Here is a 144,179-nt window from a genome sequence, read left to right as displayed (position 1 = left end):
CCTCCAAGATGATTTTCAATGTGTGACAAGAGACTCTAGAGACCCTCCCAAAAAGTGTATCATATTCCTTATATAGGTAGGTCAAATACACCCCATGATGAGCTGTGGTCGTGCAAGGCATATTCTCCAATGATTGGATGAAGGATAAAATAAATGAGCTGGACTTTAACTTTTTCTCGCTGGAGGAAGTTCGATCGATCGAACCTTAACTTGGATCGATTGAAAATGGGTTCGATCGATCAAACTGCATCTTGGATCGATCGAAGTGGTCTGACTCCTCCGAATAATGACAAGGCTGGGATATTTTGAAGATATTTATGGGGAAAAGGACAAAAGTGGTTGGTAGGCGTACAGCTGTGGATAAGATCAATCATTTGAATAGGACAAAATAGGGTTGGATCGATCGAAGGTGATGTTCGATCGATCGAACTTGGAATTTCAGCAAAGGCCAAGGTTGGATCTATCGAGAAGTACTGTGATCGATCATAGATTTTCGATCGATCGAACTTTTCAGCTGCACAACTTGATTCCTTTTTGCTCCTTTCTTTCTCCACTTTGCTCCCTCCTTTGGTTTATCTCAGGATTGCTTCAATTAAGCTCTTATTTGGCTGAGTTAGCTCAATTTTGGGATTAGTGCCTGAAAATATAAATAACACGTAATAAGTCTAAAACGGCAAAGTAAGATAGATAAAGGTACTAGAATGCTTAAGCTTAATGGGTTTAAATGCGCACTTTTCAGTGCTCATCAATCAAGTATTTAGTTGAATGAATTATGGATTCTGAATGATACTTTACATAATTAGCATGTTATGATATATATATATATAGCAGGAATCTATTTACATAAGTAGAGGTGAGTGTTCAATTATCATATAACTAGTCGTTGGTTTCCGTACATATATGGTATTTTGTTTAATCAACATATTTGTTGGATATCAGTAGCGTGACTACATTGATGTATTTATGGGCCTGTTCAAATGGGTGTTGACTTTTAAGATTTGGTTTATTCAGTACTTGTGTGGCAATGAAATCCTAAGTATAGACTTGCAGATTGATTGGATGAAAATAAAGAGGAATAAGTCTCAAATTGGTGCAAGGCAATGGTTTATTTTGATTAAATGAATGGAAATTTTACCACCATAGAATAGACTTTTGGAATGGAGGAGAATAAGTTTTGGTAGAGTAGGTTAAAATTTAGAGCATAAGTTTGCAACTTATTGTAATTAGGACTATGAGTTAATACTGGTATGTTGGTATTTATTAATTAATTAATTAAGGTGTTTGATAACCCATAATATTATGAGTAATAATTATTTAAATGTATTAGTATTTAATTAAAGTAATTAAACTAGTTGGAGCAATAGTCTGGGACTTACCCAATGATGAGTTTGTTGAGCTCGGTCAGGGACTGTCTATGGGAGTGAATTACTCTTTTGTTATGGCCAATGGGCTAAAGGTGCCCTTAGTATGTGAACGTGGTCAGGGGTCATCTGGGTGAGTAGACGTACAACCCAGCCACATGTGTGTATTTGGTAGTCAGGGACTATGCAATTCACACCATTTATTTGGAGTGGAGCCAGGGGCTCATGTGAGATATTAGCCTTAGAACGACAACTGGTTGAAGGGAGCCAGGGGCTCATGTGAGGTAAGCGAAATTTTTAGTAATTTAAATTCTAGATAGGTTACAAGCTCAAGTTAATGTTATAGAATGACGATGAGTTGTAGATATTTCATGGTCACTTATATATGTATTTATATACGGATTAAGTAAGGATTGAATTGTTGAATGATGATAGTGTTTAGCAATTTCTTGTTAAGCTTGTGAGCTCACCCCTTTATTACTTTCAGGTGCACATGGATTTTGCTTGCAAATGAAGCTCAATGGGAGATGTAGATTTTCTAGATTTCCACATATTGTTTTTATTTTTGTTTCTTAGCAAACACTTTGTAATAAGATTCATTTAGTTGGTGGAATTTTTATTAGTTGGGGATGTAACAGATTTCCTTTAGATTGATGGATTTTTAAATACAATGTATTCTTACTGATTTAATCATGGATTGTGGTGGATGAATGAGGTGAGTCACGTACCAGATTTTAGTATAAGACAAGGGTTTTGGGTTAGAATTTTTGGGGCATGACAGTTTAGTATCAGAGCAAAGGTATTAGATTGTTTTGGGACATCGAATTATAACTTAGCAGATTTGATAGAGTATTTTTACTCATGATTTAAGTATATATGGACTAAATAGATATTATGTTATAACATGTGATCAGAGTGCGTAATGGAAACGTAGGACATGATTATAGAAGTGTAAGGCATGATACCTTATTAGCACTCATTTGGAAGTGGTTATAATATTTTAGATTATGAGAGAAGTTTTAGAAATCTATGGAGTTTTATGAATTTTATAGAAGTGAATGTTTTGCATGTCCTAAAATAACTATCTAGAGAGTTAATCTTGTCCCTTCATTAGATTGGTTTTATGCTAAACTCGTGGAAGGAGAATTTTTTATAAATAAGGTTATGACTCAATGATTAAAGTAGATGTGTTTTTGGAAGTTGAGTTGAAATGATGCATTCTAGAAAATTTTGAGGACGAAATTTCTTTTAAGAGAGATAGAATGTAAAAACTGTGATTTTTAGCACTCATATTAGTTAACTTGTGCTATATATATATAATGAGATAAAGTTACGATAAGGAAAGATTAGGTTATTTGACTAGTTTATTTGACGTAGGTTATTTGACAGAGATAATGCAATATCATTCAGTTTAGTTTGAATTTTAAAGAGTTCTTATTGAACTCAACCACTAGTTATATATTTAGAATTAGTTGTATTTCGTTTTTTATCTACGCTACTATCATCGGAATTTTTCACGTTTATCGTAAAAAAGACAAATTTATTATAGGGAAACAAAGAAGCTTACGCCGATTGCAATTATAGGCAAGTAATACTGGATTTAAATTCTGTGTATATTTGTGTTTTGGATTTTAGATGATTATTCATGATTTATTAAATATCATGATAATTTATTTTAATTAGTGGGTTGGAGATTACGTACAGAGTTATGAGGTAATCTAGGCACATTTGATTATAGTTGATTTTGGAGGAAATATTTAGTTAAATGAATTATGGATTCTGAATGATACTTTACATAATTAGCATGTTATGATATATATATATATATATAGCAGGTATCTATTTACATAAGTAGAGGTGGGTGTTCAATTATCATATAACTAGTCGCTGGTTTTTGTACATATATGGTATTTTGTTTAATCAACATATTTGTTGGATATCAGTAGCGTGACTACATTGATGTATTTATGGGCTTGTGCAAATGGGTGTTGAATTTTAAGATTAGTTTGTTCAGTACTTGTATGGCAATGAAATCCTAAGTATAGACTTGCAGATTAATTGGATGAAAATAAAGAGGAATAAGTCTCAGATTGGTGCAAGGCAATGATTTATTTTGATTAAATGAATGGAAATTTTACCACCATAGAATAGGCTTACAGAATGGAAGAGAATAAGTTTTGGCGGAGTAGGTTGAAATTTAGAGTATAAGTTTGCAACTTATTGTAATTAGGACTATGAGTTAATACTGGTATGTTGGTATTTATTAATTAATTAATTAAGGTGTTTGATAACTCATAATATTATGAGTAATAATTATTTAAATGTATTAGTATTTAATTAAAGTGATTAAACTAATTGGAGTAGTACTCTGGGGCTTACCCAATGATGAGTTTGTTGAGCGCAATTAGGAACTGTCTACAGGAGTGAATTACTCTTTTCTTATGGCCATTGGGCTAAAAGTGCCCTTAGTATGTGAACGTGGTCAGGAGCCATCTGGGTGAGTAGACGTACAACCCAGCCACATGTTTGTATTTGGTAGTCAGAACTATGCAATTCACACCATTTATTTGGAGTAGAGCCAGGGGCTCATGTGAGGTATTGGCATTAAAACGACAACTGGTTGAGGGGAGCTAAGGGCTCATGTGAGGTAAGCGAAACTTTTAGTAATTTAAATTCTAGATGGGTTACAAGCTCACAGTTTAAGTTAATATTATAGAATGACGATGATTTGTAGATATTTCGTGGTCACTTATATATGTATTTATATACGGATTAAGTAAGGATTGACTTGTTGAACGATAATAATGTTTAGCAATTTCTTGTTGAGCTTGTGAGCTCACCCCTTTATTACTTTCAGGTACACATGGATTTTGCTTGCAAAAGAGGCTCAATGCGAGATGGAGATTTTCTGGATTTCCACATATTGTTTTTATTTTTGTTTCTTAGCAAACACTTTGCAATAAGATTCATTTAGTTGGTGGAATTTTTATTAGTTGGGGATGTAACAAATTTCCTTTGGATTTATGGATTTTTAAATACAATGTATTCTTACTGATTTAATCATGAATTGTGGTGGATGAATGAGGTGAGTCGCGTATCAGATTTTAGTATAAGACAAGGGTCTTGTGTTAAAATTTTGGGGCGTGACAACTAATTTAAAAAAAACTCGTGACAATTGTTATAAGGTACATGTTACACTATTTCACCAACTAATTATCTTAATATATGTGAGATAGTGTGATCCATCTACTTGTATATACTTGTTAAAATGCTTTTATCTTTAAAGAAATTTAAAAGGTGATATATATATATATATGTGGGGGGGGGGGAGGGGGGGTAAAGTAAGAAAAAACACCTTTAATGTTTAAAATTTGGGAAATAATACCCATAACTTTTATTTTTTGATATATAAGTCCGTTAAGTTTTTAAAAAGAGGTAATAAGGTTGGTATAATACATGTAATCCCCTAATTTTAAAAGAATAGTCTCGGTATTTTTTTATTTGTTTTAATTGCTATTTAATTGATTTATTTGATTAATTTGATTAATTATCTATATGGCTAATTGTTTATTTGTTTAATTGATTTAATTGGCTACTTGTTTAATTGATTTAATTGTTTATATGGTTATTTAAAATATTTGTTTAAATTAAATTGTGTGCTAAATGATCTGTATTTATTGTTTGAATGTTAGGTGTTTAGTTGAAATTATTTGTTAGATTAAAATGTTTTATTTTAATAATGGATTTGAATAGTAGTAATGGACCAACCAATAAGTCCCGTAGACTACTTGGATATGAGGATTAACGGGTACGGATAGTTATCTATGGATAGATATACATATATATATGGGTATATATGTATATATGGTGATTATAATTATTAATTGTTATTAGTGGTTAAAATTAATATAACTATAGTAAGTTATATATTACATATATATATATATATATATATATATATATATATAGTTATAACGTCAATAATTATGTATCTGTATATGCAGAACCACGTTCGTTTTAGCAAATTAATATATATGTATAATTATATTTTTCCTTTTTCTTTCTTAACCATTAAGGTAATTATAATTGGGAGGGGATTAAGAGTGTAGTATATATATAAGTATAGGTCTGCTAGGGTTTGTGATTTCACGTTATATTACATAGAGGCAAAGATGGAAAGAAAATCTAGAGAGTTTTGAGAGAGAACGTAAGAGAGATGAAGGAGGTTTTGGCCAAGGGTTTAAAGCCGAACCAAGGAGAGGAAGAATGAGTGTTATTCGTGGATTGAACCAGGATTAGCAAAGGAGTTCGAAGGCAGCCCAAAGGTCGCCGGAACCAAGGAAGAAGAAGTTAAGATTTCCATCCGAAATCTTGAGGCAGGTTTTACCTCTATCTCTCTCCCTTTGATCTGTGTTCTATACAGGCCTAGGACATTTTCAGGAACTTTAAATCATTAAAATCAATCATATATGCATATTAAAATATGAATTACAGTGTTTTAATTGTATGTGTATTTGTTGATTAATTTAAAAAATTTATTGCATGATTATTGATTACACCTTGTTTAAATTATGCATAAGGGATGAAAATAATGTTTAGGGTCTTACGACCCTTAACGGAGGAAGACGGAGTCGTCGGAGCCTAAGAAGACAAAGGGCCGTAGGGTTACACCCACCGGTTTGGGAACCATCGACCGGTTTGCATGAACCGGTTGATGTCTAGGGTTACACGTCAACCGGATTGGGAGAACAAGTCGACGTCTAGGGCGTGAACATCTACCGGTTTGCTTTAACCGGTCGACGCCTAGGGGATTCACGTCGACCGGTTACCGGTCGACTCCTGGAGGAAACACATCGACCAGTTCTTGTAACCGTCGACTATTTTGGTCCAGTGTAGGATTTTTGGCATGGGGGTTTGTACCTAGGGATGATTGGGTCTGTTTAAATGATTTTTAATGAATTTATTTGACACGACAATTAACTGGAATGCATAATATACAAGGTTTGGAATATAATTAACATAAAGGTTAATTTATGGATAATTATTTTAAACTGTTTTAAATCAATTAATTAGATTTAAATAGTTTAATTATGTTATGAATGTTTAAACCGTCTATTTGAGATACCTGATAATTTTATACAATAAATTATATGCATTCTACTTAGATTTATTATCATTGCTTAATTATATGCAAGGATTGTATACATGTGTTATATTATGTTTATGTTGGAGCAATGGATGTATCTATATTTTGTCTTCATCATTGTATAGCTTTAAATGCACCAGTATTAGATGGTGGCATTTTAGGGACGGATTAACGAAACAGTTAAGTCATACCTACCCTAAATTATTACGGGAACGGATTAGCTCGAGCTAAGTCCCACTTATTCATGTCAGCTCACTGTATAAATTGGATGACAAAATGGATATTTATTTTAAAGTTTTAGATGGGAAGGATTTTATATATATTATTATATACCATGATATGAGCTTGAGTCTTAGGATCAGTGGTTAGGGCGCATATATTGTCAGGGATGTGTAGCTAGATATAGTGTAGTTGTGTGCCCTAGTAGGTCTAGGAACTCATGCCTGATGAGTGTTGAATATTATATATTCGAGCCCCTAAATATACGTATGTTAAGGCCTAAAGTAACACTTCTATCCATATTTAGACTGATTTATGTTCCATGTGTGTTTGTAGGTACTTTCCCAGAGAAATGGTTAAAACCGGGACTTTATGGTGATATCGAAGCTTACAGAGTCGTTGCCGGTCATCTAAAGCAAGTTGAGAACTTACATGGTAAAGTTTGGAAGAATGTAGAATCTAAAGCTCGAGCGCAAGTCTTGAGGCTCGAACCTTACAAGTCAAAGAAGACAAAAATCAACAAGGCATTAAAGCTCGAGCCTTGTACCTTCAGGCTCGAGCCTGAACAAAGGGTGCTCGAGCCTGACCGTAGGGTGCTCGAGCCTTAACCCTTAAGCTCGAGCACAAGGCGTCGGAATTTGAAGAGTTGATTTCCAAGCTCCCAGACCTCGTGCCTCAACCCAAGGATCGAGCACCATCCATTGAAGCTCAAGCCTTGAATACCAAATGCTCGAGCCTGGTACCTAGTGCTCGAGCCCATGAAGCTTGGATCGAGCAATGGTAAAAGATTTCAATCCCAAGAATATTGTAAGTGTTGAAGAAAAAGATGTAATACCCCTATTTCTCAAAAGGATATTATTGAAATTTAATTATTTTTCTATGTGCATTTTAATTGATTATTTGTTTTATGTGCATTTTATTTGATTATTTGGTTTATATGCATTTAAATGTTTAATATCTGGCTATATATTTAATTGTAATTGTTTATTTAGTTTAAATTCATTGTTTAATTTAATTGATGTTTAAGTAACGTGTTTTATTTAATGACTTGTGTGACTTAGTTTATATTTTGTAGGTGTCATATATAGTTTAGGGTTTTATTTTATGTAATTAGGTTAGCCGTTTTATAATTAGGCTGGGAATTAAAACTAGGTTTTAAGTAAATGCCTATATATATTAAATGGTATGCGGCGGCTAGGGTTGGAAAATAAACCCTATTCATGTAAGGGTTCTTGAGAGAGAACAGAGAGAGGCTTGAGTGAAACATATAGAGGCTCAAGGAATTATTGAAGGGAGTTACTGGTGGGTTGAACCAAGTAACAGAGGAATGGAACAGTAATCAGAGGAGGAGAATTACTTGGGGTTGCCGGAACTTAGAGACGACGTTGAAAGGTTTCAAACCGAAACCTAAAGGCAAGTTCTATTTTTATCTCCTTCCCTTAAACCTGTGTTCTGTGCATGCCTAGGTAGTCTCCAGGAACTTTAAGTTATTAAAAATCAACCATATATGCATGCTACAACTTGAATTACAGTATCTTAATTGTATGTGTATATGTTTGAATTTTGTTTAAAGTTTATCGCATAAGTTGTGATTTTAACTTGTTTAAACTATGCATAAGAGGTTTACATAATGTTTAGGGTTGTTCTGGACTTAAAACAGTAGTCTTAGGACCTTAACGGAGGAAAACGTAGTCGCCGGAGCCGTGGAAGACGAACTGTCACAGTTCGGTCGACCGGTTTAGTGCACACGTCAACCGGTTTGCATGAACCGGTCGACACCTTGGTAATTTAGTCGACCGGTTGGTTGAAACCGGTTGACACCTTGGGGAAAAACGTCAACTAGTTATTAAACCAATCGACATCGATGATGAATCAGTTGACATCTTTTAGATTCAATGGATTTTTGCAAACCAGTTGACATCTAGGGATTTTACATCAACCGGTTTAGGCGAACCAGTCAACATCTAGAATTTTACATCAACCGGTTTAGGCGAACCAGTCAACACTTGGGGTTTTACATCAACTGGTTCCTGGAATCGTCATATGGGTTGTCCAGTGTTGGATTTTGGCACAGGAGTTGGTATCTAGGGATGGTTGGGCCTGGTTAAATAATTTTAATTAATTTCTAGGACCCGACAATTAACTGGAATGCATAATATAAAATAGTATGCTAGGTTTGGGATAAAATTAACATAATGGTTAATTTATGGATATTATTTTAAACTATTTTAAATAAATCAACTAAATTGAAATAGTTTAATCATGTTGTGGATGTTTTACAGTCTATTTGAGAGGCATGTTAATTTCTTATTCTGTAATTAAATGCGTACTACTTAGAATTGTTTTATTGTTTAGATTAAATGCAATAATTGAATATATGATATTATTCATGATATTCTGGACAATTTAATGTACCGTTTTATATTTGTACGTTATGGATTAGATTAATGTGCTCAGTTATTTTTCTGATTAGCATTATGTCATGTCTCGGATTCGAGGAGTGTCGCACTTACTTTGGGTTATAATTGCTTAGATACTAAACTTTAATCTGCAATTACATGGATTACGGTTTTGAAATTTAATTGCTGAAATATTAAACTTGATTCTACAATTACTTGGATTATTGATTTGGACTTTAATTGCTGGACTAATAAAATATGTCTGTCAATTACATGGATATTGTGCTGGATTTTAATTGATGAACCATTAAATACTGGCGTTATCAATTATATGGATATTGGGGATGTATTTGATGTTCAATTGAGTGTGCATCATTTATGGATCATTTGCATTATTTGCACCGGTATGGGACAGTGGCATATTGAAGATGGATTAGATCAAAAAGCTAAGTCCTACTTCTTCATACATACGGAATGGATTAACTAAAAAAGTTAAATCCTACATGGATGCATGTCCTGTCAACTAAAACAGTTGAACGACATAACGGATGGTTGTTTTATTTTTCTGTATTAGGAAGGAAATGGATTGTGAATATAAAATCCTATTTATTTTTAGTCTGTGCAGTTGAATAAGCTGAATGACTAACTGGATTTCTTACGGATGTTTAGTCTGTGCAGTTAAATAAGCTGAACGACTAACTGGTTTTCTTAGGGATGGATAAGAGAGAACTTTAAATATATATCATTATGGTACCGTGATATGAGCTTGAGTCTCCTGATCATGGTTAGGGTGCGCATATCGCCTTGGATGGATAACTGGACCTAATGACGTTCCCTAGTAGGTCTAGGTGTGTATGACTACACTACGTGCGTTTTGTGTGTTACCTTCTACTCAGGTGTGATGATTATAGGTTAGTGAGCGTCCTATAGTGTGTATATATTTATATGGACTATTTTAGCTATTGCCGAGCTATCTAGGATGTATCTGCGTATCGGGTTTATGTATGGATTGTAGTAGGATGGAACTTGCATGTGGACCTGACCCACTCTTATTTTTCAGGTATTCGTCAATACCAGGCTTAGAACTTGATCGTGATGAAGTAGATACAGACACTTACTCTTCCGACTACATAGGAGTTCCTTCATTATTTTAGTTTTGGATTTTGGTTTTGTATTTCATTTACAGTTAGGGATTACTAGGGGTCCACTTCATGGATTCCCGAGTTGTAAGGATTGGAAAGATTAAGTTATATTAATGTTTTTATTCTTTTTAGGATTTTTTATATTAGAATTCTTTTCAGCTTATTATTTTATTTTAAATTCTTTTGTATTCTTACTTGTTTACATATTAATTGTTTGGTATCCCTCAGATCTGTGCTCGGACTTGATCACCCGTGGCTCTAGAACTGAGGGGTATCACAAAGATGCTTCAGAAAATAATTGAAGAAATTTGGCTAAGTGTCAAAGTAAAGATTGAGCACCAATTCTTGAAGCTCGAGCATCATTCTAGAGCCTTGTTCCTTAAGCTCGAGCCTTTGTTTCTAAAGCTCGAACCTTCCATGACATGTCAAATTTAAGTTACGGGAATGTTCTCTTTTCAAGCCGTATCTCATTCCAGATAGGCCAGAAAACCTAAAAGCCCACCAGATCCTTATTTTCTTCTATAAAATAAGGCTTAAGCCTTGATAGAAGAGGTCCAAAATTCCAAATCCTTTTTGCCGTGTGATTCAGAAGGTTGACTGTGGTGGTTTTTAGGGTTTCTATAACCTTAGAAAGTGAAGATCCTGAGAAGAGAAGTGTCGTCCGTGACGATGGAGACAACTCCAACACAGATGATATCCGATATCGTCATGAGTAGCTAATTCCTCTCTTGGGGCACTGATGTAACCCAATCTATTATTATGGTTTGATTGTTTTAACTCTGGAATTATTTTAATATATTATGTTTCCTTAATTATATGACTATGAGCAATTGAGACAACTCAATTGGTTTTCATGCTTTAATAGATTACAAACTTTTATTACCTTGTCTTAGATATAATTGTTTATTTTCTATTCTCAACCTATCATATTGGATGGTATCTGGCGGAGCCCTACTGGACATGAGAATAGAGGTCATATAATGGTGTTCTAATGTTTTTTTATAAAAGAATGTTTTCAAAGTCTATGCTTAGGAAAGGTGGATTGTTTGCAAAATAGTTAAAGCAGTTAGAGTAGGTAGGTGGATAGTCCATGCTAACCGCAGATAGGTTATAGTTAACTGAATTTTGTAAAATATCTTTCTTTAAAACCCGAATTGAACGAATGTTATTGAGTTCAATTCATTTGAAAAACATAATTGATAAATCCCCAGAGTTGGTACAAGTAACAATAGTATAACGATTGTGGTGAAGTCAAAGCCCTAAGATCTCTCTCTCTCTGATTATTTAATTTACTCTAGTTTAATATTTTGCTTTAATTTTAGTTCGTTTGTAATCGTGACAACCAACAAAATTTTCAACCAGTTACCTGTAAACCAATAAAACTAAATTGAAAACTGAATACTAATCTCATTTCCCTGTGGGTTCGACTCCTCTTTTTATAGCACTATCCTACATGGAATCGTACTATTGCGAGTAATAAAATTAGACACACCAATTTTTGGTGCCGTTGCCAGGGAGATTTGTTTTAGTTTAGTTTTTAATTAGGTTATTTTGGTTTACCAGTCTTCGGACTTTCTGATATCTCGCCTTATTTATTTTTCTGTTCAGGTACAAGAAGTAGCAGTGAGGACAAAGACGCTTAAGGGATAAAAAGCTTCAGTTTATTAAACCTTTTGTGAGTTTTTACTGTTTTCTTTTTACTTGAGTTTTCTTAGGATTAGTGGAATTAATGCATGTTAACTCACCAAACTAGGTCAAAACTTTTAGTGCATGATCCTAAAATAGAGAGAACTTTGAGTCAATTAAGAAAACTTAAAAAAACATTTGAATAATATAAATAGTTCCTCTGATAAGATGGCTGAACATCGTGATACACCAGGTAATAGCAATGGTAATGGTAATGGTAATGAAGGACGGGTTCCACCTGTCCCTCCACAACCACAATTGAGTGACCATTTTATTCCTACCACATGCATTTCTCCTGCATGCTTTGTATTTTCGGACACTAATGCAACCCATTTTGAGATCAAGCCTGCTATGATTCAAATGTTTCCTACCTTCCATGGGTATTCAACAGAGGATCCTTATACGCAATTGGATGTATTTTTGGAATTGTGTTCAACTACCAAGTTGACCACTCTTACCAATAATTCATTCAAGATGCAACTTTTCCAATTTTCTCTTAAGGACAAAGCAAGAACTTGGTTGCATTCCCTTCCTCCAAATTCCATATCTACATAGGAGATGTTGCAACAAGAGTTCCTGAAAAAGAACTACACAGTAGGAAAAACTTGTCAAATGAAAAGAGAAATCATGGCGTTTTTCCAAATCCCGGAAGAACAGTTCCATGATGCTTGGGAGAGATATAATGATCTTCTAAGAAAATGTCCACACCATGATATTGCACAACGGCACTTAATACAGATTTTCTATAATAGTCTCTCCGATTCTTATAGAAACATAGTTGATGCTTCTAGTAATGGAGCTTTTCTGCGTAAGAGTCTAGCTGACGCTTGGGAACTGTTTGAGGCCCTAAGTGAAAATTCAACTCAACATGCGTCTTCCTCTAGGTCTAGATCTTCACCTGTAATGCATAAAGTTGAAAAAGTCTTTGAGGTAGACAAATCTAGTGAATTAGCTGCTCAAATAGAAGCCTTGAACCATAAGTTCGATCAAATTCTATCATCTAGCTTTGTTCCTGTTGCTAGTCCACAAACTGCCAAAGGAAGTTTGTTCAATCTGTGCTAATCCTTCCCATTTTGTTGACACTTGCTCTATGATGGGATAATCATCTGAGATCCCACAAGAGCAAATGAATGTTGCATTCTCTAGACCAACATACAATCCATATTCTTCTATATATAATCCTGGCTGGAGAGATCATCATAATCTATCATGGCGTAACCAAAGTCAAGGAACCACTATTCCCCAATCTCAGGGATAGTATGAAAATTCATCCAATCCTATGCCACAAAATAATTCTTTCAACCAATCTGGTATTTACCGTCCGCCTCAGTTTAGGAATCAACCCACTCAAGCTCTTAATCTTCCACCTCCTCCTAGAAATTCTGCTTTTGAGGATCAAGTATTCAATGCTCTTGTTGATCTTAAAGCCAATACCCAACTACTTAATTCTCATTCTCAAGCTATAGCAAAGCTAGAGGCACAAGTTGGGCAAATAGTGAGTACTCTATCTCGAAGAAAGTATGTAAAGCTTCCCAGTCAATCAATATCCAACCCGAAAGTGCAGACCTACATGATTGATGAAACCAATTCGTTAGGTATTCATCATGAGCAAGTTCAACCTATTATTATATTGAGGAGTGGTAAAGTGGTTGATAATCAAGTTAAGAAAGGACAGGAAGAAAAAGAGAGGCTTAGGATTCCCATTGTTCCTATCATCCATAATCCACATCCCAAAGATGTTTCCTCGAGTTCTATTCCACAATCCACCACTAGAGTTAAAGGTGGAGCCACTTCTTCATCTGCTCCTAATCCTAAGACAGCTTATGAGCCAAGAGCGCCTTATCCTGAACGTCTCAAGGAACCCTCCCACTTTGGTAAACAATGGGAGAAAATACAAGATATAATGGAGGTCTTTAAACAAGTCAAAATCAATCTTCCTCTGCTTGATGTTATAAAGCAAATTCCCACATATTCCAAATTTTTAAAGGACTTGTGCACTCTTAAGAGAAAATCTAAAAGCCAAGTTCCTAAGAAAGTTTGTCTCACCAAGCAAGTCAGTGTTATTCTTAAGTATAACACTCCTCTTAAGGTTAAATATCCTGGTGCTCCTACAATTTCTTGCATCATTGGAAACAATGTGATAGAGCGAGCACTTCTTGATCTTGGAGCAAGTGTTAATCTTATTCTTTACTCAGTTTATGAGAAGTTAGATTTGGGTGAGTTAAAACCTACGTCGGTTGTTTTACAACTTGCTAACCGTTCTGTCAAACAACCACGAGGTATTGTTGAAGATGTACTTATAAAAGTGGACAAGTTCTTCTTTCCGGTCGATTTCTTAGTACTTGATACAGAATTGGTCCACGATTCCAAAAAGTATATTCCAGTTATTCTTGGGCGTCCTTTTCTAGCCACAGTGAATGCTTGCATTAACTGTAGGACTGGAGCCAAGGATTTATCTTTTGGAAATATGAAAGTCAAGCTAAACATCTTCAATGCTATTTATCATCCCTACGATGATAGTGAATGCTTCTTCCTTGATGTTATTGATGATTTGGTTGAGGAATCACTCCCAACTATTTTATTCAAGGATCCTTTAGAAGCTTGTCTAAATCACTTCAATTATGAAGATTTTGATATCGAAGCTTTGATAGGTGAAGTGAATTATTTGCTCAACTCCACTCCTATCACAGATTTTCCCCCATGGAAATCTAGATTAAAGCCTCTTCCACTACTTTCTAGTATTTCGCCTATTCCTTCCTTAGAGTCTCCACCTAAGCTTAAGTTTAAGCCACTTCCGGACAAGCTCAAGTATGCTTTCTTGGGTTTAAATGACACCCTCTCGGTGATTATTGCTTCCAATCTTACAAGTTCCCAAGAAAGTAGTCTCTTAAAAGTTCTTGAGCAAAATAAAGAGGCTATTGGGTGGAGTGTGGCTGATTTAAAAGGAATTAGTCCCACAATTTGCATGCATCAGATTCATTTAGAGGAGGATTCCCGAACATCTCAGGAGCTCCAACGAAGATTGAATCCTAATATGAAGGAGGTGGTTTTGAAGGAAGTTATGAAATTGCTAGATGCAGGAATAATTTATCCCATCTCAGATAACAAGTGGGTGAGTCCTACTTAGGTAGTACCTAAAAAGACAGGTATTACAGTGGTTGAGAATTTTGAGGGAGAATTAGTTCCACAGCGCTCTACCATGATGGTGTGTGTGTATTGATTACCAAAACTCAACTCCGCTACTAGAAAATATCATTTTCCACTTCCATTCATTGATCAGATTCTAGAGCGATTGGCTGGCCAGAGCTATTATTGTCTTTTAGACAGATATTCTAGCTATAATCAGGTGGCCATTGATCCTAAGGATCAAGAGAAAACTACTTTCACTTGTCAATTCGGTACATTTGCATATAAACGGATGCATTTTAGATTGTGTAATGCGCCAGTAACATTCCAGAGGTGTATGATATCTATCTTTTCAGACATGGTTAAAAAGTTTCTCGAAGTCTATACGGATGACTTCTCTATTTTCGGATCCACATTTGAGGACTGTCTCCAAAATTTGTCCCTAGTGCTTAAGTGTTGTAGGGAAACCAATCTTATTCTTAGTTAGGAGAAGAGCCATTTTATGGTTCAAGAAGGGATTGTTTTAGTACATATTATTTCAGAGAGAGGTATTGAAGTTGATAGAGCTAAAGTAGATTTGATCTCTAAATTGCCTCATCCTACCTCCATAAAGGGAGTGCGATCATTTCTTGGGCACGCCGGTTTTTATCGACGTTTCATTAAAGATTTCAGCAAAATTTCTCGCCCTTTGTGTAATCTACTTGCAAAGGACGTTCCTTTTGTCTTTGATGAGTAATGCCTAGAAGCTTTCCACAAGTTTCGCTCTTTTCTTTCTTCAGCTCCTATCATGAATCCTCCTAATTAGGTTCTTCCATTTAAGATTATGTGTGACGCATCTAATTATGCTATGGGTGCTGCCTTAGGACAATGAGTAGATAAGCTTCCTCATGTTATCTACTATGCTAGTAAAACTCTTTCAGAGGCACAATTGAATTATACCACTACGAAAAAAGAGTTACTTACAGTTGGTTTTGTTTTGGACAAATTCATATCATATCTGTTGGGTTCTAAAGTCATAGTCTACTCTGATCATTCTTCTTTTAAACATCTTTTTTTCAAAAAGGAAACCAAACCTCATTTGATTCAAGAGTTTGATTATGAAATCCGGGATAAGAAAGGGTCAGAGAATGTGGTAGCTGACCATCTTTCTAGAATTCTGATTGCGAATATCTCAACTTCACTTCCAATTTGTGATTCCTTTCTGGATGAACAACTGTTTGGGGTTTCTCATTCGGATTTGCCTTAGTTTGCTGATATTATGAATTACCTCGCAATAGGCAGAATTCATTTGTCTTAGTCAAAGCAGGAAAAAGATCGATTCTTCTCTCATATAAAGATGTACTATTGGGAAGATCCTCAGCTCTTCAAATATTAATGTGATTAAATCATTCGTAGATGTGTTCCTGAGAGTGAATTACATAGTATTCTGACCTTCTCTCACAGTTTAGCTTATGGAGGTCATTTCAGTGCAAAGAAAACTGTAGCTAAAATTCTTTAATACAGTTTCTTTTGGCCATCACTCTTTCGAAATAAGTATTTGTTCTGTAAGTCATGCCTTAGATGTCAACAATTAAGATCAATTTCTAGAAGAAATATGATGTCTTTAACTCCAATCTTAATTATTGAGGTTTTTGATGTTTAGGGTATTGATTTCATGGGTCCTTTTGTTTAGTCTAATAAAAATGAATTCATTCTTGTGACTGTTAATTATGTATCTAAATGGGTTGAAGCAGTGGCTACTAAAACCGTCGATCATGCATTCGTGATTGAGTTCATTCAAATGAACATTTTTAGTCGGTTTAGTATGCCACGAGCTATTATTAGTGATGGAGGTACTTACTTCTGTAATAGGTATTTTTCATACTTTGGTACAAAGATACTCCGTCACTTATAAAGTTGTTTCTCCCTATCATCCCCAAACAAGTGGCCAAGTTGAATTATCAAATCGTGAAATTAAGAGAATTCTTGTGAAAACGGTTAAGCCAGATCGTAAAGATTGGTCTTTAAGATTGAATGATGCTTTGTGGGCTTACCGAACAGCTTATAAAACTCCGATTGGTATGTCACCTTACCGTCTCGTCTATGGTAAAGGGTGTCACCTTCCTGTAGAATTAGAACACAGAGATTTATAAGCCATAAAAAAAGCTCAATTTTGATATGAACTCTGCTGGATCTAATAGGAAGCTTCAATTGACAGAGCTTGAAGAATTGCGTAATGATGCTTATGAGAGTGCTAAGGTTTATAAATCAAGGACTAAGGTATTTCATGATAAGCATATCTTGCGTAAAACTTTTGAGCCTGGGAAGAAAGTTTGGTTGTTTAACACACGACTGAAACTTTTTCCTAGCAAACTAAAGTCACGTTGGGATGGTCCATATATGGTTATTTTTATTGCACCTTATGGTGCAATTGAGGTACAAGATTGCAAAACTGGATAACTGTCCAGAGTCAATAGACAGAGACTAAAGCCTTACATAGAGGGTAGTATGAGAGAGGCACAGTGGAGGCAGTAGAATTTCATGATCCTATTTACTTGGACTAGAGAGTTCAGGTTTTCGTCGAGCTATCGACCTTAAACTTAGCATGTTATCGAGCTATCAACATTAAACTTAGTATTTGTATGTTGTACCGTAGTTTTATTTTGATTTTGATTTCGTTATTTTAGTTTTTGATGTCATTATTTTCTTTTCTAAGTTTTAGGTAGATTTTAGGATAATTTTAGGTTTAAGGTAGTTTAGGTTAAGGAAAATAGAAAAAGAAAATAAAAATTGAAAAATTGAGAAAAATCTAAAAATTTATCTTAATACTCGAGCCTAACCTTTGGGGATCGAGCATCAGCCACTAAAGGCTCGAGCATCAGTACCTCAAGCTCGAGCCTTCCCTCATCGTGGACTTTAGGATTTGTGTCGGCAGGCTTGAGCTCGAATCCTTTAAGCTCAAGTCTTTGGTTTCCAAAGTCTTTAAAACTCAGGAAACTGCGTACTCCGTCTTCTATTACACAAAGGATGTCCGTCCCTTATAAAATTCTTCCAAATTCTGTCCATATTTCATATCTGGTGAAGCTTCACATTCTCATCACAAATTTGCAGGAACCATATATAGAGGTAAAGTTCTTCTTCATCATCTTTCCATTGTCTCTTTCATAGATGAATAAATTTCTAGATCTAGAGAGGAAAGCATGAGTTACTACTTGGATGCATCATTCTTTAGACATTTCGATTTTTGATTAATTTGTGAACTAATTTCTTAAGATCTATTTAGTGAAGTCCAGGTGAAGCTCGACCTTTGCAGCTTAAAGCTCGAGCATTGGTTGAAGCTCGAGCCCGGACGCTAAAGCTCGAGCATTAATTTCTAGATTGCAGGATTTTAGGAATTTTGGGTGATTTTAGAGATTTTAGTGCAAGATATTATTCATTGAAGTTAACAATGGTTCGTCCTGCTCCTTCTAAGCGTGCTAGGGTGACTAAGGATATTGTGCCTAGTGCTTGGAAAGAAATTCCAATTTTGTATGAGATAACTTTTGATTATCAAGTATTCATCATTAATCCTCGCACTAGATGGGCCATGAAATCCTTTAGTTACAGGCATCTTCTTCATCTCATGGTCCTACTTGCACAATTGATTATCCTCGTCTAGTTCTCCTGTTTTACCTCAATCTTGTTTATAGTGAGGATGACCCTTGGGAACTTAGGACTAAGATGGATGGACATAAGTTGATTATTAATCATGATGCTATTGTTGCAGCTCTGAAATGCTATCATACGCTTCTTGAGATGTTAGATGAGAGACGTAGTTGTCCTGTTTTTACACCTTTTCCTAGGGTGCCAATTACAGAAAATCTGATTCAGAAGTTGTGTGATGGTAGTTTACCAAGAGAAAGCGTAGTAGTACTACCAAAGCTAAAATTCCTAAGACGTTGTGGATTCTAGATTCTATCATCTCTACTAATGTCCATCTTCTTGTATATAAGAATATTAGGAATACTGATTTTCTCCGAGCACTGTATGCTATTCAGTTTGAGCATTGGTATTCGTTTCCTAAAATGATTTTTTGTCAGCTATTGGAGTTTTGGTCAGAAATTAGACCACACAAAACTGTTCCTACCCATATGTTACCCTTTCCATAATTGATTACCAGACTATTAGAGTTGTAGGGTTTTGTGGTGAGTCCAAAAGAGGAATCATGTAATGAATCTCCAAAATTTGGAATGAATTAATGGAATAAAGTATGGACACATATGCCGGCACATCGTCGAGATGTAATAAAGTTTGGTGATGAGGGATACGTAGCAGTTGTTGCTAGGAGAGTCGATGATGAGGCTACAGAGGACGAGATGGATGTCCCTGATAGCCAGGCCCTGCTGAGGAGGAGGCTAGTTCCTACTGCCCAGCCTGAAAGTTCTTTATAGGCTGAGATTAGAGCTTTACAGGCCAGGGTGGCCAAGCTGTAGGACGGCCAGTGCTGAGACAGATACTAACTGCGCAGCGAGCATTAAGAAGGAGTTTCTACACTGCACCCCGTCTGCCCCCTCAATCTCTACTAATCCGCCTCCACCACAGATAGATTAACTGACTAGGGCTTTTCTATAGTTTCTTTTGTTGACTAGGGCAGTCTTTTGATGTATTTATTTCATTATGATGTATATCTGTCCTAAGTCTGTTATTTTGAAAAGCATTGTACTCATCTTGCTGATATATATATATACACATGTTTTCTGACTATTATTTCCTTGTGTTGATAGTTGAGTTACTTGTGATATTTTTCTCTTATTACTGCCTATGCTTGATAATTTGATATGCTTTGAGTTGGTTGATATTGCCAGGTTACAGATTAAGTTTGGGGGTGATGTTTACTTTCTGCGTTTTAGTGTCGTCTATCTTTGCTGGTCTGCATTTCTAGTAATATCTTTCTAATCTCTCTTTTTTTCTCACACATTGAAGACAATGTGGAAAATAAGTTTGGGGGTAAGATAATTTGAGATTGAGACTACATTTGAAATTTTTAACAAATCTGATACCAAGGATATGATATTTGATGTTACTAGCATACGTTTAAGTCTGTTGATTGTTATATACTCCGTTTGCAGTCTGATGTTGGTTAGATATGGTTTGTATGCTAAAATATTGTGAAAAGGAATTCTTAAAAATTTTGAAATTGGTTGATGGCCTGTGGTCTATTCTGTTAAGATGATCCTTGTTTAATGAAATTAATCTCTGGAATACTACACTTTTACACATATTCACACTTGCATGAATTCTGTGGGGTAAATACTAGAAGTCTTGTTTTGTTTTGAGTTAAACTGAGATGAGCAGATGGATTTGATGATTTTGATAACCAAGGCATAAAAAAATAAATAAATAAAAAAATAAAAACAAGTTGAAAAAAAATAGACAAGATTGGTATGTATGCAATAAAAGAAAAAATTCTTCACCAATGTGAATGAAAAGAAAAAAAGAAAAAGAAAAGAAGTAGAAAATGATCAAGTTCAGGTCTGTACTTAGATTGCTTGAGTGATTAAATTCTTTGGGGTGTGTTTCGACACCTAATGCCCTAAGATCATCTGGTCTGGGAGTCGTTGGCTGAAAGCTTGTTACATAAGGGGTTTAGGTTACCTAGATTACTTGAACAATTAAGTCCTAAGGGGTACTTTATCACTTAATGCCCTAAGATTATCTGGTCTGAAAGTCATTGGCTGAAAGTTTGTTACAAGGGTAATTTAGAAAGCTTAATAGACCTAAACATTGCACAATATCCTTTTTGGAAAAAAAAAAAAATGCATAACTTGAAAAAAAAGAAACAATAATAAATGCCTTGGGAGTTGGAATTTGAAAAATTTGCCTGTGAATTGAGGAATGGCTAGGAATGAATGCAAGTATGGATAGTGAGCCACACGTTGAATTGTAGGGTCACTTTCAGAAAGTGTTTTGGAGATTAGGGTTATTGAATAAATGATTAGACTGATATATGGGGACCATGGCTGTTAAATTAAAATTAGAAGTTGAAAGTTTTCCTGATTACATGATTGGTTATACTTGTTATATTTGACTGATTAATGAGTTGCAGAGATAATATGATTTAAAAACAGGCTCGAATGAGCTTACTGTGCACTTAAGGCACTGATCTAAGAACTTTGTGGGTATTTTCACTGAAAACCCTCACGAGACTACAACCCATCCACTAGGGGTAACCTAGGGGTTTAAATGTTTATTGCATAGGCTAAATGTAACCGTGATTCCCACGAAAGCAGCTGTTTAGTTCTGTATTGGTAAGGGACTAGCAATATGTAAGTTTAGGGGTGTGATGAGCGCTGAATATTGTATATTCGAGCCCCTAAATATACGTATGTTAAAGCATAAAGTATTACTTCTATCCATATTTAGACTGATTTATATTCATTGTGTGTTTGTAGGTACTTTCCCAGAGAAATTGTTAAAACCGGGACTTTATGGTGATATCGAAGCTTACAGAGTCGTTGCCGGTTACCTAGAGCAAGTCGAGAGCTTAAATGGTGAGGTTTGGAAGAATGTAGAATCTAAATCTCGAGCCCAAGTCTTAAGGCTCGAGCCTTACAAGTCAAAGAAGATAAAAATCAACAAGGCATTAAAACTAGAGCCTTGTACCTTCAGGCTCGAGCCTGAACAAAGGGTGCTTGAGCCTGACCATAGGGTGCTCAAGCCTTGACCTTTAAGCTCGAGCACAAGGCGTCGGAATTTGAAGAGTTGATTTCCAAGCTCCCAGACCTCGTGCCTCAACCCAAGGATCGAGCACTATTCATTAAAGCTCGAGCCTTGAATACCAAATGCTCGAGCCTGGTACCTAGTGCTCGAGCCCATGAAGCTTGGATCGAGCAATAGTAAAATATTTCAATCCCAAGAATATTGTAAGTATTAAAGAAAAAAACACTTCGGAAAATAATTGAAGAAATTTGGCTAAGTGTCAAAGTGAAAATCAAGCACCAATTCTTGAAGCTCGAGCATCAATCTAGAGCTTTGTTCCTTAAGCTCGAGCCTGAACCTCAACGCTCGAGCCTTTGTTCCTAAAACTCGAGCCTTCCATGACATGTCAGATTTAAGTTACGGGAATGTTCTCTTTTCAAGCCATATCTCATTCCAGATGGGCCAGAAAACCTAAAAGCCCACCAGATCCTTATTTTCTTCTATAAAATAAGGCTTAAGCCTTGATAGAAGAGGTCCAAAATTCCAAATCCTTTTTACCATGTGATTCAGAAGGCTAACTGTGGTGGCTTTTAGGGTTTCTATAACCTTAGAAAGTGAAGATCCTGAGAAGAGAAGTGTCGTCCGTGACGATGGAGACAACTCTAACACATATGATATCCGACATCGTCATGAGTAGCTAATTCTTCTCTTAGGGCACTAATGTAACCCAATCTAGTATTATGGTTTGATTGTTTTAACTCTGGAATTATTTTAATATATTATGTTTCCTTGATTATATGGCTATGAGCAATTGAGACAACTCAATTGGTTTTCATACTTTAATAGATTACAAACTGTTATTACCTTGTCTTAGATATAATTGTTTGTTTTCTATTCTCAACCTATCTTATTAGACGGTATCTGGCAGAGCCCTGCCGGACATGAGAATAGAGGTCATATAATGGTGTTATAATGTTTTTTTATAAAAGAATGTTTCTGTAGTCTATGCTTAGGAAAGGTGGATTGTTTGCAAAGTAGTTAAAGTAGTTAGAATAGGTAGGTGGATTATCCACGCTAACCGCAGATAGGTTATACTTAACTAAATTTTGTAAAATATCTTTCTTTAAAACCCAAATTGAATGAATGTTATTGAGTTCAATTCATTTGAAAAACATAATTGTTAAATCCCCAGAGTTGGTACAAGTAACCATAGTATAACGATTGTGGTGAAGTCAAAGCCCTAAAATCTCTCTCTCTGATTATTTAATTTACTCTAGTTTAACATTTTGCTTTAATTTTAGTTCGTTTTTAATCGTGACAACCAACAAATTTTTCAACCAGTTACCTGTAAACCAATAAAACTAAATTGAAAACTGAATACTAATCTCATCTCCCTGTGGGTTCGACACCTCTCTTTATAGCACTATCCTACACGGAATCGTACTATTGCGAGTGGTAAAATTAGACAAATCAATACCCACTATATGTGCATTTTACATGTTGTCTACTATTCAGGTTGAGACAACCCTATAGTCTAGTGAGGTTCTTTTAGTGTGTATTATATATACGGACTATTAGATATTGTTGAGTTGACTAGTATGTATACGTTTATCGAATCTCTGCTTGGATTGTAGTAGAGTAAAACTTCTTCGTGGGCCTGGCCCACTATTATTTTTTAGGTGTTCATCGGATTCAGTCTTAAGGATTATTCATGCTGAGTAGAGACAGTCATCATCATTCTACCGATTTAACGTAGGTTCTATCTATGTCATCTTCGTTTCAGTTTTATTTTAGTTGGTTTTGTTAGGAGTCCACATGATGCATTTTCAAGTTATAATGGTATCAGAAGATTGGATTTAGTATTAGAGGATTTTATGGAATTATTTTATGGAGGATTATTTTATTAATTTAAGGATTTTATTATTTTAGTTTTCTTTCAGCTTTTTTATTTTATTCTTATATTTCATCTTGTATTAAAATACTTGTTTAAATATTAATTGTTTGATATTTCTCTCGTGTTTGGGCTTGTGCCTAATCAACCCATGTCTCAGATTCAAGGGGTATCACAGTTGGTATCAGAGCACTCTAGAGTGTCTCTAAGATTCTTTCATATAAGACTTTGGCATAGCGTATTCTTTTGTTTATAGCCTAAGTTTAGGATTCATTATATTCTTTTACGGTCCGTTTAAATCGTACTGATGTCTATCTTTATGCGTTAACAAAATGGTTAACGCTAGAAGAAGATGGGACAATCAGAGAAACAAGTAGCGAAGGGAAGCGGCACGTAGGCAGCAAGATTTCCTACGGCATCAGCAAGTTGAGTGTGATACCCCCGGATTTCCGAATACGGGTTAGCCAGGCCCATACCCGACTACCCGAGGATATCAAACCAATTAGCAATAAATGAACACATAATACAATTAGGATAAACAGGAATAAATAAAATTTACTGAAAATAAACTAGAACGATAATCCAAAAACTGACACCTCAGAATAAATTTTATAAATAAAGAATTATTTTGATACATCCAACATCTCCATTTTTAATACAACTCAAGAATCCATCTGATGGACCCCTAATAAACTCCAACACTAGAAAAATAACAACTGACGAACTCCAATGCTAAACCGTACTCCTACATCAACGTAAGAATGAGTAACCGTCTCTACTCAGCACGAACAAGCTCTACAACCTGGAACCGTCCATTACCTGAAAAATAATAGCGGGTCAGGCCCACGAACAAGTTCTAATCTAACTGCAATCCATACAGAAACCAGATACGCAGATACACCCTAGATACCTCACAATACCTATTTAGTCCATAAGTATATATATATATCCACACTAAGGACATTCACTGGACTACAATAGGGGTCTCAGCCTGAGTAGAAGGCATCATGCGAAAATGCACCCAAAGGTGGGCATGAGTACCTAGAACTAACAGGGTACACCTCAACCTACTATAGCCAGCTACGCATCCACTGCATATACGCACCCTAACCAACGATCCAGAGACTCAAGCTCATATCGCGGTACCGTAATTTATATATATATATTCCCATCCAAACCAATGTAGTGCCGCTCAACTGTTCGTTGCCATGACACGACATAAAATTAGGATTTAAATGTTTTAATTAAATGCCTATCCTTCCTATTACCAGAAAATATAAACAACCATCCAATATGTCGTTCACCTGTTCTAGTTGACAGGACATGAAACCATGTAGGATTTAACTGTTTTAGTTAATCGATTCCGTATGTATGAATGGGTTGGAATTAGCATTTTGATCTAATCCGTCCCTCCGTATGTCACCGTCCCATACCGGTACATACCATGCATATGATCCGTAAAAGATGCAACATTTTAAGCAGTACATCAAACAGTATCCACATAATCCAAGTAGTTGATAAATGCAAAATTTAAACCGTTCATCAACATCCAATCCACAATCCATTCACGTAACTTAACGAGACTAAGTTTAATAGTTCATCAAATTAAAATCCAGCATCCATCCAGTTAATTGACAGAGAGTACATAATTAATTCTTCAATTAATTCCAGGCCATCACCCAATTAGATTGACAAAACCTAAGTATCAGTTTAACAATTTAGATCTAATTCAATAACCCCAAGTATATGCATAATAGTGCTTAATATTACTGCAGTTACAATCCTAGCTTAAATCCATGTATTGTAAAACAGAATTAGCATTTCAACAGTTAACATCCAAGGTATGCCTAGAGCAAACTTGATAACTAACTGACCCTAGCATGCAACCAAAAATAAGATTTATAAACATACTAGATCCCACTGGATTGCCAAAATTAAACCTAGGCAATTTAAGTTTTCTTCCATCCATTAGCCGTATAAAAAAAAAAATGCATAAATTTTATATGGTTTGTTCCGTTAATTTAGGGGTAAACCTTAACCAATTAAATTCCTATTAACGCCTAAAATTAACTTCTTAATCATTCTGTGTAGTCCTAGAATTTTTCCAGAATAGTTCAGTTCCACCCGTCCGTTAACAGTATGTTAAATTGTATAGTTTTATATTGTCCATCCTTTAGTGTAGAGATAAAAATTATGCAACAAGAGGCTTTAACCACACTTGAAATTATTATTAAGAACCCCAGTATGCTCACCACACAGTCCAGACCAAATTAAAAACATCCAAACATCACCTAAAACTTCATAAAATCAATCCTCGTGAGAGACTGCTCTAAAACCAAAAGGAGAATGCTCTAAAATAAAAGAGCAGGCTCTAAAATAGAAGGAGAAGGCTCTAAAACAAAAGGAGAAGGCTCTAAAAAATAAAAGAGAAGGATCTAAGAATTCCTGGAGCCGTCTCCAAGAGGGTAGAAAAGTGTGCTGCGTCTATGAATTATACGACCTTCTTCCTCGACTCCGGCGCTTCCAACCCTTTCTGTTTATTTTAAACCTGAACCTAGATGTCCCAAGTATGTCCAGTATCATCCAGATTCATTATTCATACCGAATTGCATTATTAAAATCCTTTAACACTTACCGATTATAATATGTTTATGAAAACTACTACTGTAACCAAACCTTCAGAAATCATCACAGAACTAATTCAAGACAAAAATATGATTAATTTTACATATAAAAACATGCACAATTCAGTTATTGATCCATTAAAACCCTAGAGCATACCTAGGTGCACAGAACACGAGCCAAAGGGAAGGAGGAAGAAAAGAACTTGCCTATGATTCCAGTTGAAATCCCGGCGTCGTGTCCACTGTTCTGGCAACACTGAGTTACTGTCTAGCCTCCTCCTACTTCTGCTCTTCCCTTCCCTAGGTCTGACCTTGAAACCTCAGTCGGAAACCTCACAAACTTGCTCTGTTTCTCTCAAACCCTCACTCTGTATCTCTCTGTATTTTGATACGCGAATAGGGTTTTCCAACCCTTCCTTCAGACTATAACCATATATATATAGGCACAGAAAAAACCTAATTCTAATGGTAATCTGAGACAGAAACCCTAATCTAAATTAACCCCTAGTCGGCCCATAGGATAAAACCCTCATTAGAAACTTTGTCTGTTTCCACCTACAGAACTTCTAATAGTTTCAGTTATAAAATCCCTAAAGACTTTATTAACGTAATTTACATACTCATTCAACGTAATTAAATAATTAAACTTTTATATTAACAAATTACGAACACACAAATAATAAAAATAATTCAGATAATTTAATTAAATCCAGTAATACAAATAAAGCAAATAATGATTTAATTAAATCCAGTAATACAAATAAAGCAAATAATGCAATTAAATAATAAATTCCAATTAAATAGACTAATTAATCAAATAAGGCAAATGCAAATACACAATTAACAATTAAAAAAATATAAATTAAACAATTAAACACAAAATCAATTAAGCAAATAGACACAAAATCAATTAAAAAAAATGCACCAAAGTAAACTTTAAATTTCAATTTTATCCTTTTGGAAAATAGGGGTATTACATTGAGGAAGAGCAACAACTGCCTAGGTTTCAGGAGGAAGATGCTCAGTTGCACATCGAGCAGGAGGAAGTACAGCAGACTCAGGAATCTCATGATCGAGGCTACAATCAAGGCAGGGATCCAGAGTATCCTCCTCATCTAAATGACCTCATTACTCGAGCTATAGAAGCAGGTGTAGCAGCTGCACTTCGAAATTAGCCACAAGTTCAATAGGCACCATTACCAACACCAGTGGTTCAAACGGATCCTTGAGAGAAGGCTATGAGTTCTTTCACAAAGGGGAGCCTACCTGAATTCTCTGGCTCCACCGATGTGAAAATAGCTCACCAGTAGAAGAAGGACATCGAGCGACATCTTCACATGGTTTAGTGTACGGAGGTTCAGAAGCAGATGTTTGCTACCTTCAAGCTTGTCGGAGATGCACTCCAGTGATGGGAGTCAGTTACTTCCGCAGAGGAGAGGATTTCATTGACCTATGATCAGTTCAGTACTCGCTTCAATGAGAAGTATTTTTCATATGCTACCAGGACATCTATAAAGAGGGAGTTCCTTACTTTAGAGCAGGGGAACATGACAATAGCAAAATATGAGCAGTAGTTTATATGCTTATCTTTATTTGCTCCAGATGAGGTGGATACCGAGGAGAAGAAATGTACTAGTCTTGTTAATGGACTGATGTGGTCTATTACAGGTAGTCCATCCTACATTACTTACGCTCAGGTGGTAGATGCAGCTTTACAACTTTATCAGCTGAATGTGGATTTCAGACAAATCAGGGGTGAGAAGTGGGGTGGCAGAGAGTCTGCTAATTAGCCAGCTGAGAAAGAAAACGACAATGGGAACCAACAAAGCGGAATAGAGTATCTTGTTTACAAAGATGCTTCTTTGCAAGGTCTTAGGTGTGTCTTGATGCAAGAGGAGCGATCAATTTCGTATGGATCTCGTAAGCTTAAGCCTCATGAGCTTAATTATCCGACGTACGATTTGGAGTTGGTAACTGTAGTCTTTGCCTTAAGCATTTGTAGGTACTATCTGTTAGGAGAGTCCTTCAGGTTATTCAGTGATCACAAGAGTTTGCAGTATTTGTTCACTCAACTGGAGCTGAATATGAGACAGCGCAGATGATTAAAATTTGTGAAAGACTATCATTTCTCTATACAGTGCCATCTAGGGAAAACGAATGTGGTGGCAGATGCACTCAGTCGCCGACCCTATGCTAACCTTTCTGCATTATTCACCACTGAGTGAAATGCTTTGAAGACGGTTGATGAGTTGTCCGACGTTTTCATAGCATATGTGGTAGTCATACCTTCTATCATTCATAAGGTTCTGAAGGCACAACTCACGGATCAGCAGTACATTGATAAGATTGCATAATTAGCTTCTGGGGAAGTTACATTCTATCATGTTGGGACAGATGGAGGCTTAAGGTACAAGGGACGTTTAGTGGTACCTTCTGCTGACGATTTGAGGAAGGATGTGATGACTGAGACTCATCATTCTGAGTTTTCTGTTCATCCAGGAGAGGACAAGATGTATCAGGATATAAAGCGGCAGTTTTGGTGGGCAAGGATGAAGAAGGACATTGCTAGGGATGAAAATAATGTATAAGGTTAATTGAGACTTAAAACAGAAGCCCTAGGACCCTTAACGGAGGAAGACGGAGTCGTTGGAGCCGAAGAAGACGAAGGGTAGCAGGGTCACATCGACCAGTTTACATGAACCGATTGACGTCTAGGGTTACACATCGACCGGATTAGGAGAACTGGTCAACGTTTGGGGCCTTCACGTCGACCGGTTTAAGTAAACCGGTCGACGCCTAGGGGATTCATGTCCACTAGTTACCGATCGACGCCTGGAGGAAACACATCGACCGGTTCCTATAACCATCGACTGTGTTGGTCGAGTGTAGGATTTTTGGCATGGGGGTTCGTACCTAGGGATGGTTAGGTTTGTTTAAATGATTTTTAATGAATTTATTTGACCCGACAATTAACTAGAATGCATAATATACAAGGTTTGGAATATAATTAACATAAAGGTTAATTTATGGATAATTGTTTTAAACTGTTTAAATTAATTAATTAGAATTAAATAGTTTAATTATGTTATGAATGTTTAAACAATCTATTTGAGATGCCGGATAATTTTATACAATAAATTATATGCATGCTACTTAGATTTATTATCATTGCTTAATTATTTACAAGGATTGTATACATGCGTTATATCATGTTTATGTTGGAGCAATAGATGTATTTATATTTGTCTGCATCATTGTATAGCTTTAAATGCACCAGTATGGGATGGTAGCATTTTAGGGACGGATTAACGAAACAGTTAAATCCTACATACTCTAAATTATTTAAGGGAACGGATTAGCTGAAGCTAAGTCCCACTTATTCATGTCAGGTCGTTGTATAAATTGGATGGCATAATGAATATTTATTTTAAAGTTTTAGATAGGAAGGATTTTGTATATATTATTATATACCATGATATGAGCTTGAGTCTCAGGATCAGTGGTTAGAGCGCATATATTGCCAAGGATGTGTAGCTAGATATAGTGTAGTTGTGTGCCCTGGTAGGTCTAGGTACTCATGCCCACTATTTGTGCGTTATGCATGTTGCCTACTATTCAGGTTGAGACAACCCTATAATTTAGTGAGATTTTTTTAGTGTGTATTTATATATATATACGGACTATTAGATATTGTTGAGTTGACTAGGATCTATACGTTTATCGGATCACTGCTTGGATTGTAGTAGAATAGAACTTGTTCGTGGGCCTAACCCACTATTATTTTTCAAGTGTGCATCGGATAATATCGAAAAATGTCCCTATGAGTTTTGTTATTAGCCTTTATATATATATATAGGTGCATATACAAGCCAAGAGTTGTGCCTCTCTTGAGCCCAAATCCTGTCTCCCTTGGTGAATAAGTCGTGGTCAGGAAGAAACTAGTCTTTTTTAGAATGACTCAGTTATATGAATTTTATATTTTTATTATGCAATATTTTTATTATGAATTATTTATTATTATTATTTTACCTTTGGAAAAAAAAAAATTTGTTTCATCCAATGGGTACTAAATATAGTTCTGCATACGTGGTTGAAATAAAATATTAGAGTACATAAAATGACTTTTTAAAACATGAACTCATTAAATCAAATTAACAATGACCCTTTTTTAATTTAATTTAATTTTTTTTGATATCACCCCTAATGCGACAAGGAAACAAGACAAATTGCAAGTCCACTTATAGGAAATGGAGAATCTGTAGGAGGCCCACATCAAGTTGTTTTCAAGAGAGCTTATTTTATTCTATGTAGTGTCAACTTCCAATTTTTATATAATTTTTTTTTTTTTTGGGAAGTTTCTAGTTTTAATGTATGACCTAGTTTAGCTATATATGAAAAAAGGTTTTATTGTAAAATTACTAGCATGAAAAGTGCTTTAAGCACTATTTTTCTACACAAAGAAAAAAAAAATGTACTTTTGACATAAGAGTGCTTTACGTCATTATTATATATATATATATATATGATTGTGACCGATAATAGGGTATATAATCTTCTATAAATTCTTAAAAGTCCAGTGCGAACAAAGATCTATCGTCAGTTGAGCGATTAAAATACTAAAGTATTCTTATGTATTGTGATACTCCTTAAATCTGAAACATGAATTGATCAAGCCCAAGTCCAAACTCAAGAAAAATATCAAACAATTAATATTTAAACATGCATTTGAATACAAGATGAAATATAAAAATAAAATAAATAAGCTGAAAGAAAACTAAAATAATAAAATCCTTGAATTAATAAAATAATCCTCCATAAAATAATTCTATAAAATTCTCCAATACTAAATCCAATCTTCTGATATCATTACAACTCGAGAATCTATCATGTGTACCCCTAACAAAACCAACTAAAATAAAACTGAAAAGAAAATGACATAGATAGAACCTTACGTTAAGTCAGTAGAGTGATGATGATTGTCTCTGCTCAGCACACTATATATTTTTGTTTATCTTGAATATCCAACCTCCTCCAAAAGAAATAGAAAGTTTATACTAACATTTAAGTTAGAGCTTATTAGAAAAACAGTTTGGAAATGTTAAAGTGTATTGATTAGTAAGTATTTTGATGGACTAATTCACTTTATATATGGATAAAACATGCACCTAAATGATGCTTTAGGAAAGCATTTTTGGCTTTATTGTAACGTTAAGATTTTATATAATAATTAATTTGCAATACTTTGTTCTTATAACCCATAGACCATTCATTAATTTGAGAAATATAAAAGCATGCATTAATTTTGTGCCATTCAATATATAGAAGACAAACTTAGCACAAATACCATAAATTATTTATTGATAATTACTATGTGCATGCATCCGACCTAGTAAACGGTGTGTATCTCACATGTCTCTCTCCACACTGGGGGTGGCAAGGTTTGAATCATTATTTCTCACCTGATATATATATATATATATATATATATATATTTTGGGGAGTTAAGGTAAATGTATATATAAAAAAACAAAGCTGTGTAGTCATTTCAAAAACTATTAGAGACTGACTAGTGTAATAAGAACCTCTTAATATGTTACATTTACCTTAACTCCCCAAAAAACACCTCTTAATTGATAAAACGTTACCACCATGCAACAGACATAGTTGTCTATCATATCACAATTCCTATAATTTATGTATTTCATGTATCATTTCCATCTTAGAATGGATCCAATGGGTCTACCATAGAAAGGAATTTCCAATCTCAATACAAGTTTTAACATCTCTAACAATAGATGAGGCTTGTGCTAGCTCAAATTCGGCCCAGTCCAACTAATCGTTCAAATCCAATATGCAGTCATGTTGGAAAAGCCAACACCCCGAGATCATAAGTAATTGTGTCATCATTTAGACACATAAGTAATTGTGTCAGAAATGTGCAAACTTTATTCGACTTTTATTCGCTTACGTGCCCAATAACAATTGGCCGAAATCAATAGTCCCAGGCTAAGTCACAAAAAACGGGTGGAGGAGTGTGAAAGAAGCAAAAATTTAAGTCAAGTGAGAGAAAACGACAACAAGAGCGTGGACGGAAAGCAAGAGCGGGAGTGGCGCAGAGCGGCACCTGTTTAAAAGAATTATATGGACTTGGGTCCCGGGACCATCGATAAATTTCTCACCTACTTTATCTCAAGTACAAAACATACATATCTAGATGAGCAAGGCCAGGCCTTCACACAAACACAGCACTGACTCCTCACATCACATATAAGAAGTGCCGGCCTCTTAGAGTAAACGACAAATCCCTTTGAACATTAAAGAGAATCTTTGAGCAATAGTAGTATGAAAGTACCAATAATGGCATATCAGATTGATCTGTGAAACCAACAAGGATCCTTCCCCTACATGTCAAATTAGATATATGTCGCAGGAAATATTAGGTCAAACATTATAGCTGTGATTAGTAAACAAGTCCAAACACCAAATGGCTAAAAAAGTATTTGGCTACACTATATTTCAAGAGAATTTCCTAAAGAGAACACATCTAAAGAGAGCTTTCAAGAAATTAACGAGAAGAAAACATTCAATCAAACCGTATCTCTATGGATTCTCAAGCCGCTACTTTCTCCTGTTTCGCACTTTGCTGCACCGATTCTGGAGGTGTTCACCACAAGTTCAGCAAATCTATACAAACACAACTTTCATCATCCTGCTTTGCAATAAAATTAGCTATGTTACCCCACCACCATCAACAACATAAACATTTTACGCAACCCGGTCTCCAACACTCTGGACATCTTGGATGCCATTTTGGGCATTTCAGCCGGCAGATACATTTTATGCAGCAGCAAGGTGGTTTCAAACATTCCGGACAGCAGCCAGTTTTCAAACATTCTGGACATCTGGGTAGCCGTAATTTAATCTTACAGCACCGAAATTTAATCCTAAAGCAACGGAATTTAATCCTACAGCACCTCTTTTTACTACTTGCGTTGGTGATATTAGACCTCTTGTGTAGTCTGAGAGTTTGCCGGATCTTTTTGAGGCGTGTTTCTGTTGTTATGTTCTCCATTTCCTGGATGAACCTGCAAAGATGGCGGATATAATCGGGATACAGCTCCAAATTGCAATGTCCACCTCCTTTAATCCATAAGGGCTCATATGGATCCCTAGCCATTTTCCACAATCCATTACCATGTAACCAATTTACAACATCATCTTCAGTACCCTGTAAATGTTTGATCAAAACCCAATTAAAAAAATTAATTACAGCAGAACTTAAAAGAGAAATAAATTCAACAGAATTGTCCACCAAACTCATAGGAAGAAATCCAGGACAACAATATGAAACAACATTGAAAACACAGGGAAGCTTGTGGCAATACAATTAGTGGATTCTCAATTTCAAGCCTCAAAAGAGACGCACACGTTTTCTAATATCTGGGAGGGTGAGAAAGGAGGGGACGATCTTCATATGAGTTTTTAGGTGTGTTATGTTGCATGTTATGTTGCATGCTTGTGTGACCATTCAAATGGCCATCACATAGCAAAAGGCAACCATTCAAAACCTTCACAGGAAAGTGATGTCAGCTGGATAAATTTATTAAAAATTTAATCTATCATTGATATCAGTTAGTACCAAAACTCCCATATAAACCACTAAGAATCATATCAATTGTAGACTACCCTATCCATCAAACATGTGAATGATAGCAATGAATTTGATGTGTTCCGATAAAAAGCCTTGTTTCAAGTTTTTGTCCATTCTTCTAGAAAAGCAATATCTGGTACAAATATACAAATCCAGAGGTTGAAACCAAGAGAAAAGGCTATTCAATCTACAAATATCTTCAGTGTTTATGTAAGAGGCATGAGTTTGTTAATACGCAACAACATCATGAGTCTCCAGAGAGCTTCTAGATATTCAATACAACCTACTAGGTGAAGGATATGTTGATTGGCCACAAAAGGTAATGAATTGGTGTGAAAATGAAACAAAAAGAGTTTAGACTTGGAATAAGAAGAGAACCTGCCTATGTGAATGCCTTCAATTCTATATTAAAAGGAAACAACTTCTTTAGAGATCAGCAAATATACTCGCACATAATCTAATTCAATCAATATAACCTAACCAAATCAAGAACGTAATTATGATCCTTACTCTCAATATTCCCAGTCAACCAATGAGGTGACAAACATCAGAAAGCCGCATGAATCAAACCTTTTTTTTTTCCATAATTAATCAAACCATTATTATGGTTAAAAGGATCATTATCCAGTGTGGTCCCGTTAATTGAGGGTGCCAGGTGGGGCACATTATATACAAACCTAACATTTGGAATTATTTGCACAAAGTGGCTGCTCTAAGGATTCGAACCGCGTCCTTACACTGACAACCAGAGCTACCACTGCACCAAGCAATAGCAAGCCAGGATGGAGACTAACACGGCGAACGTCACAAGTGATGGCAAAAACAGCAGTTCAGGTGGCTTGCATGCTGATGTCATAATAGATTGTATGATTGCATATCGCTGACAAATCTAAAACAGCTAATGAACGACGATATAAGAATCCCAGACACATATCAGACTGGTTCAAACAAGATTTCAACAACTGGTTGTTGACAACCAATAGATGAAATGAAAACAAAAATTAGGACATCACATATGGAAAACCATACACCATCACAAATCAGCGAGGAGGATCTGCTTGGCTGGAATAGAGTGTGGCTTCTTTTGGAGGAATAGGAAGGGAAGGTATTACACATGATATGATGAAAGTTCCAAATAGACTGGGTCAGTTGGAAGTTGGGGCTGTTATGTAGAGGTGAAAGAGAGATTAGCAGCATCGAGGTTAGCATATCCTCCGCCCGAGGTAACAGCCTTGTCTTGTCCAAGGTCAGTTTTCAAGCCTAAGAGATCAAGGTCTACCTAATGTTTCTTAGGCTCTTTAAGAGGGTCCTAAGCATGCTAGAAGGTTCCCCAGGCCTTACGTTTCAGGACCCTAGTGAATGTGAAGTAGAGGTCTATTTAGAGGGCATGAGTAAGGATAAAGACAATGCCCAATGCTGATGTGAGGGTTATCTATGATGCACAAGTTAGTTCCATCTTCCACCTAGTCTAATTTGCTGATGTGAGGGTTATCCATGAACCGGAGGTATACGTTAATGAGAATTAATAAGGGAGATTCATGGATGGATTCCATGATAGCCTTCAATAATTAAATGTTGCTCATGATCAACATATTTTTTCCTTTTGTGGGAGAGGCCAAAGAAGTTATCTCCATTGTTTTCCCCTTAATATCCCTTGCAATGAATAATTCCTATTTGTAGGATGAACAAATAAAACATGAGTAAGATATGAGACAAGAACATTGAACTTCATTAATAATTTCTACGAATCCCATGAACAGCTTTCATGGGAGTCATGGGATTCTCAGATGAATAAAAAGGAAACCAACTTGCAAACTTTAAGAGTTCATTGAAGAGTGAAGTAACTTTTAGACAAGAAATCTATTATTATTGAGAAATCACTTCCAGAAAGGGAGGTATGGTGGATGTTGTCCTCTACAATCTTCATTTGGGAAACTTTCTTTTAATGAGAGATCCCCCTTCAACCTTGTACTTTATGTGGTCAGATGTGAATCTTTTCAATTCCTCCTGTCCCTCCTCCTCCAGGAGATACATGTTCCCTTTGCGTGTGTGTATGTGTGTGTTTATCCAGAGCATCCTAAGGGCTTATAGGCTCTACCTGGATCCCCAATTTTAATGAGGTTGGGAATTGGGATCGATCATATATCAAAGTAAAAATAACCAATATGCACAATTAAATCATATTAAGGCACCGAGGAACTAGGAACACCATTTTTTTATGTACTACTCGTTCTTCAAGAGAATAGGTTGTATGTGTTTATTTTCAGTAGTTTCTAAGGTTTTAATAGTAAAATCTGAGCACATGCACTACATTAGTAAAAAACGGAAGAAGTACCCAAGAAGTACGAAAGCTTGATACTGTTACGACAAAAACCAAGCAACAATTACGAAACACAACAGAAAAATAAACACACCAAGCAAATAACAAAGATTTATACGTGGTATGGCAAAGCTTATGTCCACAGCAGAGATCCGGCGAAAGTCTTCATTGTGTGTAAAATAGGAGATTACAAGTTTCAACCCCACTCTCAATATTGTACGAATTTCAGTCTCTCTTCCACCCACTCCAAACCCTAAACGCCCTTATATATTGAGCTACAAGATAGTACTAATTAGGGTCCACGACACGAGTAAAAAACGGGTCAAAATTTTGGTAGGTCTGGGCCCACACAAAGCTCATCAAACGGCTCATCGGGTCGTAAGCGGGTCGCAACGTGACTCGGCACCAATCGGGCCACAACATCACAAATACATATTTTGAGGTAACATGAGGGTTACTAAAGAAGAAGATTCTCACAGAATCATAATATACAATATTATGGATAAGAAATAAGCACTCAGAATTTGTTGCTTCTTTAAAACCTACCCAAGATCTCAAACAAAAAAAATATGCAATGGCAACAAAAGAAACAAGATGGATAAAAAGACAAGATTTATGTGGTTTGACAAATTGCCTACGTCCACAAGCGTAGAACGACTAACCTTTATTCAAAATAAGAAAGTTTTACCTTCCCTCTCTCTCTTTCTCCACCCTTCTCTTCAATCACTAAAACATACATAGAGAGAAATTCACCGCCTTCACGATTCAATGCCACAAGCCCATCACACATTCTTATTTGCCAGGATGCACTCACCTTCACTCGTTAATGCACTACCACTCATTTTGCTTTTCTTTTCTTCATGCACGATGTCACTGCACACACTTCACTGCCATATATAATATACATGAGAGTATATATATATATCACACAACAATAATCACTTTAACCAATGAATTTGAGCCAACTCTACAAATCTCCATCTTGACTAAAGATCATCAATTTAATTTTTTCTTTGCTTGGGAAACGATCTCACACCACCGAACTAATATTTCTTTAATTTTGGAACGAAGGTTTGTGCTGTTGTGATTGCCCAGACTTTCTCCTTCACTTTTCGCTCCTAATCCTCCACCACTCTAGTTAATCTCAAAACGGGCTTACATTTTGTCTTAAACAAGCAGAATCAAGTATCCACTCTTTTGCTTCTATCTCTCTATCAATCATTGAAAGGAATTCAAGAACATCCTTTTTTGCATTGGTAGGCTTGGGGCTTGGACACATCAGCAATACTGGACTCACTCACTTTATTTTTAGGACAATTATGTACCATGTCCTTTTGTCCACAAAAGTAACACCCCGCTCCATGATTGGCTTCCAATTTCTTGAAGCAAGAGCTGTACTCCTTTCGAAGAAAAGAAGGCATGGACTTGCATGACCATCTTGATGGTTCAAGAAGATTATTAATGGCTTATCCAACGTCGGTGTTAAACTAAGTGGCAAGGATAAAATTTTTATCAAGATATTTGTAGCGTTGGTTCAAATTCATTGGTTAAAGTGATTATTATTTTATAATATATATATATGTGTGTGAGTGGTGCGTATGTTATATATATATATAAATCTATATATAGTAGTGAAGTGTGTGTAGTATGTGACATAAATGAAGAAAAGAAAAGCAAAATGAGTGTTAGTGCATTAATGAGTGTCGTTGCAATGAATGAGAAAGGAAAAGTGAAGGTGAGTGCATCTCAGAAAAAAAGAGTGTGTGATGGGTTTGCGGCGCCAAAGTGTGAAGGCGCTAGGCGGTAAATTTCTCTATATATGTGTGCGAGTGATTGAAGAGAAGCATGGAGAAAAGAAAGAAAGAGATTGTATATTTGTTGTGTGAGATCTTGGGGGGATTAGTTCCTAACAAAGAATTTATACCATCTTTTTCTTTGAGAAGAAGTTATCCAAGATCAATAAGAAGAAGAAATATAAGTCCAAATTGAGTTCTTTTCTTTCTTTTTTCCCCCTTTTTCGCAGAAAGGACTTTGATGTAGTAAAACTTTAGTAACTATAATTTGTTGATTTTTTGGATTTCATTTTTGTATATTTCATTTATGAGTATAGATTTAATTCTTATTTAGTAGTTTTCCAGGTTCTATTAGTCAATTATTCTAATTGGCCATAATACTAGTTAGGATGAATTTTACAATATGGAAAATTCTACAATTAAGGCAACTTTATGTAATTTTTTATGAACTGTCAAAGTTTTTGGCGCGATGGTGAATAAATATCAAGATACGCAGATGACCATTAAATAATGATAATAGGAGTGAAGCATCAAATTTTCATATCGAAATTCATTTAAACCAGGTCCACACTCCAATCATACTTTAAACTTCTTTATGTTTGAGCAATTTGACCAAGCTAAACTGTCATCTTTCCGTGACAACTATGATATCATTTTAACGTATTTTGATAGATCCTTTTTTAGTACATCATTTCAATATGGGCTACATAATTTTTTTATTGAGTAACATTTCACTTAAAGGAGCAGCACTCCGAAGGAGATATACAAAGAAGCAGAAAACAACCCACTATAATTTTCAAACTATCAACAAAATCTCCTCAGATTTACAATTCATCAACCCAAAAGAATATAGAACTCAATATATTGTATTTAAGAGGCCAAATAGGAGTCTCCTCTCCATCAAAGGATCTCCTATTTCCCTCGCACCACAAGCCCCACAATAAATTTGGGCTACATAATGGTGTGGCACATGCATTTTTTTGTGCTCCAAGTATGAAAACCAGGAGTACAGCCCGTAGCTTCATGCTTTCATGGTGTATTGACTCCAAGAAAATTACTACTTGTGACTTAAGGTTTTACAAATCTAAAAGTAGGCTTTATCATGGAAAATTGGGTTGAAATTTTTTTTTTTTTTAAGTAAAATTTCAAAATATCTCTTCTCCTTCCGGACTCGAAAGGAATACTAGTATATTTTAGGGGTTTCAACAGATGGAATACAGTGGCTTTCTCTTTGATTGCATTTCAAGATTTATCAGCCTCACCCTCCTGACCCATATACTGTCAAGTGTCCAGTAACAACCCAAAGAATCTATTGATTTGCTCAAAATCATGATTGCTCAAAATGAACTTACAGATAAAGAGGCAGCAAAAAGAAAGATCATAGCCCACAATTTGAGCTTTGTTGCAACTTGGGAGCTAAGTTCACACTGGAAAATTGACGATGCTAATTGCTTTAATGCTTTCAACGGTGTTATTCTTAATCATCACAAAATATCAAGAATATTTGTGACATATTGAATGAACCAAAGACTCTTTAAATTTGCTAGAAAGCATGATGCTTTAAAATGAAGTTGAAGATAAAGAAGCAGTGGAAAAGAAGGACAGGTAGCCTACCATTTGAGCTTGATTGCAAGTTGCGAGTTAAGTTCACAACAAAAGAAGGGAATGTTGATTATCTTGATCCCACTTGAAGGTTTTATACTTGATTGTCGAATATCAACAATATTGGCAACATATTGAACAATATATTGAAGATTGAGGGATTGCAGATTTGCAATATGATATTGCTACTTAGTTTTGGTAGTGCAAAACATTGCCCCTATAGTTTATATATATTATGTATCCAACAATATAACTTAGCAGATAAATTTTGTTTTCTTTGCACTCAAAATTCAAATTTTCTTGTAAAAAACGCACATTCTTCTCCAAGGCATTGCTACTTAGTTTTGGTAGCACAAAACATTGCCCCTATAGTTTATATATATTATGTATCCAACAATATATCTTAGCAGATAAATTTTGTTTTCGTTGCACTCGAAATTCAAATTTTCTTGTAAAAAATGCACATTTTTCTCCAAGGCATGCGTCGAAGAAAATTATGTATGTATCTAATGCAAGACCCAATCGACAATCTAAGGCTATGACATGAGCACAGGCCAAAAGACCTACAGGACCACATCCACATTATGTTGTTTAAGATATCTCAATACATAAGATAGGTTCCTGCTTGTTTTGAACTTCTAAGCCTTTTTCATGACTATTTGTAACCGTTTCTCCTTTCCCTCCACACCAAGGAAACTTATGATTCTTTGTTTTCGTCTTTCGTAGAATTCCTTGCTATAGTTCTTTTATTTCTCTGGTAAGAGATCATTTATAAACTTCTGATTCTTTGTGCTATACCCACAAATAGCACAAATAGAAGCCTGGAGTCTCTTCTTCCTTTCTTTTTTCTTTTAATTTTTCCTTCTTTCTTCCCTTCTCTTCCATCAACCATGGCCACTCTACATTTTTCTGGGGACACCTTTATATTGCCAAGAGCTCATATTATCTACCCATTTAAACAATTCTTACAGACCATAAATTAATTTGAAGTACAATAACATAAAGGTGACTTTTAGTTCACTTGATTTACTTGATGGGCCCAACCACATGGTAAATCCTGACTATTTAGACATTGATCATCACATGAGCTTGTCACTAATTATGCACAATGGCAAAATGGGCAAGAATTTTAACATTGAATCAAGTAATACATGATAACATTGGCTCAATTTCCACCAAAAATTTCTTTAAATCCACAATTGCATTTGCATTTTAAAAACAACTATCATATATGGCAAAATACCTGGTTTTAACATCCTTATGCCCAAAGAACACGGTCAAGTTTCCAATGACCAGCTGCAAAGAGAATCCAAATGGGAGCACAACCATCCAAATGAGTGCAGCACTTGTAAATCCACTGATCGAACCCCTTCACTTCTTCACCAAAAGATGATATCGCACTACACTTTAAGACAACTACCCACCTTCAATTGCCTCGGACCCTAAAAATCGACAAAGCCTTTTCCCAATCTATTTGGGATCGATTCCACTCAAAAACCAATAAAACTTCCTCAAGCCACATGCTATTATATGTTTCCTTACCATGTTACCCATTTAAGTTTTGTCTGTCCCCTTCCCTAGCATTACTCTTAAAATGGACCACATCATTCTTTTCATTGCTGCAGTTATTGGTCTTTGTTGCACTTGGCCAAACCATCTTAAAGGATTTTCTCTCATTTTATCTCCAACAGGGTGTTACTTCAGCAATCTCAGAATGCGTGTTCATTTCTAATTTTCAATTTCTTGTCTCACCATACATCCATCTCAACGGTCACAAAAGTCCATATCTCCAGCCTAATTTTGTTCACCAACCTGTGATCCTCTCTACATAAGGTTCAAGCTGCTTACTCCTGGGGTGCCATGCAGCCATCTTATGGGATACATAGTGGGACTAAGACTAAAATTTTTTCTCCTCATCAGCAAAGTGGAAAGTAGAACTGCATTATAATGAAACTATTACTTGTCTTTCTTTTTTTGACAGGAGAGTCCGGCATTTTTATCTATACCATTGTCCCCAGCAACTAAGCCAAGCCACTGCTAATGTTTTGCCATGGAGCAGATTGCCAGATTTAGTAAGTATGTGACAGGAGGAGATATATTTTTTCCTTGAATAGTTTCAGGGTTAATTATTCATTCATGGTGCAAAAGGTAATAGCTACTGCCACATGGAAAATCACCAGAACACACAAATTTGTTAAAATCTACGTATCATCATGTATCCATACATGTAAGGTGGAGAGAATAATTGATCATACAACATTACCAAAAGAAAAAAACACCAACTGATAAACAATCGATATCTGCATCTTTTAGGAACTTAGGGTCTTTCATTTACATCCCCTCATTAACATAGTTGCACCTGCCATGCCATGAGTCAGATTAAAACTATTGTCTCATTTCCCATTAGATATGCCAAAAGCTTAAGTTGTTGAATAGGATGTAACTTTAAAATTCATATTATCGACACGCTTCCTCACATGTAGCTGAACTCCATTCTGCTAGAGAGCCATACATGTTCACTTTTATACTTATCAAGTTGGCAGTGATATTCAAGTCTACAACTTTGCCTACTTTAATGCCATGTTAACAAGTACAACTAACCAATTCAACAGCTTAGCTGTTAGAAACCAGTGGAACTTGAATATTTATGACGTAAACTAGAATGCTAAGGCATCCAACACATATAAGCTTCTTCACTTCCTCGTCGTCATCAATAATTTTAATGAGCCGCAAGAAAGGTAATTGATTAGAAAAGTTAGGAGCATTCAATTGGAGTGATTTGTGGGGAAGGAAGAAGTAAACCACTTGTTAGCATATCCTGCTAAACAATGGAAAGATGCAAGCATTAATGAAATGATACAATAAAATCAAGTCTTTTGAAATGGAAGGAGAGCAAAAACAATTTATTTTTCCTTCAATGAAAGTTTTTTCAATAATAGAGCAAATATTTAATGTATATGCTTCAAGCTTTTAGTTTATAATCAACCAAATATAAGAAGGTAAGTCAAATTATTGGAAAATATGAGCACAAAATTGCTAAAGGTATTAAGAAGTACTTACATGTATCACTAGCACAGGGCACTTGACCTTCCGAATTTTGTCAACATTCTGCATTAACTAGAACAATTACTAGCTTGAAATGAAACAAAAAAGCACAAACCTAAGCATAGGATACACAATTAGGTAATCAGTCATTGTGAGAAGATAAATATTGTCTACAATATACCAACGAAGTATATCAGTATGCCAGTCTACACCATACACAAGGCAGAATATACACTTAGGTTGCTTGTCCAGCAGGAACTAACCACATTTATTTCTAGTTTTTTTTTGGTCCCTTCAAAACGCATGTAATTTTGAGACTCACACATTTGCTAATTTTCTAAACAAAATTTGCATGGCTAAATTATTTCATCCTATTTGTTCCCCTAACAGCCCCAAGAAGCCAAAAGTTCAAACCCATCTACTTATCAGAATTGAAAATCTCTCTCATTTACCAACGGCCGATTGGCCCGAGAGGTATTACCTCTCCTTCCAACAGAGAAGGAGATGACTTGCAACTAATATGCCATTTTGCAGATTGTTTCCAAAATAAAACAGCAATATATACCTCAGATAACAAACAAAATTAGACAAGAGAGGCTACTTACCTTATAAATATCAAAACAAAGTGTGAAATTCACATGGCAGACCACACGAAGACCAGAAAGTATGGCACTATGTAGAACTACACCTCTCAACCTTGGTAATTGAGCTGCTAAGTGCAGGGTCGGTCCACTTCCCACCGACTGTCCGTATAGAATTAAGTCCTCCTGGCTAACTCCATATTCTGTCTCGAGGCACTCATATACTGCCTCTATGTCCGCATATGTATCAAATTCACTCGGCTAGATTACATCAAAATGAAACACACTTCAAGCAATCAATACTATGAGACAGTAAGCTTTTTCTGGAAAAAGAAATGTAACCCAAAGAACTAAGCTGGAAGAAGTATTGCAGCTGGTAAGCCTTTTTAGATTGTCAAGTCAACAAGGAACAGGAAATCCACAATTGTCATGGACCAAACGAGGAACTTTTTCAAAGCAAAACATCTATTTGATTAGATAATTCAATATTAGAGATATCCATTTAAAGAGTTGTTTCTTCTAGATAGTCTGCAACTATGGTTCACCCAAACAATTATACAAAAGTTATAATAATTAAAAATTCCCAAATTAGAGATATAAGACTTCCAAATAGAGCAAGGATCAAATACTGTGTCACGTCCCACATCAGATAGGAACAAGGTGAGTTATGGCCCCCTAATAGCTTATGCTATTGCGTCGGATGGCGAGTGTCATAGATATCAGAACAAACCTAGTCTCTTATTTCCCTATTCGGGTCCTGTCGGATAGGAACAAAGGTAGGTTCTGGACTTATAAGTGAGATAAGCGGCACCACCCACTAGCACCCTTTTGGATTGGGTGGCAAGCCCCTGGCCCCTAACAATAGGCCCTCTTTTTCCCTCGTACTAAAAAATTGCCACACAAGTGAACAGAGTAGCTAGTAAAATGAAGCTGCAGATTTTAATCTAATTACAGTCTACCTTGCCGGTAGAGGCTCCATAGCCGGAATAGTCATATCTGCACAATGAAATTGAGATAAAGAATATCAAAAATGATACCTGAATAAAGCCTTATAGGGCAGAAGCAGGAAATAATGGAATTGTACCAACAACTAGGGAAGGGTAAGACTAATAAAAAGCTAATGAATGGCATATACAAATTGGGAGCCCACTGGCGAACAAAGAAAAAACAATTGCAAGAAACAATTGAAAGAAAATTAAAAACCAAGGACACCGTCAATCTAATCATCTCACAGAGCAAAATTGTCAAAGAATAACTCGCCCAAAAACAGAAAAAATGGAAGAAAAAAAAATTTGTTGAAGAATAGATAACTTTCAAGAAATTACAAAAACTCTCAGATTCAGAAGAAGTTGAAATGGTTTAATTTTTTTTTTTTTTTTTTTTTTTTTTTTCCAAGATCTGACCTTCAGAAACACTGCATCTGAAATGACAATGAAAAAGCAAATCGGCCAAAAACAGTAGCAAATGGGAAAATACAAAAAAAAAAATCTCACAACGGCCCAAAGGCACATTCCCCAAAGAGAGAGCACGCTCAGCAATGTGCCTCTACCCAAACATAACAGTAAAAAATCACTTTATAAACAAAGCATGACGAAAATGAAAAGCATGAAAAGGTAACAAAGACAGACTGGTAATAAGAACAAGAGAACCCCAAAACCAGTCTACTTTACTTTTACTTTTTTATTGCTGAAAATGAGAACTCATTAGCCACTGAATACCTAGAACAAAAAGTCATTAGCCATAAACCTAAAATTTACACTTAAGAAAATCGTAGATCTATGCCCAAACATAAACATGCACAAAAATAGTAAAACTGTTTTTTTTTTTTTTTTAATTAAAATTAATAAAATCTATCATAAACCCAAATAACCCTCACATTCATTTTTTGACAGACCTGAAAAAATCCCAGAAGGAAGAGAACCAAAGAGTGTAAAGAGAGAAACCCAGAAAACAAGATAACATGCAATCAACCCTCTACGGAGAAAGGGGGAAAGTATGAGATTTTACTAGCCCCATAGATTAGATAAAAATGTAGAGAGAGACCCACCATTGAGACAAGTCAGAAGTCACTATATTTATGAGATTGACTATATCTAGAACAAAGACCAAGCCAAAAATCAAAATAAAATCACCAACCCACTTGAGATTAGATAGGTAGATAGTTACACAAGGAGAGAGAAAACCCAAAACATATAGAGAGAGAGAGGAGAGAGAGAGGAGGGGTTAGAACTGAAAATTGAGAAGATCAGAGCAAAAACACCGACCGACTGAGATTGACTATATCTAGAACCACGACCACGCCAAAAATAAAAATAAAATCGCAAACCCAGTTGAGATTAGAAAGATATAGCTACAGAAGGAGAGAGAAAGTGAGAGAAAATGGATTGCAGGTGAAAATTAAGAAGATCAGAACAAAAAACACATACCCAATAAGATTGACTCTGAGATTAGCCTTGAGCTGAAGGAAGAGGTCGTAGAGCTGACCCAGATCAGCAGCATTGCCGTGAGAGTAAAGCAGGGTGAGGCGAGCATATGGGTTTCTCAGATAGAACGCAACGATCTTGTTGCCCCTCTTGGTGTCGAGCAACAGGACATCGAGGGAATTGTCGTCGGCGCTCGACAGCGGCACCGACAGCGCCGTCGAGACCGCCACGAGCTTGCCGTCGCCGCGCTTCTTGACCTCGTACGTCGGCGGCGACGGCGGAAAGAAGGCGAATTTCGCCGCCAGTTGAGAGACGAGACACCCCATTCACCACCCCGAGAAGGCCTCCGGAGACCCAACTCATGAATGCATGTGTGTGTCTATATATATATATCTACAGATAGAGACAGAGCGCTTTTCACTGTGTGTGTTTTAGAGAGAGAAACTTCGGTAACAGAGTAGGTGTTGAAATGGGGAATAAGCTTTTAAGGGTTTGGAGAAAGAGAGTTGTAGAAGTTGGCAAGAGGTAAGTGTTTTTCTTTAGGGGTTTGGTCTCTGGTTGTCTATCTTAATCTGTGAAAGGTCATCTTAGTCATGTCTATGTGTGTGTTTTTTGTGTGTGCAGGTGGTGGTGTGGTGTTGTGTAGTGTGAGGGTGGCAAGGTGGAGAGAGAAAAAGAGGAGAGAGAGAGAACAGTGGGGAGAGGTGTGTGGACTGTGGAGTTTGGTCAGTGCCTTAACTTTCAAATACTGATAATGGAATAGTTTCATTGACGCCATTTGAAGAGTGATGTGAAGTTTTTTCATTTATTATTTTTATTTTGGAAGGCGATATTGACAATTCAATTTCCACCTCCTGGTCTTACATTAATGCATAATATCCTCAACTATATATATATATGTATATATATATATTATACTATAATAATCTTTAATTTTATTTCTTTTACCTCCTTTACTTACTTTATAACTTAATTTTGAATACGTTAAAAGAGAGTAATTTTTTCATATAAATCTTTTTTGTTCTTTTTTTTTATTTGGATACTTTTTTTGTTCCTGCCTTTATAAAAATTAAAATATAAATTTTCAGTTTTGTCCCCCATATATATACAAACACTCACACACACACACATATATATATATATATATTATTTTAAAACAAATAACATTACGGGAATGGATTTATTTCCTTATTTTTAATTATATTTTAACTATATATATATATATATGTGTGTGTGCATTATATGGATTCAAATTCCTATAATATATATGCGATGCATGGAATTTGTGTTTTTGAAAAACTTTCTATAGTTGTTTTGGTTTTATTTAATATTTGGTAGTAATCTAATATAAGCTTAGGATTGAGGAAGAAGAAGAAATTCATTTATAGAGTTCAATAGGATTGGGGAAGAAGAAGAAATTCATTTATAGGGTTCAATAGGATTGGGGAAGAAGAAGAAATTCATTTATAGGGTTCAATAGTTTTAGTTGAAAATATTATTATTATTAAGGGTGTTCAAAAAATTCGTAAACCAAAAAATCGGACCGGACCAGACTGAATTGGAACGGTTTGGACTAATTGTATAGCAATTTGGTCTGATCCTGGGGCCAAAATTATGAAACTGTAATTTTTCGGTTCGGTTCCGATTTAGGATCTTGCTGGACCAACCCAGACCGAACTGTTAGTATATTATATAATATATATGTATATCATTAACTAAACCTAAATCAAATAAAGTTCTCACATCCCCCTAAATTTTTGAATTTTAAAATTGACTTAACTTTTTATTTCTTTTGTTCTTTAAATTTCTTTTTAAAAAAAGTCAAATTAATTTCCCTTTTCTAATATATCTCAATTTTTTTTCCTTTCATTTCAAATATATTTCAATTTTCTTTCATTTTTTCTTCTTAAAATTCTTCTTTTTTCCATGTTATATCAATGTTAGTTAAATTTTTTATTTATTTTTTATTTTTTAACTTTTGTCCCCCTGAATTAAAATAAAATAAAAAGGAAATCAACTGAAACTGACAAACCGAACTGAACCAAACCGGTTTTTAACGGTTTTGTTTGGTTTGGTTCCATAAATATAATGGTTCGGTCTTGTTTCAAAAATATTGGAACCATTATAAATGATTTGGTCCCAAAAAACTCCTAATTCGGTCCAAATCAGACCATGTGCACCCCTAATTATTATATTCTATTGCATTGTTCTTTTATTTCGTTTTACAATTGTATCATGCTTACCGAGAGGAGAATGCAACAGAAAATGAGAAATTGCAAAGAATTGCAAGCAAAACTAATTTTATTTGCTATAAAATATAATAATAACCTCTTCAACTAAAACTAATTGAACCCTTAAAATTACAAGGTTTTATATAGAATTTCTTCCTCTCAATCCTAATCTTATATTAATTTATTACCAAATATTAAATAAAACTAAAACAGAAAAGCTGCTGAAAATTACTCACTCGAAATAAAAATAAAAAACCTACTCAAAAAGTTTCTCGAAAACATAAATAGTTTTTTATAAGTTTTTTATTTTATCTCCTCACTTAATCAATGTACATGTATAATATATATATATATATATATATAAAAGTTGCTATATATAGCACAGATATATACCCAAAATATAATTAAAAATAAAATAAAATAATCCATTCCCGTTACTTGTTTGGCAATCAAAAAAGAAAAATATATATATATTTCCGTATGTACATTAAATATACTCAAATTAAAAGTAACTATAAAAAACTTTTTCTCGAGATGAAATTGAGGAGATGAGACTAAAAAGGAAAAGATAAGAAAATATTAAAAGACAATTTTATCTTAAAAGTTTATATTTTTAATTTTCATAACCTTATCAAAAAAAAATTATATTTTTAATTTTCATAAAGACGTGAGGCATTCAATAAGGAGAAGGACGGATGGAAACATCCTTTCATATCAAAAAGGGTGATTGTGTAATTTGGAAAAAAAAAAAAAAAAAAAAAAAATTTACCACCGCCTCCCTTTATCTTTATTGATTATCATCTTTTTCTCAAGTTCATGGGTTATATATATATATATAAAGTTTTTTAATATTCACATGTTGTGTGACACAAGTCATTTTATGTAACAGTTTTTGTTTGTTGAATTGTAGAAGATTTCAGTAATCCAAGTACTGTTTTTGTAGTTTTGTGATGCTAATGAAATAGACTTGGAAAAGGTAAATAATTACAATTTGCTGCAGAGTGAAGCCAAATTTATTTCACTCCTTTATTCATGCACTCATTATTTTGTGCAGACTGGACAACCTAAAAAGTGCTTTAGGTTTGGATCCACCCTGTTTATGCATTGTTTGGTAGGGAGAGAAGAGGGCAAGAAAATTGATGGAGGGGAGAGGAACTTTAGAGGGAAAGAGGACTTGAAAGGAAGGGATGATGAATTGATGATAGAAATTGGATGGTGGGTTTATTTTTCAAAAAAAAAAAAAAAAAATAGAAGACGGATTAGAAAGGGTATATTTGGTACCCGATTTGTTTTTTATGTTGTGTTTTAATCCAAAATAAAAATAAGTATTTTGAATGATAATCGAAACTTTGTTTCGTTTAAAAAAATAAACGGTACAGAAACATACAAAATATCAAATTGGTGTTTCAATTTTTGACCACTATTCACGAAACGTTTTGATACCGTTTTTCTTATTTTTCATCGACAAAAGCCAAACACGTACTAAACAAACCCAAAGCTATTTAGTTTTAGTTTTTAGAAAATAATTTTTAAAATTTTCAATTAAAAAGATTTATTTTTAGAAAATTGTAAAAATATATATTTTTTTCCTCCTAAATTATTGAGAAATATTTTCTCATTCTTTCTTGGTTTATTTTTTTTTATCTTATTTGTACACCTTCTAACAAATTTATTGTTGTTAAATGTGACGTTCAAATCATGCAACGTCATACTTCTACTCCTTTTTTTCTTCTTTTGTTCTCTTTATTCTACCAAATTATATGAGAAAATAACTCTTATTTTTTTTAGGATTCTTCTTCCATCAATTTGATCTTTTCTTTCAATTCTATTTTCATCTTCGGTACGAAACTAAACAACATAAATGTTTTTTTAATAGAGTGCTATAATTAAACTTTTGAAAATTGTTTCCTACTTTGTCTACTAATCTTATCTTCTTTGTCATCTTTCATTTAATTCTTGTCGTGTGAAAGTATTTTCAAAAATATATAAATAAAAAAACCCTAATAAATGAGCCCACTTCCAGAAAATATGAACTTCCATTTGTTATAATCTACGAATCTAAGAGGTGAAGTGTCTAAAAAGAAAATTCCAATATGGTCCCCATGCCACCCTTGTTAATTGCCTTGGAGAAGGCTTTTATTTTATTTTTTTAATATCTGAGGCGTTGGGTTCTTTGTTCCAACTAATTTACGAGACTCGTACAAGCCATCTCTCACACATAAAGATCTGGAAAATGAGACGTAACTCCTTAAAAATTATTTGTATTTAGAATAAATTGATTCTGAAACCAATTACCTAAGGAGACACTTGGACCTAGGTTTTTTCTAATTAGGCGTTGCCTCAGAGAAGTTTACCATTCCAACTAGATTTTATTTTTTATTTTTTATTTTGTGATCATGTAAAAAATCCCTAGAAAAATGAAGGCATTCTAAATTATAATTAGCTCTTTATGCCTCTTGTTTAATAATTTTCTAGTGACATAATTATGTCAAAAACTTTAAAAAGAAAAAAGAAAAGAAAAGAAAAAAAAGTAATCACTAACTATTGTAGCATCTAAAATGACTGCTTTTACACTTTATCGTGATCTAATATTCCTCTAATTCCTTATATATGAAGTTATGTAAATAACAAAAGTACAAGTCAAAGCCATTGAGGTAAAAGTCTTATTCCGAAGAACATAAATTCCAATCAGTGCATTTTTTTTCACGCAATTTTTGTTTTTGTTTTTGTTTTTTAAATAGCAAATAAAGCATTCACAAGGATTCCAACCACATCCTACAAATATATTTTTTTTTCCAAATCCGCCCTACCATCTTGCCCACTTCCCATTAGACTCGAGACGGGTTTGGAGTATCTGGTATGCATAATCCTTTACAGAAATAATTCAAATTTGAACAAATTAAAAATAAAATTTGTAAAAAAAAGAAAAGAAAAGTATTGTAAAATATTTAACAATTCAAATATAAAAAATATTGTTAATATTCAAAATTATCATAAGAAATAAAGAAAAATAAAACCTATAGATAATTATATAAAAAAAAAAATTATTTATATATTTATTAGTAATTGTAACGGGTTTGGAGCCCGTCCGATTTTAAAATCCACTTTTAATCTTAGCAAGATGATTTCAAATCTATGTAAATTTTTTTTGAAACATATATACTAATTAGCTACAACTTTTAGTGGTTTTCGTTCAAACTTAAATTCTCAACAAATTCATTAAACAAAATCAGAATGAGTTGAATATATACGTGTGTGTGGGTGTGGCGACCTTATGGGCGGATATGTGTGAGCGTGAGCAAATAGTACCAGTAGGTTATCACACTGCGCGAGTTATTTGTGCACAATCCCACATCATCTGGATGTGGAAGGGGCAAGTGTTATATGTAGATTCAATACCCTTCTATGACACAACGCGTTTTAAAAACCGTGATGACTGTGAACCCAACAAAACTTCAGAGTTAAGCGTGCTTAACTTGGAGTAGTACTATGATGGGTGACTCCATAGAAAGTCCCTGGTCCGGAAGAGCCAAGAATAGATAATATTGTATCTGGCTAGGGTGAAGATCATTACAAATTGTATAAGAGTCTGACCCAGCCGAAAATGTGGTCAACGAGGACATTAGGCCCCAAAGGGAGATGATTGTGGCGACCTTGTGGGCGGGTGTGTGTGACCGTGTGCAGGTGGCACTAGTAACCTACCACACTGAGCGAGCTACAAGTGCACAATCCCATATTGTCGTAAACCCACCAAAACTCCAGAGTTAAGCATGCTTAACTTGGAGTACTACCAGGATGAGTGACCCTCTAGGAAGTTCCTGCCCGGAAGAGCTAAAAGCGAACAATATTGTATCTATCTAAAGTGAGGGTATATCTATAATTATATATACATCTTGATCTCATTCATTGCCCTTTTAGTGACACTACCTGTGTATTTCTCTCTCTTTACCCAAACTTAGTTACCATAATATTTCAATAGGCAAATGTAACTTGCTCTCACACACACATATATAACATGCATTTGAACTCATTAATATGCCCTTTTGGTAAATTGCGTTTGGTGTGCAGGAATGGAATGGAATGTAAGTGGGAATAAAATGAGAATATGAATGGAATGGAATGTTCATTCTTATTATATTGTTTGGTTGTAAATATGAAATGTGTAATAATAGAATGATAATAACCATTCTAGTATTTGGTTGGACCAATTTTAAATTTAAAATGAAATAAATTTTAAATTGAGTTCTCTAAAATATCTTTGTTAGTAACAAATAAATTAAATTAACAAAATGACATTCTTCTGTAATTTTTTAAAAATAAATGGTGGTAATGGTGGTGGTGGAGGTGGAAAGCGGTGGTGGTGTAGGTGGTGGTGTTGGAAGTGATAGCGGTGACAATGGTGGAAGGCGGCGGTGGCAGTGGTGTGGTGGTGGTGGCGGAAGGAGATAGTGGTGTAGGGAGCGGTAGTTGAAGCCAATACAAGTGACTGTGGTGGTGGAAGGTGGTGAAAGACGGTAGCGATGGTGGTGATGGAAGGTGGTGGAAGGTAATGGTGGTGGAAGGCAGTGGCAGTAGTGGATAACAGTGGGCGGTGGTGGAAGGCAGTGGTAGTGGTAGTGAAAGGCGGAGATAGTTGTGGTGGGAGGTGGTAGTGATTTTTTGATCTGGAACATAAGGGTTTTTTGGAAAGTTGATTTTTTTTTTAAAAAAATTACTTGGGTATAGAATGACCATTACAGTTTAGCCATTCTCACTTTAAATTGCATACCAAACAAAGAAATGGTTAAAATGAACATTTTATTCTATTCCATTCATGTATACCAAACCAGCATTACTGTCTTTATTGTCCATGTGGTTGAAGATGATAACAACATCCACAAAAATCAATTGCAAGTTTGTTGCATCTTTATTATAATTCTATTGATTTAAAATAAAATACTTATGTTCGGCTGTATAAAATTGAAATTTTAAAATTAAAATTGGTAGAATCTAAAAAAATAATTCGTTCCCTTTTTTTAAAATTATAAAAATTAAATTAAATTTTTCTTTACTTCCATAAATTATAGTTTAAAAATATTGATTAAATGCAATTAAAAACTTTTAAAATTAAAATTGGTAGAATCTAAAAAAAAATTTGTTCAAATTATAAAAATTAAATTAAAATTTTAAATTAATAGATACAAATAATCAAATACAAACACCTTAAAATATATAAATAATATTAATTCACTTAACTATTGAGCAATGGTAGTACACATTAATATTGAAATCTTTATAATGTTGATATGAAAAGATTAAATTGTATTCAAAATCAACTGTCCAAAATAAGAGTCTACCAAACCCCCAAAATGGTCCCTCCGGATTCCACTTCCATCACAGAGATTCACTGCCATGTCACCCTTATCGCATCTGGGAAAAGTAGTTGGACCCAGGTGCAGAGTTGGACCTGCTTCCAAACAATCCAGCAGTGTGGGGCCCACATATTCTGCTTACCTGACCACAGCAAGTGGGTTTTCTGCTGCATCTGCACCTCTTCCCCCGAATGGTGCACTCTCACATCAACCCTGGCACGCGGGAGGCACGTGGGGCTAGAATCACACTGTCACGTCACAGCTTTGATGTGTTTAGATCATTGATTTGTTCTTTGACTTTGGAAATAATAATAATAATAATAATAATAATCAGTAATATGTAGGGCCCATGTGGTAGTCATCACTTGCAGATCAAATCTCTGCACTTTCTACTATATCTGAGGGCTATTATGACTTTATGGTCTTTTTCTAGCAGCAGTGACGTGTACCCATTGGAATTATTTTCAGTTTAATCTAAAATCAAATGACAATTTTGCCCACACAAAAAAGGATTATATTCGTAGTAATCACTACTCCAGAAAATGAAGGACAATGGAGTAATTTGAAGTTCCAAGGCCGAGTAAGTTTGATTGATTTATATAAATGAGGATGGTTTTATCATAATGTCATTAGTATTTGTCATGACATTATTCATTTTCTAGAAAAAAAATAGTTTAGTTTTGAACTTAGGAACACTAATTCTTTTATTCTTATTTAATGATGACAAGAGTTTTTATTGAACATTTTTTATTAGTGTAAGTTTATCTCCTTTTCCTTTTCTTTCTTTTTTTTTTTTTGTAAAAAAACTTTTCAATTTTAACTAGTTAAAAAAAAATATCATAATCACCTTAATCCTTGCATTTATTCCATATAAATGGGGAATTTGTTAAAAATATATATTATTAAAATATTTTAAATTTAGATTTGTCATTTTCATTCTTTTTTCATGATTTTTTAAATATCTTAATATAAGTTAGGAATTTTTGGCATATCCATGTTAAATATATAAATTTTTATTATGTTTTCTAAGAAACAAAAAAATAAAAAAGTAAAAAAAATCTTGAAACTGAATATAATTTTTTTAATTTTTTTATATAGTGTACTAATCAAACTTGTGACATGACAGTTTTGAAAAGGAGAATTTTCTTCGCAAATCAGCAGAGATGGATCTAGAAATTCATATGGGGGAGGGAATTTATATAGAAGGGTTTTTTTTTTTTTTTTTTTTCAGTGGAGGCAACTTCAAAATTTTATAGGTATAAATACAAAAAAAAATATAAATTTAGAGGTGTAAAATGCAATAATAAAAAATTTAGTATTCCACTAAGCCAACAGTACATCCGTGCTTGCAAACCATCTCAGTATGATTATGTTTTCTTTTAAAAAAAAACAAAAATAAAACACTTAACACATGTGTCCTTGTAGACAGAAGATTTAAACCCGATTTTATATTTTAGAAGGTAAAGAAGTAGTACCGAACACGCCGATAATTTTTGTTTAGTTAGAAGAGTGAATGGAGAGTAAAATCACTTGAAATTATGTGGTCAATTAGGAGGATTTGAAGTAAATGGAGAGTGTCCTTGTCTTACATTTATTATTTCCAAATCAAAGAAATCTAGGATGGTAGAGTGGAGGCTTCTCCTTCATTCTTGATTTTCATTGAAACAAACCTACATAACTAAATGTCTCACCACAAGCGACTATGCATTTATTATTTTAAAGTGGTTAAAACTAAAAGCAATTAATTGGTCTATGGTGGATTTGAAGTAAATATGGAGGACTGTCCTTGTTGCAGTACAACAGTTTCAAGAAGCAGTTTTCTCTCCACTCCTTCGCATTTAATTCTAAATCAAACAAATTTAAGGAGGCTTCTTCATTAATTCTTGATTTTTCATTAAAACAAACCTCCATTATTTGTTATGCTTAAATATCTTACCATTAAATATGCTTGCTTCCATGCATTTATTTGATTTATAACTTTCTGTTGGGAGAGAGATTAATAAAGGATAATTACTAGTGTTGGTGTAATAAATAGGTTGATCTTAGTAATATAATCAATTATTCAATTGGTCTTTCGCGGCTCCCCCTCCTCAAATGGGGAGGGAAGGGGTTCAGGCACGAGCGAAAAGAATATGTGTTTATTTTATAATTCAAAGAAAAAATATATATAAATATCCTATCAAAAATCTCGTGACAGCATCATGAATACAGTATATGTGTTGTAATTACTAGTGTTGGTGTAATAAATACTTTAATCCTAGCAATATAATCAAAGGGCCTTTAATTTAGTGGTATAATCAGGGGAAGGGTTTGAGCCTGGGCGTGGGCAAAAAGGGTGTATGTGCTTGTTTTAACATTAAATGTGTGTGTGTATATATTTAGATATATATAATAAATAAATAAATAAAGCATTTCTATCAAAGATCTTGTGACAAGAGCGTCATATTCTCTCATTTAATTGGCCACTACTCATAAAGATGAATCTAGAAATTCATGAGAAATTCATGAAAGGGACAAATTTATATAGAGTATTTTTTCATAATTTTAGTGGGGGCGGATGCTCCCACTGAGTCCGCAGTACATCATTGCATTACTACTCATTAAAAGACTCATTTGACTTTTCATAAATTTCAAAAACTATATTAATCCTCTACTCTAGTAACAGCATTACTCTTCCAATTAGAGCTCATAACTCTTATCACACGAAAGCTCTTGATATCATCACTCTAATAAATACACATATTATAAATACCATTGGATAATAGTCCTTAATTAAATAATTATTACCTCTTCCATCTGGATGTGTTAGTAATATTGGATAAGGAAAATTTTATTTGTTACACATTATCACATGGTGGAATACCAAAAAAAAAAAAATGCTATGAGTAACTATGAGCATAATTACTATCTCTATGTTTGTTTTATTTATTTATTTATTATTATTATTATTATTATTTTCATTTTCACAAACAATACACGCTCACATGCTCACATGAACGTAACAATTTAAATTATCAACCTTTCATTTCAAAATTGAAAAGTAAGAAAGTATCACTATAAGGTACCTTTAGTAAATTTCTATGGATTCAATTATTTACCAATATAGTTGTTATTATTATATTTTTCTCTATCGCTGCAAAGCTTTAAGAACAGTGTTACAACGCCCACGGCACACCTTTACTATAGTGTTATAATGCGATTAATGTAACATATACTATTATCTAGTGTCCAGGTTGTATCAAAATATTATTATTTTTGGATTGTATTAGATGTGAGATGATTCGATAACCTCGTGCATGCAACATTAATTAATCAAACAATATATATATGTGTGTGTGTGTGTGTGTGTAAAATAAGCAATGCCTTGACAAGGAGCCTAATCAGCCTTGCATGGGGAGCAGAGATGAAATTCTATGTTTTGATATTATAGTATTAAGATTGTCATAGTTTTTCGTAATCTCTTCTTGTAACCCACAAAACAAACAAACAAACACACAAAAACAATTATTTTAATTAATTTATTAATTTTATGTATTTTAAAAAACAAACAATGTTTGTGTGTTTTCTATTGCTTTTGGTTCATTAAACAATGTGAAAGGTGCAGTGGGGAAAGTGCATGTGATCTTCCCTTTGTATTAAGAAACAAGCACCAAAAAGTAGGGAAAAGAGGAAATTAAGTTACAGAACAATATTATTGATTGAACATAACCTTGTTTGGAGGTAAAAGTGGGGAGGTTAGGTTCAAGGAACAGTTTCTTGTCTGTCCAAATGTCACGTGAGGCGCACCCCCATTTATTCTGTAATTTTAATGGAGGATTAGTATGTCAAATTGAATAATCAACGTAATCTGAGTTGGTTTGAAATGAAGCTTATTTGGTGGAGGGTTGTGAATGAGCGAGTGAATCTGAGTAGTTGGTTGCTTCAAATCGGATTGAAAATCCAGTAATGTTATGTTTGGGAGTACGTAATCGGTGCCTTAGATTTGAGATCGGAAGAAATTTAGTTTAAAATTTGTACTAAATTTTTTCTAATTCCAAATTCAAAGCGCCGATTCAATATTGTCAAACATTACATAAGCTTCAAGATGGAATTTAAGCTAAGCCATTTAAGTATGTTTTTACTCTCCAAGTTTTAACAATAAAGTTGCTCCATTGTAACGTAAGTCACACAATCCTTCTTCATGGGTGCTGCTCTCACAATCTGAGTGCACTACCGCTCTCGTTCCCACTGTGTGTGACTTAGATTTTGTCACTTTCGTGCTATCGCTCTCACTCCGACTCTGTGCAATAAATTGTGACATGAACATTCCGCTATGTTCAACTTAAATTTTGTCACTTTCATGCTATCGCTCTCACTCCGACTCTACGCAATAAATTGTGACATGAACATTCCGCTATGTTCAACTTAAATTGTGACATGAAGGTCACGGGTTTAAAACCGAAAACTCTCCACATGAAAGTATACCTAAATCTAACCAAAGACAATATATATATATATATATATATATATATATATATATATAGTGTTAAAACACTTTGAATAAATTCACTCAAAAACCAATCTCCACCCAAGCTCGAGTAGATTGATTTTGGTGTATATTCATAACTCTCTAATTCAAGCCACCTGCAAAAAAAAAAAACAATTTAGGTCTTTTATAAGGCATTAAACACGAGATATATTTAACATTTTCCATTGTTTTATACAAATTTAACCAAATATATGAAACAGAGGTCTGAAATGATAACCTGCCTAATCATGGTTCCTTGTCATGTATAAATGGAAGCACAACCAAAACAAAGTTTGAAATACAACCCACAACCAATAGGTTTTGCCATATAGGCCTCACTCATTGACAATGTTACATTCGCTTGCATGTAAATGACATTTGTATGAAATCGTTACAATGTTTCAATATCAGCAATATTGCAAAGGCATCTTGTAACATCTAGTTGGATAATACCATTTCTACTTGAAGAGTCTGAATCTTGCATAAGGTGCTTTCAAGTTCTTCAACAATTGACCATCTCACACATTGAACAAATATATATCAAAAAGTATCAGCTAGCAGAACTTGGTTATAAATTGGTTACTCAAAGGACATTGCAAACAGAGGGTGTCATTGGGTGGACCATGCCATTCAAGTCCCAGAGAAAAAAATTAAGAAGCCACCGGTTCACCACCCTCTCTTCCAATATATATATATATATATATATATATATATATATGCATATATACATAATAGCAATAGAAACTTCATATATCTGGCTACCACATTGGCCGACATAGTATAACCTCTCTTCTCCAAAGTGCAAGTTAGGTTTGAGCCACACCGTGGGCATTTGCCATTTGTAGATGTCTGAGGCATTTACCGAACCAAAAGAAATAAATAAAGCCACATTCATCACTTTCACTAGCATTCTAATATCGGAAGAACGCTCTGTTAAAGAAATAACAGCAACAACAACAACAAAATGTTTGACAATCGCTGTGTTATTATCAGCAAGAAAATGCCATTGAACACCCAAATGGACTTTTTATTGGGCATTTCAGAACTATTTACTTACACTACCCTAGAACCGGAAATTTACCCTTTCTAGTATATTCACGAGTGAACTTCTGTGGTTGAGTATTGTGATCCTTATCAGAAGAAAAACGGACTATAACGGAGCTATGAGAATAAAAGAAAATCTGATACATGATATACAAGTAAGTTGCTAATGACTGTCCCAATTCCTTGAAGGGACTAAGACTACTATTTTTTTTTTTATGAGTCTTGAAGGACTAAAGACTACTGTACAGCGAGTGCCTCAGATAAATCCGGTCGCGGTTGATTTTATCTCCACAAAATTGTGAGCATCTCAAAACGAACAGATGAAAGAAGGCATGCTTCACAGGGAGTTGTAATGAGTAATGAGTAATGAGCAATGAGCAGTGATTCTTTCTCTGAAGTGCATTATACGATTGAATAGCGACCAAGTACACAATGTTATGTAGAATGAATCATCTTAGCCTGCAAAATATCATGCCAAATTTCAGTTCTTCATCACTCCCTTATCGTAATTTCTATTGAGATGCATTTATGTTTTTAGAAAAACAGAATCAAAAGAAGAATAATTAAAGCCGTTTTCATAGACTAACCACACAAAAAAATGCAATTTAAGGATGTAAATTCTTCTAGCTCGATGATTTTCTACCAAATCTCAACTTAGTGAATACGAGTATGACAATAAAGCAAGCCAAACCAAGGCAAAACGGATCTGTAGTTTCAACAGCACCGGAAGTGTCATATTATTAACTATAATTTTTAAAGTACCAAGATATGTAAAGGAAAAAAGTGTACCTGATTATCGTATAGAAAAGGTACAAGCAGTTGGTTAGTTCCATGGCTGTGACAACGATACAGTTGGAATTGATGCCTCTAGACCTTGTTTGCCATGTATAGCAGAATTGAGCACACCGTATTGCTCCTTCACAGAATCATATAGCGCTTTTGTATATGCCACCTTAGCCTGCAGCAGGTAACGTACAGATTGTTTTGAACAAGTTAGAAGTATAACTTGTACACGTGCATGGAATCAAGTTGTTTCAGAGTTAATTTGCTAATGATAAGTGTAATTTAGGAAATTGATACGACTACAAAGAATTTTCATCCATATTTTCAACAAGGTAAATTCTCCAAAACAAGAACAAAGTGACTTCGCAAAGAAGTGAAATTCCTATTAGCATTAAATAATAGTAAAGACTGAAAGTAGCCTTTGGCTTCAAAGATTTGGTCGGATTTGGATTTGAGCTCTTCCTCCATTTACATCATTTCGAAAGGGATTAAAAAGATGAATTCGGATCAGAAAAGAAAAATATAAAGATAGATCTATAATACCTTAGAAAATTATTTAACCCCCTCCCTGGAAAAGGAAAAAGTTAAAGAACTAGGAAAGAGAAAATTAAAGGACAAAGGGAAACTATGGAGTACATGGATTTCAAATAACCAGGCCTGTTAAGAAATCTACAACGCCTGTGATTTAAACGTTCACCCACAAACACAAGTAGGGACTCCTATGCGGCCTATTCGGTATGTCAATTTTGTTTATCCATCCTATTTGGAGCTGGCAACACAAAATCTTCTCTATTGTCCATACATCAAAATCATTAAGTTCAGAATTCTCTCACTTTTAAGCATTTTAGAAGTGACAATAACACAACCACTGTTTATTTACCCTTTTTTTGAATTACCTCAGACAACTATATGACATTAGAATCCCAAATTTTGGCTTATAGACCCAGAAAACCTCTTCCATGAAAAGATAAATCCTCCTTTTCCTGTTCCTTTCTTAAAATTTGACAGCAAATTCTACAAGAAAAAGGGATCATCAGCTACATTTTGGTGTTTGGCAATTCACCAGATATTGCCAGTAACTTTGCAGCCAAAAATTTGCATAATATTTTTTTATATAGCCAATTTCATCACTATTTCGCCACATCATAAAATTCAAACCCAGCTCAGATGTTCTTATCAGAATGAAACAAATTATGCATACATATTTTTAATGTACTAGCTCGGGCACAAAACATACCACAAAAGTTAGTTACATGTCAGTGTTACAATCAAGAACACTACTGATACCCCTACGGTATGGCAGAGTTGGCATAACGCTTCTGGGCATATGACCTAGAGGTCTTGTGTTGAGTTCCTAGGGGCCTAAAACCTCCTCCCTAGGCTTACTGGATACTACTGGTTTGGGGTTGATTGTGGATATCCGAATGGATTAGTCCCCCGCCTCCAAAGGGAGGGGACATCCTCCGTTGTCCCAAAAAAGGAAAAAAAAGAAAGAAAGAAAGAAAGAAAAATGTACTGCTACTAGGTACTTTTAATAACAGGAAAATAGCGGTGCAAAAGAGTACTGCTACTAAGTACTTTTGATGATAAAACATTGTAGTTGCAACAGTAGGAGAATTTTAGCTGGTACAATAACAAGGAAAGAGGAGGATGGGGGTTGTCATGCCTTCCACTGGGAACCACAAGAACAAAGTTGTAAAAAGAATCAGAACTAAAAACAAAAATTGTACCCTGGAAATCAAGTAAATGCAACACTACCTAAATATTTTAAGTAAATACGTCAAATTCACCTCCACTGTGCTCACTTATTTTAACACCCATAGTAAATGCTCTAGGTCTCCAATAAACTCATTTTCATACTAATATGCTAGTCTTCCTACAGATTAACATTAACATTCTCACTAGCTATGCTGGCCATTTGATCTAGATCAAAAACTTTGGAATAGTGATGAGGAACAATTGAAAGGAAGGCTACCTGTACTATTTTTGTGAGAGTGACTAAGAGATGAAAAAATTCATAATTTGATCAGTGAAACTGAAAGCTATAACAGGTTTCATCAAATATATATGTAGGAAATTATGTTTCGATGTTCAGAGGGAATTAAAAAAAAAAAATTGAAAAAAAAAATTCTGGGAACAAGGACAAACCCAAGCCCCTGCCATCCCCATAAAGCTAAACAAAAGGATACGATCAATGTAAAACTGGAACTGTGATGCCAAAACTGGTACCAGTTCCTCTTTCATAATTACTCAGATGAAACTTGTAATTTTTACTGCCAAAGCTGTGTTACTTTATCTCCAAAATAATACATAGAGTTGAACTTGATGAGCGCTGAAAAGTGCGTATTTAAACCCCTTACGCTTAGGCATTCTAGTACCTTTATCTATCTTACTTTACTGTTTTAGATTGATTTCGTATTATTTCCATTTTCAGGCACTTATCCCGAAAATAAGCTAATTCAGCCAAATAAGAGCTTAATTGAAGCAATTCTGGGATTAAACAAAGAAAGGAGCAAAGTGGAGAAAGAAGGAAGCAAATGAAGCCAAAGGTGGGAAGCAGCAAAGTTTGATCGATCCAACTTCAAGGTTCGATCGATCGAACACTGATCGATCTCAGCACTTCAAGATAGATCCAAGCCTTGACCCAAAGCAAAAAGTCCAAAGTTCGATCGATCCAACACCATCCTTCGATCGATCGAACACTTTTGTCCTTATTCAAATGATTGATCTTATCCACAGCTGTACCACCCACTAACCACTTTTGTCCTTTTCCCAAAAATATCTCCCAAAATATCTCGGATTTGTCTTTTCCCAAAAAGCTCAACCAGTTAGATCGATCCAGCCTAAGTTCGATGGATCTCAGCCAGTTCGATCGATCCAAGTCCAAGGTTCGATTGATTGAACTTCCTCCAGTGCGAAAAAGTTAAAAAGCCAGCTTATTCAATCCGTCCTCTATCTAATCATTAGAGAATATTCTTTGCACGACCCTAGCTCATTTGGTGTGTCACTTGACCTACCTATAAAAGGAATATGATGCACTTTTTGAAGGGGATACAATATACAAGAGACTTAGCATTTGGTAGATACAACTTGAGAGGCTATTCTTAGTGTAGAAGAAAAGAGGCGGAGGCTAGAAACACCATTGGAGTTCTTCATCAACAAGGAATAGATTTCTTCCATGGAGTTAGCCCTTGAGGGTTGGAGCAATATCACCATGAGTGGCTAGACATCCTCTTGGGGCTAGAGTTAGCCCCAAGCATGCTTTCTATATCTTAATCTTGTGTATTATTGAAGGATTAGTGTTGTAATTAATGTTTTGGCACTTTGATATATATAGATCTTGATTGTTCAATGATTTATGTGGTTAAATGCTTTCAATTGATCATTTCATTCTATCCATATGTCTATGTATGTTAGAATAGATGTTCATGTGCTTGTCTCTAGATTTTGTGTTATTGATGCATGTCTATGTATATTGATACTATAGATTTAGAGATTGTCAAAACATAGTGCTTAATGAAATGCTCTTGTGATTTTCTTGATGGTTCATACTTATTCCTTGATGGATTGTGCCTCTCCCTTAGTTTATTTTCATCCTAGTAGTGTAGATGTAGTGTAGTTGTAGTGTAGTGTTAAATGGGAGGACAATCCATGCTTATTGTTTGATGATCCAAGCTTTTGAATGCAAGTAGCATATGTCTCTAACCTTGTGTTATATTTGGATTGTGAGCTTAATGAAATGATTAATGACTTGTTTTGATCTATTGTGCCTTTCACATGTTGTTTAGACAATATATGCTTCATTACTTAGATATATTGTGCCTTTCATCTGATGTTTAGACAATACATGCTTAACTAGTCATCCTTACTTGTTGAATCAACCAAACACACACACACACACCAATACTGCAACACACCATTTGCCCTCATTAGTCACTTGTCAATGGTATAGAAATGCATTGCTTGGTGGTGACCTCTAAACCCCAAGATCTCTCTCTCTCTTACTTACTCTTTATTGCAATCAATTATTTAGTTTAATTTGCTCTCTAGTTTAACCAACCAACCAACCATTTGTTTGATCACTCGACCTACTAACCCTAATAGCGATTCCACAACCTTGTTCGACCCTCACAATCCCTTGGGACGATCCCTACTCGCCCTAGCTATATTTATAGTGAAAGGTAGTAGTGGCTTTTATAAATGCAAAACTCTTGGCCCTCGCCTTAAATTCACACTCTCCAAACTTGGTGGTAGGATGACGACACGGGCCTCACCGGAACTAAATGCTAAAGCTAAGAGCATTGCCCTGCTATGGTCCTGCCACAGCAGGATCATGGGGAGGAAGAACACAATCTAAACTTTGGTATTTCACATACAAGAGGCTGCTTTGGGAATCGAACTTGCACCAGTAGCACAGATGCTTTACGATTGAACCAAGCAATGGCCCTCACATAAAGTTCAAGTAGAAAATATATTTGACCTACAGATGGGTGGATGACCAGTATATTATTATATAAACTAACCTCTTCAGGGTCCCCACAAGCAGCAGTAATTTCAAGGAAATTGATTTCAGGTGCCACTGACAGTCCAGCTCCATGAAAAGAGATCACTCTTTTCTCCCCAATTTCTTTTTCAACCTGGAAAAAAATGTTTAGCTGCAAGTAAAGAGTATTGGAGTCATAAGGGAATCACATATCAAACATGAGAACATACCTGTGGTGGAGGGGGCATAATATCATAGCACAATATTGCCAAAGGATAAATGTGACCAGGAACGCCAGAATGTTCTGCAAGCCTTCTCATATTGTCCACTGAAGAAGCATCAAAGGGTGCCTGAACCTCTTATATCAGTATAAAACAAACACAATTGCATAAAAACAGTAGGAAATGAACTGAGTGAATAAATAGCAAGTCCTAAAAGTAACACAAATAGTTTTGGCTAATGAAGCCACAGGCTAATATAAAAAACTCTATCACTAAGAGTGATTAATGGAAATAAAGAACTGCCAAATGCTACAGCCATTATTGGTAATAAGGTAGAATCATTAATTTCATAACTTAATTGTTGGAGAACATTATTATACGAGTGATTTAGGCCGTTGATAGAATATAGATAGGATTGATTCGTAAGAGTGATTTTAGGAATCCTCCATCAATATATTTTTCTTATTTGTCACATGTTTGTATTCTTTCACCCATAAATAGAAGACAACAGAGCACAATTAGCAAAAGTATACACATTACACCCCCAAAACAGTGTGTTTCTTATTGCTTGTACACATTACTCAGTTGAAATAATTCACTTATTGTGTTTTCTCAACACTCTTCCAGAAAGAAACCATCTCTTTATCCATGCATAGGCATAAAACTAACAGCCATAAATCCTGTTAAATAGAATCAACCGTGTAAAAGCACAGCACTAAGTATTGCCAATTAACACTACTGATGTGCTTCTCAAATATGCCATACTCATTTAGTTTTGAAGGCATTAATTATACAGGGTATCTCAAGTGCTATTTTTTAATGAATTATGTCATTTTCCTGTTGTGGTTTGTGAATCTTGATTTTATTTGCATGTTCCACAGGACCATTTTGCATGTTCTAAAAGACCATTTTGAATTGTCTTAAGTGCTACCATTTTGCATGTTCTATACAACTTGTGCCTTACATAGGTCCGCAACTTGCCTTGCACCTAGGCCTCAGAAGATTGAAGCTTTAATGCTCCTCAGGGCTTTAACAACTATGCCTTCAATGAATGACTTATCTCTGACAATTCTATGAACTAATCAACAAATATCTTCATCAAACAACTGTCATATTCTCTACAATGCTTGATACGGAGTACATCCAATCACTATCCCAGTTAACTGCTGAGAGACAGGACCTAGTATATTAGATGGACACAGGTACTAGTGTACTATCCCCAAATATGAAAACTAAAAATGGGAGTTTATTGAGGATTCCTTAGGTGCTTATGATAATTCAATAAGGGTCTACATGGAACCAAAAACTTAAAAGAAGGGGGAACAAATAGTACTTTAACACAAGCAAGAAAAGTCAAAGGAAGGTTCAGATTTGGTTTGTGTTCAAAGCTCGGACTCGGCTCAACACTGTTAAGCGAAGCTTAGTCTCTTTTGTGCCGGATCAATATAAAATGTATACCTCTTCCTTTCCAACATCAAACACATCTGTTCGAGATTTGTTCAACTCCAACAAGTGTGTCACGCACACAATTCACAATCATTATGATAAAAAAAAAGTCTTGGGTTTGGCTTACTCAAACCGAGAGCCAAGAGCTACTATATTTATATACAAGAATAGGGTACAAAAAAAGGGCCAAAATCTACGTGATCCAATGATTATGGGGATCTTACATAAAACACCTAATAAAAGGCTGAAAACAGCTAATAAAAATAAAATTAATAATAATACAGATATTTCAACAATGATGTTACCCTGTGTTTGTAAAGTGTCCATGTAACATGGTGTGCAATACTTCAGTAATAAGTGTATAACATGGTTTGATGTCAGGCTGGTGCAACCACTTTTTCACTGACCCCAAATATTGGGACAAAACTAAGTTGTGTTGTAATCGAGTCCTTGATTCAAAATTTCAGAGACAATTTATACCTAAATATCATAAATCCCATAAAGCAGTCATGATGTTTTGTGGAAGCCCATAAAGAACTTACATGCAAGTTCTTAAGTTTACATGTAAATGTCAGAAAAAAAAAAATATAACATATATCACAACAAAAGACAATTATTTTAACAAGAAACATCCAAAGGCAAATCCTATCTTAAAATATAAGATGAAATTTGGCAGCAAAATACTGTATAATACCCAAGTATCCAGCTAATAGATGCAGTTTTTTCTTCTTTTGTCCCAAAAATAAATGAGGTCAACTCTCACCGGATACCATTCTTTCGTGATGGGGTCTGGGCGGTCCCTTCCACCACTTGGTGCAATCCATATTATTTGTGATCCACCCCTGGTCTCGAATAAGTCAAGTCATGAAACATCTCAGCTCAAAATAGAACAACTTAACAATTAATTACCCATAGTAAATATGCATAAAATGCAAGCCACCACCAAGCACAAAAGAGGAAGATACATAAAACTTACAGATACAAAGCATAAAATTAATCAAGCAGAAGTTTTTCCCCAGTGTGTTCATCCACTTAATAATTTGACATAAATGCAATAAGGTAGAGCATCAGTCAACCCACAAGCTATTATATCCTTCCTTACTAACTCTACCCACTTTAGCTTTGGTCTTCCTCTTCCCGGGTATTACCCTCAATGTGGACTATGTCACTTTTCTCTCATTTTATCTCCAATTTGTGCAAATCCAACCATCTCCTGAATTTGGTCATTTCTAATTCTATTCTATATAGTATTTCTGCACATCCATCTCAATATATGCATTTCCGTCACACTTTATGCATATGTTGTTTCTTAGCTGCCCAACATTAAAGTATGGCTGGTTTAATAGCAATTCAAAATCAACTAAACAATCAAGCCTGGTATTGTCCATACCAACCACAAGGAATCTTTCTGCCATTTCCTGACCTATAGCAACCTTTACAAGCATATAAAATGGGTAATGAGGGGAAATATTGGTCAATGATAGCATGAGAGTGATTGTTCCTCTTAATGTTTCACCAATCTATTTCACAACAAGATCTAGCATTCCTTTTTTATATATATAAGTAAAATTTACAACAGGATCTAGAATTTCCCTGCCCCACCATTAACCTAAATCTAGAATTTCCCTGCCCCACCATTAACCTCCAAGGGAAGAACAAGGTTTACATGGGCCAGTCAATAAAGCCATCCAGTGGTATATGTTACAATATGCAATTTAGGACTTCCATGGTAATTCCTGCAATTGATTTCATGTTCATGTTCTATTTAAGCCACGAGTCTCCCAAAGTACATCAAATAGCCTAGAGATTAACAATATATGAAGATAAGGTAAAATAATCTGTTCTCTACTGACTATAAGACAATCCATTATATTCAACGCAACCATCAATCAACCAATCCGGCTTTAAGATCAACCACCAAAGTGAAAAGGTATGAGTATCTTGGGTGCAAACAATTCCTTGAGGAGGGGAGGGGAATGAGTATAAAAGAGTCTACCAGCCTACTCCCTCCTCCCTCTGGAAAGCTTAAGCTGCTCCTCAGAATCCTTGGGGGGGGGGGGGGGGGGGAATGAGTATAAAAGAGTCTACCAGCCTACTCCCTCCTCCCTCTGGAAAGCTTAAGCTGCTCCTCAGAATAAGGGGGGGGGGGGGGGGGGGGTGGGGAATGAGTATAAAAGAGTCTACCAGCCTACTCCCTCCTCCCTCTGGAAAGCTTAAGCTGCTCCTCAGAATCCTTGTCTGCCAAAGCAACAAAGTTACCAGATGGGAACAACCCTTGAAACAGTTCCTCATCCATATTCTAAAATCTTTCCTTGGAATCACATGATCTAGGAACCTCCAATAAGCATGATTATAAGTTTTCTTAACACTTCTTCCTTGTGATCCTCATCCCTAGAATTTTCTCCTTATTTACTTGATAAGCTTGAGAATGAACCTCAATAGAATTATAGCAGCTGTTTTCTTGTCCAGACTAAAGAGAATTCTCCCACATCACTATAGTTACTTTGCATGATTTCATGCTTGGCAAACATGTTGAACAAATTAATTAGATTCGAAAGCAAGTACAATAGTGTTTTTTTTTATAAGTAAAATGTATTAGAAAGCGTTCAAAAGGGGAACGCGTCCCGAGAAATACACAAAAAGAATCTATGAACTCAAAGAACCCAAAAAGTCCACAATGTCCTCTAAAGAAGAATAATCCCTCCCCCAACCCCAACAAAAAAGGGTACAAATAATAAAATATTTCAGCTCTCCAATAGAGGACTCCTTCCCATCAAAAGATCTTCTGTTCCGCTCTTTCCAAAGACTCCACCAAACGCATAGAGGGGTCACCCTCCAGAAGTCTCTAGCCTGAGCCCCCACCCATTAGCCCCTCCAGATATCTAGCAATCCTCGAGAAGTCTGAGACATGACCCAATGGATGCCAAACAAACCAAGCAAAAGACTCCAACATTCATAAGCAACAGGACAATGCAACAGAAGGTGATCCACGGACTTCCCAAAACACTTGCAAAGACAACACTAGTTAACAATGATATGTCTTCTCTTCCGTAAATTGTCCAAAGTCAAAATCTTACTCCAAGCTGCAGTCCACACAAAAAAGGCCACCCTAAGGGGCGCCTTAGAGAGCCACACCGTCTTCCACGGGAAGGGCAACCCATGAAACCCAGAGAGGCGCACAAAGAATGACCGGACCTCGAACATCCCATTAGAAGAAGGCACCCAAAACAAGGAATCCACACCACTGCCATCCAATTCCTGTCTATACAAAAGGGCCAACAAGCCAGTGACATCATCCAACTCCCAATCCTAAAAAGGTCGCCTGAATTGCACATCCCAAGACAACGTCCTGCCATCAAGACGATAGCAGTCAGCAACCATAGCATGTTTGTCAACAACAATCCTAAACAATCTTGGAAACAACAGAGCCAAAGGCCTATCTTCACACCAGGAATCCTCCCAAAACTTGACAAATCTTCCATCCCGAACTCTGAATCTAATGTGTTTGGAGAATTCATCCCACCCCTTCCCAATGGACCTCCACACCCCCACACCATAAGCAGCCCTAACAGGCCTAGCTGACCACCCCCCTCTCCCCTCCCCAAAACGACAAGAAATGACCTTTCTCCATAATCTATGTCTTTCACTGCCTAACCTCCAAAGCCACTTGCCTAGAAGAGCACTATTAAAAGGGGCCAGTCTTCTAATTCAGAGACCACCTAGCTGAAGAGGCTTGCAAACCTGATCCCATTTGACAAGATGATATTTAAACTCAGCCCCACGACCCCCCCAAAGGAAATTCCGTTGGAGCATCTCCAGTCTTCCCACAACAGAGGCTAGAATCCTAAAAAGCGAGAGAAAGTATGTTGGAAGGCTTGACAAAACACTCTTCACTAACGTGACTTTTCCACCCTTGGAGAGATATTGCTTTTTCCAACCAGCCAATCTTCTCTCGACCCGCTCAATCACCGGGTCCCAACTTCCCACTCTCTTTGCCGAGTGCCCCAGCGGTAGACCCAAATAAGAAATAGGGAAGCGTCGCGTCCCACAGCCTAAAGCAGCAGCCAGAGAATCCACATCCTGCACCTCCCCCACAGGGACAAGCACACTTTTACCCACATTGACTTTCAGACCAGAGACAGCCTGAAAACAAACCAAAACACATCTTAAATACTGCAACTGGGACACCTCTGCCTCACAGAAAACAATAGTATCATCCGCAAAAAGAAGGTGAGAAATCTCCATCTGCTGAACCGATTCAGGGCCGAGCTTGAAACCCCTAACAAACCCCAAATCCACAGCCCTTCTCATCAGCCTACAAGAGTGTTGTCAGGGGCTTATTTGTTATTACTTATATAATGTTGGGGCTTATGTGTAATTTCTGAAACTTGTTATCATAAATAGAATGTGGTGGAAGGATGAAAGTATTATTTCATTCTTTCTTTCTTTCCCCATCTCTCTCTCTTTTTCTCTCATCCGCTTTCTTCTCTTTTTCTTCTTTATCACTTACTCTTGATTTGATTATATCTTAAAGTCAACATGGTATTAGAGCGTGGTTTGTGAAGCTCTAGGTGTGTAGTTGAAACCCTAGGGCAAGTTTGTGTAAACCCTAGTGGGTGTAAAGGGTTTTGAAGAGATTCCAAGATGGGATTTGTTTGCAAGGAAGTAGTGTTAATCACATCCACACGTACCACGGATCCAAAAAAAAAAATTGGACCTATTTATTTTTATTTTTATTTTTTTTCGTGTCCGTGAGGTTCTGCAACAACGGCTTTTTCTTCGTTGTTCGCAATTTTAGTATGGTCTACTTTGTTGCTTTCTAAGGTTTGTGTGGTGACTGTGTGGTCGCTTTTTTATGCATCTCAGAAGACGGTAATCTTTCTAGTTGAAGTTTGTGTGTTAGAGAGGTGGTTCTCTATGTATTTTATTGTTGCTTTTGTTTCTGAGGATTGTATACCCAGAAACTGTTTGATAAAATGTCTGGCTTAGAGGTGACTTCAAAAAGAAGCTGGGTCTTCTCCTAGTCTGACTCCAGTATTGGGAGGTAGTAGTGATCACCATCCAGGCCTTTGTATTACGACTGTTAGGTTGATGAGACGAATTATATGAAGTGGGCTCAGTCTGCTCGTATGCCTATCATTGGTTGTAGGATGATCGACCATATCGAAGGGACTGTAACATATCCCTTCAAGAGCGATCCTGAATTCAAAGAGTGGAGTGCAAATAATGCACTAGTTATGACGTGGTTGTTGCAGTCAATGCAGCCACAGATCAGCAAAGGGTTTTTGTTTGTGAAAATAGCTAAAGAGCTATGGACGATTGTAGAAGAGACGTATTCCTCGGTTGGTAATTTTGCAAAACTGTATGAACTCCAACAACAGATTTCAAGATTCAAGTAGGAAGATCAAACTCTTACTACATATTACCACACTTTACGTGGTAAATGGGAAGATTTAGATCACTATCAAGACTACATACCTGTGTGTGCAACTGATGTTAAAGCATTTCATGCTATGGTAGAAATGAATCGAATCTATGAGTTCTTGGGCGGTCTGCATTCGAGATATGAGCATGCCAGGGTACACTTCTGTTAGAGATGTGTTTTCGTATATTCAGGCTGAGAAGAGTAGAACGAAGGCTATGTTTGCACCTATATACACTAAGCCTGAGCCAGAAGTACCATTATCTGAGAGGTCTGCTCTTGTCACACAACAATGGAACAAGCCCAATCCTCCAAAAGGAGGGAAGCAGGATGACAAGAACAAGTTGAGGTGTGATCACTGTGGGCGTATGCGCCACACTAGGGAAACATGCTGGAATCTACACGGTCGCCCTACTCCAGCCCTACTCATGCAAAGGCTAGGCCAAGCCCTAGTACATTTAGGGGGTTATCTACGGCACATACTATAGAGCGTGAGACTGCTTCTACTGGTCATGCCTCCTCAGGGCCACCAAGTCCTTTGTCCAGGGCTGAACTTGATGCTCTCCGACATCTACTAGCACAACATTCCTCCATTTCTACCTCTAACTTCACTCAGACAGGTACCTCTCATTCGGCACATCAGGTTTCCACATTATCTGGTGGGCGACCTAGGATCATTGATTCAGGAGCCATTGATCAAATAACTGGTATGACATCTGATTTTTCTTCGTACAGCTTATGTTCTGGTAAGGATAAGGTTAGAGTGGCTGATGGTACCCTCACCTCCATTGTGGGGAAGGGCACTGTTTCTGTCTCTTTAACTCTTACCTTATACTTTGTTCTTCGTGTCCTAAAGTTTACCAATAACCTCCTTTTTGTTAGTCACATTACAAAAGGCTTGAATTGTAGTGTAACCTTTTTTCCATCTCACTATGTGTTTCAGGACTTGGACACGGGAAGACGATTGGAAGTGGACATGAGGACAATGGCTTGTATTTGCTGAACGCGAGGCCAACTTCTTATTATGTTGCAAATCAATCTAGTGTTTGGAATAGTAATGTCAATAAAGATATGTTAATGTGATGGCATAATAAACTAGGTCATTTACCTCTACCTGTTTTGAAGCATGCGCTTGAATCTTTTGAGTTAAATTGTGATACATACGTTCTTGCCAAACAATGTCGTGTTTCTTATCCTACTAGTATTAATAAAAGTACAACTCTTTTGCAGCTTGTTCATTCTAATGTGTGGGGTCCTGAATATATTACTTCGTTACTTGGTTTTTGTTACTTTGTTGTGTTTATTGATGACTTTAGTCGATATACTTGGCTTTATCTTATGAAAACCAAAGATGAAGTTCATTCCATTTTAAAAACCTTTCATAGGATGGTATGTACTCAATTTGGTTGTCCCCTCAAAATACTTCGATCTGATAATGGAGGAGAGTTTATGTAGGGTGGTCTTGCCTCCTTTTTTGCTGATAACGAAAAAACCTCGTGTCGATACACCACAACAGAACGGTGTAGCTAAAAGAAAACACCGTCATATTACAGAGGTGACCCGTTCTCTTCTAATTGGGATGGATGTGCCTAAAAGTTATTGGGCTGATGTAACCTTAACAGCTACATACCTTATCAATCGCATGCCTTCTAAGGTTCTTGGCTATCAATCCCCCTTCTCTGTCTTACACCATGACACTGCCTTGTTTACTGACCCTCCGAAAGTGTTTGGTTGTGTTTGTTATGTTCACATTCATCATAGCAAGGACAAAATAGACCCTAAGGCAATCCGATGTGTCTTTCTTGGATACTCCGTTACTCAGAAAGGGTATCGGTGTTATAACCCCTACCACTCGTCGTCACTTTGTCTCCATGGATGTTACATTCTTTGAGTCTGTTCCTTTTTTTTACACTGCTCGGGACTCTCTACGGGGGGAGACTACTATACAGGTAGAGAATCCGTTGTCCATTCTGAGGGAAGCCCCCTTCCTTTGCCTATTCCCATTCAGGAGGAGCTTCATACTGAGGTGCCTATGTCTAATCCTCCTTACACTAATGATTTGCAGCAGGGAAAGTAGCCAATTGTCTACACTAGGAGGGCAAAACAAGTTATTGACTCACCCAGGACCAAGAAGTCTCCCTCGATCCAGGTAATTCCTTAGTTGAAATTGATACTCCAGATTCTTTTCCCAATAGCATTCATATTAGATCTTGATGTCCCTATTGCTTATTGTAAGGGTGTTCGTAGTTGTACAAAACATCCCATATCTCAATTTGTATCCTATGATGCCTTATCTCTAACATATCATGCTTTCACTTCGTGTATCTCCTCTGTATCTGTTCCTTCTAGTGTTTCAGATGCTCTCAGTCAAACTCCATGGAAGAAAGCTATGTTTGAAGAAATGAAGGCCCTTGAGAAGAATGGTACTTGGGATATTGTTCCATTACCTAGGGTAAGAAACCAGTAGGCTGCAAATGGGTCTACACAATAAAGTACTATGCAGGCGGAACAATTGAGAGATATAAAGCTCGGTTAGTTGCAAAGGGCTTCACTCGGACCTATGGAATTGATTATCTGGAAACATTTGCTCCAGTTGCCAAGATGAACTCTATATGTGTTCTTCTTTCTTTGGCAGCTAATTTGAATTGGCCCTTACATCAGCTGGATGTAAAGAATGCTTTCTTTCATGGTGACTTGGAGGAAGACGTGTATATGACTATGGCACCGGAATTTAAGCTTGCTAATGGTCAAAATTTAGTGTGCAAGCAAAATAAAGCCTTGTCTGGGTTAAAGCAGTTGCCTTGTGCTTGGTTTGAGAGGTTCAGCATTGCTGTGAAAAGAGTAGGGTACACACAGAGTTAGGCAGATCATACTCTCTTCATCAAGAAGCACCAGGGCTGCACCACTACCCTTATTGTATATGTTGATGATGTTGTTATCACTGGAAATGATCCAGAAGAGACTTGTCGAATGAAGTCATTCTTAGGGACAAAGTTCGAGATTAAAGACCTCGGATCATTGAGATACTTTCTTGGCATCGAGGTTTGCAGATCGAAGAAAGGGGTGTTCATTTCTCAACGGAAATATGTGTTAGATTTGTTGGCTGAAACAAGCAAGCTTGGAGCTAGACCTATTGCTATTCCCATTGAGCCGAACCCTATACCATAAACTTAATGATGTAGATGGAGACCTATTAGATGATGCGGGAAGATTTCAGCTATTAGTTGGGAGACTGATTTACTTATCTCTCACGCGCCCGGATATTGCCTACGTTGTTAATGTGATTAGTCAGTTTATGAATGCTCCATGTACACCTCACCTTGAGGTAGCTCATCATGTTCTTCGCTACCTCAAGGGTTCACTTGGTAAGGGGATATTGTTTGGCAGTCATGGCCACTTGCGTGTTGAAGCCTACACTGATGCTGATTGGGCAGGGTTTGTGACAGATCGACGATCTACTTCAGGATATTGCACATCTGTTGGAGGCAATCTTGTTTCATGGCGAAGCAAGAAACAATCCGTAGTAGCTAGATCTAGTGTAGAGGCCGAATTCAGATCCATGGCACATGGAGTTTGTGAGTTGTTATGGCTACGTACGATATTGGGTGAGTTGGGTTATCTTGTTTGCGAATCAATGAAATTGTATTGTGACAACAAGGTTGCTATTAGCATTGCCCACAATCCAGTTCAACATGACAGGACAAAGCACATTGAAGTCGATCGACACTTCATCAAGAAAAAGTTTCGTCTTGGGCTGATTTGTACTCCATGCGTCAACACACATGATCAGGTTGTTGATATTTTGACTAAGGGTGCAAGCAAGACTTGCTTGCAAAATATGTTAGTCAAGCTGGGCATGATAGATATCTTTGCACTAGCTTGAGGGGGAGTGTTGTCAAGGACTTATTTGTTATTACTTATATAATGTTGGGGCTTATGTATAATTTCTGAAACTTGTTATTATAAATAGAATGTGGTGGAAGGATGAAAGTATTCTTTCATTCTCTCTCTTTGCCCATCTCTTTCTCCTTTTCTCTCACCCGCTTTCTTCTCTTTTTCTTCTTTATCACTTACTCTTGATTTGATTATATCTTAAAGTCAACAAAGAGTGCTTCATGATGTAGATTAAGAGAAGACATGTTATGAACCATCCTGGCTTTGAACATACAAGCTTTAGAGAGAGATGGCAATGTATCCATTTAAACCTTTCAAGCAGCAATCCTCACCCCCCAACAACACACGCACAAAATAAGACTCTAAATTAAGCTAATTCTTTCCAACTCTAAAGAAGATACACACATCTACTAATTCTAAAAATCCATAAAACTCTGTGGCATGTATCATCCAAAAGTATGCATAGAAGAATGCAAACTGAAGTAGTATATGTACCTCAAAAGCAAAGCCATCTCCTTTAAACTTCTCGTGTTTGCTCTTTTTTTCATCTCGACAAGCTCAGGATTATCAAACATGTGTTTTTTCGAGTATACGCATAAGAGATTCCTATGTCAATTTGAAGTAAATTGAATTAACAAGGAAAAACATGCTAAAACATATGATCATATCTATGGCATAACAAAAAAACATATGAGCACCTTCCCATGCTGAAAGGCTTGCAAAGAGGATCGGTTAAAACTCTATCTCCCGCCACATAGATCTGCATCACAATTCCCAAAATACTGGTCAATTAAACAATTTCAGATTGCACATAATGTGGTACAAGTAGTACGATTCAGTGAAACAATATCAATGTCACCAGGTTCTCAGTAATATGTGGACATGTTTCTTCAAGCAGCAGTGCAATAATAGCTGGATCTGCTTCACTTTGATGGTTGGAAATCAAGACAACGTTATGTCCCTGCATTTCATAGTATAGAAATTCTGATTACACAGTATAAAACAACGAGGAAAAATAAATAAGCTCGTCAAGCACAAACAGCAAGACATATTGCAGAGTAAATAACTTAACCAAAACAACCAAACATGTATTCCCAGGGCTAGAAGCAGCTTTTGTAATCTAAGAAAGCTGGAGAAGGCATCTTATAACAAATGGACTAAAATCTTATACGTTCTTTTAATTTATGTTACTTTTTGTCACTATTATTTTGTTTTGGCATAAAGCATTTATGCAAAAAAAAAAAAAAAAAACATTTATATGTGTTTGGCTGCTGGTAAAATGTTCTATAAATTTTTTTTATAAGAAAAATGGAAGTAATTTAAAGAACCTGAAAATGACCTATAGATTTTTTTCCACAAGTCCTTTTGAAAATAAGAACTTAGAACTCATATACCAAAAGAAAAACATGTGTACAAACAAATTGACGTGTGAATAAAAATTGCAGATTCACAGAATAATATTTTTAAATCTATGAGGAAACAATCATTGTGTTTCCTCTAAAGAAAAACAAATGCATATAGAAAATAAAAATCACCATACAGCCATAAGAAACTACTTTTCTTACCAATAGGCCAATGGCCTAGCGGTACCAGACCCCTACTTTCCAAAGGGAGGTCACGGGTTCGAGCCTTAGTGGAGGCATGTGTGTGTGAGTACCAACTAAGAATTTCTGTATATTTTCCTTATTTTTTCAACGTTTAGGATTTATTTTATATAAATAAAATTTTTGACGCTTTCTAATACATTTTACTTATCAAAAAATAACTAATAAATAAATAAAATTTTGATAAGTTTATTTTATATAAATAACATTGGACATTTGTTATGTTACGCATCATATAATTTTCTTAGATAAGCCTTAAAATAGATAGAACGCATTGTTATAGAGAGGAGATTCGCTTCGCCTAGAATTCGTTTGGTTGCACAATGCACCCTTGAGGGAGTTGAGGGTCACATCCTTGTACGAGGAGCAACTGTTATTACAAAATCACTGTAGAAAATGTTATACTACTGAAACAAGTCATCGCCGGTACACATGAGAAAATGGATGGTAGTATCCCTCCTGTGCCAAAAGATAACATAGCCGACAGAACAAGCGAAAGAAATCATCTCTCAACAACTAGAAAGCTTAGAGAAAGAAAAAGAATAGATTTTGATAAAACTGAAGGAGACTATCTATCAGATGTATAGATGACAAAAGGGTGATAATTATGGCAGAGAAAATAATGACGAGTCAATGACAATACATATATATATTATATACACAAGTAGGTCAGAACAAATATTTTGCTAATAATAAGAATTGTTTATATAATTATCTGTGCAAAAAGCTTTGAGGGAGCAGGCAGCCTCATAACTAAATTTGGTTATAGTTCAACAAACTTAATAAAACATCCAAGTTTATCCAAGTCTTTTCAGAAAATCTATAATGATATTGTGTTAGATTTTTCTTGTTGAAACTCGCATATGGATACATGCATGTTGATGGTGCATGGCAGCATAAAGACTTTACAACCTATAAGCCAAAAAATTGTTACTCGTGATTATATTGTCACTGAGGTGCATCTGAACACTAAGAACATGTATGTACCATCACGTTAAGAATAAAAATGCATCCCCAAGAAAAATTTGTCAAAAATTAGGGTGGATTCCGCTCCTAGACATACGGATAGGGCCATAGGCCAGGCGTATTAAATCACAAGGATCTTAGAAAGAGAACCCTGCCTCCTATTTCATTTATGTTTCAGAGCAGGAGGGCGACAGCTTCAAACGATTTTTGGATTGGTTCATTTACAAACAACAACCAAAATCAAGAAAAATTTGTCATAATTCTCAATATCTTTTTAGGCTTGGGACTTGAACCCTCAACCTTCCCTTTGGGGAGGTGCAGGTCATACCACAGGTGGTAATCAAATCACACACCCATTCTCAAATGTTGTTACACTAAAATAATAAGGAGAAAATGCTCTCTTGAAATAATAGTAGTAGTATTGAAAAGAGGGGCAAAGGGGGGAGTTGTCAGTGAGCTACAATGACCACTAACTTGTACAGAATAACAAATGGAAATAAAACTGAACACAGAAATTAGGCACCTTCTGTAGCTTCTCTTCTATTTCATTGAAAAGGGATATATTGCCAACATATGAACTCCTGAAAATACACAAATGATCAAGGTAAAGGACAGCGATGGATATTTTAAATTGAGATGCATGAAATTCAATCATTATTACTAATTTTTTTAAAACATAGAACATTAGCTATATTGGTTTACAAAGACATTTGAGGACAAATATTGGATCAGGAATAACATGCTGAAAGGGAGGGGGGGTAAATAAAGTCTAGGCACTGGCACAAAAAGGAAATCTGATTCATATTTAATATCACTATTTTTTATCCTATAATCGAGTTAATAGTGAAATAAATATAATGAGATCTTTGATTCCATCTGAATCAGGCGAGCCACCTCTAGCATTTCAAACTCTAAAAGTACTTACTGGAACTTTATTCCATCCAATCTTAAAATCTTGGTGTTTGAAACAAAGTTCAAAGTCTGTAACATACCAGAATAATCATAGCCAGAGATTAGATCATCCTAACTCAGCAATGTAATTTAAACTTGCAAAAGATTAAAGAACATAGGACGAGGACACCACTATAACAGGATGCCTCTGATTATCTGAGTGATGTAAAACATTTACCAACACGACTCAACAAAGTCTTGTCCCAACTATTTGCGACCGGCTTCTTAAATCCTGTTCACTAGCTTGCTCTGCTTAGAGCCACAAATTCTGTTAAACCACACCCTACAATGTTTTTACTTCTTCCCACAACCTACTTTAATTTAGCCTACCTCTTCCACTAATACTACGCTCAATGTGGACCAAGACACCTTAGTCAAACCACCTTAGTCCATTCTCTCGCTTTATCTCCAACTGGTGCTACCTCTACTGTCTTACAAACATGTTTGTCTCTGGTCTGATGAAGGATAAAACAATACAATAGGACTTGCTGGCAATAGAAGTATTCTCTTCAATTACCTTAATCCTCAGGGGAGGTCAGGGTAATTTACCTTTTATATAAGCACTAAGATGATGTTTAGCCACTCACATGCATTTCCGTTATGAAGTAATAAAACAATTTTGTTAACTAGGACATGCTATCATCTCCTAATAACTTCAAAACTTCTGTTTCCTCTTCCTCAACACATTTTTTACTTCAGACATCCTGATCCTACAAAAGAATTTGTATTTCTAAAATTACCATTTTTTCAACTAATTTTTATATATCGCATTCACATCCCTTTCAATAATTGGTCCACTGCTTTAAATTTACAAATCCATAATCAATGATAAATAGCAAGCTGTCCAAATTAAGCATATGCTTTAAACAAGAACAAACTACCCAAATAGCATACTCACAAAATTCATAAACAAGATCCCATATCACTCAAATCAAAACAAGTCATATCTCTACTAAGAGGTAATTTAGGACAGGATAGATTTGTAAGTGATGCCTACTTTCCAACTTGCCAAGTAGTATGCCCTACCATTTGCATATGCAAGCACAAAAGTAAATGCAATACATCATCATCAAATCTTCCATGTAGTTGCATCAATTTGAAGGATTTAAATATTAAAGTAACACCCTCTCTAAGTAGATGATGGTTAACGTGGCATCAGAGCCAAAGGTCTCCAAGTTCAAACTCACCGTCACCCTAATTAAAATTGAAAAACACGTGAGAGGGCGTGTAGAAGGATTTAATTATTAAAGTTACACCCTCTCTAATCGCTTAAGCTTTTAGAGTAGATGGTGGTTAACAACAATGATATAGATCACTTTACAACTACTATCAAAACCATCCAATGAAAGTGAAAAGGAAGACAAACAAAAAAATTACTTGCTCACCTGAAATCAACCAAAGGGCGGATATAATTTTGACCAAACATGAAGTAGTCATAAGGTTCGCGCAAGGCTTTGTGGTATGGTGAAAAGACAAAAGGGTCCTGAAAAATTACTGTTAGATTCATATAAAAATTTGTACAAGAGGTGAGATGCTGAAACTAAAAATAAATATATTAAGTATGAAAATATTGAAAGCATGTACATGGTCTAATGATACCTCAACATCTTTGAAAACACGATCAAGAACTGCAGTCATGTTTGACATAACTATCTTGTCTGCCTTGGGATTCCCACTTTGAAAAACCTGAAAGCAAAGAGCATGCCAAAGAAATTATGGATTCTGGAAATGCCAGATTGAAAAGACTGTAATGTGTGTCTGAGATTTTTTTATTTTTATTTTTTTGTGTTGGGGGGGTGGTGGATGTTGAGAATAACATTAAAAAGAAAAACAAAAATTTTCCTCATCCTCATTAAAAGACACTTGCATAAACAATTCTCGTCTACAATTCACATTTTTTTTTTTTAATTCATAAGCATCAAACTCTTTACCCACCCCTCCATTTTAGATGCCGTGCCAACACATTAGAATTGTGCTACAACAGCTTCAGCCATGTTTTCTTTAGGTTTTTGAATGATCATTAATGAATACAGCATGAAACCACAAAAAACAAAAACAAAAAGAGATAAAAGGAAAAGGCCATAAGATTGTTTCCATAAAATGGGACGTTATATCAGAGCATGTAGTTCAAACTGTCTCAGGCACGGACCTGTTATATGGTGAGTGGCGGCAATTGCCCCCACTGATATATATAAATATATATATAAATATATATATATATATATATATATATATATATATTTAAGTATTAAAATATTAGTGATTTTTCCTTTTTTGAATTATATGTCTATGAAATTTTAATATTGCTCCCACTAAAATTACAAACAAACAACAAAAAAAACCCACTATTCCCCTCACTCACATAATTTTCTGGGTCCGTCCCTGCTAGCTCTCCAACAAACCTTCCAATGACAGCAGATAAGTATACTTTTGACAAGGAGAAAGGTGAGATAAGAATCAGTAAAGTATATGTTTGATTGAAAGGGTGTTATTCATATATATCGCCATAAGGTGGTTGGATAGGGGCTTGATGAGTGGTTTTGGGTCGCCTTCAGTCATTGGAAATTTGAGGTGTGTTCCTTCTATCCGAGAATGTTGGATGCTCGGCGGATCTCTTTTCCTCGAAAAGCAGTTTGGCCCCAAAGCCCCTCTAAATGTGGTTTCTTTTTCTCTTTTTCTTTTTTCTTTTTTCTTTTTTTTGGATGGACTGTAGCTTTGGGAAGGATATTGACAATAGATAATCAGAGGAGAAGGCGTTAGATTATAGTTAATTGGTGTTGCATGTGCAAAAGTGATGAGGTATCAGTGAATCCTCTTTTCCATTGCCCAATGGCTGAAGACGGTTGGGCCATGCGTTTAGGTATTTTAGGTATTTTTGGTGTTCATTGATTCATGATGGATTCCACGAAGAGCATGCTTGAGGCTTGGAGAGGATGTATAATGGCCCGAGAGGTTAGGAGGGTAGTGCCCCTTTAGTTGTCGTGGGAGAGAAATAGGAAGTCCTTTGATGGAGAGGAGGTTCCTATTTGGGTGCTTAAATACTCCATACTTAGTTCTTTACTCGTTTGGCCTCATGGGTGGAATTGTAAATGTGTGGAGGATTTTATGGATTTTGTGGATAGTTTGATAGTATGGTGGGCCATTTTTGGTTTTTTGTGAAGGAGATAATAGTTTGAAGAAATTGAAGAAAGTGTTGTAAAGCATAAAACGGAAGCGAAGAGAAAAATAAAACAAGTAGAACACACAAATATTACGTAGTTCAGCCACTAGGGCCTACATCCACGGCATAAAGAGCCCAAAGGGCTACATCACTTTTATAATACTCTCTCAATTCATATACAATACAATGGTGGAGGCTCCTTTATATAGGAGAAGAAATTATGAGAATGGAAAGAATTAGAAAATAGGAAACAAGGAGGATTTTTCTTTATCGATTTCTCTAGTAACACAAAATCTTCAATAATAGGAAACAACATCAATTGCTAAAAGATTTTCCTCCACTGATTCCTCCATTAAATCTTCAATACTCCCTCTCAAGTTGGAACATGAATGCCCAACTTGTCATTGAGATGACGAGTAACAACAAGTGTGAATTAAGAGATAATGTAATGAAAGAGATGTAGCCCTTTGGGCTTTGTGTGTCGTGGAAGTAAGCCCTAGTGGCTGAACCACATAAATCCTTGTGTTCTTCATGTTTTAATTTCTCTCTTCAACTTTTATTTTTCTTACAACATGGTATCAAAGCATAATTTCTCTTCCTATGTTCGGACCCCTATTTTGGGGTATTCCCTTAGCATCTGAAATGTTGCTAAGGTTTTTTCGATGCTATTTGTGATTTATATGGGCTGCCGGTTTGTTTAGCAATAATGTTTTTCGCCTTTATCGTGTCTCCGACAGTTTTTATCAACTTGTTTGGGTTGTCAGTGTGTTCGGTAGCATTATCTTCGTCTTTGCCGTGTCTCTGGCAGTTTTTATCGGCTTGTTTGGGCCGCCGATGTGTTCGGTAGTATTGTTCTCGCCTTTGCTGCGTCTCCGACAATTTTTTATTGACTTGTTTGGGCTGTCGGTGTATTTAGTAGCATTGTTCTTCGTTTTCTCTCTTCTCTATTCATCATTCACACTCAATTACTGAAAGATTTTCCTCCACTGATTCCTCCATTAAATCTTCAATACTCTCCCAACTTGCCATTGAGATGATGAGTAACAACAAGTGTGAATGATGAAGAGAGAAGACGAAGAACAATGCTACCGAATACAGTAAGTTTCCCATCTTTCCAAGACAATTTCCTTTTGAGGGTATCAAGCCCCAGTATTCCATGACCCCGTGTATTGTACGCCCCAACCCTCTATATTTGAAAATTTGAACACGATTATGATACAAATATCATACCAAATGTGAAATGGCAGGATTATATTAGGCAATCACTCAAATTAGAACACAATCTCCTATTTCTAATTCCTCAACCTTTTTTTTCTTTTGATAAGTAATTTCTAATTCCTCTACCTTACTGAAATAATCCCAGTTGAAAAGAGATGCCAAAAAATATATTCAACAATGCCAGTTTCACTATGTAGGGGATGCTAACCACCTTCTACTCTAAAACCTTAGGCAGTTAGAGAGGGTGTAACCTTAATATCTAAATCTTCTAACACATCCCTTCATGTATGGCCTTCTTTTGGTCCAACTTGTGTTTCAATTTTAATTATCCGAGTGGGGTTTGAACTGAGAACCTTGCTTGTACCATGTTAACCACCATCTATTCTAAAAAGCCTAAGTTGTTAGAGAGTGTGTAACTTTAATAAATAAATCCTCTAACAGAGATCGTTGAAGGTAAATAGTTGTTAACCAATGACATTAATTAACTGGATCAAAGAAGGATGGACAAGAATGGTTAATAAATTCCACAATATTTTTGGTCATTTCCAAACACAACTAATTATTCCAGTTTTAGATTTTCACATTTTGGAGTTCCTGCTCCAATTATATGCTAAACAGTCTTTTTTTTTTTTTGATAAGTAAAAATATAATAGAAGGCGTTCAAAAGGGGAACGCATCCCAAGAGCTGTACAAAAAACCAGAAGCAAGAAACAAAGAAAAGACCCATGGTTCCAAAGAACCCATCAAGTCCACCAATTCATCTATGGATGAATAATTTCTCCCCCATCCCCAACAAAAAAGAGAAAAGATAATGGAAAACTTCAACGCCCCAATGGAAGATTCCACCCCATCAAAAGATCCTTTATTCCGCTCTTTCCAAAGGCTCCACCAAATGCAAAAGGGGGTCATCCTCCAAAAAACCCTAACATGTGCCCCCCACCCTTTTGCCCCTCCAGATATCCATCAAATCCCTTGAGGTCTGGGGCATGACCCAATGGACACCAAAGAGTCCCAGGATAAGACTCCAACAATCATGGGCCACAGGACAATGCAAAAGAAGGTGATCCATGGACTCTCCATCAATCTTGTAAAGACAACACCGGTTCACAATGATTTGTCTTCTCTTCCTCAAATTGTCGAGGGTCAAAATCTTGTCCCAAGCAACTGTCCACACAAAAAAGTCCACCCTAAGAGGCGCCTTTGACAACCAGACCGTCTTCCACGGGAAATTGGAGCCGTGAAACCCAGAGAGACAGACAAAGAAGGACCGGACCTGAAAAGTCCTTTGCGCCGACGGCACCCAAGTCAAGGAGTCCGCACCAGTACCGTCCAAGATAAATATTTATGCTAAACAATCTGAATCGTAAACTACTGTTAAAGATAGATATTTTTAGAGAACTGTATGCCAAAAGAAATATAAGTATCATACACCATTAGAAGTTCTTTTTAAGTGTAGAAAGAAATAAGCCACGTGTGATTAGCAAGATGATCAAATGTTTAAAACATCCTGCACACAAAGAGGTACACTGTAGCACAAATCAAGGAAAAGTAAATTACTGCATTTCGATAATTCTGATACAATTCCTCCATCCCCTGAGCAACATTTGAAGGCAGCCTTCCAGTTTCTGTTTCCTTTCTGATTCCGTAAAGCAGATCTGTGAATATTGATTCAACATAAGATACAGAAATATATCCTCCAAATATATTTCAAAAATAATAAGGAAAGAAAGAAAAAGTAAAAGAAATTTCTTCATCCAATTTTGATTAAGAATGACATTAGCCTATAAAGACAAAGTTTTGTGCATGGTGAGGTCTTGACTATTGATAGGAATGATTATATTTTATCTGGTGTTCATGATTTAACTATCATTAAACAGACAACTAGAAAAGAGAAATTCTAATGGCAAGTGAAAGCAAGCAGATTATTAATTAAATGTACTAGTCATTTCTTGTTGTCTAGAGAATGCTAAAACTAGTCATGCAGGTGACCATGTACCCCAAAAGTCTTAAGTCAAAATTAAGCATCGTGGTAATTCACTGAGCTTATGGTACATCGTATTTTAGGCAATCAAAATGTTAAAAGGCAAATAAGTCAAGGATAGAAATATAATAAATCATCATAAACTTAATGAAACCATTAGCAGCTGAGAAACATCCTAATTGTACATTAGCTATTCATGACTTGTGAGTAAGATTTAAAGATGCAGACCACAAAATTGCATTAGTAGTGGCTCTAGAATTGCCACAAATAAGGGTACTGTAGATGTTGCCTATATAAATTTTAATTAAAAAATTTCCATATCATAATGGTGAACTCTCGTAATTTTCTTATACATGTCATCTATATCCAAAAAAAAAAAAATTGATTTTCAAAAGTCAGATACGTTACACATATTCAGTGATAAGTCGGTAATACATTAGGATAATTGAATGGCAAGAGTGTAGCGGGATATGTTCCCCTTTTGAATGCCTTTTTAATACAATCATACTTATAAAAAAAAAAAAAATGAATGGTAGAGTGTATACTGCTCTCGAACTTATATTGAGTTATGAATCTATTTTCTTCATATATTGTGTTCTTGTTGATAAAATGATTTATGTGTTTAATAATGTCATGAGTTTGCATTTAAAATCTTAATAAATTCATCAAAAGTTATTGTATACCATATATGGTACATTTATACATATATCTATATTTATATTATTCTTGTGTTGCTGATGTATCCATATTCTACTTTTTTGAGCCATTCCCATTGCTATATTTGTGTCGTCCATGCATCATAAGTAGGTTACGACGATAAAAATACTTCTTTTTATGAGAAACAATTATACAATATGTCGACTGACAACTGAATGCATTTCTATTAAATTTAGTAATTTTTCAAGAAAATGAAAAAATTTCAAACCCAAAGAAAATAGCTCAAAGTTATAATATTCTGTAGGCAACTGATTTGCACGCACATGGATGGTTCAAAATATCCTTACTGTCAAATAAATAAAAACTATTATGTGGTTTCCATAAGTTGTAATATATGAAAACTAAAATTTAATGCACAAGTATAATGCTGGGTAGGCTGGCTCAGTGATACATAGAGGGCACCTTCAGTATCTATTCTGAGAACATGCTAGTTTCAGTTTTGTGATTGTTTTAATGTACAATGTTTCTTGATGTTCCAAAACAAATGTCCCCCTTTAAAGGGCCAATGTCATAAAACTGTATATTCCCTAAACTATCCTTAAGTTTTGAAAGTTTCCTTTAATCAACAACGTACATCTTAAGTTAGTAGAGTTAATTTTGGAATTTCAAAAAGAGACATAAACTAATTGAATTTCTCCTTAAAATGTGGGAGTCCCCAAAAGGGATAGTAATTCTATTTGAGGGAGTATGATAGATGATAGAAGACATACAAAAGAAAAAGTTCAAAAATGTGTCTTTCTTTTTTCTTTTTAGGGGGTAAGAATATTTCTAGTAGGTATTTTATTGGATCGTACGACACAATTAGGTAACCAGATATATGTGTGTGTGCACACGCACGTGCTACGTAAACAATATGTATAATCTCATGTCATGAGGCCCAACCGAGTCTCTGCATATCAGCCGAGCCGTAATGAACTCCACCAATATAGCACTTTTTCACTCACGCCACAACACTATCTCAATCAACTCCATTAAAAATAATGGTGAAATCCCATAATAATTGCATATTTAATGCCTTACAACTATGTTGATGGAAACCTTATTTTCTTTAAACAACTATGTTACGATTATCTCAATGATACTTTGAGAATAATCAGACACAATTAAAGGATCTCTTTTACTTCTTTTGGCATTAAAAATCCTTCTTTACTTGTTCACTTGTTCAGAATGTGATGCTATTTGTTTATCTTTCGTGGGAATTCTCTGAATATTCAAAGGCAAGTGGAATTTGGAACTGAATAAGTGAATATGATTACAAGCATATGATTTGTAGGTTGGAACATGAATCCTAAGAAAATGTACTCATCCCACAAGTTTTAAGTCAATTCAAAGTATCTTGATGGAATTTTTGCTTCTATGCTATAGCTATGGCATACAACTAATTAGTTCAACTTGTGCAACTATACTTCTTTCCTTTTCAATTTTTTTCTACTTAAGTATACTTTGTTAATTTATTTCAATTTGATTAAAAATGATCGAGAGTATTTTAAGTCACCTTATGCACATAATACGAAATATTAAATTAATCAGCACTGTAAAAATACAAAATCTGAAAACTACTGTACAGTTCCATTACAAATAAAAAATTTAAACCTCCATGCATTAAATATATATAGACAGATAGATAAAACCTCAATGACAGCATGAATAACAATAATGAGATCTTGTGTGCCTAATATACAATTCCTTTGCTTCCCAAAAGCTATGAAGCATCTGGCGGACTAATAACTCAAAATAGCCTGTCACTACCTAAAACAGCTAATTCCAACTAGCAGGTTTATGGAAAATTGGGCACTCATTACACCACTACTTGCCAATTTTAATTCGTTAGATATCAATCTTATTGATAATCGTCAAAAATAGACAAAAATCAAGAAACCTCAAAGAGCTCAACCAAATAATTGCAAATAACATGAAAATGAGATGTTCATGGATTTGGACACTGGTGAAGCAATAAACGCGTAGATACACAGGCACACAGAACATGACTTTCTTGCAAATTCAGGGAATCTTGTAGAGACAGAATGTATCAACGCACACAGAGAACTACCTACCTGCTAATTTTGATTAGTCAGATATCACTCTTATTGATAATCATCAAAATTAGACAAAAATCAAGAAACCGGCATTAACACATACACATTAGAAATGCACATAGAACATCACTTTCTTGCAAATTCAGGGAATCTCGAAGAAACAGAATGTATCAACGCACGGAGAGAGAACTACCTACCTTCTTCGGTGCTTGCATCAAGAAACGTGCGCGAATGGTAGAGCTCGCTCTTCTCCGACGCGGAGCTCGAGGCGAAAACGGCCACAGTCGATTCCTTGTCCTCCACCATTTCCGCCATTCCTCTGGACTTCGAAGAGCAGAAGACCGCGCACTCGCACCTCCGACCTCTCGATCGAACGGGCAACGAGCAGGAAATCGGAGAGAGCTTGGAATACGGTAATGGAGACGAAACCCTAGCTCTGGTGGTGAAGAGTCCGCAAGGCGATGCAGAGAGGATAAACATAGTCTGGAGAGAAAGTCAGTTTAGAGAGAGAGAAAGAGGAGAGAGTGTGAATAATGATGTAGAGAGAGAAAGAGAGGGAAGAAATGCGTCTTATCTTTGAAGAGAGAGATAGAGAGAGAGTGCGAGAGTCTGGTTTATTGGTGGAGCCGAGTATAGGTGTGAGTGCGCGCACGTGCTTTTCATTGCCCACAGGGTTTTCCTGACTGCATGTGGACTCCCCTAGTCTTATCGTGACACGTGTCAGAAAATTGAGGCCATTAAAAACGATACAGTTACAGTTTTTTGTAATTTTGTTAAGTTGTTTGTTCTTTTTGGGAAATTTATTAGGTAACTACCAATAGCAAAAGGCCATGTCACTAATAAGTTTGAAAAGTGGCCTCTGTTGTGACAAAAAGGGCTAAAGCTAAGAAAGCAACCTTGAAAATGACTCATAAAATAATTTTTTTTATTTTTCTTTTCTTTTTTATGTTTATTTTAGTGAATTTAAGTTTGAAAATGACTCATAACTCATTAGTAGGTTTATTTTTCTTTTAATTTTTATTTTTTATGTTTATTTTAGTGGAATTTAAGTAGGTTGTTAAGTGGGCATGAATAAGTTAAACTATGTCCTTGGTGTCCTAATGATTAGCTGCTGCAACATCAATGCCGGCGTGAGTACACAAAAGGGAATGAGGGGAGCAAAACAAGAGGTGTCAAGGCGTCTCTTTCAGAATCAAATAGAAAAAAATTATAGATCCTCATTCATTAGAATCCCTGACCTTAATGTCAAAACGAGCAATTTTCTGCATCAAGGTTTACTCTTTTTAATATATTATCGAATATCTCCCTAAGTTCTTCAGGATACGTCTTTAATTTAATTTAATATATATATATATATATATATATATATATATATATATATAAAAGAGTAAGGGTGACTGCGGATCGAAATGAGTGAGTAGACATTAATCATAATCTGGTCCGATCTCAACGGATCAGATTGAATTGGATCAACATATTGTGGTTTTCTCAAATAGCCCAACATTGTTATTTTTTAACCATGGCTCAATTGATAAAATTTTAATTTATCAATCTTAATTCATATATTTAAATTATTATTAACTAATACTTTTTTAGAGGCCAAATCATTAACTAATTTAAATTTAAAATATTATCAACTAATACATTTTTAAAATATATATATAAATCTCAGCGATCCGATTGAATTACGGATCAGATTAGATTTTTAACAGTTCAATCCATAAATTATGGATTCGGTATTATTAAATTCACCACCAATCTGTGAGTGAGACTCATAAATTAGGGGATCAAATACTCACCCCTAGAAGAGGGGGGATATTCATATTATGGAGAGTTTCAACTAGTGGTAAAGTTAAACAATCAAAAACAAAAAATAGTTTGAGATTATTAAAAGATAAAAAAAAATTAGGCTGTCATTGGATAATTTTGATTATATTAAATGGTCAAGGTCTTGTTAATCTTCAACATCAACTAGCTGTCGAAGCAACGTCTCTTTGAATGACAAGAAAAACAAAATATTAAAATAGTACTGTAGTTGTAATTGACATCCATTTAATTTAAAGAGATTTCATTCTCAATCGGAAATTTCGTAGTGAAGATCATTTTCTCTGGACATAAAGTATTATATACTTGGAATTGTACTAAACATATTTCACTGTCCACGCATAGCTAATAGCTTCATTTGACTTTACCCTGTGAAAATTGGACAAAAATGGAATTTAGTCATACGGTTTGGTTGTTTGCGAGCAATCACGTGCATTTAAGTGCGCAAATTATTTGAGTGTCCAAAGAGTTGGCAGATAGCGGATGAGTTCATCTTTCACCTTTAAAAGTATTCTTCTTGGGTCTTTGATTCGAGCCTCGCAAAAAGTGAGGCCTGGTTTTAACCGATACATATAGTTTGCGAGCAATCACGTACATTCTAGTTCGTAAATCATATGAGAGTCCAAAGAGTTGGCGGATGGCGGTTGAGTTCATCTTTCGCCTTTAAAAGTAATTTTCTTAGGTCTTTGATTCGAGTCTCACAGAAAGTGAGGCCTGAGTTTAACGGGTGCATGTGGTTTGTGGGCGATTACGTGCATCTTAAGTTTGCAAATCATTTGAGAGTCCAAATATTCAGCGAAGAAAAAGAAGTGGAGTGAACATATCACATTCCTTTTAATGGTCGGCTCAAGTGGATAAGAACTTGGCACTGGTCGGGTCTAATGTTCAAATCCGCTTGGATGCAAACAATTCTTTGAGCGGGTGGATGTGTGAGTACCAACTAGGGGAAAAAAAATAATTTGAACCAATTCTTCCTCCTTTCACTTGAGAAAAGATTTCATAATGTAGCAGAAAAAACTAATCCCTGTGAGAGAGAAGTTTTTTTGCCTGCGAAGCACAACTAAAATGACGAGGAAATGAAGTCTAAATAAAACCAAAATCAGTTATGGTAGAATTGTATATCCATAAACAGGAGTTCAAACTTACTTTCACTACATCTCACCATCAAAATTCAGTGAAACCATTCTGACAGTCCCAGAGAAAAAAATTATCCGAGGAAGTTCATGATCACCAAATGGAGCACCAGGTTGCAGAGAATAAAATCAGCAAAAGCACGCTCCGGTGGTAAATCCTGCAATTTGATGAAAGATATGTCAAATAATAAGAAAAGGAGTGTCTGGTAGGGATATTATTCCATTTCTTCAACCCCCACCGCAAACAAAAAAAATAAAAAATAAAAATAAAAATGGGTTTTGGCATCCAGTCACAATGATATAACACATAAATGCATGCATATATATATATATATACATACACACACAAACACATGCATATACTCCAAGCTCACATTTGGTTGAAGAAGAGACAGGAAGCAAGGAAAAAGAATTTTGGAATATTATGACCATTCAGGTTGCAAATCTTGTTGTACAAAATTTATTTATTCTGCTAAACATGCAACTGAATGGTATGATAGGAAAAACATGTGAAAGGAAAGAAAGCTTACCTTGAATTCCTTGTTTTCTTTGTTCACTTGAATGCGGAGACAAACTGTGGCCGAAGATACTGATCAATCTCATTTTCCCAGATTTAAAAGGAATTTTCTCCACACAAACAACCAATATAAATTCTGCTTACCAGCAAGGACTGCTGTCCCAACACAAGAAAGTACTCCCGAGAGAAAAGAGTTGAACGGGAATGATCCAACAACAGACATGTAAACTACCTGTTCACCAGCAATATGAATATCTAAGCAGGAGAATATAATACTTTGATATGATTGATCGTTATTTGATTCAAGCATTATCCCGTCTCAATTGAAAAGGCAAATACCTTTTCAGGAAAGAGTGTGTCACAATTGAGAAGGCAAATACCTTTTTAGGAAAGAGCGTGTCAAATTCAAACAGCCCCATTCCACTCCCCAACAAACAAACAAACAAAAACAAAAAACATAGAATCATTCACAGTTGGGAAGAAAACGGTGGTCCGCAAAATGAATAAATTAAAATTTAGAACAAGCTTCTGCAGAACCTCTGAAAGTTGTATTGATCCATTATGCCTAAGGTTTTAAAAAACCCTCATTGAGGTCTTCAATGGCATTTATTTCCCTTTTTATTTAAGATACTGACATTCTAAAATTTCTAAAAGTACTCCACAATCAATAGGTTGGTTTCGGACATTGATGCTAAACAGATTCTGTATCCATTGTGTATGGGCAAGCAGTCAACCTCGTAGCCATATTCTTTTAGAAAGTTGAGAGGAAATAGTACGGACTTGTGCAGAATAAAAAAATGTTAAGGAACTCTTCCGATGCATGTTAATTGTTAGGCAATGCAAGTGTCAAAACCATCAAAGTGATGCAAGTACAGAAACCAAAAGTTTGTGAGGAATTTGGTCCCTAAACAGGGTTCTTATGATTAACCAGTAAAGGGAAATAAAAATGTAGTTTTTATGTCTCAAGAATGCAAGGGTTCTTTTGTAGCAAAACAAATATATAATACTACCTACGCCCTATATTAGATGTCCACTTTGGGAACTGTGACTCACAATTTGTGAGTCATAATTGTGAGTCACAGTTTCCAAAGTGGACATCTAATATGGAACGGAGGGAGTAGTAAATGAGAGAAACACAATATGAGGGAGCTAGAGTAATGATCCAGAAGAAAGAGAAGAAATAGACAAACCAAATGATTAATGGTGAAGGCAAGAATGTTATTTATTAAAAAAAATGGTGAAGGCAAGAATGTTCGTGTACCATGACAGAGTGTAAATAAGCTTTAGAGTTGTTGTAATTTTTAACTACTAGTTATAGCGATTTTTGACTATTTGTTCATTACCCCGGGCCTAAGGCTTTGAGATAATGATTAAATTAGCTGCCCACGTGCATAGCTACTTAGTCAAGTCATTCCTTTTTGTCAAAGTTTGATAGCATCACATTAAATTATTTTGATTAGTCATTAAATAGTGGTGGTTAAGCATTAAATGGCAAAGGACATAACATTAAATGCATTCGGCGTGATGTTGAGTCTTTCTACCATGGCATGTGCTCACCATCCCTTTGGTTAGGCTCGGTACTCAAGTCTCTGTGATAATTCTGACTTCTCATCCTCCAATCCAAAATCCTTTCAAGTGTCCTAGTGCGGTGGCTACAAGAACGCAATCATGTCTATACTTCTTCGACCTTGCTAATCAGGTGCTCTCACAGGGCACTTAACCCTCATCCTTCAGGAGTTCGGTGGTTCTAAGGATATATTAGGCCTTTAGACTCAAGAGTTGTCCCTTGAGGTTCTGACGGACATGGTGTGCCTTGGGGTTTTAGACTTGACAGTCGTTTCTTGAGGCTCTAGTGGATCTGATATTGTTTTCAAGCTCTGGACTAGGGGGTTGTCCCTCGAGGCTTTTTTAGTGGTCCTGAGATGGTGTCTCAGGGCTTTGGACTAGAGAGTCATTTCTCGAGGTTTTAGTGGACCTGAGAAAGTATCCCAAGGTTTCGGAAGGACGAGAGTAGGGATGTCAATTTAACACATCTCGCCCCTATTAGGACAGGTTTAAAACCATCCTAATAGGGTTAGGGGCAGGTTTAAGAAGAGAGATTAAAGCCCGCCAAGCCCCACACCAGCCCCAATGAAGAATAAATATATAAATAAATATTCTTTTATTAGTTATAGATCTATTTGTTCTTCATTTTTATGATAATATAAATTTTAACTTTTTCTATTGTTACAATTTAAGTATTTGTCTACACTTAAATTTTTTCACAAAATTTATCTTAAATTTGTTAAAGTTTAAATTGTTTTCCTTAAAAAATATACATATCGAAGTGAACCAAACCCACCTCAACTCCGATATGGGGTGGGTTTGGGAAGAACTATTTATTTGTGGGACGGGTTTGGGATAGGAGTGCCCCATCTTGAACCCGTCCCGTTGACATCCCTAGGCAAGACACCTGACTAATAAGGATGAAAAAACATAAGCAGGACTCACTACGTCTTTGCACCCACCGAATTAGAACACTTAGAAGGAGTTTGGATTGAAGAATGAGTAATCAAAGTTCGTATTGACACTCAACTACTAGGCCTGACCAAAGGAATGATGAGCACTTGTCACCACAAAATGACTCACCATTACACCAAATGCATTTAATGCTACGACCTTCGTCATTTAATGCTTAACCACCCAGATAAACCAAAATCATTTAATGTGTTGCCATCAAACATGGCAAAAAGAAATTATTTGACTACGTAGCTACGAGAATGGGCGGCTAATTTAATCTTGTTATCAAAGCCTTAGGCCTAGGTTAATGACCAACGGAGTCTCCAACCCTTGGGTATTATCCGATAGCCCTCGAGCTATAAATATGAACACTCTTGAGCATTGAAGAGTAGAGCACAAGTGGTCAAAAATCACTATAACTCTAAACCTGATATACTTTTTGTCACGGTACACGATCATTAAGGCATGCGTCATTGTATTTGATATTTATCATTTATTACTATTTATTATTTTGCTACAAGAGAACCCTTACAGTCTTGAGACATAAAAACTATTATTAATTTTTTTAAATCATTTTTTATTATTCTATTCCATGTTAGTTTTGGTCTTGACTGTTTTTTATCTCTTACCTTCAAAACAAACCAATCTTCCTTTCTCATTGATGCATCTACTGGTCTGTGTTGAATATGACTACAACATCTTTATCTTATTTTCTCAGCAATGGATGTCACTACTAATTTCTTCCTTACAAGTTGATTATTAACCTTATCTTTTCTAATTACTCCTAGCATTCATCTCATCATTCTTGTTTCGGACACATGAATGCGTTGTTCTGTTTCTTTTTTAACACCTAATAAACAGAGTAATATAAGATAGTCTGTTTAATGACTATCCTATATAATTTACCGTTTAACTTATTTGAAAAATTAAGCATAATCAGTATTGTTAATCTAGCTGAAATATCTAATAAATAACTCAAAATTTTGGGTTCAGATATTAAATTTAAAGTTGATTAAATATATTGAAATATTGGGATTGGCAATTCAAGCTATTCAGCTACAAATACAACAAGTACAATTGGTCGTATTTGGGCCAAAAACCAATATCTACCCATTTCAGGAGCCAAAAACTGTAAAATAACTAAGGTATTGTTTGATAACTCAATCCATGATTTAATTCTGAATAAATTAAGTGCTTATCCAATTAAATGCGTTATCAAACACATTTTGAATATCACTTACAAATTCAGTGCCACTTAAAATGAGGTAAATTTTTAAGTGACAACAACACTTAAATCCAAATGAAAACAATAAAAATTCTCGATTTTTTTTTTTTTTGAGGTAGTTTTCAGTTTTATTGAACAGCACCTAACTCTGTAAATAAAATTTTCAAACACGTAATTCTATAATTGGCTACATGAGAACTGCACAATGTATTTGGAGTTAGGGATTATTTAGTTCATAAATTTTTTTTTATTTATCCATTCTAAATCACGAATTCAAGGATGGAAAACACAAGATAAATGTTTTAATTTTCACCAGAAAGCAAATAATAGATCATATCCTTTCCCCAGGCACATATAATGAGCCAGTGGCACATTTCATCTTCTTCTCAAACAATCACTCAATCCAATCAAAATCCAACCACCTCACTCAATCATGAAATAATCAGAACCCTAACAATCCAAAAAATCAGATAACAAAATTAGATTTTCCATTAGGCGTAAAGTAGACAGTACTGGACGGGATTTAAAGAAAAGCAGAACAATTTTTCAAGAATCACTACTGTGTAAATGTATTATGATCACACTGAAAATTGAATTGTGCAGATTTACAATATCAATCAGTAAATACTTACACACAGTGAAGAAATATATATAATCGGAGTACCTGAATCAGAGCAGTAAAGACCGCAAACATTACGTACAGATCGATGATCTGTGAAAACAAGAGTTCAATTAGGGTATTGATTTTACCTATATATAGAGAGAGAAAGAGAGGAGAGGAGAGGAGAGAGAGACCTTGAGGTTTGTGGGAGTGGCGGCATAAGCCGAACGAAGAGAGTGGATGAGTGCTTGAGCGTCCTTAGTCGTCGACGATCTCCCCATTCTCTCAGCTCTTTCTTCACCCTTTTTGTTCACTGTCATAAGCATTTGAAGACATTGGACATAAACTAAACCTTTTTTTACAATTTATGTTTCCATTAAATAGTTTGATGAAACAGAATAAAAGTATGAGGCCTATTAGCTCAGCTGGTTAGAGCGTCGTGCTAATAACGCGAAGGTCGCAGGTTCGAAACCTGCATGGGCCAATTTTATTTTTATTTTTTTCTCTTGTTAATTTTTTGAAAAAAACAATTCCATCTTTTACCAGAATATATATATATATATATATATATATTCAAACTTATTATCAATTTATCACATGTATGTTATGCATTATGTTTTCAGATCAAATTTTTTTTCATTACTTCTAAAATTTCTTTCTCTTTCACAAACTTCATTGCTCCTAAAAGTTCACCTTTTTACCAAAATATATATGTAAAATTTTTAAAACTTGTTATCATATATATACATATATATATATATATATATATATGTTAAATAGTGTTCATGTTATAGGTATGCTTTCTCTTCTATTTTTTTTATGTAAATAATACATATTTTGCACGAGAGATCACAGAAAAATAAAGTTTTTTTTAGTTCAAATTTGTTTCAATCCTTCCTTTCTTTTTACAAACTTCATTACTTACAGAAATTCCCTTTTTCTAACAAAATATACATATAATTTTTTTATAAACTTATGTATTTAGATCTAACACATTAATCTTATTACTCAAACTTCAAAAGAATAGTCTAATGACAAAGATTCTCACCTCGCATATTGGAGGTTGAGAATTCGAATCCCCTTGTAGATACTTTCAAGAAAAAATAATAATCATAATAATTGGTCGGAGTCTCGTATGCCAAGCTATGGATAAAAATAAAATAAATAAAAAATACTGGATTGAAGTATATAAATGAAGTAATGAAACTCTTTAAAATCTTTAAAAATGGAGAAATACTCATTTACAAATCATTCACGTGACAATATTGTAAAATCCCCTCATCATAAGTTCTCACTATAATTATACGACCAGGGTGCATCCTCTAATGACATCATTATCCCTTCCTCAAAGATTGAGAATGTTGGTCTTGACATCATGAAGTCCAGCCTTTTGGGGTTTTTTGAGTTCCACTTTTCATCGCTTGCTGAGTGTGATCGGATCATATATGGAGGACCATGGTTTTTTGCCAACAAACCACTGATTCTGAAGAGTTGGTAGCCAGGATTCCGGAAAGAGACAGTTTCTTCTATTCCTATACGGGTCAAGTTGTGTAGGCTCCCTCTCCAGTTTTGGAGTGACCCTGGATTAAGCTACATAATAAACAATATTGACCATCCCTTATTTACTGACTCCATTACATAAAATAGAAGTAAAACTATATTTGTTAGAGTTTGTGTTCAAATCAAAGTAAACTCTAACCTCCCTAAAACTCTCAAGCTCTACCTGGGCTCAAGAAAGGTGGTTAACACCAATGTTGAATACCAGGGGTGTCTTGCCAGGTGTCCCATCTGTAATTAGTTTGGTCACAGTAGAAATTCATGCCATCTATCTCTAGCCATTACTTCCCCAAAAAGGACACATCAACCTTCTTCTGAATGGCAGCTTGTCCCTCCCACTAATGAACTCACCCATCCCTCTCCTCACCAACAGAATATATCCCCCAACTCTTCATTTACTGAATAACTAACCATCTCTCCTTATAACCTACCTGACCTCGCTATTACTGCAAAATTCACATTGACAAGATCACTGGTAGAATTTAGCACTGGACTAGCAAAACTCTGGTCTCATTTTTTGGGAGACTTCAACTTATTATAGCAATCCTATACTCTACAGTAATGGAACACTAAATTCATTATGACTCGGTGTATTATCATTGAATTTACTACCATTTTTAGATGCATTTTGTGGTTAGGTCCAGAGCTTAAACAAACGGATGCTATAGTTACATGGGATAAGATTTGTTTACTTATAAAGGTTGGGGGTTAGGGCTCGATAATTTATACTCATTCAACAGTGTTAGATGACGTGGCATTCACATCATAATCAATGGCTCAAATTTTGGCTCCCAGTTTACACCAGCTCAATTATTCGTGGAGCACAAGTCATGGTATCCATATTGAAGTTTGCTAGCCTACTATGGAATTTGTGCCGGCCATTGATCGGTTCGGGCTACATATATATATGTGTATGTGTGCCATATATATATGTATGTGTGCCATATATATATATGTGTATGTGTGCCATATATATATGTGTATGTGTGCCTTTCTGTTTACTTAGAAAGGCTGGACTTCATGTCATAGGTATGCTTTCTCTTTTATTTTTTTTATGTAATTTGTGCCGGCCATTGATTGGTTCGGGTTACACCAGTTTACATCAAATTTTGGCTCCCAGTTTACACCAGCTCAATTATTCGTGGAGCACAAGTCATGGTATCCATATTGAAGTTTGCTAGCCTACTATGGAATTTGTGCCGGCCATTGATTGGTTCGGGTTACATATATATATATATGTGTGTGTGTGCACGCGCGTGTTGAGTTGTTGGTCATCATTAGTTTCCTTTTACGGCTCATATAGCTATATAATATAGATGTATTATTGTGAGGAAACAAATTTGATTGATTGGCGTGGACTTTCTTCGTTATACTTGTGCACCAAGTATTTGTTTGGCTATAAATAGCCTTGTTCCTCATTCAATTAGAAATCATCCGAAATTGAGTGAGTTGTATCAATATTAGTATTGAGCGAGAGCTTGTGGGTATAATTCGGTTTTGGTGTGAGTCATTTTGCTTTGTATCTCTTTATTCCATAGTAAAATATTGTTCTGTCTTCTCCCCGTGGACGTAGGCATAGCCAAACCATGTAAATTCTTGTCTCGTTTGTGTGTGTGTGCTATTTAATTTTCTTTTGTTCTCATAAATTCCTATTTAATCCTTATTTCATAACAAACAGAATTACAGTCATGAAACATCTGTAGAATATTCTCACCTCCAATCCTAGTCTTCTATGGATTAACTGGATTAATGCATATCTTCCGAAAGGTATGAGCATTTGGGAAATGAAGATACATAGTTAGTGCTCTTGGAGTTGGAGAAAACTTCCGCAGCTTTGTCCAACTACTCGTCAAACTCAAAATTGGCATAGAAATAATGCCAATTTATGGTTTGATAGTTGGTGCCAACTTGGGCCATTCTACCTCATAATCACTAGTTAGCAGCTCAGAGACTCCACATTTGATAGTACAACCAATGTTGTTTCCTTCATCACATATTCTTCATAGTCATCTCCTTTCACTATCACATCAATTATCCCGTTACTGCTCATCCTTACCAACTTCTCTATCCACACAAGGAAGATGTGTTCAAATGGATTCCATCTCCCTTAAGGAAATTCTCGATAGCTCGAACCTTGAAGCATCTCAACCTCCATATCCCTTCCCTCCCATGGACTTGCCTTATATGGTCTAATTCTTTAATCCCTAAACATTCGTTCACTCTCGGTGTGGCTATCCATCTTAAGCTTCCCACTCTAGATATAAGTTGCACCTCACACCTCAACACATTTATTTACGTCTTCTGCAACTGTGAAGCTGAATCCTATAACCACATTTTCTTTAAATTCCCTTTAGTTTCACCCATGTAGACATTTTTATAAGCACGTTGCGCGTTCTATATAAATCCCCCATCTTGGACTTATTTGGCAGCTTAGTGCACCCTGGAGAGGGAATGCAATCCGTTCTTCTTTAGTAAGGTTTACCATTTTTTCACTGGCCTACCATATCTGGTGTGAGAGAAATCGAATAATTTTTTAGGAAAAAGACTATCTACAAATTAAGTACTTCATCGTGTCTTGGATGAGTATGTCTCAAGCTAATGTCATAGCCAATCATCGATTCACCAATGGCCATGTATATCGCATCGGAATGGGATCTTGCCCTATGTATTCTTCAGCCGCTAGCAAAGTCTCCAAATATTCTACCATGAGGAGCTATGCATACAATCTTTCAAAAATGCTGATGGTTTCCTAATGACTATGATTACACAATTTCAAGCAAATTAAACTAAGCATGTGATATGAGTTCTACGTGTCCACGTAAAAAATAATATATTTTTTTACTCTAAAATAAAATGAAAACGAAAATGAATCGAACATTATGGGAAATGCCAATTGATACGTGACTTTAGAAGAATTAATCTGGTGATAGTGCATTCCTGAGAGATTAATTGTTCCCTTTTTAATTGGAGATTTGTTTTAAACATTTTAAATATTGTTAGTGAAGGTTTAAAGTTGCAACCCAATTCACATACAATATCAAGAAAAATAAATGTATATGTGTCAACTAAACTATGATCACTAATACTCTCTTTGCTGCTAAAAAAAATTGAGAAAATAAGGAATTAGAATTTTATACATTATTTTTTTCAAAAAAAAAAAAAAATGTATGACTTTTTTAGAGATTCTAATGATTATAGGTTCTTAACCTAAAGATAAGAAACACAAGAAAAAACAAAACAAAACATGAACGAAATAAATTTACAACCTGGTTCACATAAAATATCACGAAAAATAAATTATATAATGTCTCATGTCAACTAAACCATGAGCCCTGATAATATGTTTGGTTGCTCAGAAGATCGAGTTTAGAAAATACAGATTTGAAGTTTTATACCCTTCCAAAAAATTAGAGGTTTGAGAAATTTGATACACATGAACCAAGCACGGCTCTCCTTCGAAATGTTTCAAAGTTTTTATTGAAAAACTGAAGAAAATTGACTTCTATAATTTTCATAATTCCATTTTTTATGGTATATCATATACATGAGTTAAGTGTATTGCATAGAAGCATGCATTTGTTATTCAAAATTGACTTCAAACCCTGCTGATGAAGTCTATTGTAATACCCCTAATTTTAAAATGATAATTATGGAATTTCATTATTGTATTTAATTGCATTTTTTTTTATTAGGTGTCATTTTTTTAAAAATTATTTGTTTGTTTGTTTTATTTAAATTACTTGTGGGTTATTTTATTTAATTGTGTTTTATTTTAATTAATTATTCTCTTTTATTTGTTATTGTTTTAATTGGATTATTTTAAATTGCGTTTTAAATTGATTAATTGGATTTTGTTTTTCTTAAGTGACTTAATTGTATTAATTGTTTTAAATAAACCTGTTTTATATTCATTGGTTATTTAATTATGTTTTTTTAAGTTTAGTTATTTACGTGCTTAGGTGAATTAACTGTTTAAGAATTTAGGGTTTTGGTTTTAGCCGACATAGGTTATAACTTAGGTTTTCTTGGGCCGACTAAGAGTTGCATTAGGGCTCTAATTATATAAGGATTAGGGTTGGAGTATTAAGCCTATAAATATAATCTTATGTGGGCTTAAGGGTTTTAGAAAATACAAAATTCTGTTCACGATACAGAAAGAGCAACAGAGAGCAAGAAAGAGAGATATGAGAGGAAGGCTAGGTTTGATCAAGAAGGAGGAAAGAGAGGTTGCTCATGGGTGAAACCAATAGCAACAGAGGTGGAACTACAGTCTATGATACTAACGGAACATTCAAAGACAGAGGATTACAATTTCAAAATATGGAATTGCAGGCAAGTCTCTGTTATTCTCTTTCCCGTTAGACTCCTGCATGCCTAGTTAGACTCCAGGGATTAAAACAAGGATAAAACGGACTTAAATAAACTTGATAACAAGTTTTATATGCATGTATGAATTTTGTTTACTCTCGTGAATTAACTGCTTTGCAAAAATTGTTGATATTCTGCTATTTGTTCTTGCTGTGGTTTACGGTTAAGCGTTATTTTAATTGAGATCAGTAGGATGTTTGGATGCCTTGTAATCACTCTAGGACTGAGTTTGAACTCTAAAACAAGTGCTTGAAACATTATTTAATTTCACTAAATTAATCTGAATTAAATCTGTTGTATTTTGCTTAAAAATTTCTAACGGAGGTTCTGTAAACGTGGCTTTAAAACTTGTGTTCCTACACATGTTAGGATTGGATCTCAGTGGTTTAAACTTATCTAGGACTAAGATTGAACCTATAACAAGGATTTAAACGTACTATAGAGGACTGGTACTCACAGAAATTGGAGAAGAAGACGCAAAAACAGACGACGGCATCTAAGAGAGGAAGAGCAGGCTCCTCCTACTCTTAGAGCCGGCTCCCAAGGATGGGGGAGCCGGCTCTTGCAGCCCTAGAGTCGGCTCTTGGAGCCTAGAGCCGGCTCTCCCTTTAAATAGAGCAGGCTCTCAGATTTTGGAGCCTGCTCTTGCCCAGAAATTGCATTACTGTGTGATTTTGTGCGTGGTTTTGACTGTGCAGTGTATTAGGACTTCGTTTAAATTATTTTAAACATTGTATGGAGCTATTTTAAACCTAAACTTAGTCTTTAGGAACATTAGTTTAAACTGGGATTAATTGAGGGAGAAATGCAAAGACTAAGGGAAACTTAGTGTAGTGTACACTGTTGTATCCACTGGAACTTAACAAGTCGTATGGATGTTTTAATTGGGTAAAATTGTATTTTTCCACAGTGTTAAGTATGGTGAATTAATTAGAAATCAACTATACTTAGGTTGGGTTTAATTGATACTCAAATTTCTATTAACTGTATCAATTCATGGATTGTATTGGAGGATTTGGTAGGTTTATATACCGGAGCTTGGCAAGGTTGTTATGTATGATTTAAATATACATGTAAATCATATTTCTAGAGTATTTGAAGTATTGGGAATTAACTAATTTTCCTTATGCTTAATTTGGATTTATTTGATACTTAAATGGTACTAAATTGTATCAATTCAGGGATTATGTTGGAGAATGTAAATGTGTGCAAATTATGTATCAATTTACATTATTGGAGTTGGATTTTAGGCTCTGCATTAAATGTCTAATATTTATGTACATGAATTAACTTGTCTTGTGCATATTATGGATAATGGTTGATGGTTATTTAATATTGATTTATCAACTATGTTAACTGGAGGATTGTAAGTACCGGTATGGGACGGTGACATACTAGGTAAGGATTAGTTCAAGCTCTAAGTCCTACCTAATTTGGAATGAGTTGGATTAACCATAAAAAGGTTAAGTCCCACTTATATGGATGTATATGAACCGGTATGAGACGGTGTCATATTAGGGATGGCTTAGTTCAAAACACTAAGACCTACCTATAATGGGAATGGATTAGTTCAAAATACTAAGTCCGACCCAATTTGGATTCAGGTATGGATTAACCATAAAGGTTAAGTCCATCACCTACATGTGTCATATCAATTGTGAATTGAGTGATCTACTATGGTTTTAGAATGGATTTATTTTTATACAGATATCAGACCACTACACAGATGGATGATATTCTGTATTAGGAGGAGTACGGACTTTATATATTTATTATATGTGCCATGGTATGAGCTTGAGTCTTAGGACCATGGTTAGGGCGCATATATCGCCTAGGATGGATAACTGGACATAAGTGTTGTTCCCTGGTAGGTCTAGGTACTCATGCCCACCTTAGGGTGCGTATTTGCATGTTACCTTCTATTCAAGCTGAGACAGACCTATTGGACTAGCGAGCGTCCTATAGTGTGTACTATATATACATATACGAACTACTCTAGATATTGTTGAGTCTTTCTAGGATGTATCTGCGTATCGGATTACTGTTTGGATCGTAATAGATCAGGACTTGCATGTGGGCCTGACCCACTCTATTATTTTTCAGGTGTTCGACAGTACCAGGCTTAGAGTTGGATCGTGTTGATGCAGATACAGACACTCACTCTTCCGACTACATAAGATTTCTTTTCTTATTTTAGTTTTGGTTTTTTTTATTCTGTAAATTTATTTATCAATTGGAATTATTAGGGGTCTACTAAATGGATTCCCGAGTTGTACGGATTTGGAGGATTTAAATAATATTAATTTATTGTTCAAAGTTTGGGGATTTTTATTTTAGTTCTTTCAGCGCATAATTCTTTATTATTAATTCAGTTTTTATTTTTATTTTATTCTTGCTTGTTTACATATTGATTGTTTGATATCTCTCGGATCTGTATTCGGACTTGATCACCCGTGGCTCTAGAATCGATGGGTATCACATCTATCATCCTGAGGCATACCACATTAATTGTCGTTAACTTTTAGTAGCTGATATTCTTTTGTTATTCTTTATTCACTTAATATTTGAAAATAAAGGTAGTTGCTTTTTCAAATTTGTCATCACTCTTGATCTTGTGCAGGTACTCACCACGGATAAAGTTACTGTGAAAGTCATATCTCACTCATGCAAGATGGCGGATATTATAGCTGAAAGAGTTTCATGTAAACATTTAAATGCAATAAATATATATTGAAGTGTTTTGTTTGTGTATTTTCACGTAATTTCCCTTTGTGTGGTATCGCAGTTGCTTCATTGAGAACACAATGTATTAATTAACACCTATCATATGTTTCCCCGATATGCACGTTATTAAAATTTTATAAAGATTATGAGCTACTTTAATTTTAAATAATTATGGTATTATATATCATAATTATTAACAATTCTTATAATATGATTCCAAAGTTAATCAAATATATGAAATCATAACAACTTTCAAAATTTAATACAAATACAATTATTTGGATTATAAAGTCAAACACAATATTATTCCACTTGGTTGCAAAATATATTTAAATAAATAAATAGAACATTTTAAAAATAAAACTTTGGAGTGATAAAGAGAGTCTATAAATGATTATTGATATATGAAAAAAGAAAAAATACATAGAAAAATTTTGTTCAAAAGCAAAAAATTATGTTATATATGTTTATATATTGCAAAAAAATCTTAAAATATGATCCAAGAGAATAAACTATATGAAATCACAAAGACCTTAAAAAAAATTAAAAAAAAAAGAGTTCTAACCATATATTTCAATTTGCATACAACTCTTTGGAAAGAGAAAAATTTATTTCACAAAGATGATAGGAGATAGTGGGTGATAGAGATGGATTCATACACACAATTTATGATGTTAAGAAGATAGTTTATCATGCAAAGAAAACAAAAAGGAATTATGATCGAATATGTATTTCAATTTGGATACAACTATTACAAGTATTTGGATACAAGAAAATATAATATAAAAAATATACATTATCAATGACAATTTTTCAGACTAATCATGACAACACTTTGATACAACTCTTCAAAAAAATTATGTTAAAATAACTTTATTTTATATATATATATATATATATATATATATATATAATAATAATAATAATAATAATAATAATAATAATAATAATAAAAAAAAAAAAATTTGCAAACACTCTACCAAACACAATTAATCAATTAATAATATAAAACAAACAATTATTTTGCATTACATATAATAAAATATAATATAGATTACATAAAAAGTCTTGGTCATTCCACTTTGTTTAAGACCATGGAGAATAATCCTCTGATGGATCCTCCTCTTCACTATCAGAACTTATGTGGATGACATTATTTCTCGATGTCTCGATTACCCCTATTTCAGTTAACCTTTGTATTTATTGTAAAAGAATTTTGAAACCAATATCAATTTTATGATTTAACTCGGACAATATCCTTTCCAACATACAAGATCGAGGTGAAATGGAGCTAAATGCTGTAAGATTGTCCCAAAGTAGTCGTCTTTTTTTGGAGGGTACCTCTTTTAGTGTCGTCTGTACTTTCTTACCCTTATCTTGAAATGCCATCTATAATGTCAAACATTGATTTGTTAGAAACACAATATATATCATATTTAATTTATTTGATTTGACAAGAATAAATTACTTCTAGATATTGGAATACCAGAAAAATAAAACTTAAGACAATAAATATTTAAATATGATTTGACACTTTTTCTCCAAGATTGTCCTACAGTTAAATAGATGGTTGTATAGTAATAATAATATGATAAATTATTTTCGCAATTTCTTTGAAAGTATTTCATTCTAATTGAAAGTATTACACTTCATTTATGTTTTATCAAAATTCTCTTCTACATATCATTAGTTGATTGTTCTCTGCACAAAATAAAACATAAATAAAAAAAAACAACAAATTGATTAAAGGACTAGACGCCAAAAGTCAATATTAACTGTCAATCAATCATCAATAATTAAAATTCATGATATAATAATAATAATAACTACAACAATACCAAATATATAGAAGTATAAATGTTAGAATAAGATATTTTTTTTAGATTTTTCGTACCTGTGAAAGAAGAATTTATGCCTTATGATTTTTTCTGACTTCCTTTTTTTTTTTTTTCTTTTCTTTTTTTTTTTTAGGTTGTTGGCAGTATTTATAATCAATCAACCAAGTTTTCCCAATAAACGTGTAAGTTGGGATATTAGCGGTTGCTAAGGCAGTTAGGTAGTTTGATATTTTAAAGGGGTAAAATCTGAAAACCCCCTTGTTGTTTACAAAAATTATCTACTAACCTCCTCAACTACATAAACTATTATATTACTCCTTCATATTTTTGAAAATATATCATATCACCCCTCCCGTTAGTTGACCGTCTAAAACTAACGGGAGCAAATCACGTGATTGTCACATGCATCACTTGTTAGTTTTAACTGACCAAAATGCCCTTATAATGATATAATTACCAAATTGTCTTTCCCTACAGTATCTATCTTCTTCTCCACTGTCGTGCATCCATGGATTCCGACGAAGGTGAAGGCACGATGTGATGACAAGGCAAATAGTGCTGGGACAAGGCGAACACTCATATTTCTCTCCATATGACCTTTACAGAGATGCAACTGTGTAGAGAGAGAGAGCCGATTGCTGCGAATATGGTGGTTAGAGTTTGGAACAAAAATAAAAAATTATAGATTTTTCCTTACCCAAAAAAATTAGGGATTTTTAGGTGTGTTGTTAAATTGGGTCAGATTTAATTCAATACAATTATTGTACATGCCACCATCCACTTTGTAATCTCGTACATATCATTGATGGTCCCCCACGATGACACACTTCAACGGGCTTCTTAGCTACCATGGGAGTCCAATCATGAATGGTGGCGAGCAATTCGTCGACGACGTCGAGGAAATTAGGAAAGGCATTGACAGTGTGTGTTAGGGTTTTGTCTTGAAATTGGTTGTAAATTAGAAAGATGGAGAAGAGGTAGTGAGAAGAGACACGTGACACCCACAACCACCACCTCAGACCGTCACCGCGGCTGCCGTTGCAAATCTTTGACCACCGTATCTACACAACAAAATAGCTAAATCAGCCTGAGTTCGTCAACTGCAGAAGCCCACGCAGGGGCGCTCATCCATGATTTTTGGTTTGTTACTATCAATTCCCAATCTAAAGGAAGCACTTTTCAATCGGTTGGTGAAGAACTTGATTCGGTGTAGCCGCCACCATTCACCACTACATCTATATAACCCTAATTTTCTATATAAGGTAGAAAATTAGGGCTTTCTTTATACTATAATTATATATAAAAATAAATATTATATATAATTATAGTAATTATAATTACTATAATTGTAATTATATATAATTAATAGTAATTATACATTATTATCATTATTATATATATAGTTACTATAATTATATTTTCTATTAATTATATATATAATTATAATAATAATTATTATTATATTTATAATTACTATAATTATATTTAAATAAATATTAATATACTATTAAGGGTATTCTTGTCATTTTATACAGAACACATTTAACTTTTAAATAAATATTAATATACTATCAAGGGTATTCTTGTCATTTTGCAGGAACTTAATGGTTCTGTGACGGAATGGGGGCAATGTGATAGTTTATGTTATATCGAGGGTTTTTTTAATACTCGAGGATGTTAGTAGATAGTTTCGATAAACAACAGGGGAGGTTTCAGATTTTAGCCCTATTTTAAAATACAGAGTTAGTAATTTAGTTTTCTCATTCGACGTGTAAGTTGGGATGGGATATTAGCGGTTGCTAAGGCGGTTAGGGTTTGATAATTTAAAATATAGAGTTATATATACATAAAATTTTATGAAAACGTTTTTTGTTTTAATTCGGAAACTTCAACAAATAACTAATTTTTACTATATTCTTTATTATCTTGATTTTCTCCTATTCAAATAAAATTTATAGTGTCTATGCCAAATTACTAATTAAAATTTTAAAAAATTAAAACATAAAAGAAAATAAACTTCATACCAGGATTAATCTGCCGCTTATTTCAATGCATCCGAACTTCTCCAGAAGCGGTTTTCTTCGTCAACGGCTTTCCGAAAATTCTATATGTTATCTCCTTTCTCTTCTCCTTCAACTTGAGATCCTCCAACCATTCTTCCGTGGAACTCACTCTTTGGATAACCGCCAAAGCACAAACCCGCCCTTCATGGTCGTCCCATCCGATCCTGTACCAATAAAGGAAAAAGAGAAAGATTATTAAACATTACCAAGTCAACTCGACATGTATATAGAAGTAGATATAGATTGGTGCAAGTGTCGAGTTTAATAGAATTTTAAGAAAGAAAACAAAAAGTATTTATTTAGAAAAAATTCACATGCACACGTATATATGTATTGCTTAGACTTTGCATGAAGATAGAGATATGGATGATTGATGGGGAGTGAATATATATATATATATTCCTAGGGGAATTATAATTATGTAATACCCCTAATTTCAAAAGGGATAAAAATGGAATTTAAATTTTATTTTTGTGCATTTTAAATTGATTTTGTATCTATATGCTTATGTGTCCAATTGTTTGTTTATTTTAATTCATTGTGTTATTTTTTTTAATTGTTTGTTTATTTTAATTAAGGATGTAATTCTTTATTTGTTGGTTTATTTTAATTAATTGTTTTATTTATTTTATGTGTTTTTATTTTATGTGTTTTAAGTGATTCGTTGCTTCCTTATTTGATTTAATTAATGGGTTTAAATTAATTGTTGATTAAGTATTTAATTTTTGAACAGGGTAATTATGTAATTCCCATTAACTATGGTTTTATCTCAATGTGACAAGGATTAGGGTTTTAGTATTTAGTTTATAAATACACCATTATGCGTTAAGCTAGGGTTTTACGATATATCACATAGCATATACACGTAGAGGGTTCTGCAAAACACAGAGAGATGCAGAGTAAGGTTGAGATAACAGAGCAAATTGTGAGTTCTCGACAAACCTAGGAGAAGGGAAACACAGAAGTAATAGGAGGCTAAGCAGTATTTCAGTGTGGCCAGAACAGAGGAAAGCAGACCAACAATTTCAAAGGCAAGTTCTATCTTCCTCTTTCCCTTTGAGCCGTGTTCTGTGCACCTAGATGATCTCTAGGGAATAACTAATCAATGATTGAAACCTACATGTTTATTATATGCTTGGGTGATAGTCTGTTTGTTTTAAAATCCAATATATTTTCAGTTCGTGTATATTTGTTTCAGTATCCGGTACGTCAAGTATATTGATTCTGTTGTTAATTTAGTCTCTGTATGTGATTGCAACTTTTGTAAACACAGTATAGGAACACTACTGGGGTTATACAAAGCTTATAGGGATGCTATTATTCTATTTTAAATACGTGTTGCAATCCGTTCTGCTTCAATTTGCATATGGTTCCAGTGTTCATACTAACAGCATGTTAAGTTGGGTAGCAAACTTAAGCTTTGTAATTGACTTAAATTGCTATAATCAAACCTTGGGGATGCTATCAGGAGGGTGTTAGATCCTTTAGATCAGTTTAAGAAACAAGCAGAGGGGTAGGAATTGATCGGAGAAGGAGCAGATTGACGAAAACGAAGCAGAGACTGAACTGGAGACTCTCAAGAGGGAGAGAGCCGGCTCTAGGAAGTCAAGAGCCGGCTCCCCTTCAGCAAGAGCCGGCTCCTAGGGGATTGGAGCCGGCTCTAATAGGGGAAGAGCCGGCTCCTCCATTCCAAGAGCCGGCTCCAATTTGTTTTTACGTCCAGAAAGTGGTTTTAAGGCTCTGTTTGGTGTTTTGAGCACTGTTTGGGCTTCTGAGTGATTCTAATGAACTGTAGGGACTTAACAGAGGATCTAAGTAGTTAATTTTAAGTGTTATTAAACTTAATGTGGCATGGTTTAAGTCTTTAAGATAAAGGATGAAGCAGTGTAAAAACATACCACGGTGTATGCTACTAACAGAGAAAGGAACTAAATGGCTTGATTAAATTTTAGAAATTTAATGAGACTTCACGGAGGGATTAAATAGTTAATTTTTAGGTGTTATTAGGACCCTAAATTAATTTAAGGTTAATTCTAAATTAACGGATCAAACTGTATAACACTTATGTACAATTGTATACGGTTGGTGGATGAATGAAGTTTTAAATGCTTAAGCTTATTTTTAGGCATTCCAGTGGGATGTAATATATTTATAAAATGGTCTTAAATATATTATGGGGTCATTGATGTGTTAGATGTAATCTATGCAGGCTCTGGAAGTTAGTTGTTGATTTATTAATTCATCCCCTACAAATATATGGTTAATTTGGTTGGATTTAAATTGCTGAAACATTTAAAAATCTTCTGTAATTAATTGGATATTGGTTTTGGATTTTAAATTGCTGTACTATCATTCGTAGTCTGTAATTTACATGGTTTTGGTTTTAAGTTGTTGAAATACTAAATACTATTCTACAACGATGTGGATGGTTGGTTTTGGACTATAAATTACATGCTTATTATTTATGCCTTGTAATTTACCTGGAATTATGTATTGGAACATAATTGCTGAATTCTTATACTTAATTTGGTCAATTATTTGGAATCATATATTGGATTATAATTGCAGAATTCTTATATTAAATTTGACCAATTATTTGGAATTATGTATTGGATTTTAATTGCTGAATTCTCACATTAAAATTCTGTCAATTATCTGGGTTTGGTTTTGCATTGTAAATTACTTGCTTATCATTTGAATGTTGTAATTTACATGGATATGGAGGATGGTATGCACCGGTATGGGACGGTGGCATACTAGGTATGGTTTAGCTCAAAATGCTAATTCCTACCTTATGGATTTTAATTGGTGAACAGTATGACTGGTTCTATCAATTATATGGACTTTGTGGATTGTATGCACCGGTATGGGACGGTGGCATACTAGGGACAGACTGATTTAAAATACTCAGTCCTACCTGTTTTGGAATAAGGGAACGGGTTGTTAAATAAATCCTCCTTATACATATATAAGTCGGTACGGTTGAATACGCCGAATGACTTATTGGATTTCTTGTGAATGGTTAGGAATGGAGTTTAGATATATATGTTTATGGTACCACGAGTTGAGCTTGAGTCTCAAACTTGTTGGTTAGGGTGCGTATATGCAGTGGATGTGTAGCTGGTTATAGTAGGTTGGGTGTACCCTGTTAGGTCTAGGTACTCATGCCCACCTTTGGGTGCGTATTCGCATGTTGCCTTCTATTCAGGTTGAGATCCCTACTGTAGTTCAGTGAATGTCCCATAGTGTGGATATATATATGTATGGACTAGATAGATATTGTGAGGTATCTATGGTGTATCTGCGTATCGGGTCACTGTATGGATTGCAGTTAGATTAGAACTTGCTAGTGGGCCTGACCCACCCTTTTATTATTTTTTCAGGTGTTCGTCAGTTCTGAGCTGTAGAGCGTGATCGTGCTGAGCAGATACAGTTATTCACTCTACTGATGGCGTAGGATTTTATTTCATGTTAAGACTTGGGTTTTGTTCCAGTCTTTTGAGTACCATTGGTTTTTAGGGGTCCACTAGATGGATTCCCGAGTTGTATACATTGGAGAACGATTTCCATTCTTGGTGGATCAGTTGTATCAAAAATAGTTTTAATTATCAATGAAATTATTTATTCTGAGGTTTTCAATTATTGGATTATCATTCTAGGTTCTTTTCAGCAAAATTTTATTTATTCTTGTTTTCTATATTGTATTCTGTGTTCATTAAATTGCTAATTGTTTTGATATCCTCGGGTAATCGGGCGTGGGCCTGGCCAACCCGCATCCGGAAATTCGGGGGTATCACAGTTGGTATCAGAGCACTCCAGGTTCTAGTGTCCTTAGGAGTGTTTTCGTTATAAGACTTCCGCGTTGCGTCTCTTAAAACTTAGAGCCATGTTAGGATTCGTTGTACTCTTGTTACGGATCGTTAGGAGGAACGGATGTCAATTATATTCCATAGTTAGGGAATGGTTGGCACTAGGAGGAGGATGGGGTCCAGGACGGAAGCAATACGGACCTAACGGAGTAAAGGAGTATGTTGTCGAGTTCTTTGCAGGAAAACAGAACTTAGGATTGAAGGCTTAGTTCGAAGATTGGCATTGCTTAGAAAGTATACGCCAAAGAAGGATTAAGGTGTAGGTGGTAGGTCACCGTTTATTGGGACCAACACAATTTCAGTTGGGTTCAAAGAGGAGAGAAGCGAAGAGTGGGATTCTGAAGGGGATCCTGAGGAAGAAGATGTCGGCGTATCCAAGAAAATGGATACTGAAATTTGAGGATGACGAATCGCACAAGTGAGTTTTCATTCACCAGTAGTATAGTAAGTGATACTCTGGTAGAGTTGGTGTGAACCAACCTACATATGGATGAATTTGTGTATCATGTCTTAAGGAGTAAATTGAAAAGTACTCTTTGGGAGTTTGGGAATCGGATGGAGTTCTTGTCAGAACAAAGACGTGATTTATATCACATTCTGGAGCGTATAGGAATTAGGATGTAACGTGCTAAGTTGCTTTAATAAAGCCACGATAGTCGGTTTGCGTATTAGGTGGATGAGGGTTAAGCCATTGGATATTTGCTTAAGCAAACGATTGTGCAGTTAAGCTACGGTTAATGGATTAGTTTCAGGGTCGGATAATTACCAACGAAACTATGGAACAGACTTTTGCGAACTTGAATTCAAAGGAGGTTTTCTTCTTTGGAATGAGGATATCTTAAAAAAGGATTATATTTTGGTTGTTTTATGTGTTATGTGTATCTACGTGTTTCATCTTGATTGTTATGTGTGTCGATTTTGATATTACGTGTTCATTTTTGTTAATTAATCCGGATTAGGAGTATGGATTGGTCGGGGACACAAGTATGTGTTCACTTTTGGATTTCGCATTAGTTCTACATGGCACTTACAATGGAGGAGATACTTGGGATAGGTATCCTAGGTTTTTATGGGAAGTTGTAAGTGTTTTTTCCACTTCTCATATTGTTGGCATAGGGAGGATAGTATGATAACGTAAAAGGTTTTGTATTTTATACGGTACAGACTTCTTACCTGTTGGTTTGACATGGAAGCGGGGGGTTATACAATTAGACCCTAACTTCATTCAAGGATACGTTAGAGAGATATACTCTTCTTTGTAGTGGATTACGCGCAGTTTGGAAGCGGTAATAGGATATGGTAACTAATTCCATTCATACACTAACGATTTTCCTATTAAGGAACAGTTGATTAGGTTGTCTTCCATATCGGAAGCAAGGAGCGTGATTAAGGAAGGTCCGTTTTTATGTCTTAATTAGATTGATTTTTTTTTTTTTATGGATGGTGTTTCTCTGTTTAAGCGGTAACCTATCGATTTGTGTTTTCAACATTTGGGGTGGGATGCATAGAAGTTTTACATATCTATGTTATGGAACTTGTAGGAATATGGACCTCTACCCTATATCAAAATTTGGGTACGGATGAGTAGATGTTAAATACAACTTACATGTTGGATAATTTTTGTGTGTCATGTATATCGGACATATATATTTTTCTTTACGGATTTGGAAATCAGTAGAGCCCTTACACGGAGGCAGAATCCACAACGGAATGGGGTAAAACTAATTCAGAGTTTCGTGAATTCCGAGGACGGAATTCCTTTTGTTAGGGGGGAAGAATGTAATACCCCTAATTTCAAAAGGGATAAAAATGGAATTTAAATTTTATTTTTGTGCATTTTAAATTGATTTTGTATCTATATGCTTATGTGTCCAATTGTTTGTTTATTTTAATTCATTGTGTTATTTTTTTTAATTGTTTGTTTATTTTAATTAAGGATGTAATTCTTTATTTGTTGGTTTATTTTAATTAATTGTTTTATTTATTTTATGTGTTTTTATTTTATGTGTTTTAAGTGATTCGTTGCTTCCTTATTTGATTTAATTAATGGGTTTAAATTAATTGTTGATTAAGTATTTAATTTTTGAACAGGGTAATTATGTAATTCCCATTAACTATGGTTTTATCTCAATGTGACAAGGATTAGGGTTTTAGTATTTAGTTTATAAATACACCATTATGCGTTAAGCTAGGGTTTTACGATATATCACATAGCATATACACGTAGAGGGTTCTGCAAAACACAGAGAGATGCAGAGTAAGGTTGAGATAACAGAGCAAATTGTGAGTTCTCGACAAACCTAGGAGAAGGGAAACACAGAAGTAATAGGAGGCTAAGCAGTATTTCAGTGTGGCCAGAACAGAGGAAAGCAGACCAACAATTTCAAAGGCAAGTTCTATCTTCCTCTTTCCCTTTGAGCCGTGTTCTGTGCACCTAGATGATCTCTAGGGAATAACTAATCAATGATTGAAACCTACATGTTTATTATATGCTTGGGTGATAGTCTGTTTGTTTTAAAATCCAATATATTTTCAGTTCGTGTATATTTGTTTCAGTATCCGGTACGTCAAGTATATTGATTCTGTTGTTAATTTAGTCTCTGTATGTGATTGCAACTTTTGTAAACACAGTATAGGAACACTACTGGGGTTATACAAAGCTTATAGGGATGCTATTATTCTATTTTAAATACGTGTTGCAATCCGTTCTGCTTCAATTTGCATATGGTTCCAGTGTTCATACTAACAGCATGTTAAGTTGGGTAGCAAACTTAAGCTTTGTAATTGACTTAAATTGCTATAATCAAACCTTGGGGATGCTATCAGGAGGGTGTTAGATCCTTTAGATCAGTTTAAGAAACAAGCAGAGGGGTAGGAATTGATCGGAGAAGGAGCAGATTGACGAAAACGAAGCAGAGACTGAACTGGAGACTCTCAAGAGGGAGAGAGCCGGCTCTAGGAAGTCAAGAGCCGGCTCCCCTTCAGCAAGAGCCGGCTCCTAGGGGATTGGAGCCGGCTCCAATAGGGGAAGAGCCGGCTCCTCCATTCCAAGAGCCGGCTCCAATTTGTTTTTACGTCCAGAAAGTGGTTTTAAGGCTCTGTTTGGTGTTTTGAGCACTGTTTGGGCTTCTGAGTGATTCTAATGAACTGTAGGGACTTAACAGAGGATCTAAGTAGTTAATTTTAAGTGTTATTAAACTTAATGTGGCATGGTTTAAGTCTTTAAGATAAAGGATGAAGCAGTGTAAAAACATACCACGGTGTATGCTACTAACAGAGAAAGGAACTAAATGGCTTGATTAAATTTTAGAAATTTAATGAGACTTCACGGAGGGATTAAATAGTTAATTTTTAGGTGTTATTAGGACCCTAAATTAATTTAAGGTTAATTCTAAATTAACGGATCAAACTGTATAACACTTATGTACAATTGTATACGGTTGGTGGATGAATGAAGTTTTAAATGCTTAAGCTTATTTTTAGGCATTCCAGTGGGATGTAATATATTTATAAAATGGTCTTAAATATATTATGGGGTCATTGATGTGTTAGATGTAATCTATGCAGGCTCTGGAAGTTAGTTGTTGATTTATTAATTCATCCCCTACAAATATATGGTTAATTTGGTTGGATTTAAATTGCTGAAACATTTAAAAATCTTCTGTAATTAATTGGATATTGGTTTTGGATTTTAAATTGCTGTACTATCATTCGTAGTCTGTAATTTACATGGTTTTGGTTTTAAGTTGTTGAAATACTAAATACTATTCTACAACGATGTGGATGGTTGGTTTTGGACTATAAATTACATGCTTATTATTTATGCCTTGTAATTTACCTGGAATTATGTATTGGAACATAATTGCTGAATTCTTATACTTAATTTGGTCAATTATTTGGAATCATATATTGGATTATAATTGCAGAATTCTTATATTAAATTTGACCAATTATTTGGAATTATGTATTGGATTTTAATTGCTGAATTCTCACATTAAAATTCTGTCAATTATCTGGGTTTGGTTTTGCATTGTAAATTACTTGCTTATCATTTGAATGTTGTAATTTACATGGATATGGAGGATGGTATGCACCGGTATGGGACGGTGGCATACTAGGTATGGTTTAGCTCAAAATGCTAATTCCTACCTTATGGATTTTAATTGGTGAACAGTATGACTGGTTCTATCAATTATATGGACTTTGTGGATTGTATGCACCGGTATGGGACGGTGGCATACTAGGGACAGACTGATTTAAAATACTCAGTCCTACCTGTTTTGGAATAAGGGAACGGGTTGTTAAATAAATCCTCCTTATACATATATAAGTCGGTACGGTTGAATACGCCGAATGACTTATTGGATTTCTTGTGAATGGTTAGGAATGGAGTTTAGATATATATGTTTATGGTACCACGAGTTGAGCTTGAGTCTCAAACTTGTTGGTTAGGGTGCGTATATGCAGTGGATGTGTAGCTGGTTATAGTAGGTTGGGTGTACCCTGTTAGGTCTAGGTACTCATGCCCACCTTTGGGTGCGTATTCGCATGTTGCCTTCTATTCAGGTTGAGATCCCTACTGTAGTTCAGTGAATGTCCCATAGTGTGGATATATATATGTATGGACTAGATAGATATTGTGAGGTATCTATGGTGTATCTGCGTATCGGGTCACTGTATGGATTGCAGTTAGATTAGAACTTGCTAGTGGGCCTGACCCACCCTTTTATTATTTTTTCAGGTGTTCGTCAGTTCTGAGCTGTAGAGCGTGATCGTGCTGAGCAGATACAGTTATTCACTCTACTGATGGCGTAGGATTTTATTTCATGTTAAGACTTGGGTTTTGTTCCAGTCTTTTGAGTACCATTGGTTTTTAGGGGTCCACTAGATGGATTCCCGAGTTGTATACATTGGAGAACGATTTCCATTCTTGGTGGATCAGTTGTATCAAAAATAGTTTTAATTATCAATGAAATTATTTATTCTGAGGTTTTCAATTATTGGATTATCATTCTAGGTTCTTTTCAGCAAAATTTTATTTATTCTTGTTTTCTATATTGTATTCTGTGTTCATTAAATTGCTAATTGTTTTGATATCCTCGGGTAATCGGGCGTGGGCCTGGCCAACCCGCATCCGGAAATTCGGGGGTATCACAGTTGGTATCAGAGCACTCCAGGTTCTAGTGTCCTTAGGAGTGTTTTCGTTATAAGACTTCCGCGTTGCGTCTCTTAAAACTTAGAGCCATGTTAGGATTCGTTGTACTCTTGTTACGGATCGTTAGGAGGAACGGATGTCAATTATATTCCATAGTTAGGGAATGGTTGGCACTAGGAGGAGGATGGGGTCCAGGACGGAAGCAATACGGACCTAACGCAGTAAAGGAGTATGTTGTCGAGTTCTTTGCAGGAAAACAGAACTTAGGATTGAAGGCTTAGTTCGAAGATTGGCATTGCTTAGAAAGTATACGCCAAAGAAGGATTAAGGTGTAGGTGGTAGGTCACCGTTTATTGGGACCAACACAATTTCAGTTGGGTTCAAAGAGGAGAGAAGCGAAGAGTGGGATTCTGAAGGGGATCCTGAGGAAGAAGATGTCGGCGTATCCAAGAAAATGGATACTGAAATTTGAGGATGACGAATCGCACAAGTGAGTTTTCATTCACCAGTAGTATAGTAAGTGATACTCTGGTAGAGTTGGTGTGAACCAACCTACATATGGATGAATTTGTGTATCATGTCTTAAGGAGTAAATTGAAAAGTACTCTTTGGGAGTTTGGGAATCGGATGGAGTTCTTGTCAGAACAAAGACGTGATTTATATCACATTCTGGAGCGTATAGGAATTAGGATGTAACGTGCTAAGTTGCTTTAATAAAGCCACGATAGTCGGTTTGCGTATTAGGTGGATGAGGGTTAAGCCATTGGATATTTGCTTAAGCAAACGATTGTGCAGTTAAGCTACGGTTAATGGATTAGTTTCAGGGTCGGATAATTACCAACGAAACTATGGAACAGACTTTTGCGAACTTGAATTCAAAGGAGGTTTTCTTCTTTGGAATGAGGATATCTTAAAAAAGGATTATATTTTGGTTGTTTTATGTGTTATGTGTATCTACGTGTTTCATCTTGATTGTTATGTGTGTCGATTTTGATATTACGTGTTCATTTTTGTTAATTAATCCGGATTAGGAGTATGGATTGGTCGGGGACACAAGTATGTGTTCACTTTTGGATTTCGCATTAGTTCTACATGGCACTTACAATGGAGGAGATACTTGGGATAGGTATCCTAGGTTTTTATGGGAAGTTGTAAGTGTTTTTTCCACTTCTCATATTGTTGGCATAGGGAGGATAGTATGATAACGTAAAAGGTTTTGTATTTTGTACGGTGCAAACTTCTTACCTGTTGGTTTGACATGGAAGCGGGGGGTTATACAATTAGACCCTAACTTCATTCAAGGATACGTTAGAGAGATATACTCTTCTTTGTAGTGGATTACGCGCAGTTTGGAAGCGGTAATAGGATATGGTAACTAATTCCATTCATACACTAACGATTTTCCTATTAAGGAACAGTTGATTAGGTTGTCTTCCATATCGGAAGCAAGGAGCGTGATTAAGGAAGGTCCGTTTTTATGTCTTAATTAGATTGATTTTTTTTTTTTTATGGATGGTGTTTCTCTGTTTAAGCGGTAACCTATCGATTTGTGTTTTCAACATTTGGGGTGGGATGCATAGAAGTTTTACATATCTATGTTATGGAACTTGTAGGAATATGGACCTCTACCCTATATCAAAATTTGGGTACGGATGAGTAGATGTTAAATACAACTTACATGTTGGATAATTTTTGTGTGTCATGTATATCGGACATATATATTTTTCTTTACGGATTTGGAAATCAGTAGAGCCCTTACACGGAGGCAGAATCCACAACGGAATGGGGTAAAACTAATTCAGAGTTTCGTGAATTCCGAGGACGGAATTCCTTTTGTTAGGGGGGAAGAATGTAATACCCCTAATTTCAAAAGGGATAAAAATGGAATTTAAATTTTATTTTTGTGCATTTTAAATTGATTTTGTATCTATATGCTTATGTGTCCAATTGTTTGTTTATTTTAATTCATTGTGTTATTTTTTTTAATTGTTTGTTTATTTTAATTAAGGATGTAATTCTTTATTTGTTGGTTTATTTTAATTAATTGTTTTATTTATTTTATGTGTTTTTATTTTATGTGTTTTAAGTGATTCGTTGCTTCCTTATTTGATTTAATTAATGGGTTTAAATTAATTGTTGATTAAGTATTTAATTTTTGAACAGGGTAATTATGTAATTCCCATTAACTATGGTTTTATCTCAATGTGACAAGGATTAGGGTTTTAGTATTTAGTTTATAAATACACCATTATGCGTTAAGCTAGGGTTTTACGATATATCACATAGCATATACACGTAGAGGGTTCTGCAAAACACAGAGAGATGCAGAGTAAGGTTGAGATAACAGAGCAAATTGTGAGTTCTCGACAAACCTAGGAGAAGGGAAACACAGAAGTAATAGGAGGCTAAGCAGTATTTCAGTGTGGCCAGAACAGAGGAAAGCAGACCAACAATTTCAAAGGCAAGTTCTATCTTCCTCTTTCCCTTTGAGCCGTGTTCTGTGCACCTAGATGATCTCTAGGGAATAACTAATCAATGATTGAAACCTACATGTTTATTATATGCTTGGGTGATAGTCTGTTTGTTTTAAAATCCAATATATTTTCAGTTCGTGTATATTTGTTTCAGTATCCGGTACGTCAAGTATATTGATTCTGTTGTTAATTTAGTCTCTGTATGTGATTGCAACTTTTGTAAACACAGTATAGGAACACTACTGGGGTTATACAAAGCTTATAGGGATGCTATTATTCTATTTTAAATACGTGTTGCAATCCGTTCTGCTTCAATTTGCATATGGTTCCAGTGTTCATACTAACAGCATGTTAAGTTGGGTAGCAAACTTAAGCTTTGTAATTGACTTAAATTGCTATAATCAAACCTTGGGGATGCTATCAGGAGGGTGTTAGATCCTTTAGATCAGTTTAAGAAACAAGCAGAGGGGTAGGAATTGATCGGAGAAGGAGCAGATTGACGAAAACGAAGCAGAGACTGAACTGGAGACTCTCAAGAGGGAGAGAGCCGGCTCTAGGAAGTCAAGAGCCGGCTCCCCTTCAGCAAGAGCCGGCTCCTAGGGGATTGGAGCCGGCTCCAATAGGGGAAGAGCCGGCTCCTCCATTCCAAGAGCCGGCTCCAATTTGTTTTTACGTCCAGAAAGTGGTTTTAAGGCTCTGTTTGGTGTTTTGAGCACTGTTTGGGCTTCTGAGTGATTCTAATGAACTGTAGGGACTTAACAGAGGATCTAAGTAGTTAATTTTAAGTGTTATTAAACTTAATGTGGCATGGTTTAAGTCTTTAAGATAAAGGATGAAGCAGTGTAAAAACATACCACGGTGTATGCTACTAACAGAGAAAGGAACTAAATGGCTTGATTAAATTTTAGAAATTTAATGAGACTTCACGGAGGGATTAAATAGTTAATTTTTAGGTGTTATTAGGACCCTAAATTAATTTAAGGTTAATTCTAAATTAACGGATCAAACTGTATAACACTTATGTACAATTGTATACGGTTGGTGGATGAATGAAGTTTTAAATGCTTAAGCTTATTTTTAGGCATTCCAGTGGGATGTAATATATTTATAAAATGGTCTTAAATATATTATGGGGTCATTGATGTGTTAGATGTAATCTATGCAGGCTCTGGAAGTTAGTTGTTGATTTATTAATTCATCCCCTACAAATATATGGTTAATTTGGTTGGATTTAAATTGCTGAAACATTTAAAAATCTTCTGTAATTAATTGGATATTGGTTTTGGATTTTAAATTGCTGTACTATCATTCGTAGTCTGTAATTTACATGGTTTTGGTTTTAAGTTGTTGAAATACTAAATACTATTCTACAACGATGTGGATGGTTGGTTTTGGACTATAAATTACATGCTTATTATTTATGCCTTGTAATTTACCTGGAATTATGTATTGGAACATAATTGCTGAATTCTTATACTTAATTTGGTCAATTATTTGGAATCATATATTGGATTATAATTGCAGAATTCTTATATTAAATTTGACCAATTATTTGGAATTATGTATTGGATTTTAATTGCTGAATTCTCACATTAAAATTCTGTCAATTATCTGGGTTTGGTTTTGCATTGTAAATTACTTGCTTATCATTTGAATGTTGTAATTTACATGGATATGGAGGATGGTATGCACCGGTATGGGACGGTGGCATACTAGGTATGGTTTAGCTCAAAATGCTAATTCCTACCTTATGGATTTTAATTGGTGAACAGTATGACTGGTTCTATCAATTATATGGACTTTGTGGATTGTATGCACCGGTATGGGACGGTGGCATACTAGGGACAGACTGATTTAAAATACTCAGTCCTACCTGTTTTGGAATAAGGGAACGGGTTGTTAAATAAATCCTCCTTATACATATATAAGTCGGTACGGTTGAATACGCCGAATGACTTATTGGATTTCTTGTGAATGGTTAGGAATGGAGTTTAGATATATATGTTTATGGTACCACGAGTTGAGCTTGAGTCTCAAACTTGTTGGTTAGGGTGCGTATATGCAGTGGATGTGTAGCTGGTTATAGTAGGTTGGGTGTACCCTGTTAGGTCTAGGTACTCATGCCCACCTTTGGGTGCGTATTCGCATGTTGCCTTCTATTCAGGTTGAGATCCCTACTGTAGTTCAGTGAATGTCCCATAGTGTGGATATATATATGTATGGACTAGATAGATATTGTGAGGTATCTATGGTGTATCTGCGTATCGGGTCACTGTATGGATTGCAGTTAGATTAGAACTTGCTAGTGGGCCTGACCCACCCTTTTATTATTTTTTCAGGTGTTCGTCAGTTCTGAGCTGTAGAGCGTGATCGTGCTGAGCAGATACAGTTATTCACTCTACTGATGGCGTAGGATTTTATTTCATGTTAAGACTTGGGTTTTGTTCCAGTCTTTTGAGTACCATTGGTTTTTAGGGGTCCACTAGATGGATTCCCGAGTTGTATACATTGGAGAACGATTTCCATTCTTGGTGGATCAGTTGTATCAAAAATAGTTTTAATTATCAATGAAATTATTTATTCTGAGGTTTTCAATTATTGGATTATCATTCTAGGTTCTTTTCAGCAAAATTTTATTTATTCTTGTTTTCTATATTGTATTCTGTGTTCATTAAATTGCTAATTGTTTTGATATCCTCGGGTAATCGGGCGTGGGCCTGGCCAACCCGCATCCGGAAATTCGGGGGTATCACAAATTACCACCCGCAGGTATTTGAAAGGAAAAAAAAAAAACACACACACACACACACAAATGAGTATATATGTACCATTAGGTTTTTGATGTATGATTTTGAATTGAAATAATTGCAAGTTGTATGGGGTTAGGCTTTTGTAGACTTTTAGGAAGATAGAAATGTTGATGGAGAGACAGCAAAATATATTTATTTTTTTATTTTTACATGAGAGATAGAGAGATTGATGTAAATAGCATCAAAGTATCGTCTACGCATATCCCTAGGTCCTCTTATGAAGGAAGTAGGAATAACAACCCTCTTTTTTAACTTTATCTCTTCTAGATTTTTCTGTCACAATGCTATCAACAATTCCTTGGCATAATTCGGATCGAATATATGATTGTTGTGTTCGGTAGTAGTCTAAACGAGTAGATTCAAGCTTAATGGACATATCAACAACATATTGTTGCAAAAGTCTTCCAGTATATAATGGAATTGACCATTCTTTTTTCACGTATTTGGAGTTTGTAGCAATAGTATTGTCTCCATGAAACCTTTTTTGTTCATCTTGCTCATCGTCGTAAACTAATTTGTTATAGTTCTTGAATGATAACTTCAACATATATGTGAATCAATTTTGTTTATTTAAATAATATTGCAATGAGATTTACCTTGTTCAACTCTTGTTGCAATATCATCTTCGAAAATGTCTTCTTCATATGTAACATGTTGAACAATACTTGGTTGATGTTGTGTTTTGATATTACGATGCCATCCAATTTTACCAAATGGAAATAATAAAGGGGTATTGTAATAGATCATAACATCGTTACTCAATGCCTTCTTCTTGAGTGCATAGTAACAATTATATTTCGTTTTGAACGTGTATTTGAATTTGTTCCTTCTATCCTCACAACTGCAACTTGGTCCGATGAAGGTGAATTGTAAACTCTTTGGTCTAGGCGAATATAATTTTTTATCATGATCTCATAACTCTCTTGGACAGGAGGAATCTCTTTTAGCCTTCGGAAAAACTGTTTGCATGGATTTGCAAATAATATCACCATTAATTTTGAGACAATTAGCTATTCCAAATTTGCATCTTTAAGAATTCTCATTCTATTTTGCAATTCATTATCAGTGTCATAGAAGTATAATTGGAGATAACACGGTACATTATCTCCAAGTGTTGGTGATGGTAGTTCATGGTATACTTGACCTTGTAATTGTCTCTTTGGTCAGATGACGAATTTGCATATTTATTTTTGTAGTCAAAAAATATGGTCTAAGTATACCATACACTATAATATTACCGTTTAAATATTATGCATAAATATAATGTATGTATATATATAATTATTATTACAAAATAATAATCTATATATATAATATCTTATACAATAAAATAAAATAAAATAAAAGAACCTAGAAATAAGTCGAGGCTAGAATTTGATTCTATATCCTTAAGACATATTCGCCCCGCTATAGTGTTAACGGACTCAGTGACGTCTATCTCTCATGATACAACGACTTTTACTTCCTTCAGTAGTAGCACTGCAAACCAAAAGAATAGGCGAACCTGCTCGGTATAGTACTCTCTGACTCGAACTCAGACTCGGAGTGACTAACTAAACATGGACTAAAAGTGACTGACTAAGGCTCAAACCCAAAGACAAGGGCTCGTACCCACAGACACTTATACAAGAAAAAAAATGAGAGAATTCAGAATTAGAGAAAAGTATTTTGAATTGGAGTGATTTGGAATGAACCCAATGGGGGGTTATATAGGCCTCATGGTGCCTTTAGGTTTTAATATTTTTTCGATGTGGGATAAACACTTCCCACATTTTGCAAACCCATTTAGGCTTATCAAACACCTTACTTTGGAGCTAATTTCTCATTCATCCGGAAACAGATTTAAGAAAGTAAATATACCACATTCATTTCCTTGAATAGAGGAACGCGCTCGTCTATATATCCGCAAACAATTCTTAGCCGAATCTATTCAAAATCTCATCTAAAATTTATGGTTTTAATGCCTGTTTCCAACAATTCCCCACATGAATGGAAATTTGCGAAAATTGCAAATGAGAAATATACAGACACTATAGAGAGTATTATTAAAAAATAACTGCATCAGGATAGATAGCTTTTGGCCTTGAACCTTCCCTAATGTATTGTTATCGGATTTACTGGCTAACCAGTGAACATGATGTTTAGAACTGTTCAGCCGTTGATGTAAACCAAGACAATAGCAAACACACAGTTCCTTCCCGCACAAAGTCGGTTCTCATGGTTGTGTTTATATGGCCCTGAACAACTCCTGGTATTTTATGAATGCTCTAGAAAACTTAGCCTTAGAAGTTCTCATAGAAGCGGCCTCTTATTAAGAGTGTCGTACTATACCCCACTTGAATTTTCAAGGTATAAGAGTCATTAAAAGTATAGCTTATCCTAATCATCATTGTAGGTAACACTGTCTCATCATAAAAATTGGTTGAAAATTAAATATTCCCAGTGCTTATGGTGAATGATTCAGAATTTCTATTGTCCCTTTGAACCTATATCTCGGGATCTCCAGTCAACTAGGTTGGGTTTCTATTAAGATGACTCGTTAGCTTTCGGCTTTAATCCCATTCCCTTTGATGAAATATACACTTGTTCTCTTGTCAAACATTTTGTAAATGGATCCACTAAATTATATTTTGACCTGATATAATTTATTGAGATTATCCCACTTGAGAGCAATTGTTTAACAGTATTATATCGTCGACGTATATGTCGAGACTTACCGTTATACATATTACTTTGTGCTCTTCCAATTGCTGATTGACTATCGCAATGTATACATATAAAAGGCACATGTTTAGGCCAATTTGGAATATCTTCTAAGAAATTATGAAGCCACTCAGCTTCTTCATCAGCTTTATCCAAAGCAATAAATTCAGATTCCATAGTGGATCAGGCAATACAAGTCTGTTTCGAAGATTTTCAAGATATGACACCTCCTCCAATAGTAAAGACATACCCACTGGTGGATTAGAATCATTCGTATCTGATATCCAATTAGCATCACTATATCCTTCAAGTACTGCTGGATATCTAGAATAATATAATCCATAACTTATGGTATATCTTAAATATCTTAGAACCCTGATTATTGCAGTCCAATGGTTATTTCCTGAATTAGTTGTATATCTACTCAATTTATTAACTGAGTATGAAATGTTTGGTCGTGTGCAATTCATCAAATATATTAAGCTTCCTATAATGCGAGAATACTCAAGTTATGATATGCTAGGACCAGTATTTTTTGATAAATGAAGATTTACATCAACAAGAGTCTTTATAAGGCTATTATCTTCTTTATTAATCTTTTCTAATATTTTTTCAATATAGTGAGATTAAGATAATACTAGACTATCTGTTGTTCTATAAATCTTGATCCCTTGTATGACATCAACTATGCCTAAATCTTTCATATCGAAATTTTTGGTCAATATCTTTTTAGTAGTTTTGATTATAAAATTATTACTACCCATTATTATCATATCATCCACATATAGGCACACAATGACATATCCATTTTGAGTATTTTTCATATAAACGCATTTATCACACTCATTAATTCTAAAACCATTTGACAACATCACTTTGTCAAATTTTTCATGTCATTGTTTAGGTGCTTGTTTTAATCCATATAAGGATTTTACAAGTTTGCACACTTTCTTTTATTTTCCTGGAACAATAAAACCTTCAGGTTATTCCATATAAATTTCTTCCTCTAATTCACCATTCAATATGTAGTCTTAGCATATATTCGATGTATTTCTAAATTTTGCAATGCCGCAATAGCCAGTAATAATCTAATGGATGTTATTCTTGTGACTGGTGAATATGTATCAAAATAATCCAAGCTTTCTTCTTGCCTGTATCCATTAGCAATAAGCCTAGCTTTATATTTATCTATTGAACCATCAGGTTTCATCTTCCTCTTGAAAATCCACTTATACCCTAAATGTTTAGTACCGGTAAGAAGATCCACTAACTCCCAAGTATGATTTTGCATGAGGGATTCAATTTCACTATTTATGGCTTTTTTCTATAAAAGAGATTCGAAAGAAAACATAGCTTCCTTATAGCTTTGTGGCTCATTCTCCAATATATATGTCAAAAAATCAAGACCAATTGACTTATACGTTCTAACTCTTTTGCTACGTCTAGGTTCTTCCTTGTTTTCATCATCTATAGACTCTTGGTCTATATTCTCTTGTATATTGCTATTAGCAATATCATGATTTCTTTTAAGAAGATTTTTATAAGGAAATATATTCTCAAAGAAACAAGCATTCCTTGACTCAATAATTGTATTGACATGGATGTCAAGAATGTTTGATTTATGAACAATGAAACAGTATGCATTACTATTCTGTGCATAGCCTATGAAAATACCATCAAAGGTTTTTGGTCCTATCTTAACTTTATTAGGAGTAGGAACCACAAGCTTAGCTAGACAGCCCCACATTTTAAAGAATTTTTAGGAAGGTTTTTGACCTTTCCATAATTCATAAAGTGTCACATTTGTTTTCTTTTGAGGTATTTTGTTGAGAACATAATTAGCATAAAGCAAAGCTTCCCCCCACAAATTCTGGGTTAAACCAGAACTTATCAACGTATCATTCATCATTTCTTTTAAGGTACGGATTTTGCGTTCAACAACACCGTGCTATTGAGGTGAATAAGGAACGGTAGTTTGGTGAATAATACCATGTTCTGAGCAAATGTTAGCGAATGGTGATTCGTATTCACCACCTCTACCACTTTTAAACACCTTTATCTTCTTGCCAAGTTGATTCTCAACCTCATTCTTGTAATGTTTAAACATTTTCAAGGCTTCATCTTTGTTTCTTAACAAGTATACATAACAATATTTCGTGCAATCATCAATAAAAGTAATGAAATACTTTTTCCGACATCTGGTTGGCACAGATTTAAAGTCACAGATATCACTGTGAATTAATGCTAGAGATTCAATACTTCGCTCTATAGAGTGAAATGAGGTTCTAGTCAATTTTGCTTCTACATATGTTTTATATTTTTTATTTAAATCAATACTAAATTTAGGTATAGAATCATGTTAATTAATTTACGAATCGTATCATAATTAACATGTCCTAATTTACCATGCCACACATCAGATGACTAAATCATATAAGTTGAAGAAGCATTGGCTTTTCAATGATTAAAGCTACTTCAAAAGATTCACTTAAAGTAATCTTCTCAGCATGTAACTCATGTAGGGTCAGCTGGAGCTCCTGCACTTGGCTCATGATTTTCTTGGAGTTTATCATTTTGAAATCCAAAAATCGTCCGATCACAAACTTCTTCAAGCTAGCATCCTCAGTTTTATATTTTTTGTCTATTGACTCCCATAGCTCTTTAGCAGTGTTCATTGGACTGTACACATTATATAGAGTGTTGTTCAATCCATTGAGGATGTAGTTCCTGCATAGGAAGTCTCCATGCTTCCATGCATCAACAGCTCCTAGCTTTGTAATGTTAGTTTCTCCCTTTTCTAGCACTGAGCCAGTTTCAGCTAGGTACTTGTTCAGATTTAGAATTTGTAAGATTGAACATCATTTTCTGTTGCCACCTTTTAAACTCCTTCCCATTAAATTTTTCGGGCTTTTCCCCGCGACTGACGGAAACATTAGGCATAGTAGTACTTGAACTGGCCGTTCGTCTGATATATATTAAATATATAGACCACAGTCAAATTTACAGAAATAAAATAAACAACAATATTTAAATAATTAAACTATAGTATAAAACGAATCTATCTTAAGATTGTACTCCAAAAATATGGTCTAAGTATACCATACACCATAGTATTACTATTTAAATATTATGCATAAATATAATGTGTGTATATATATAATTATTATTATAAAATAATAATCTATATATATAATAGCTTATACAATAAAATAAAACAAAACCACTATGGTGCTAACGGACTCAGTAACGTCTATCTCCCAGTATACAACAATTTTTACTTTATTCAGTAGTAGCACTACAAACTAAAGGAATAGGTGAACCTGCTCGGTGTAGTACTCTCTGACTTGAACTCGGACTCGGAGTGACTGACTAAATTTGGACTAGAAGTGATTGACTAAGACTCAAACCCAAAGACAAGGGCTCGTACCCACAGACACTTATAGAAAAGAAAAAGGAGAGAATTCAGAATTAGAGAAGAGTATTCTGAATTGGAGTGCTTTGGAATGAACCTAGGGGAGGGGGGTTTATATAGGCCTCATGGTGTCTTTAGGTTTTAATATTTTTTCGATATGGGACAAACACTTCTTACATTTTGCAAACTCATTTAGGCTTATTAAACACTTTACTTTGTAGCTAATTTCGCATTCACCCAGAAATGGATTCGAGAAAGTAAATATATCACGTTCATCTCATTGAGGAGAGGAACGCGCTCGTCTATAGATCCGCAAACAATTCTTATCCGAATCTATTCAAAATCTTAACTAACGTTTATGGTTTTAATGCCCCTGTTTCCAACAATTTATGTAATATGCGATCAATCTATCGTGTCTATTATCGTCATATCATGTCTCATTAAATTGTTTCACCTAATAATAGAAAAATATAAAGTAAATAAATATGGTGTTTCCATATGAAATATATATGTCTAATTGAACGGTCCACCTTACAAAGATTTTCTTGTTACATCTAATAATAGAAAATATAAAGTAAATTAAACTGGTGTTTTTATATAAAATCTATGTGTCTAATTGAACGGTCCATCATACAAAGATGATGATATGTTTTTTTCTAATTATAAGCTTTTATCCATTCTATATATTAACTCAAATAAAATAAAAAAGTGGTTTTAACAGTAAGGAAAAATAAACTATTCAAGACCATAATAAATGCTTTAATATTTAACGCACAAAAAAAAAAATACACATAAGCCAACATAATAGAAGAATTTTTATTAACTAAAAGAGAGAGAAAAAAACTAAATTATAAAGTATAAATTTTCCACTCACTTATAAATTTTATCCCCCTTTATTTGAAATTAGTACTGTATGTTGTTCGACTGGATACGTCAATGATATAAACATAATTAGGTTAGTATTTTAAAAAATAATAGATTTAAGGTTCATGCATAAAAAGAGATTGACGAAGCTTTCATGTCTCATTGAATTGTTCCACATATAAGTAAGCATAAAGTAAATTAAGATGATGATGAAAATTCTAGAAAAAAAAATTCCAAAGTTAATCATTAATGATATGGAAAAGAAAATGATAAGTTGAAATTAGGAAAATAAAATCAGAACTCTCATAATTAAAAATAGGTGATAAATTTGTACCACTTAAGTAGAGTATTCAGCGACTCACAAAATAAAAAAATCACGAATAAAGAATTTTGTTGATTGAAATGAGGTATGATACTTTTTAAAAAATAAAAATAAATGTCTAATTTTGTAAAAGAGTGACAAAGGAAAATAGAGAAATAAAAAGTGTCAAGCGAAAAAAAAACAACACGATGTATCGTGATAGTATTACAATATCAATTAATAGGCTAACATCCACTAAATTGATTAATATTTAGATTTTTTTTGAAGTTATTTATATTTTAAATATCAAGAAAAATGGATGCTTCCTATAAGCACGCGAATATATATAGTAATAAGAAATCAATAAAATGAATAATTAACGTTGATTTTTATACATTTTCGACCTTTTGATTATAACAACAATTCCAAGTGCATCGTGTTAGACTTTTTTTAGATTTTGAAGGAAGATATAAATGGTTTTAAGAAAAGATAAAGAGATAGCGTTTGATAACATGAAGGTTTAGAAAGGAAGAATGAACTAATTAAAAAATGGTTATTTTTCTTTTAAAAGGAAAATTTTATGCCCAACCCTCTGTGTTTTAAATTAAATATATAAAACTACAATGTAGTATGAAAAACGAAAAGTAAAAAAGTGTTCAACAACTATTTTAGACAACTCTAATACAAAATTATATATATTAAAATAATTTTAAATTAAATCAATTGTGTTTTATTGTATAATCTATCGCAAGGTTTAGAAAGGAACAAGGAATTAACTTTAAACCAACCAATTGTTTTTTTTTTTTTTGAGAAAAAAATAAATTTATTTCCCAATCAATGCCCTTGTATTTTAAAGTGAATATACATTCCTAAAAGGGTTTAAAGTAAGAATGTGCTTTTAGTTGGGCCTAGATGGTTAAAAATTAGAACGTAAAATAGATTTTTGATTTTTAAAATTTGCATTACTAACTCACCATTATTGAATGCTAACCAACATTTTTTAGTGTGTTTACTTAACGTGATTGATACTAAAAGTTGTATAATTATAATATATCACGTTTTTCTAAACAAAATGACTTTGTGATCTTCATCCAAATGGATATGTATAATTCACATAAAAAAAAATTGTATTAGTTATCTTAAAAGACATAATTACCTAACATTATGAATTGAAGTGTTAATTATCTTAAAATACATGAGTTTTAATGAAAACAAGAGAACTAAACTTTATAGATTTATATGTTTTTCCAGAGCGGCCAATAAATGTTCTAAGCAACTAAAATTAACCATAAAAAAACTTTTGTATAATGAAATCTAAATTTTTCTATTTAAGAAGAACACTTTGGAGTAAAATTATAAACAACTTTTTAGTTTCTGATTCAATTTTTTAAAAATTATTTTATAAAAATTCAATTATAAAAATATTTATTTTCAAATAATTATAAAAAATTATTATCCAAAAACAAAATTTTGAAAACTCTATCAACTATGTAGCAATTGTGAAAATGCAGGCAGCAGTTGTGAAATGCATTTATATAAAAAAATATCTGACACTCTCAAAATTAATAAAAGCAAAAAGTCGAAGTCTAACACTCTTAAAATTCAACGAAACACCGGCTATCGAGGCATATGCGTCTTACACACACACACATATATAGGACTCACATACATACATAGACATCGGACACATATATATATATATAGGACTCAGTCAAGTGAGAGGAGACTGAGTGAGGACTCGCAGAATCGTTTTCAACGTACAGAGATGTCTTCACTATCGTCATTCGCCGCCGTAGCCGCACCTTCGTCTTCTCTCAGAAGAGTCTGCTCTCCATCCCGTCAAAACCTGCATTTTCAGCAGCTTTCTAACACTCGGTTAGCTTTCTCTCCCTCTATGCATATACATATATATGTGTATCATTCAGGACTCACTTCGTCTCTCGATGTTCGCACGAAATGTTCTTTTCGATTTGTGATTTTGAAGAGCTGGTCTTCTTCGGATTTGGCGTAACTTTGATTTCATTTGTTGTGTATAGTCAAGTCTTGATGCATTTATCTGCAATTACTTATCAATTTTTAATTTTTTTGTTCTAGCCGTACAATTTGTTGATGAGTGGTTATAGAGGAGAGAAATTCCAATGATTCGATTCACCGAGAAAGTATGACCTCATTAGGCGCACGACATATTCACTGAGCTTGTGGTTTTTAAAGACGATTTACCTATAAATTTGACTAAATTTCAATTTAGTGAATCTAAAAGTTCTAGACATATGATTTTGAATATTTGGTCTTGGTTGTTTCAATGAGTTGCACAATTTCATGCCGGGCAGAAAATATTATGTGCTGGAAAGTTGATTTATGTCGAATTGGGATTATTTCAAATAATCAAGAACAATGACCATGTTGGTAAAAGATTTATATATATATTAACTGACTTCAATTGCAAAAAGAAACTGGAACATATTGAGTTCATATCGAGTTATTTTAGATATATCTGGGATAAATGATTTACATGCATGCATAATTCAATCATACTACTTCTTTTGTACATATACTCTAACCACCAGCTATCTAGCTCAGGTGACATCTCCTTCTCTTGCCCTAGAGAAAGGTGCAGGTTTAAATCCAAGTGGATGGAAATGTGATTGTGGGAATTACGGATAAAGGTTAATGGAGGTCTACCTCCCTTTCTATAGCTCACACCATTGGATTTAATAAGGAGAGACAGAAGGGGAAGAAGGAAAAGGGGGGTTAAGTTGTTCTATGGGATAGCAATGGAATGGTGGTCAAAGGCCATTGTCGAATAATATTATCAACAGTGCCGGGTGCTGCAAGTGGTGGCAAACAGAGGCTCAGCTAAAACGAATCCCAATCCAACTTTTAAAATAAATGATTTGAATGATTCTAACTTCTAATACCAAGCATGATTATCTTAGATAATTTGGGGAAAGAAAAGGGTTCACTAGTTTTTGGAGGAATTCCCTCGAGGATTGTAGTAAAGTATATGCTTATTGGCTGCCTCCGATAAACATAAAAGCTATCCAGCAAATGATTTCATGGTTGATAAGCTTTTCTTCCATCTCTATGGAGTTTATACAACAAGAATGTAGACAATTCAATAAAAAATAATTTCATAACCTCTTGAAATGATGGAAATTGTTTTTTAGTGAATCACATGTGATTTACTTTTTACTTAAAAGAGGGCAACACATGCCTCATTTATCTAATTCTATGCATCACCTGAAGAAAAGTAACTTTCTTTTATTTTTTATCATTTCAATACATCCATTTAGATGTATTGGCTGTCACCTCTCTCTCTCTCTCTCTCTCTCTCTCAGTTTTCCCTGTTGCTATAGAAAATGAAGTTACACAGTGAGGACTCTGTGGCATGTCTAGTTTTATGCATATTTATGAAATTGATATGATTCAATTCAATGAATTACGTTGATCAAGGATGACTGAATTCTCTATGTTGCTAAACTTACAACTTCTATTTGTACATTATGAGTCAAGGTAACTTGTCTGAACCGTCACTACTCATTTTATTTTTTTTCTTTGACTTGGGTGTTATTTTTTCAAGTTGTATTTAAAATGATCTGGAAGTAAAGATCGGGATTTGATATTTTCCCACTTTGGTTGTAGCTTGTGCAGGTTTGGTGTCAAGTGCTATGCAGATGCGAGCGTGAAGGAGGTTTCTATCTCTGCTACTATTGATGTTGTGGCTGATGTTAAGACTGAGCGGGTACCGGGGACTTAATTTTTTCTTTATTCTATACAGTCAAATAGCATATGCAATTTAGCTACATCTAGCAAATTTATCCTCTGAACATTTCTTAGTAGGTTGTTGTCTTAGGAGGCAGTGGTTTTGTGGGTTCTGCAATATGCAAGGCTGCAGCATCCAAGGGTATAGAGGTCATAAGCCTGAGCAGGTTTGAGAAAGTTCTATCTGAATCTCTATGCATCCATGAATAATGATTATTTTCAAATATGTCCTTGTTGTGCTATCTTTCATGCAAAAGTGCTGCAATATCGTTGTTGAAGCAACTAAATGGTATTCTATTGCCATTTGTCTCTTTTTATGGCATCAGTTTTTGGAATTTGAACCTTTACTCATGGTGACAGGTCTGGGCGTCCTTCTTACTCAAGTCCATGGGTAGATCAGGTTACTTGGATGACAGGTATGTTTATCTCTATATCTAACTCTAATAGGTTATTGGTGTCATGGTTTAATAAGGTAATGCAATTAAAAGTGCTAACCCTGAAGTCCATGCTGAAATGGTTGATTAATAAATTTGTTTACTTGTTAATATAACTGGACGTATATTTAGAATTTGGTTCCATATATTGTAATCCATTAAATCAAGCAGGGGTGCATGAAGTTAAAGAATAGACACAAGCTTTTAAACTAAGAGTGTTTCAAATTAGTAGGGCTAGAAACTGGAGATGTGAAGTATAATCGTGAAAAAAGAAGAAAAAAATCGAAGAAGCAATAGATCTATAAAAAATTATATAAAAAGTGAGGAAGTGGAGAAGACTAATCACAAGAGATACTTAGGACCATTTTGGTTATATATGGTTGGTTGTATATAAGGGAGGAGAGGTTGGAGAAGATGTAACATACAAATTAAAGTAGGACGAATAAAATATAAAGGATTTCTACCTATTTTTAGAACAGGAAAGTGCATGAAACAAATATAGAGTTATACAAGCTTTAGGATAAGATGTTCGGCACTGAGAAGCTTGTCGTAAAATGGCATGGCTGAAATCAGTTGCTGATCTGGATCTGTTTCAAGACGAGAGGAAAAAATTGGATACAACTTATCTGTAAGTAGCATTAATTGTAGTCTAAATGGGAAAAAAAAGTGAAAATGGTTTAACCACATGCAACCGCAAACTATATAACTGCACTGACAAAAAGAGACATTGTTGATGCTAAGCTGAGAGAGAGACCAATTTGACATAAAATGATAAACCCAAATATGATACTGGAAAGAGCAAAATGATGTGAAAAATTCATAGCAGGCTCTAGACAAAGTTGTCTTAGTTAATTATTTTGAAATTCTATGTCAAGCAGAATAACAGCTAACTTCATATTGCTTGGTTCAGATTTGTTTTGTTTGGCTAAGACCAAATCTTGATCAATATTAAGTAGCAAACACAGTTCAGTATCTTAAAGATATGGGGTCGGCAAAGCAGATATTGTTACATCCGTTCTAGCGGGAAAATTTGTATATTTAGACATAACACAATAGTCAAAATACTGCTCATTAGTTCTGGCCCTTTTATTTTTTACTTTAATCTGAATCCTTCTTCTTCTTAGCATATCAAATGTGCATTAACCCACAACTTCTTGCATGTATCAACAAGTTGTAACAATTCTCTCCATGAGCAGTCTTTATTCACTTTTAAGGATATTGCCATAATATCCTGAATGGCCACCTCCTAAAAGTACCTCTAACTTAATTATTGCAGCATCCTCATCGTCTCTGCATATGTGATGTACATGTTGTTTTTTGATGTCTCCCCTTTATATTTTAAACCACAACTTGTTGTAATGTTGTTGTAAAATGTTCTCTACAGCCTTGATTGAATGTGATAGCCAACACCACCAACAACAATAATGATAATAAGCACACAACAACAACAACACATCAAATTTTCAATTTTAGCACATAGTTCTGATAATGGTGACGATGTCATTTTCAATCCCTCTGCTCATATTTTATTATGGATACTTGAGCAAAGATAGGGAACAAATTGTTTAAGTTTCTTCTCATAGTGGCCCATGCTCTGATAAACTGATCAACTGATTGACATTTATATGGTTTACAATTTTAACATTACCTGTTTTGTATTAACTGATATATTTCATTCTAAATTTTTAGGAATCGTTTTTATAACTACATTATTATACTATTTGTCATAGCTAAGTTGGACAAATCAGGTAGTTTAGTGGTATTTGTAATTGTTAAGCCTGCCTGACAATTTTTATTTTTGAGACAAGAATTCTTTTTTTACATTGAACGGGTTAGATGTGGTATTGGTTGATTTGAAAAATAGAAGTAACGAAATGCCCTTGAATTAATGATTTGGCATTTAACTAAGTGACATTCAAACATGTGAGAAGGTGTTCCCGTCTTGTTTTTCATTAATTAATTCAATTGTCATGTAATGGTTGCTGGTATTATTGACATTAATTATGTCCTAATGGGATTTTTTTGGATATATCATGTTTAGGTTTTAGGTTGGAATTTGGAAGAGTTCGAAATCCCTCATAATATGTAAACAACATGCAAATGTAAGTGATCAGCATCGTAATAAATGGATGGAGTAGAATTATGTGGATGGATGACTATAACACAATAAAGCACCTTGAGTGCCACGGGACATAATTTGGTGGGCCCTACAAAGAAAACAAGTACCTGTAAAACTTATAAATTTTATTCAGGATATACATAGTGTCACATTGATTAGAGTTAACACTACATGTGGGGAAACTATTGATTTCCCCATATTAGTGGGACTACACCAAGGATCAGTGTTGGGTCCATACCTGTTTGTGGTAGTGTTAGACGAAATAACAAAAGCTATACAACAAAACGTCCCATAGTGTATGTTATTTGCAAATGACATAGTATTAATAGACACTTCTAAGGAAGCCTTAGCAATAATATTAGAAATAAGGAGAAATGCATTAGAATCAAAAGGCTTAGAAATTAGTAAAACTAAAATGGAATATATGGTACGTAAATTTGATAAAGTAGAAAACGATGACAATATAAGTTTTACAAGTCAAGACCAAAGAGTTACTCAAAGTAACTACTATTTTCTAGGATCAATATTAGAAAAAGATGGAGAGATATATGGTGATGTAGTATGTAGGATTGGAGCAGGATGGACAAAATGGAGGCAAGCTAGTGGTATCCTTTGTGACAAACGAATACCAAATAAATTAAAAGAAAAATTCTATGGAACTGTTATTAAGTTAGCAATATTGTATGGAGCGGTGTCTTGAGCATTGAAAAAGACAAAAATGCAATGCATTCATGTAGCGGAAATGAGGATGCTACGGTGGATGATAGGAGTAACTAGAAGAGATAAGATAAATAGTGAACGTGTGAGGGGAACACTAGATATAGCACCTATAAATGATAATATTAGGGAAAATAGACTTAGGTGGTATGGACATATTCAGCGTAGATCCAATGATGCACTTGTTAAAAGAGGAAGAGTTGTTTTCCTAGAAGGTAAATGACAAAGAGGCCAACCAAGTCTTACGTGGGATGAAGTGATTCAAAATGATTTCAAATAATTAAATCTAAGAGAAGACATGGTGTATGATAGAAAAGAATGAAACAAGATAATTCATGTGGCTGACCCATGCATATGGGATAAAGGGATGGATGATGATGATGATGATGAAATGAACTGATTACATATTGGTTGGCATGCTGTGCTATTCCCGAACTGGGTTAGATGTAGAACTACAATCTCAAGCTAACTTGTGGTGTTATTGTGGCCAATGGCTGTAGGCCATATTAGCCTTTAGGCTTCTTAGGAATTTGTTCTGCACATGTCGCATGCATTTGTTACTTTGGCGTAATAATATATTAATATTGATTATGCCTTGTCTAGTTCAAATCAAATGTTTAATCCACAGATTCAAATTGTCTGAACCATCTTCACATCTCACAGGAGATGTTTTCTATGCAAACTGGGATGAAGTACTTGTTGGGGCCACTGCTGTGGTTTCAACCCTTGGAGGGTTTGGTAGTGAGGAACAGATGCAAAGAATTAATGGCGAGGCTAATGTTGTGGCAGTCGGTGCTGCAAAAGACTTTGGTATGGAATTGTTGGTTTCAATTTAACTGAATTATTTTTAAGTATCTAAAATCTCCTTTTTTTTTTCTGGGTATTTAGCCGGCTTCTTGTAAATTTGATTATGGCAATGTCTTTTGTGTTTTCTCTCTTTTTTCCCTCTATTGATGTTACTTATTGTAATATGCATTTATTTTCCATATTAAAATTCTTTCTGATAGCTCTGCATCAGGTGGTGTTTTTCTCTTTCCCCTTGGAAAATGATATGGTTTTTCTGCACACTTATTTAATTTGGCGACACTAGGAAGTCCTCAATCTGTTTTGGGTCCAGACTAATCCCTTTGGATGCAAGCAACCAAATTTTCTTTACATTTTCTATTTGCATTCATTTGGTTAGCCCATCCATCCACCGCTCCTTTATGAGGAAAGAGTCCACACATTGGGCAGTCTACTCTTCTAATCAGATATTGGGTTTTCAGCTTCTCTGTTTGGCAATAGCAGGAAGATGTTTTAGATGGGGGGCATTAGAAAAGTAGGTATCTTGTTCAGAAAAATGAAAACTGGTGGCAATTAGGTATCATTTATTACATTTGGTCTTTCTTTAATACTACAAAGGTGATGCATCAGGTTTTGGTAAATCTACTTCCATAATTGCTTTTTTGCATATTTGCCACTTGATCTGAAGAAAAATATTAAGTAGATAAGATCCAGAATTGTCGGATGAGTCTGAGTATAGAATACCTAAAAAAAAAAAAGAGAAAAAAAGACCCACAAGCGGTGTTCTGAAAAATATTGGAAACAATTTAGGTTATATTAAAGGTCTGCTTTCTCACCTTTTTTCTGGAAGCTCCTAATATAAATCTTTTAGCACAATAATTAAACATGAAAAATGCAATTTTAATATCCAGAGGAGGGAAAAAATGCAGACCCACAAAAATTGCTTTGAAAATATATTGGATTACAAGTTAGGTTAAATAAAGATTTGCTTTCTGACCTTTTTCAAGAAGCTCTGAATTTATGGATCTTTTAACACAACCATCAAACAAATTCATATAATACCATTCGTTTGCCGTAAGTGGCAATTAATATTATGGCTGATATGCTACATCAAGATATGATAACATGACCTTGCTCGGGTTATTGTGAGTTTCTTCTCCATTTTTTTTTTTAAGAACTTCACTGGACCTCTGACCTTTTAAGAGTTGTTGATTTACAAGATCCTGATGAGACAACACGGCTTCTCGTGGCATCATTTTTTATTGAATCTGTTGTTCTTATCCTTCTCTATCCTATATAGATATGTGCATGTGTGGGTGTTTGCACTCTGCAGTTATATTTTGAATGTCCAGTTTGGAAGCTGTTTTTTAATTACTTCATGTGCATTGCACCATCCGATCACTGACTACGCATTAGAAATGAGAACTAGGTACCTAGTAAAAAATTTACGGGTGGGGCTTCTGATGTAGGTTTCCTTGATCTCTTTCCTTTTTGTCTTTTCGGCAACCAAATGTAAATTTTGTCAGAGTAGAATTCCTCTAACAAATTCAATATTTTAATGAAATGTAATGAATAGTGGAATTCATGACTCGTTATTTATATATATATTTTTATCACAATCAGTGTTTTGTTCTAGTTGCTTTAGTCTTTTCATTTTCATATAAAGGTCTGGTTTTATTTAGTTTCTACGCCTACAAAACACCAACCGTTGCATTTATTTATTTATTTATTCTTTCTTGCAGGCGTTCCCAAGTTCATCTTGATCTCGGTTCATGATTATAACCTACCATCATTTGTACTATCATCCGGGTATTTCACAGGGAAGAGGAAAGCAGAATCAGAGGTTCTCTCCAAATATCCAAATTCCGGTAATTTATAACTTGCTTCTCAGTTTTTTGGTCATGTCTGGGTCAACTTGAATTGCAGTATTACTGTTGCATTATGCCTATGGTGCACAAGCAAGGGTGGTGGATGTAGAGTGGAAACTTGTAAGGCTAATTGTTTACCTAGAGCCGGTTATACCTGTTGAATGCTAGCTTCAGTCTCTTCGATTACTGCCTTCAGCCTTTGCTATTATAAAGTCACACATGCCTTTGCTTTGAAGAATTTCAAGAGAAACCAGTTAGAAAATTAATTAATAACAGAAATGAAGAAGAATGACTTTTGCCTTCTTTGCATTATTTTATTCATCACAAAGGGAGAAGTGGTTTCTGTGCATGGAAATCTCTACTCTTTCTTTCCCACTATTTATGACCACCCATTTTTGGCTGTTAAATTTTGCTCTTCTATCAGTTCTCTTCTGACCATTTTCTTGATTGTCGTCACAACTCTTGTTCGTTTGGCACTAAATGTCTTTTTCTTCCTCAATAGTCATTACACACAGATTTTATCCCCAATAGGAGTATCTGTGCGTCCATGACTTAGTTTCTCATGCAACTCTTGGCATTCTTTCCTTTACCCAGTAATTACCCTTGGAATTTCAACCGACGGTGGTTGCTGTAATTGTTTCTTCAATCCTTATTGTCTTAAAGAGGTAAGAGGAAATTTTCAAGGAAAAGTCAGTATTTGAGATTCATAATCTTGTTTTCAATTTTTAATAGAGATACTTCCCCCAAATGAGCTTCAAATTTTCTTGAACAAAATGATAACCCTTTCCCTGAACTAAAATTATGGATTAAGATCAGTGGCTATTTTGGCCTCCAGTGTGAGCCTGTGAAGGTTAGAGATTGGACTTCAGCAGAAGGAAAAAGGCGTTTGCAAATTTGATGTTTGGGAATGATGTGTTGTTGAAGATGAGGAGGTGAGGAGTGGTAATGCCATTTAAAGTGTGGGTGGTGACAATAGCCATGGCTTTATGGTTGAGAAGATGGAGGTATGATATAGCTCTGTTGGGAGGTTAAGAGATCACAACTGATTACTGACTTTGTGATTGAGTTTGTTGTCAAATGTCTCTCCACTATAAGGGCCTATTCTGGTTGACATATGTCTAAACTCTAAAGGTTGTTGATTAGATAGATGAGGGAGAAACCTGTATATCGATGGAGATTTTGGGTCAGTGTATTGAGAAAGAGAGCTCCCTTTCAATTTCTAATGCCCATTTTGAAAATATAATTACGTTGCAGTTGGTAATTGGGACCCCGTTAACTCTTAGAGTCTTACTGTTTAATGGAGTTTATGTGTAGGCCACATGTGGTGAAGTTCAAAATCTTTATTTTGTCTGAGACTGTTTGTTACTAGCATTCCTCTTTTCCGAATAAATAGCACAAGAAGCAAGTAAGCATTACAAATAACTGTCTGTTTTGTGTTGGTGGTTAAGTTTTTTAATCCACCTTACTCACAAAGTACTATAAACGTCCAAAAATCTTGTACAGACCATAATTAGAAGTTTAAAACACTGTTCTAAGATCAACTTCTTTATAGATAACTTAATTTGTTTTCATTGCCCCTGAAGACTAATGCACATGTGCATGCATTAATTTCTTTCTCAATGTGCAATTAGACGGATATCCTTTTGGAGATTTGTATGATCTGTGCAATATTTCTCTGCTATGTTACGTTGTTAAAGGTTTATCGATATGAACTTCTGCAGGTGCTGTGCTAAGACCAGGTTTTATATATGGGAAAAGAAGGGTGGATGGCTTCGAGATCCCTCTGGATTTGATAGGGGAACCATTGGAGAAAATTCTGCGTGCTACTGAAAACTTAACCAAACCTTTGAGTTCTCTCCCTGCATCTGATCTAATCTTGGCCCCTCCTGTTAGCGTCGATGATGTTGCATTTGCAGCGATTAATGCAGTGGTAGATGATGACTTCTTCGGTATTTTCACAATTGAGCAAATCAAGGAAGCTGCAGCAAAAGTGAGGGTATGACAGAATTAGTCACAATCGGTATCGCCACCAGGTTTGAGTGACCCCATTGCCTGGTTAGACAGCCTTATGTAAGGGTAAATACAGACTACAACATTTGTATAAGTTCTTCAATTGCTTGTACAAACTGTGTGATATTATCACCATCAAAAGCCTCTGGGTTCACTTAATTGCCGTTATACTCGTAGATCCGGTTGCTAGCGTGATAATTTTGAATTGTGTGCCGTTCTGGTCCCAACGCCTAGAAGGCCTGTGCATGTTGACCATGTTTTTTTTTGGAGGATTGCTTGGCAGTTGGCACTAAAATTTTGGACTGACAAACACAAGTACATGCACTTGCGTTTGAGGTCACTTTGTGTACGATAAAGTTGTTGCACTCCAAAAATAGGAACCAACTTTTTCACACTTGGAGATAAGGCTGTTTACATCTAACTCTTCTCAAACCTTGCGTAGTGGGAGTCTCGTGCACTGGACTAGTCCAATAAACTACAATGACCATCCAAATTCCCCTCAAAAATTCCTCAAAAATGAATATTCAACCCAGAATGCAGAGCCGGTGAATTTAAGGCTCTCTCCCAAGTATTGATATCACATGGTGAAATTATGCCCTAGGATTTTTGGATTGAAGGTTTCTACATTCATCTTGTTGCACTTTGGAACTTTAAAGTATGGGAAAGAGAGAATCACCATCAAAGAAAGAAAAAATAGAGAAATGAAACACACGACATTAATCCATGGCAGCAACTTATTATCCTGTTCAGTGTGAAAAGCTATCAATAACAGATCTGTTACAATCCAATCCATGCAGTCGAGAAAAAAAACATGGACCTTAGATGAGTTGTGAAACAAAAATTTGTTGACTACATCACCATCTGAACATGGTTGCCAATTTTTATAGTGAGCGCTCCAGAAACAGATCTACGTTACATTAGCCAACAGTTGAAACTACAGCGCACTAGCATGATTCAATTTTCATGAAACTGTAACAAAAGGCTATAATAATACACATTCTCTCCATTTTGCACATACAGAACCAACTGATTTTGATATAGAGCAAAATTTGCGCCTTCATTGAAACCATTTAGCATCTGTCGGACATTGTAGCTGAACTAGCCATGCCGTTTAGTGGCGACAGACTGCTCCACAAGATACCTAAAATGCAAGGTTTCATCATTAGAGCTTACAACGTGATGATTTAAATTAATGTTAGAATCAATACAGAAAAGTTCACTATTGGATTTATATATGAAGTATAACATAGATGTGTACAGGAGCAAAAAAAAAATTGCAGTGTCAAGGATTGTTGGACACTTCTGTTGATAGATTTGTCAATCTGACCGGTTTAGGTTACCACTAAGGTTTTCATATATGATTATCCATAGGATTCTATCTGTAAGAATGGGTAAAACTAGAATACAAAGCTATTATTCAATCCAACGTGCCTCGTCTGGTAATGTAAATCCATACTTGTTACTAGGTGGATAGAATATGTATAAAATTCATATATATATATATATATATATACGAATTTATGCGTTTAATCTGATGAATGATTTCTCTCCCCCAACACCCCCCCCCCCCCCCCCCCCCCCCCTTTATAGCGGTTGTTGATTAAACCATTTAAAGGTCGTTGTAGAGACAGTTATGAAATTATTAAATGGGTCGATAGGATCAGAAACCAAAGGTTTGACAAATTTGATATTAATAACAAGCCTGACTATGGAATTTGCCATGCATTACTTTTTATTTAGAAGTGCTGACCAGGCCGAATTTATCTGAATCTAATCTTCACGAGCCTGTTGTGAGGATAAAGTTTATTATGTAACCGACCACAAAAGGAAAAAATACAATTTACTTGGTGGACTTTAATATTAATACGGAATCACAAGTGTTTTGACCATTTCCTGTGCCAAGTGACAAATAATAAACCTGCCTGGTACAGAAATGGCATCGAAGTGGATGTTTGTTTTTTTATCTTGTTCGAATAAAATATTTTTAGGTTTCATCACATTGAAGAAAGGGGCAAACAATAAAACTTACTTGCCAGTGTAGAAGCCAGCAGAATACCAAGCATTCAAAACAACACTCAGGTCTGTCCCAGAGCTGCCACTTTGTTCCAGTTGTCCTCCATTTGTCTCTTCCTTTTCCCCTGCAATCCATGGAAAGAAATATTTGATACAGTAAGACACCATATTTTACGTGTCTTGCTCAGCATATATATATGTATGCCTTGAATATGTCATACTTTATAAGTTAATAAAAAAATAAAAAAAACACCCATATCACATGCAAATGCAAGAACCATGCTCATAGTAGTAAAAGAACATCTCTATTATTTTTCGTTAAAGAAGCCTATCTACAAACACTTATCAAAAAAAAAAAAAAAAAAAAGAAGCCTATCTACAAACATATATGTCAGGAGAACCCAAAGAGAAGGATTACATGAAGCTGATCGAATTTCAGGAAAGAAAACTTTCTCCACATTGCATAGATCAAATAAGCCCGTGTGACCAAAACCAAGAATTTATTTCTCCAAACATTTAACTTACAAAAATAAAATAAAGAAAGATGAGCAAGATATTGCAGTCTAGAGATATGTAAAGGATAGAAATCCTTCACTAATGTGTGTCTTTTTTGAGATAAAGTTCCTCTATAAGCCTTTGCCTTGTGGAGAAATACACTGTCCCATTCTATTAATTTGTCTCGGATCTTTTGGAGAGAGAAAAGAAGGAAGAAGAAGAAGAAAAGAAATGAAGATTTTTTGGAAGAAAGCATAACAGTTTTATTATCCGAGAACTCCAATTTACAGCATTTTATTAATTAGTGCCCCACCTCTTTTCCCCCCTTTTTCTTCTTCTCTCTCTTTCACCATATGCACT

The 144,179-nt window shown here is 34.9% G+C and overlaps 5 protein-coding genes and 2 non-coding genes across 9 annotated transcripts in view; 2 read left to right on the top strand and 5 right to left on the bottom strand.

Moving 5' to 3' along the window:
* Positions 1-12,563: 12,563 nt before the first annotated feature.
* Positions 12,564-12,669, bottom strand: LOC132305901 (small nucleolar RNA R71). Its single transcript, XR_009481739.1, has one exon. It is a non-coding gene; the product is annotated as a small nucleolar RNA R71 (small nucleolar RNA).
* A 19,927-nt stretch (positions 12,670-32,596) lies between these two features.
* On the bottom strand, positions 32,597-46,556 carry LOC132303588 (uncharacterized). The gene is made up of 5 exons (XM_059800911.1): positions 45,670-46,556; positions 44,203-44,239; positions 43,268-43,504; positions 42,678-42,725; positions 32,597-33,479 (listed from the first exon to the last, which is right to left on the bottom strand). Exons 1-5 carry the CDS (start codon positions 45,990-45,992, stop codon positions 33,000-33,002), a joined length of 1,125 nt encoding a protein of 374 aa, XP_059656894.1. The 5' UTR covers positions 45,993-46,556; the 3' UTR covers positions 32,597-32,999.
* A 12,114-nt stretch (positions 46,557-58,670) lies between these two features.
* LOC132303586 (glycerol-3-phosphate acyltransferase ATS12, chloroplastic) lies at positions 58,671-88,284 on the bottom strand. Of its 2 annotated transcripts, XM_059800908.1 has the most exons (13): positions 87,879-88,284; positions 84,505-84,602; positions 80,169-80,255; positions 79,955-80,052; positions 78,142-78,199; positions 75,908-76,009; positions 75,747-75,808; positions 75,544-75,654; positions 66,496-66,574; positions 64,296-64,415; positions 64,106-64,219; positions 59,589-59,757; positions 58,671-59,258 (listed from the first exon to the last, which is right to left on the bottom strand). In XM_059800908.1, exons 1-12 carry the CDS (start codon positions 88,159-88,161, stop codon positions 59,623-59,625), a joined length of 1,347 nt encoding a protein of 448 aa, XP_059656891.1. In that variant the 5' UTR covers positions 88,162-88,284; the 3' UTR covers positions 58,671-59,258; positions 59,589-59,622. The 2 variants fall into 2 exon arrangements, with proteins under 2 accessions (XP_059656891.1, XP_059656892.1); XM_059800909.1 differs by lacking the exon at positions 75,544-75,654 and having other exon boundaries at positions 87,879-88,283.
* A 2,305-nt stretch (positions 88,285-90,589) lies between these two features.
* On the bottom strand, positions 90,590-95,809 carry LOC132303587 (dolichyl-diphosphooligosaccharide--protein glycosyltransferase subunit DAD1). Its single transcript, XM_059800910.1, has 5 exons — positions 95,675-95,809; positions 95,544-95,591; positions 91,300-91,387; positions 91,169-91,212; positions 90,590-90,796 (listed from the first exon to the last, which is right to left on the bottom strand). The coding sequence occupies exons 1-5, from the start codon at positions 95,804-95,806 to the stop codon at positions 90,713-90,715; spliced, it is 396 nt and encodes a 131-aa protein (XP_059656893.1). The 5' UTR covers positions 95,807-95,809; the 3' UTR covers positions 90,590-90,712.
* An 81-nt stretch (positions 95,810-95,890) lies between these two features.
* TRNAI-AAU (transfer RNA isoleucine (anticodon AAU)) lies at positions 95,891-95,964 on the top strand. Its single transcript has one exon. It is a non-coding gene; the product is annotated as a tRNA-Ile (tRNA).
* Positions 95,965-131,324: 35,360 nt separating this feature from the next.
* LOC132303585 (uncharacterized protein At1g32220, chloroplastic) lies at positions 131,325-141,487 on the top strand. Of its 2 annotated transcripts, none has more exons than XM_059800907.1 (7): positions 131,325-131,493; positions 133,270-133,360; positions 133,459-133,547; positions 133,741-133,796; positions 137,314-137,460; positions 139,176-139,301; positions 141,023-141,487. In XM_059800907.1, exons 1-7 carry the CDS (start codon positions 131,384-131,386, stop codon positions 141,301-141,303), a joined length of 900 nt encoding a protein of 299 aa, XP_059656890.1. In that variant the 5' UTR covers positions 131,325-131,383; the 3' UTR covers positions 141,304-141,487. The 2 variants fall into 2 exon arrangements, with proteins under 2 accessions (XP_059656890.1, XP_059656889.1); XM_059800906.1 differs by having other exon boundaries at positions 133,261-133,360.
* Positions 141,488-142,007: 520 nt separating this feature from the next.
* The window catches only part of LOC132303584 (uncharacterized), an 8,723-nt gene continuing 6,551 nt past the window's right edge, over positions 142,008-144,179 (bottom strand). Inside the window, exons 4-5 of the mRNA XM_059800905.1 lie at positions 143,341-143,449; positions 142,008-142,452 (exon numbers count right to left, since the gene is read on the bottom strand). Coding sequence (XP_059656888.1) covers positions 142,410-142,452; positions 143,341-143,449 — 152 coding nt within the window. The 3' untranslated portion in view covers positions 142,008-142,409. The remainder of the gene's footprint in view (positions 142,453-143,340; positions 143,450-144,179) is intronic.

This window comes from Cornus florida, unplaced genomic scaffold, assembly GCF_030987335.1.
Source record: "Cornus florida cultivar Cherokee Brave unplaced genomic scaffold, ASM3098733v1 CherokeeBrave_3.0.0_Hap2_Chr04, whole genome shotgun sequence".
Lineage (NCBI taxonomy): Eukaryota > Viridiplantae > Streptophyta > Magnoliopsida > Cornales > Cornaceae > Cornus > Cornus florida.
Note: the sequence above shows the minus strand (reverse complement) of the source record. Positions and strands in the feature narration are given on the sequence as shown.

What these genes read in the sequence shown, in the direction of transcription:
- LOC132303588 (XM_059800911.1), bottom strand. Translation starts at nt 45,992, where the DNA reads ATGGGGTGTCTCGTCTCTCAACTGGCGGCGAAATTCGCCTTCTTTCCG. An exon ending in CTCAGAGTCAATCTTATTGG is followed by an intron (nt 44,240 to 45,669) that starts GTATGTGTTTTT and finishes TTCATTGTGCAG; the next exon opens with ATATGACTATTCCGGCTATG. An exon ending in ATGGAGCCTCTACCGGCAAG is followed by an intron (nt 43,505 to 44,202) that starts GTAGACTGTAAT and finishes GATGTAATCTAG; the next exon opens with CCGAGTGAATTTGATACATA.
- LOC132303586 (XM_059800908.1), bottom strand. Translation starts at nt 88,161, where the DNA reads ATGTTTATCCTCTCTGCATCGCCTTGCGGACTCTTCACCACCAGAGCT. An exon ending in GTGTTTTCAAAGATGTTGAG is followed by an intron (nt 80,053 to 80,168) that starts GTATCATTAGAC and finishes GTAATTTTTCAG; the next exon opens with GACCCTTTTGTCTTTTCACC. An exon ending in TAGAAGAGAAGCTACAGAAG is followed by an intron (nt 76,010 to 78,141) that starts GTGCCTAATTTC and finishes TATGAAATGCAG; the next exon opens with GGACATAACGTTGTCTTGAT.
- LOC132303587 (XM_059800910.1), bottom strand. Translation starts at nt 95,806, where the DNA reads ATGCTTATGACAGTGAACAAAAAGGGTGAAGAAAGAGCTGAGAGAATG. An exon ending in CCACTCCCACAAACCTCAAG is followed by an intron (nt 95,592 to 95,674) that starts GTCTCTCTCTCC and finishes TTGTTTTCACAG; the next exon opens with ATCATCGATCTGTACGTAAT. An exon ending in AAGAAAACAAGGAATTCAAG is followed by an intron (nt 90,797 to 91,168) that starts GTAAGCTTTCTT and finishes ATCAAATTGCAG; the next exon opens with GATTTACCACCGGAGCGTGC.
- LOC132303585 (XM_059800906.1), top strand. Translation starts at nt 131,384, where the DNA reads ATGTCTTCACTATCGTCATTCGCCGCCGTAGCCGCACCTTCGTCTTCT. An exon ending in CAGCAGCTTTCTAACACTCG is followed by an intron (nt 131,494 to 133,260) that starts GTTAGCTTTCTC and finishes CTTTGGTTGTAG; the next exon opens with CTTGTGCAGGTTTGGTGTCA. An exon ending in GAGGTCATAAGCCTGAGCAG is followed by an intron (nt 133,548 to 133,740) that starts GTTTGAGAAAGT and finishes TCATGGTGACAG; the next exon opens with GTCTGGGCGTCCTTCTTACT.